The sequence below is a fragment of the Rhinoraja longicauda genome, chromosome 23, assembly GCF_053455715.1.
Source record: "Rhinoraja longicauda isolate Sanriku21f chromosome 23, sRhiLon1.1, whole genome shotgun sequence".
NCBI lineage: Eukaryota > Metazoa > Chordata > Chondrichthyes > Rajiformes > Arhynchobatidae > Rhinoraja > Rhinoraja longicauda.
In genome coordinates, this window is record NC_135975.1 from 25,544,031 (window position 1) to 25,688,209 (window position 144,179).

The 144,179-nt window shown below is 40.1% G+C and overlaps 1 protein-coding gene across 1 annotated transcript; it reads left to right on the forward strand.

Annotated features, from left to right (window-relative positions):
- Window positions 1-26,768: 26,768 nt before the first annotated feature.
- On the forward strand, window positions 26,769-96,314 carry LOC144604949 (mucin-6-like). The gene is made up of 51 exons (XM_078419871.1): window positions 26,769-26,833; window positions 32,518-32,555; window positions 33,493-33,721; window positions 34,534-34,651; window positions 34,901-34,979; window positions 35,113-35,201; window positions 39,582-39,783; window positions 39,933-40,058; window positions 43,052-43,172; window positions 43,266-43,404; window positions 43,535-43,627; window positions 43,717-43,789; window positions 43,877-44,014; window positions 48,614-48,769; window positions 50,402-50,496; window positions 51,787-51,913; window positions 52,755-53,001; window positions 53,085-53,143; window positions 53,251-53,336; window positions 55,583-55,731; window positions 55,832-55,970; window positions 56,817-56,921; window positions 57,063-57,251; window positions 59,336-59,575; window positions 59,654-59,810; window positions 61,048-61,173; window positions 61,491-61,632; window positions 62,450-62,481; window positions 64,412-64,504; window positions 72,856-72,900; window positions 74,489-74,827; window positions 75,448-75,495; window positions 75,922-75,960; window positions 76,715-76,762; window positions 76,884-76,946; window positions 77,350-77,406; window positions 79,369-79,413; window positions 81,002-81,340; window positions 81,953-82,000; window positions 82,101-82,139; window positions 83,066-83,116; window positions 83,222-83,269; window positions 83,391-83,453; window positions 83,862-83,918; window positions 85,882-85,926; window positions 87,515-87,803; window positions 90,386-90,444; window positions 94,990-95,037; window positions 95,466-95,504; window positions 96,103-96,153; window positions 96,259-96,314. Exons 1-51 carry the CDS (start codon window positions 26,769-26,771, stop codon window positions 96,312-96,314), a joined length of 5,568 nt encoding a protein of 1,855 aa, XP_078275997.1.
- Window positions 96,315-144,179: the final 47,865 nt, after the last annotated feature.

Genomic DNA, 144,179 nt, shown 5'->3' on the forward strand with positions numbered 1-144,179 from the left:
CTGGGTGTCCTTGTACACCAGTCACTGAAAGTAAACATGCAGGTACAGCAGGCAGTGACGGAAACTAATGGCATGTTGGCCTTCATAACGAGAGAATTTGAGTATAAGAGTAAAGAGGTCCTTCTGCAGTTGTATAGGACCCTGGTGAGACCGCATCTGGACTATTGTGTGCAATTTTGGTCTTCTAATTTGAGGAAGAACATCCTTGCTATTGATGCACTTCAGCATAGGTTCACAAGGCTAATCCCCAGGATAGCGGGACTATCATATGAGGAAAGATTGGAAAGACTGGGCTTATATTCACAGGAATTTAGAAGGATGAGAGGGGATTTTATAGAAACATATTAATCTACTGTCATCTACTATCTGCGGAAGAGTCGCCTGACATGGAGCTGCTCAGACTCTGAGATTAACACTAAATCTTTCCATTGTTAAGCTTGAACTGTGAAGACTGAGTATACAATGAAAATAATAATTCAGAGTTTTGCAATGCTGGTTGCTGATGACAATAGGATTAAATCTATCATCTCTTTCATCAGAGGGTGGTGAATTTGTGGAATTCCTTGGCACAGAAGGCTGTGGAGGCTGTCAATTGATATTTTTAAGGCAGAGATAGATAGATTCTTGATTAGTCCTCGTGTCAGGGCTTAATGGGAGAATGCGATTAGGAGGAAGATACCAATCAGACATGCCGAATGGCCTAATACATCCCCTATCACTTATGACATGAAATCAATTCTTATTGAGAAAAATATTGCTGCAATATCTGGGTGAGACTGAGAACTGAAGGGTTGCTTTAATCTGTTATTTATGGGAGAAAAGATTTGGGTCCTTTTTAATTTATTTGCTGTATGGGAAAACTAAGAAGTGCAGATGCAGGAAGGACAGCAGGCATTTTCTATGAAAATGAACCAATGCCACGGGCCGATTGCAGCATGGCTTCAGTACAATGTGGCAGTAGTTAATTCCGCCATACTGATTTGGGAGTTGAGAATTAATATGCAGCAAAGAGTGGGATTTGTAAAGCTTTCAACATAAGAAATAGGCGCCGGATTTGGCCTGTCACTTTAAACTTATTCTGTCACTCAACAAAATCACGGCGGATCTATCTTAAACACCTTTTTCTTGTCATACACCTATATAATTCGATTCCCTTAATATACGCAAATATATGGATCCCCACCTTGAATATAGTTGTCAACTGAGACTCCGAACCCTCCAGCGTGGAAATTCATAGAAGAGTACAACACAGGAATAGCCCACAGTGTCAGTGCCAAACTTGATGCCAAGTTTTTCCCCTCTGTCTGCACATGATCCATTTCCCTCCATTCTCAGAATATCCATGTGCCTACTGAAAGGCCCTCTTAAATGCCATTATTGTAGCTGCTTCCACCACCACTCCTGGCAGCATGTTCCAGGCTCTGTGTAAAAAAAAGTCCCATACATCTCCTTTAGACTTTCCCTCTCTGACCTTAAAGCCTTTTGTTTTTGTCATTGCCATCCTGGGGAAAAGGTTCTGACTGTTTATCTTAACTATGCCTCTTATAATTTTATATTTCTACCAGGTCTCCTTTCATACTCTGTTGCTTCAAAGAAAACAATTCATGTTTTTCCAACCTTGATTAACTGTATATTTTCCTCTTCCATTTAACCTCCCAAATTGCAATACCTCTTATTTGCTTGATTAAACTCTGTCTGCCATTTCTCCACCACATCTGTAACTGATAGAACAATGGACTCCGGTAAGAGCAAGGGCGGTGGGCTCGTTATCTACATTAACAATGACTGGTGCACCAACCACACTGCAATAGAGAGCTACTGTTCCCCAGACCTGGAGTACCTAGTGCTTAAATGTAGGCCGTTTTATCTGCCTCGGGAGTTCACTGTGGTCATCATCATGGCCGTATACATTCCCCCACAGGCTAATGTTAACCTAGTGCTAGCACAGCTGCACTCGGCCATCAACAAGCAGCAGGATGCCTTCTTTGTTGCCGGGGACTTTAATCAAGTCGACCTACGAGCTGCACTCCGCAAATTCCACCAGCATGTGCAGTGCCCTACCAGGGGCTCAAACACGCTGGATAAAGTGTACACCTACGTAAAGGACGCCTACAGAGCTCTCCCGTGCCCACCTCTGGGACAATCCGATCACCTCTCACTGTTTCTACTGTCCACATACAAACCCCTCATCCGCAAGACCAAACCTACAATAAAGACGGTCAAAATATGGCCCGAGGACGCCACCCTACAACTCCACGACTGCTTTGATCGCACCGACTGGGACCTGTTTGCACAACAGGCGACCTGCGGTTCAGAGGTAGACTTGGAGGAGTACACATCCACTGTGCTCTCCTACATCAACTGCTGTGTGGAGAATGTCACAGTGGACAAGGAAACAAAGATGTACCCTAACTAGAAACCATGGATGAACAAGGAGGTACAGAATCTGTTGAGGGCATGCCTTTAAATCTGGTGACACTTCAGCATACAGTGTTGCCAGGTCAAACCTGAACAAAGGTATAAAAAGGGCCAAAGACACCCATAGGCAACGGGTGGAAGACCACTTCAATACCACGGACACCAGAAGCATGTGGCAGGGTGTCAGGAACATCACTGGCCACAAGAGCAGCCCTGCCTGCCCCCACAGTGATGTCACACTAACCAACGAGCTTAACACCTTCTTTGCCCGCTTTGAAACTGGCAACACCACCTTGAGTGGAAGAACCCCAGGCAAGGCGGAGGAACAGGTCTTAGCATTGAGCACACAGGAAGTACAGCGCGCTCTGCGAAGGGTCAACCCACGCAAGGCTGCAGGCCCGGATGGAGTTCAAGGAAGGGTATTTACGGACTGTGCTGAACAGCTGGCTGAGGTATTCATCAGGATCTTTAACCTGTCATTATCTCTGGCTACGGTCCCCAAGTGTCTGAAGTAGGCTACCATAGTGCCGGTGCCGAAAAAAGCAAAAATCACCAACCTGAACGACTACTGTCCGGTTGCCCTAACTCCTATAATCATGAAGTGCTTTGAAAGGCTGGTCATCTCGCACATCAAATCCAGCATCCCTGCCTCACTGGACTCGCATCAATTTGCATACAGGGCAAACAGATCCACAGAGGATGCCATCTCTCTGGCTCTTCACACTGTCCTGACTCACCTGGAGAGACAGGGCACGTACGTGAGGATGCTATTCATTGACTGTAGCTCTGCCTTCAACACGGTCATCCCCACCAAGCTCAGGTGTGGTGCTGCGGAGCTCTGTTTCAATCACTCGATCGAGTGAGTTCTAAACATTTTTTGGAATTCGGAGGAGGTACAGCGGTACTCTAAACATCTTTGGGTATCGCTGCGACAGGTTTCTGTGTGTTTTGGGGCTGCAAGCGGTGTTATCAACTGACTGCTCAGCTCCCACTACTGAGGCTGGCAACCTGCCAGGAAACTGTGGCGCACAAAAAGGGGGAGAAAAACCTGTCTGGACTGATACACCTGCGCCCAGAACAACCCCCCCCCCCCCCCCCCCCCCCCTACTGCCTCGTCGCTACTGACCGGACGGGTCTGGTTTTCGTGCGGTGTGGGAGTTTTCTACACCCTCGACCTTCTTCTGCGGCCTTGAGACCTGGAGCTGAAGGAGCCTCCTCTCTATCAGAGATAGGCTTCCAACAATAACAGACTGCAGGTGAATCCCTTTCGTTGCTGCAGGAGCAGCGAAGACCAGCGGGGATTGCTTGCGAAAGTCTGCAGCTCACCAGGGAACGCAGGAGAGCCGAGATACCCGGGCCAAGAGGCCGTGTTGCAGCAGTTTTTAGTGGGAGCCGCCATTATTGACGTTCGAGGCAACACCACTCGCCTCCCTCCCTTGAACTGTTCTACACTTGTTTGTGTGTTTGGACTTGGCCCCGTGCCTTTTGGATTGTCTTTGTCTTTGTGTATCAGTGTTTTTGTTTCACTGTAGTGCCTGATACCATGCAGGGTCAGCGTTCTGGGGGATCGGGGCCTTCGGGGAGTTATGCTAAGGCGGCTGCTTCAGCTGCTTCGGCTGCTCCTCTGGGGGCCCGGTTCCCCATGAGGAACCTACCCTTTGAACATGGGGTCAGGTGCTACTTGCCCCCCCAAATGAACCTGGAGGACTGCGCGGCTGCTGTGGCAGTGGCAGCCAAGCCTGCAGGCATTGTGTATGTGGGAAAAATGTTTGGGAAGGGCGTGTTCTTTCTGGAGTCCGTTGAGGGGGTGAACGCGACTGTATGTAAAGAGGTCACAGTGGGTGGACTTTTCTTACAGGTCGAGCCCCTGGGGTCCACCGCGCAGCGGGTGGTCCTATCCAACGTCCCGCCCTGCATCAAGAACGAGGCCCTCCTTCCCCACCTTCATACCCTGGGGAAGATCCTCACCGACATCACCCCAATACCCATGGGATTTCGCAGGAAGGACTTGCAGCACGTTCTCTCCCTCCGGCACCAGTTGACAATGTTGCTGGACCGGGAGGAGGTGGTCGACGGGCGCTTCTGTGTCCAGCAGGATGGGCGAGACTTCACCATCTTCTGCACATCGGACCGCCCGAGGTGCCACGCCTGCAAGGAAGTGGGGCATATTCGGAGGAATTGCCCCAAATCCCGGGCGGAGGCCTCCGCCTCCGGTGCCACTAACCCCCCTCCCCCCCCCCCACTCCCACTCCCACTCCCCCTGCAGTTGAGTCAGGAAACCCTGGGGATGGGGAGTGTCAAAAGAAGGGGGGCAAGGTGGCGAAGAAGATAAGGCACCTGGGGAACAAACCCCCCGGGGATAAGATCTCGCCACCCATCCCGTCACCTCCCGTTAGGGAGTCCGCAAGCCCCATAATCCAGCCAGGGGCGGAGGGGATTGGGCGGGAGGAGGGGGAGCCGCAGACTAGGGTTGCTCAGGTGACCCCAGAGTCTGTGAGCTCCTCCCCTTCAAAAAAAAAGAAGGAGGAATCGCTCCAGGGAGGAGCAGAAGGGGGACATAGAGGAATCTTCCAGTGGGGCGGGGAGTGCTGTGGTGGAGGATGACTCCTGCCCTCTGGTTCAGGCCCCGGTTCCATGCTCTGAAGGGGTTTCTGGGGAGGGTGGTGATGGGGACCACTCGGGTGTAATGGAGCAGGGAGAGATTCCTGTTGGGGAGGGAATCCCGATTCATGCACCCGAGGAAACCCAGGAGCAACCCACCCAGGACGAGGTTGAGAACACGCCTGTGGAGTTAGGGATAGTAGGCGGGGAGGGGGAAGGGGAAACCAGCCCTTCTCTCCCGCAGGACCTGGCTCCAGAGGGACTCCCTGAGTCTGGGGCACCAGAGTCCACTCTGGGCCCAACTGGTGGAGGGATAGACCCCACTGTCAATGGTCTTGACTGCCCAGGTACACCCGAGGAAGGCCCCTCTGCCACTGGCCACACGGTGGGGACTGAGGTGGAGGTGAGACCAGAGGGTGGGGAAGAGGCAACCGCTGCGCAGGGTGGTGCGGGAGTCTCAAGCACAGAAGGTGTGTCCAAGGATGGGAATGGTGACTCCATCTGCAGTGGGGGGGGTGGAAGGGGACTCCTCGGACAATGAGTCAATGGATGTTCTTGCTGCCCCCGACACCACTCCTCTCATTCCAGTGGAGGAGATCCGCGAGTTCATCGCGGCCACCGAAGGAGCCCAACATCGGCCCAAACTGGCCTCCCTCCGGTGGCCGAACTTACAAGGGGTCACCAGCTCCCTGAACCTCATCCTCAGAAGGAAGGGGAGGGGAAAGGGAGGGACGGGGGTGAAGGGAGGGACGGGGGTGAAGGGGAACGACCGGCGTCAGCTCAGGTCTTTCTTGGACGACCTGGAAAAGGACGCCGAGGCCCAGAGCAGCGTCGTTCCTGCTAAGGGTAGAGGGATCAGTCGAGCGTCCCTTGTTGCCAAGATCCGGAAGGTGAAACGCACAGCCAATCCATCTAGGGTCCGTAGCGGCAAAGGCGACTCTGCTGTCAGTGACCAGGGGACTGGTGAGGGGATCTAGTGTACTCCTGACATGGCGATCACCATAGCCAGTTATAACATAAATGGCAGCAGGAGGCCTCTCCGCAGGTTTAACCATCTCTCAACCCTGAGGGATGGGAAATATGCGGTGAGCTTCCTGCAGGAAACCCACACCATCCCAGGAGACGAGTCCACCTGGCTCCTGGAGTGGAGTGGTGAGGTCTTAATGAGCCATCTCAGCTCCATTTCCAGTGGGGTGGCCATTTTGTTGGCCCCGAATTTCCGGCCAGAAATCCTAAAGGTCCAGGAGTTGGTGCCAGGCCGCTTGCTTCACCTGGCCTTGCGCCTGGATGGCGTGCCGTTGCATTTTGTCAACGCCCCCAAGCCCGCCGTGTTGCAGACGTGCCTGTTCCGGGAGGTGTCTACGCTTTGAGCTCCATCGACCCTGGCGACTGCGTGATCCTCGGGGGAGATTTCAACTGTACCCTCGAGGAAGGAGACCGTTCCGGTATCCAGCGCGGCCAGGAGTCGGTGAAGAAGTTGAAGGAGCTCGTGGGCTCCTTTAACTTGGTAGACACCTGGAGGAACCTCCACCCCGACTCAAATGCCTTCTCCAGGAGGTCAGAGGGGGGTGGTTCTCGCATTGACCGCCTGTATATTTCTCGGGCGTACGTCTCCCGCGTCTCGGTGGCCTCCATGCGGCCGATGCCTTGCTCGGACCACCACCTGGTGTGGGCGGAGTTTACCCCGCTGCGCACGAGGGGTGGGTCCGCGTACTGGCACTTTAACAACCGGCTGCTGGAGGATCGCTGCTTCCGGGACTCGTTTGTGAGGTTCTGGACCACTTGGAAGGGGAAGAGGGGAGGATTTCACTCCCTGCGGCTATGGTGGGACGTGGGCAAGGCCCACATCCGGCGTTCCTGTCAGGAGTACACTAGGGGGTCTACCAAGAGACGCGACTCCAAGGTCAGACAGCTCGGGAGTGAGCTGCTCGATTTGGATTCGCGTCTAAGTCAGACCGGTGGGGACCCGACCCTCTGGAGGGAATACCAGGAGAAGAAGGACGCGCTGAAGGAGCTGCAGTTACAGCAATCCCGAGGCGCGTATGTGAGGTCGCGGATCCAAATGCTCCACGATTTGGACCGCGGTTCACCCTTCTTCTACTCGCTGGAGAAGTGGCGGGGAGTCCGTCAGCAGTTAGTGGAGCTGCTCGCTGACGATGACTCCCCCGTCACCGAACCAGAAGACATCAACGCGGCGGTTCGTTCCTTTTATGGGACCTTGTTTTCACCGGATAGCTCCGGCGTGGACGAGTGCAGTGATCTGTGGGAAGGTCTAACCACGGTCGGCCCGGAGGGTGCCGAGCGCCTGGACGCCCCCCTGACACTAGACGAACTGACCGCGGCCCTCCATCAGATTCAAAGGGGCAAATCCCCTGGTCTGGACGGCCTGACAGCAGAGTTCCTCCGCACTTTCTGGGGGACCCTGGGGGAGGACTACACCATGGTCCTGAGGGAGAGCCTGGCGACCGGGGAGATGCCCCTGTCTTGGCGGAGGGCTGTAGTGGTCCTTCTGCGCAAGAAGGGTGATCTCCGCCTACTAAAGAACTGGCGCCCGGTCTCCCTCCTCTGTACCGATTACAAGGTCTTTGCTAAGGCAATGGCCAACCGTCTGGGCCCAGTGCTGGGCGGCACGGTAGCGCAGCGGTAGAGTTGCTGCTTTGCAGCGAATGCAGCGCCGGAGACTCAGGTTCGATCCTGACTACGGGTGCTGCACTGTAAGGAGTTTGTACGTTCTCCCCGTGACCTGCGTGGGTTTTCTCCGAGATCTTCGGTTTCCTCCCACACTCCAAAGACGTACAGGTATGTAGGTTAATTGGCTGGGTAAATGTAAAAATTGTCCCTAGTGGGTGTAGGATAGTGTTAATATACGGGGATCGCTGGGCGGCACGGACTTGGAGGGCCGAAAAGGCCTGTTTCCGGCTGTATATATATGATATAATATGATGAAGTGATCCACCCTGACCAGTCTTACACAGTCCCGGGCCGGTCCATCCAGGACAATATCCATCTGGTCCGGGACCTGGTCTACCTGGCTCAGGAGACCGGTGTACCCACTGCCTTTCTCTCCCTTGACCAGGAGAAAGCTTTCGACAGGGTGGATCACGAGTATCTGTTGAGGACTCTGCGGGCGTTTGGGTTCGGACCGCACTTAGTGGCCCGGATCCGACTTCTATACGCCACTGCGGAGTGCCTCGTCAAGGTCAACGGACCACATTCCCTTCCGCAGAGGAATACGTCAGGGCTGCCCCATGTCAGGCCAACTGTACGCCATCTGCGTGGAGCCATTCCTTAGTCTGCATCGGAGGAGGTTGACGGGCTTGGTTCTACGCGAGCCAGATATGGAGGTGGTCCTCTCGGTCTATGCCGATAACGTGCTCCTCATGGTCACTGACCCCGCTGATCTGCAGAGGATGCGCGAGTGCCAACGAGTCTTCTCGGCCGCCTCCTCTGCAAGGATCAATTGGGGGAAATGTTCTGGACTCTTGGTGGGTCCATGGCAGGTGGACTCCCTCCCTGAGGAGATGCGGTTTTTCATGTGAAGCACCACGCACCTCCTTTACTTGGGAGTCTACCTGAGTCCCGTTGCGGAGACCTGGCTGGCGAACTGGTAGGAGCTGGAGTTGAAAGTCGTCGCCCGGCTTGGGCGCTGGTCAGGTCTCCTCAGCGTGCTTTCCTACCGGGGCAGGATGTTGGTCATTAACCACCTCGTGGCTTCCCTGCTCTGGTACAGATTGACCACATTGGTCCCATCAGCCACTTTTGCTGGGATCATCCAGAAGAAGTTGGTGGACTTCTTCTGGGGCAACGGAAAGCACTGGGTCTCTGCAGCGTTCCTGAGTCTCCCGATTGAGGAGGGCGGGCAGTCGCTGGTATGCATCCGCACCCAGTTGGCGGCTCTCCGCCTCAGGACTCTGCAGAGATACCTGTACTCGGAGCGTCCTCCCAGGTGGCACGTGCTGGCGACGCACTTTTTCCAACGGGGCCGCTGCCTTCAAGCAGGTACGCGGATCCCGATGGTGGGCGTCAGCCGTGCTATGCTGCTGGGAATGCCCGGTTTCTACCGGGACTTGCTGAGAGTCTGGAACCTGGTTGCTGTCGACCGGGTCCCCCCTCCGCTGACGGAGGGCGGCGGCCCAGGCGTGAGAGCAGCCGGCCCTTGTCCTGCCCCGCTGGGTGTCGGAGAGGCTCAAATGTGTGGAGCACCTGCGGCTGAGCAAACCCCCGCTCAGCCGGAAGTACTCGTCGGACCAAGGCGCCGTAATCCTTCCCGGGAGCCAGTCCCACACAACATGAGTCGCATTTCCTCGACACCCTTCATCTCCCTCCGAGACGCAGGGAGGCGTGTCCTGTACGGGCTCCTCCTCTACACCCTGCACTTCCTCGCCCTGGTCCACCGTCCGGACACTAAGTGGCGGTCGGTATTGCCTTCCGGTCGCGAGGTGACCCCGCGGTGGGGGTCCCTCTACGCAGGAATTCTGCCCCTCTCCATCGGGGACCTGGGGTGGAAGGTATTGCACCGAGGAGTCCCCTGCAACCTGTTCCTCGCGCGGTTCACAGACTCGCCAGCCGCCTGCCACTTTTGCGGGTTGGAAGAGTCTGTGTACCACGTGTACATGCAGTGTGTGAGGTTGCAGCCCCTGTTCCAATATCTAAAGGGGCTGCTCCTTGCTTTTTGGCTGCATTTTTCACCCACCAGCCTCATCTTTGGACACCCTGTGCGTAGGGGAGAGGGTAGGGCCGAAGATGTCCTTGTTGGGTTGCTCCTGGGCCAGGCCAAGCTAGCCATCCGCGACTCACTGCGCCAGGCGGAAGAGGGCTCTGCCCGAGCCAGCTGCCTGCCCCTTTTCCAGGGTTACGTCCGTGCCAGGGTGGTGTTGGAGAGGGACTACGCGCTGTCCATGGGCACCCTGGAGGATTTCCGGGACCACTGGGCACCGCGGGGGATTGGATGTATCCTGGATGGGGATTGTAATATAATTGTATAATAGTTTCAATAGGTATATTTGTTTGTACAATATTCTGGTGGTGGGTTCTGTTTTGGTTTTATTGTATTGTATATATTATTTTAATATCTGAATAAATATTTTTGATTAAAAAAATTTTTTAAATTTTTTTTTAAAAAAAAGCTCATCACCAAACTCCACCAGCTAGGCCTCAGCTCGTCGTTATGCGACTGGATCCTGGACTTCTTGATGGAGCAACCACAGGCAGTGAGAATGGGCCCGCACCTGTCCTCCACTATCACCCTGAGTACCGGCACACCACAGGGCTGTGTTTTGAGCCCCATGCTCAATTCCCTATTCACACACGACTGTGTTCCTGCATTCGACACCAACACCATTGTCAAGTTTGCAGACGACACAACGATGTTCGGGCTGATCACCAACGGTGATGAAACAAACTATAGAGCGGAGGTGCAGAACCTGGCGGACTGGTGCTCAGATAACAACCTGTCCCTAAACACCTCCAAGACCAAGGAGCTGATCATCAACTTCCGTAGATCACACAATGGGGAATACGCTCCGATTTTTACCAATGGGGACAGTGTGGAGAGAGTGTCCAGCTTCAAGTTTCTGGGCACTCACATTTCGGAGGACCTCACATGGTCCACTAACACTGCTGCGCTGGTCAAGAAGGCGCAGCAACGACTGTTCTACCTGAGAACACTAAAAAAGTCTGGTCTGCCCCAATAGCTGCAGACGACCTTCTACCGCTGCACCATAGAGAGCATCCTAACGCATGGCATCTCTGTGTGGTATCTCAGCTGCACAGAGGCAGAGAGGAGAGCTCTTCAGCGGGTAGTCCATAGAGCTCAGAAGACTATCGGAACACAGCTACCAGCTTTGGAGGGCATCTACAACACACGATGCCTAAGAAAAGCCACCAGCATTCACAAAGACTCCTCACACCCCTGCAATAGTCTGTTCGAAATTCTACGATCGGGCAGACGCTACAAGGCCTTCTATGCCCACACCTCCAGACTCAGGAACAGCTTCATCCCCAGGGCCATGGCTGCTCTGAACCGGTCCTGCTGAGCCAGATGGTCACATCGCACAGTGAAATGGCACAGACCTACTTGAACTTTATACTGTTTTAAAACTGTTTCTAGTTTTGTTTCACTGGGTTGTATAAATTTATACTGATTAGCTAATTAATTTATGGCATCGTATGGAAGGCGCATTCCCAATCTCGTTGTACCCCTGTCCAATGACAATAAAGATATATTGTATTGTATTGTATTGTATCTAAATCCTGCAACATCCTTTGACAACCTTCTTGATTTTGATGTCATCTGCATGCTTACCAACCAGCGTATCTACATTTACGTCCAAGTCATTTATAAATATCACAAACAACTGATCTGTAAAGGTTCTACTAATTTCAGTCCAAATGACTTGCCACTTGTTTGGTGACCATGAAATTTAGTTCCAAATTCATCGGTTTAAGGAAATATCCTCCTCACATCCACCTTGTCAAGCCCTGTAAGAATTTTGTACATTTCAATAAACACACCTCTCATTCTTCATAACTCTACAGAATACATGTTTAGCCTACTCTATTATTTCTCATAGGTTGGGCCCACTATCCCAGGAAGCAGTCGGATGAACATTTGCTGTAATACCTCTCCAGCAAAACTAAACCTTTTAGGTTGGGCCTCACTAAGCCTGTACAAAATTGTTATAAGATAACTTGAGAACCTTTATTGGAAAAGGAATAAAATAATGCCTTAAAGCATGTGCTTATTGGCCTTTTTGTTTTAATCTTCCTACTCTTCTTTTGCTTTTCCCAATTATGCTAATTTGGATGTTAGCTCACGTGCTGGATTTGTTTCATTTCAGCAGACATAGGTCTATCTCATGGTCAAATTATGGAACACACAGAGACCAGAATTAAAGTCCTCTAATCTACGAAGATCTACTAATCTAAGTAGTAAACGTTTAGATACCGTGTGGGTCAGTAACAGTAATGGTTCTGAGGGTGTAGTTGAGAATGAAGGTGGTTAGCCTTGCCCCATGAAAACAATGCAGGCATATGTGTGTTTGTATTTGACGTTTTCTGTGATCAGATACGAGTTAGTACAATCTTGTGAATCTTATCTGGGCACACGCAGCTCCTCAGAGAAATGTAGCTGAGAAAGTGGTTCTCTGTGAAGCCGGGTACCACAACACGTTCAATGCTGAACTCTGTGAGATGGTTTTGTGTTGTCATATGACGTAAGTGGGAAACATACTTTGTGCCACCTCATCCAGAAAGGTCTGAAAATGTAGTTAATGGCGTTTTTTTGCGTGCATTGCCGGTTTTGCTAAAGTTACGCTGATGGATTTTAGCCAACTTTTTCACTAAGCATAGCAACTTAATAAACTTTACAGTAGTACACTTTGGTGGACTATGCAGCTGTTTATCAATGGTTAAAGAGAAGTAACAAACCTGTGAGTTAGTTGGGAATGTCGTCATCAGAAACCTTCAAACATGGAGGACCAGTATTCAACTGAATTGAGATGAAATCCAAAAAATCCAGCATTGCATGCTAACAATGTATAGTTGTGGGAAATGTTACATTTCTAATTGCTAATTAGAGATTTGATTAAAAAATGTCTTCCTGTATTAAAGCAATGATTTTGGATAAGGAAATAGTTTCAAATAAACTATTCTAAAAATTTTGCAAGCTTTCAGCTGTCAAGAATTTTCGGCAGTTCTCGGAAAACATTTTTGGCAATCAGATTTGTACGTAACAAACCAAATTGACATTATCCGTTTCAGATGTTTTGTTCTTTGAACAGATCAAAATCCCCCAATTAAATGGTTGTCATTGCATGATAAATAGCAAAACCCTCAGGGCAAAAGTTGTTAAACATGAAAGTAGTGCTCAGTTGGGTGAAAGGATAAGAATTCAAAGGCGGTGCATTTGTTGCTCAACATTTGCACAGGGAACCAATACATCAATGAAGTGGGTGTTCATTGTTGAAGGATTGCTCATGGATATTGTTAGACATTTTATTGAGATTCCATGACAACATAAGTGCTTTATCCAAGGTGTTTTACATACCAGGGCAAAACAAAAGTTAAAAGTCTAAAATTAAAATCAGAAATGCTGGAATATCAAAGTCATTGTATTTCCTGTTACAATTGAGCTCCATTGGCAATAATTTCTCCCTTTTACTGCCGATAGTTCATGCTGCCCAAAGAGATCACAGTTTTGGAGATCCCGTAATTCTCAGTTTAAAAACACATTCTTTTACCTCAGCGACTTTGCCACTTTTCACTCCTAGCTTATGTTGAAGTTGAAGTTGCTGTTGAAGTGTTTATACATATGGTGTCATCCTGTCCAATGTTTTTCTTGCTGGTTTCCAATGTTCTTTCTGCTTTTCAATTCTTCACTTTCTGTGCAAAAATGGAATGTCAAAAAATATTGCCCAAAAGTTGTTTTTCACTTTTGTTTGAAATATTAGGTTTTTGCCTTCCTCACCGGCAGACGTCAATCAGTACAGATTGGTAACAACATCTCCTCTTCATTAACCATCAATGTAGGCACACCTGCAGTTAAACCCCTAACTTTCTTTACACCCATGGCCACATGGCGAAGCACAACTGCAATGCCATATATCAATTTGCTGACAAAACCTTAGATAAGGTGCCACACGGAAAGGCTGCTGAGGAAGATGAGAGCCTATGGTATCAAACGGCAGATATTAGCATGGATATCAGGTTAGCTGGATGGCAAAAGGCAAAGAGTGGCAATAAAGGGGGCTTTTTCTGGTCGGCTGTCAGTGTCCAGCGGAGTTCCGCAGGGCTTGGTGCTAGGGCCACTGCTCTTTACATTGTATATTAATGATTTGGATGACGGGATTGAAAGTTTTGTGGCCAAGTTTGCGAATGATACAAAAATAGGTGGAGAGGCAGGTAGTGTAGAGAAAGCAGGGACTCTGCAGAAGGACTTGGAGAGGTTGGGAGAGCAGGCAGAGAAGTGGCAGATGTAAGGGGTTTCTGCGCCGAGCTTTCGCCCAACCTAAGGTCCCCGTGCCTTGCTCTGATCCCTTGACCAGGCCGCGCACACTGGTTCCCCGTGAGTGGTTCGACCCACTCACCCCCTACGGTTCTAGACACTGGACTTAGATGCAGGAGCGTTTATAGTGCAGAAAAATTCAACCAGACCAGATTTGAAGACCAGGGTTTAAATGGAAAAGGCTTTTATTGAGCGCTTGGGACTATTGTCCATGAATACATACAGTTCTATAAGACATATCTATAAGACACATACCGAATTACATGAATACTTTTGACTATGAATCATAAAATGCACAGTTCTACAAGACATATACATGAATACCTTTTTCTCTGAATTCTAAAACGCACAGTTCTACAAGACATATACACGACTGTAAGATGGGGAACGTACGACACATCGCAAAATTGACCAACACATATTCCTTTACATACCCACGTTTATTCAAACCACCCTCCCCTCTACACTAAACTATGTCCAGGATATGCAGGATCGGGGTGCATGCTCACCATGGGGCTATTACTGGGGTTACTGGCTGTTCGTGCTGCTTCTCCGCTGCTTTCCGTGAGGGTCGTGCTTGTCCCCTGAGTTTCTTCCTTCCGTTTCTTGCGTTCCTTGCAGGTTTTCTTGCAGTATTTCTTCTCGAGTTGCGTGCCGGTTCCTCTCTCTTGCACTTCGCTTCTTCTTGCCTGTCTTTTCTTCCTCCTGCATCCGTTTGACTTGAGTTTGAAACCCAAAAGTCGTGGCCAGTTATACTATTCTGACCCGTCCTATCTCCCGCCAGATCTTGGGATCTCTTTGTTTAAAAGATATGTATGAGTTTTCTCTCTGATCTGCGCTTATGTCCGGGGGTACCGGGGATGGCCAGATGGTGTTAATTGGTATTTCGTTGCGAGGTGATGGGTTTAACTGGTTTCCCATCACCTACCAGGTAGTTTTCTATGGGCTATTGTGCCCCCTTAATGAGATTAACTGTGTAGGTCGGCTTGGGGCATTGTGAGTATGCTGATGTCAGCGCCCCAGTGTCTGGACTTCGACCTGGTTTCGCAGGTTTCTGCATGGCCAATACCCATCCATTGTTCTGGCCGTGGCTTTGCAGAAATCTAGAGACTGGGCTGTAAGGTTTTTGCTCTTGTGGCTGGTCACGAGGTCCTGCGGCCATTTTAGGACCCACAGATTGTGACATCCCTTGGTAAACTGACCGCAGCCTTTCTCCGCTATCAGCCCCAGTCTCCCGTTTAAAATGTCCAAACTGCAGCTCTTTGGTTGGGTGTTGCTTTCAGAATGAGGGAAAACTTCTCAAATCTTACACAGATGGGATATAGTGTAGCAAAGTGATGCGTTTTGGTAGTTGGAATAATAGCATAGATTATTTTCTAAATGGGGAGACAATCCAGAAATCGGAGGTGCAAAGGAACTTGGGAGTGCGAGTACAGGATTCCCGAAAGGTTAATCTGCAAGTCGAATCGGTAGTAAAGGGCTTGTAAACAAAAACAGGGATGTGATTTTGAGGCTCTATAAGGTGCTGGACGGACTGCATTTGGAATAGTGTGAGCAATTTTGGACGCCATATCAGAGGAAGGATATGCTGGCTCTGGAGCGGGTCCAGAGGAGGTTTACAAGAATGATCCCAGGAATGTGTAGCTTTTGACAGCACTGGCCTATACTCGCTGGAGTTTAGAAGAATGAGTGGGGACTTCATTGCAACGTACAGAATAGTGAAAGGCTTGGATAGTGTGGATGTGGAGAGGATGTTTCCATTAGTGGGAGAGTCTAGAACTAGAGATCTTAGCCCTAGAATTAAAGGGCGCTCTTTTCGGAACGAGATGAGGAGGATTTTCTTTAATCAGTGGGTGGTGAATCTGTAGAATTATTTGCCATGGAAGACTGCGGAGGCCAAGTCAGTGGAAATATTCTAGGCAGAGATAGATAGACTATTAATTAGTACAGGTGTCAGAGATTATGGGGAGAAGGTAGGATAAGGGGTTAGGAGAGACAGATCAGCCATGATTGAATGGTGGAGTAGACCTGATGGGCCGAAAGGCCTAATTCTGCTCCTATCACATGATCTTATGACCACTGTGATTAGTTGAATCACTAATGGTGATGACTCATTTCCCAGGAGAGAGATAGAACAGCTGGTTGAATGGTGTCACAAAAACAACCTCTTGCTGAATATCAATAAGAGCAAGGAACTGATCATTGAATTCAGAAAGTGGAAGTCGGGAAAGCACGTGCTGGTTCTTATTGGTGGATTGGTGGCGGAGAGAATTAGCAGCTTCAAATCTTTGGGCATTAAAATATCAGATAACTTGTCCTGGGACATAAATCCAACCATGAAGAAGGCGCACCAGCACCTCTACTTTCTTAGAAGTTCAAAGAGATTTGGTATGTCTCTGAATACACTCACAGATGGTCGGAGGTATCCTGACTAGTTGCATCATAGCCTCAAATGGTCATTCCAATGCGCAAGGAACGCAAGAGGCTGTAATGAGTGATGAACTCAGTCAGGTCCATCATGGGCACAGCCTTCTCTCCATCAAAAGCATCTCGCTAGGTGCTGTCTCAACATCTGTCATCAAGGAACCCTATGCCCTCATCTCACTGATAACATTGGGCAGGAAGTACAGAACGCTGAAGTCCACACCGCCAGAGTCATAAACATTGTTTTTCTATAACAATCAGAGTCTTGAACTAATTAAAGGGCCTGTCCGACTTAGGCAATTTTAAGGCGACTGCCGGCAACTAGGCTGTCGCCGACAGTTCGCCGGGGTGTTGCAGGCATGATCATGAGGAGTCTTCTAAGAATTGTAGTGGATCTCAGCGCGTCGCTGAGAAATCAACCGGAGTGAAATTTCTCAGCGACATCTGGCTTGTCGCCAGGTATCGTTGCTTATTGCGGGCACTGTCGCATGCTGTCCCCAGGTTTGCTAGGTTCTCTTAGATGTATTTAGAAGCACATAATATTAAAATAAGTAAAGTCATTTCAAAATACCATAAAACACTTGTGTTTAACCAATTTATTTACCGTCAGGACATTTGACAGGTAGATTGGAGGCGACAGTTTGACAGTCAGGTAAGCGTGGGAATTTTCGCAATGTTTATGGCCATCAGCCATTACATTTAAAGTAGGCTTCCAACCAAGATATGCAACCCAGAAACCAGATATGCATCTGGTACATTTTCAAAGAATGCCCACACACTTTTCTCAAAAATCCATTTGACCACTTTTAAAATTAAATTTCTTAATACTGCTATTAGTAAACTGGAAGTCAATCCAGTTTATGCTTTGTTACCATGAAGCATGGCTTTCAAGTAACCCGGGCAAGATGTTATATTTCAAAACTCTCAGGTACTTACCGACTTGTCAGTGATTTCAGCAAAAATTAGGATGCCAGAGAAGCATTGACAGCGTGGGAATTTTCGTGATGTTTCCGAAGACGGTGTAATCTTGACCTGACTCGGCATTGTCGTGGTCATTGTCGTCGGGTAAAAGAAAATTTCGGCGATCTGCTACGACTTTGACAGTCGCCGGCAGTCGCCTAAAAAATCGCATAAGTGGGACGGGCCCATTACACAACCCTAAACTTACCTTGACAATGGGTCACCTCTTTCATTACTATGGACTTTTTTTTCTAATTATGTTTTTGTACTAACGTATTGCCTTTATGCAGTTTTCTTTCTTTAAGAATTTTATGTGGAATTTATTTTTGTGTGTCTGTTTGAATCTGTGTGCCTGTTGCTGCTGCAAGCAAGAATTTTCATTGAGGTTGGACAGACTTGGATTGTTTTCTTTGGAATACCAGAGGTTGAGACGAGACCTGATAGAAGTACATAAAAATATGAGGAAGTATCAAAGACAAGGGGGCATAGCTTTAAGGTGAGAGGAGCAAAGTTTAAAGCAGATGTGCAGAGTATGTTTTTTACACAGAGGGTGATATTTTTCTGGATAGTGCTGCCAGGTATGGTGGTGGAGTCAGATATGATAATGGTGTTTAAGAAGCTTTGGGGTGGGAACATGGATGTGCTGGTAATGAAGGATTATACTGTGGAACATAGAACATTACAGCACAGGAATTGGGTCAACTGCTACCCTGATGATACCAAAGGCAGTCACTCTCATCCTTCTTTAGAGTATAGAGCAATTATTTCACCAAGGCTGCCTCAAGATATTGGAACACCTAATTTAGTAACACCTTGAGTTACACACTCATCGGGATTGTTGTTATTCAATAATACACATAACCACTGCTCCCCCCAAGGCAATCAGGGATGGGCAATACACAATGCCCTTATTAAATCACCCCCATGTCACGAATATGCAATAAAGATCACAGCAAAACCTACAATGATACGGACACTCCAAAATTTCAACAACCCTGAATATATTCATCCCTGAGTTTACCACTCCCTAAATGTGGCAACACAAGATACAACATAAGGTCATAAAGAATAGGGGTAGAATTAGGCCATTCGGCCCATAAAGTCTACTCCGCCATTCAATAATGGCTGATCTATCTCTCCCTCGTAACCCCATTCTTCTGCCTTCTCCCCATAACCTCTGACACCTGTACTAATCAAGAATCTATCTATCTCTAACATAGAACAGCACAGTAATAGGCCCTTCGGCCCACAAGGTTTGTGCCGAACATAGTGCACTGCAATATTATTCACAAAATGCTGGAGTAACTCAGCAGGTCAGGCAGCATCTCAGTCTGAAGAAGGGTCTCGACCCGAAACGTCACCCATTCCTTCTCTCCTGAGATGCTACCTGACCTCCTGAGTTACTCCAGCATTACTACAATATTACACCACTTAGCTTTCATGAACACGTTGTTACATTTATCGGTGTAGTTTTCACTAATGATTAATCTGTGAGCTTCATTTGAACAAAACATATTGTTGCTCATTGAAGTTTACAGGTTAAACAGTGGACACATAGTAATGACAATAAACTAATCAGAATCTTTCATAGAACATTTCAAAGGATTCCATTTTTTTTAAACTGTCCGTCATTGCCTATTCTCTATCTTTGATAGTTTTCCGTTGTACTGCTGATGTCAATTTGCCGTGTTCAGCTTGGTTCTCATTGCAGTTAATCACCTTACATGCGTCATGCTCCTTTCTTTTTTTCATCAACTTCCCTATCTCTGTTGGAACCTTGGGAATTCTGGCTTTTGTTTCCTTACTTTTCCCCCTTTTGGAAAATGCTGAGGCCATCCAATTTTCATTTACAGCTTTGTCCCCCAATATTTTGTTCTGTTTTATTCTCGCACACTCTTTTCTTGTCCAACTGATATCAGGATTACTCCAATTTGGAAGGTAAAATTTAGATTTCTCCTTGCCCCTCTCTATTATCAATTTGAACATTGTTCCCTAAGGGCTCTGTCCAACAAGCCCAATGTGTGCTCCAGAACAAGATCCAGCAATGTCTCTTTTTTGTTGTTTTGTTGAGAGCTGTTCATCTGAACACATTTCAGGGAGACCTACTTTCTTCATTTTTAACATTAAATTGTGCCAATCAGTAGGTCACTCAAGATAGTATCAATAATATAATATCAATTAATTTAATCAGTCCCCTGCTCGACCTTCTCCATATCCATGATTGTGGAGTCAGAAGCAGCTCCAATGTCATCTTTAAATATAAATGTCAATTTGGCTTCATGTTCCTGGGCATGCATATCTCTGAAGCTCTGTCCTACACCCTGCAAAGAAAGATCTTCAAAGCCTCTTCTTCCTTAGAACATTGAAGGTACGATACATCAATGAATACTCTATTGAACATTTACAGGTATACAGTGGAGAGCACAATGACTGGTTACGTCATGGAGTGGTTCAGCAACTCGAACACGCAGGAATAAAGGATATTGATGAGAGTGGTAGACACTGCCTCGTCCATCACAGATACTGACTGCCCCAACATCGAAGAGATCTGTAGAAGGTGCTGACTCAGGACGACAGCCAATATCATCAAAGTCTCACACCTCCCAGGCCATGCTAATTTTGATTCTACTATCTGGAAGAAGGTATGGGAGCCTGAAAACCGTGACCACCAGGTCCAAGAATAGCTTCTTACCAGCAACCATCAGTAACAACATTAACCTCGACAATTATAAACTTCTATGGACTGTGTTTTTGATTGCACTAAGATTTTTTTCACTATTATTATTTATTCATTTATTGAATATTTTGATTATTTTTTTCTCTGTGCAGTGCTTAATATGCTGTTAAGCTGTTGCAACTTCGAATTTCATTCATTGTCAGTGCATATGAAAATGAAACACTCTTTACTCTTGACTATAAGGCAAGATTGATATCTCACACGGAACATTATTGGATTCTTTCAACATTTATGTAATATCTTTATGTTTTATTCCTTCTTGCCCCCAATTTGGTATGTTTTGCTCAATTTTACATAGATTCTTCATCATGGCATGAATCTCAGTTGGTACCTTCTAAAATCGCCTCTCAGGAGTATTTTGGTGCTCTTTCATTCATGATAGCCAATTTCAAATTCAAGTTTATTGTCATATACACAAGTACAGTGAAGTTTCGGTAGATAGAACATAAGACACTATGGTACAAGAACTGGCTTGTCAGCACACAATATCTGTGCTGAACATGATGCCGAGATAAACTAATCTCATGTGCCTCTGCATGTTATATATTGTTTCCAATCTTACATGGCATGTTATGTGTTGAGTATGATGCATGAGTTTGAGCCAAGATTAGAATAAGAGCCATTTTTCCCTCATCAAAAGTTCAGGGTATGATGGATCTTTTTCCATTTGCCTGATTTAGCTGTGCTCAAGAATATTTTCCGCTTGCTGGTACAAGTTCATTTCAAGCAATTTGCCATCACAGAGGACAAAACAGACTGGTTGATTAGCACTTGCAATCCATTCACCATCAGTGCACTTCAGATGCACGAAAGTATGTTTTCCCAACAGAATGCCAATAATTATTTGAGAGTATCTGAAACCCCATGACCTTTGCCACAGAGAAGAAGAAAGTTGGGAATCCCATGATTCCTTTCCCATCATCTCAAAGGATGCTTCTAAATCAAACTATCCTTTAAAACATATAGTTACTTCTCTGATACTTGACTAAAGTACTCTAGCATCCATCTTACAAGCATTGTTGGGGTACTTTCAGCAAAAGCAAAATCTCAATTTTACCATAGTTCCCATTGCCAGAGCTGATTCAAAATTTTATGTTATCAACATTCGAAGCCACATAAATAAAACCAATCAAGAGCTAAAGCATTAAAATAATTTATCAATCAACTTTGTTCATACACCTTCATTGCCATTGTCTAACCATGCAGTGCTCCCAGCTACTTTTTGTGTACTGCTGCCTTGCTGTGGAAGTAGCTCTGGGCATATGTAGATCTAGGTGGCCCATTTTGTGGCTACACTCTGTGGTAGCAGCCTGATCTGGCTGGTTAAGAAACCACAACAGGAGCACTGATGTAGACGTTTGGTTCTATCATGAAAGCAGTTATTTTGTGAGGAGAATGGACAATTCATGCATCACAGTATCACTGTCACTAGACAAGACAGCCATGGGTATCTTACTGAGGAAAGATTACACGAGTTCTGCAATACCTTAAAATTCCTTTTGAACATTACTGTATCTGGAAACAGTAGTCCATTTATGGTGCAATGTAAACGGAAACTTTCACCCATCAGAAAGGTGGGATAATTGACAGTGCTTGCAGAGAACGTGTGATCAGAGTATATGTGTTTTCTTTCATCTGTTATCTGGGGATCACTAGCAAGACCAGCGATTAGAATACATCCCTAGTTATCTTTGGGAAGGTGATAGTCATTCACTTTCTTGAAATCTTGCATTCCATCTGGTGAAGTTTAAGAGTGCTGTCCAGGTACTAGACCCAGTGAAGTTGAACAGGCATGTGAATTTTCCACATTCCCGTGGATTTCCGCATTTTTAAAATCCATTTTCCACGCAATTTGCATGATTTCCGCGAGAAATCGGATCGAAAAAAAGAAAGAAAAAAAACAAAACAATGTATAGACTTGAAATGAACACTAGGTGTGCCGCTAGAGGTCGCTAGGGGTTCCGCCAAAAATCCCCCTCGCCCTGGAAGTCTCCCTGAAAATGTGGCACCTAGGTTGGACAAGGCAGCCAATCTCGACCTCATCAGGACTTCCATGGTCAATTTATCAATTCGGCTGCTAGAGATCGCTAGAGGTTCCGTGAGAAATTCCCCGGTGCCCTAGAAGTCTACCCGAAAATGTGGCACATAGGCTGGGCAAGGCAGCCAATCTCGACCTCATCGGGACTTCCATGGCCGATCAGTGGGTTGAATTTGCAACCTGCAGCCGGGGCTCTGGAACTCCAGCCCAGCTGGAGCCAGCACATCTATCCCCATAGCTGACGTCCTGCTGGATAAACCAGCAAAGCTCTGGAACCAAGAGTGTCAGAAAATCAGTGATGGAACTGCAATGAGTAAATATTAAATTCATGTGCAAGATTATATAACTAAATAAATTAAGACAGGGTTAAAATATAAAACACAGCAGAAAAGTAGACAGGGTTAAAATATAAAACACAGCAGAAAAGCCAATTACCACCTTTTTGGGCAGATTCTCAATTAATGTGTGAATTTACTTCAAAATGTTATTAGTGTACAGCGACATATTCACATTATTTTGTAATGTCTGTTTTTACTCTGAAATGAAATGAAGAGGCTTGAAACTGGTAATTTTATGTGTAAATGTTCAAAAATGTTCCAATTTTTTGACCCCTGTTGCAAGCACTCGGCTCTTTTCCTCTTTTTTTTACCTCACACACATGCCAATGGTTGAAGGAATAGTGATATTTTAACGTTAAGATAATGTGTGACTTGGAAGGGATTCTTTACTAATGATATTCCCAAGCATCCTCAGCCTTCATCCTTCTTGCAAGTAGAGATGAAAATCAAAACAAAATTGAACATTTAAAAAATCTGAAATAGAGAAGCACTACGCAAGTCAGGCAACATCAATGGCGAGAGAAACAGTGTTTTGAATCAAAAACTATAATGTTTTATTCTTAGTGTTTTTAATGTTTTATGTTTTATTCTTAATTGTTTACTCTATGTCATGTTGTTACTTGTGAGCAAAGCACCAAGGCAAATTCCTTGTCTGCATACATACTTGGTTAATAAAATTTATTCAATTCAATTCAATTCAATCTATTTTTTAATTCCACAGATAGCTTCCAACATTTTCTGACGATTCTAATTTGTGCAGTAGGAGGCAATGAGGCAGATTAACACTTTTAAAATTGTATTACTTTAGTTCATCCTTTTAATTGTTTCCATTTTATTTAATTTATTTGAAAATATATACTTTGTAATGATTTATTTCAAATGACATTGCTTTAAACATTTCTACATACCATAAACATTTGGAATGCTTGACAGATCCAATCGAGCTTTGACTTTTTTTAATTTTACCACCTGATGTTGAGTTACTGCTGAAATTACACCATTTGCCGAGAGTGAGGAGAGTAAGTGTGAATGGCTCTCTGCAATCAGCCGTTAAATGTGGGCGAGCAAGGACCACAGGTGACAGCTACTTTTAACACAGTCCAGCCCAAAATTTCTGAAAAGAATATCTACAGCTTAAGAGAGTGGGAAGAAAGATGGTAGACTGTTACCCTTTTTTTGAGGAGAATAGAAAAGGTGAGCATTGTGAAATTTTCCATAACTATTAGATACCTAGATACATGGAAAATAGGTGCAGGAGTAGGCCATTCGGCCCTTCGAGCCGGCACCACCATTCAATGTGATCATGGCTGATCATCCACAATCAGTACCCCATTCCTGCTTTCTCCCCATATCCCTTGATTCCGCTAGCCCTAAGAGCTCTATCTAACTCTCTTTTGAATGCATCCAGCGAATCGGTCTCCACTGCCTTCTGAGGTAGAGAATTCCACAAATTCACAACTCTCTGGGTGTTTGTTCTCAGAAAACTATGAATGCACAGTTAGGAAAAACACTGAGCAAAGAGGAGAAAACATTTTTCCCCTCCTTATTTAAGGAAAGAATGGAGCAGAACACACATGTTCACTGTTTTTTTCCTGGATTAAGGGATTGTCTTGGAAGAGCTGTTTAACAGAATTAACTCATCGAAGGCTAAGAGATGATTTCACTGAACATGTCCATACAGGTTTTTGAAAATGTTGGCATATTGACATGATTTGGATGATTCCTTTGGTCATCCCTTGGAAGTCTAGAACAAGAGGGCATAATGTCATATAAAGAGGAGCTGATGGAGAGAGCTAGGTGACCATTTAAGATTCAATGGAGTGTCAATTTGTTCTCTTAGTGAATTATGAAACATTGGAATTTTTGACTCCAGGGTAGCTGTTAATATATTCAAATTTGAGATTTTTAGATTATAGGGGATCAGCATTATCATTCAGGAAAATAGCGTTGAGACCATGATTTTACAGAATGGTGGAGTGGGCTCGGGTGCTGTCTGATATCTTTCTCACCTTATTTCACAGGTCTTATGCTCTTTAATTTCTCTTCTGTTACCATTTTCAACCTTTGTTATTACCCTTCTCCATTTTGAATTCTTCTCCAACTTTATAAATAGCTTAATCTGGGTAACTTCATCATTTATCTCCTGCTTTTCTTTGTTACTTCCAAGATCCTTTCATATTCCTCTCAGATTTACTTTTCTAATTCCCTCATACCTGCTCTTCTGAGATGACTTCTACCAAGATGACATGGAAATTGTGGGAAATATGGGGCATTTATATTGGCAACTTATACAGGTCGAACCATCTTCGTGATTTTAGAGTCATAGAATCATATCGCACAGAAACAATCCCTTCAGCACAAGTTGCCCTGTCTAAGCTAGTCCTATTTGCCCATATTTGTCCCACATTTCTCTAAACTTTTCCTATCCATGTACTTGTCTATTTTCTCATTTAAATATTGTTAGTGATTCTGCCTCAACTATGTCCTCTGGCAGCTCAATCCATAACCATCTTCTGGGTTAAAAAGTTGCCCTTCAGGTTCTTATCAAATCTTTCCCTTATCATCTTAAAGCAATGACCTCTAGTTCTTGATTCCCCTACCCTGGGAAAAAAAGGCACTATATATATTCACCCTATCTATGTCCCTATAATTTAGAAATCTATGATTTTAGACCCCCCTAAATTTCAGCCTGACCAACCTTTCCCTATAACTGAAACGTTTGAATTTTGCTTACTCCACTCTGCAGTCTTTCCAGCTTACTGGAATCTTTCCTCTCGCAAGGTGACCAAAATTGCATGTGATATTCTTTGAGTGCGGCCTCACCAATATTTGAATTGTAACTGGTACAATCTCTTGACTAAACTGTTCGCGTCAAGCCTCCATTCTCTCCAATACCACCACAAGCGTCACACATCATGTGTAGTTCACCACACCCCATGATTCAGCTGCAAATATTTTATATTAGAAATAAATTTATTGCATTACACCCTTTCACGCTATGTATTACAACCGCACCTGCCTTCTACAAAGAGATTTTTGGGGCTGGGTTTTTTTTCCTCGAGCGTTGGAGACTCAAGGCTAACTTGATAGAAGTATATACGATTATGAGAGACATAGATCTTTTTCCCATAGTAGGGGTATCAAAACCAAGAGATAAAGTTTTTAGGTATGAGCAACGAGATTTAAAGGGACATGTGGGGTCAGCTTTTCACTCAGAGAATAGTTGATATCTGGAATGTGCAGCCAGAGGAGATGGTGAATTGAGATGCAACTACTATGATTTAGAGACATTTGGACAGATTCTTAAATAGACAGGGCATGGAGGATGCAAAGAACTGCAGATGCTAGAATCTTGAGTGAAATGACGAGACCAAACATAAACTAGGCGACCATATCGCCCATCACTTGCGCTTAGTCTGCCAAGGCCTGCTGGATCTCCGGTTACTAACCATTTTAACTCCCGTTCCCATTCCCATACTGACCTTTCTGTTCTGTGTTTCATCCATTGCCAGAGTGAGACCAGAATGAATTTGTCCAGCTCCCACATCTTTTCCAATTTTCTCCACCCTACGTCAATCAATCTGAAGAAGAGTACTGACCCAAAATATTGCGTATCCTTTATCTCCACAGATGCTGTCTGACCTTCATCAATGGGGCGGTGGTCGAGAGAGTCAGCCACCTCAAGTTATTGGGAGTGCACTTATCAACACTCATCCTCTACGATCCACCTGCACTTAAGGACCCTCAAACCATTTTTAATTCTTCATTCTCACTTTGAAATCGCTCAATGGGCCTGTCCCTTCTTTCTCACTTCGTTCAGCCCATCCAGCAATGGTAGCATTTAGCTTTGCTGAATTCAAACCTTTCAAGCAAAGCCTTTGTCTCCCTCAAATCTTTCTCAAAGTCCATCTTACATATTAGGATTCAAAGTATTATATATTTATACATTCAATGAGTTTATAAGTACAATTGTCTTTGCTGAATTCCTCTCCCAGCTGTAATGTGCAAAATTAAGAATTCAGAAGTTTGCCTTCAGGAAAGGTTGACAACATATCATCATTTCTCAGTCTTGAGTGTTTGAAGTCCTGATTGACTTTATAAAATAACCAAGAAATAACGATTTCCTCATTCCTATATAATGGGACTATTCGAAACATAGGTATAAAACACTTGTGAAACAGTACACCGAGCAATCAGCAGGATTGACCACTGCCAGATTGTTATCTGATTCACTTGCAAACTAATGCCATGAAGTTTTACATGTTTGTAAATACATTTGCTTTATTTCTTTTGAAAGGTGAGATTTTTACTATGTATTATGTTTTGTAATTAAAGTAATGTAGCAGGTAGGCATTGTTATATTTATATATTTAGCCATTCTCTGATGTATGTATTTGATGAAAAAAATAAGTATTTTAAGAACAGATATAATTTTAAAGAAGTTAACTGAATTTAAGCAGATTATTAATTTACTTGTAATTTTGAGTTATTTTTTGTATAATTTCTGACAGCATAAATGACCATAGGGATTCAAAGTTGGAACTCTATTGACTGGAACTTTTTACATGCAATATTTCAAGGTGATAGCTAAAATTACAGCATTGCCACAGAGAATGAAATATAATATAAGAAGATAACTGCAGATGCTGGTACAAATCGAAGGTTTTTATTCACAAAATGCTGGAGTAACTCAGCAGGTCAGTCAGCATCCCGGGAGAGAAGGAATGGGTGAAGAAGGGTCTCGACCCGAAACGTCACCCATTCCTTCTCTCCCGAGATGCTGCCTGACCTGCTGAGTTACTCCAGCATTTTGTGAATGAAATATAATGTTGCTTGAACATATTTTGGAGAACATAGTGAAATTTCACTTTATATTTCACATTACTATTGAGTGTACAACTTCAGATGTTAACCTTAAGTAAACAAATCTACAGACTAGCTAACATTTGTTTCAGTTTTCATCATTAACTCAAAATTGCTTGATGCAAAAAAGGTTAAAGGGATATGAATTCTTGATCTATGCTAGTACTAGAGTTTCAATTTTTTCATTTTTTTGGGTCACTGTTGTTGTTTCAAATTTATTCTTTTTTAACCTACAAAATTAGTTTAAAAATGTAATAACATAACACATATAACATATAACAACTACAGCATGGAAACAGGCCTGTCCGGCCCTACCAGTCCACGCCGACCATTCTCCCTGACCTAGTCTCATCTACCTGCACTCAGACCATAACCCTCCAATCCCCTCCTATCCATATACCTATCCAATTTACTCTTAAATAATAAAATCGAGCCAGCCTCCACCACTTCCACCGGAAGCCCATTCCATAGAGCCACAACCCTCTGAGTAAAGAAGTTCCCCCTCATGTTACCCCTAAACCTTTGTCCCTCAATTCTGAAGCTATGTCCCCTTGTTGGAATCTTCCCCACTCTCAAAGGGAAAAGCCTACCCACGTCAACTCTGTCCGTCCCTCTCATAATTTTAAAAACCTCTATCAAGTCCCCCCTCACTCAACCTTCTACGCTCCAAAGAATAAAGACCCAACCTGTTCAACCTCTCTCTGTAGCCTAAGTGCTGAAACCCAGGCAACATTCTAGTAAATCTCCTCTGTACCCTCTCCATTTTGTCGACATCCTTCCTATAATTTGGCGACCAGAACTGCACACCATACTCCAGATTCGGCCTCACCAATGCCCTGTACAATTTCAACATTACATCCCAACTTCTATACTCGATGCTCTGATTTATAAAGGCAAGCATACCAAACGCCTTCTTCACCACCCTATCCACATGAGATTCCACCTTCAGGGAACAATGCACAGTTATTCCCAGATCCCTCTGTTCCACTGCATTCCTCAATTCCCTACCATTTACCCTGTACGTCCTATTTTGATTTGTCCTACCAAAATGCAGCACCTCACACTTATCAGCATTAAACTCCATCTGCCATCTTTCAGCCCACCCTTCCAAAAGGCCCAAGTCTCTCTGTAGACTTTGAAAATCTACCTCACTATCAACTACTCCACCTATCTTAGTATCATCTGCATATTTACTAATCCAATTTGCCACGCCATCATCCAGATCATTAATGTAAATGACAAACAACAGTGGACCCAACACAGATCCTTGGGGCACTCCACTAGACACTGGCCTCCAACCTGACATACAATTGTCAACCGTTACCCTCTGGTATCTCCCATTCAGCCATTGTTGAATCCATCTTGCAACCTCACTATTAATACCCAACGATTTAACCTTCTTAATCAACCTTCCATGTGGAACCTTGTCAAATGCCTTACTGAAGTCCATATAGACAACATCCACAGCCTTGCCCTTATCAATTTCCCTGGTAACCTCTTCAAAAAATTCAAGAAGATTAGTCAAACATGACCTTCCAGGCACAAATCCATGTTGACTGTTTCTAATCAGGCCTTGATTATCCAAATAATTATATATATTGTCCCTAAGTATCTTTTCCATTAATTTTCCCACCACAGACGTCAAACTAATAGGTCTATAATTGCTAGGTTTACTTTTAGAACCTTTTTTAAACAAAGGCACAACATGCGCAATGCGCCAATCTTCCGGCACCATCCCTGTTTCTAATGACGTTTGAAATATTTCCGTCATAGCCCCTGCTATTTCTGCACTAACTTCCCTCAATGTCCTAGGGAATATCCTATCAGGACCTGGAGACTTATCCACTTTTATATTCTTCAAAAGTGTCCGTACCTCCTCTTCTTTAATCATCCTAATTTCCATCACTACTCTACTTGTTTCGCTTACCTCACATAATTCAATATCCTTCTCCTCGGTCAATAAGATCCATTGATTTGACATATAATAAAGTCCCTCATCATTCTGTCTCATACAGATGATTAAGATGCATGAGATTAAGATGCACTGTGATCAGTAGTTCTGTGCTGGTATCTCTGTTGTTTGTGATATATATAAATGACTAGGATATAAATATAGATAGGTTGGTGGGTAAGTTTGCAAATTACACTAAAATTGAGGAATGCTGTCAAAGTATTGTGGGATATAGATTACTTACAGAAACAAACAGAAATATTGCAGCTGGAGTTGTATTATCATATGCACCAAAAGTGAACAATGAAATTCTTACTTACAGAGCACAACAGATTTGTAAAAACACAGTTCTCAATAGATAACATAATAAACAAAAAAAAAATAAAAAAATTAAAAACCCAATATGGTGTCAAAACAAAACAAAGCCCGATGGCCCAAGTGCAACCAAGACCATTTGTGGTTCGAAGTTTAGATGGAGTTCATCGTATTCAATAATCTGATGCTTGTTGGGAAGAAGAAGAAAAATGCCGACAAGAAGAAAATATCCCCGTTGAGAGAAAGGCTCCAATTATTACTTGGAGTCTTTTAAGTGCAGTAATTGGATGGTAGTGCTTTTAGGAAGCTAGCAATAAGTGTAAATCCCAATGTTAAAGGTTTCACATGCTTCTCTCTAAAATTTAAATAAATTAAATCATTTTCATGTGAGCTCTCTGATGCAGCAGTGAGTAGCAAATTAGGAGAAAAAACAGATTAGTTGTACTTACTAGGATGGCAATTACTCCAAAGATGTACAGGTATGTAGGTTAATTGGCTGGGTAAATGTAAAAATTGTCCCTAGTGGGTGTAGGATAGTGTTAATGTACGGGGATCACTGGGCGGCACGGACTTGGAGGGCCGAAAAGGCCTGTTTCCGGCTGTAGATATATGATATGATATGATAATAGGTCCTTGATCTACAAAGTGAGACTAGTCCAGGCATGAGGGCATGAATTATTCATTTCCCAAAGATTTTCATTAATCATAGTGATGACAGCCTTGGAAAATTTGCTAAGCAAAGAGCTCCAGGTAAAATTTTGTATCTCTGAACACTAAATGAGAGTAGGCTCTTTGCAGATGGGCTGTTTTTGCTCCTGCCCTAAATTCCCAACTCATCTTACTTGTCCTTTCATGGCCTTAACGATGTGTCCAGTAATGAACACTGTCAGAGACTTCACCACCAATCCAACTAGATTGGGTATCCCAGCAGCTAAATGCACAAAAAACATTCTCTATTATTAACTTAGAAAGGATTGAACAGCCTGCAGTTTGTTCAGAAGCAACATAGTCAAGTTCCCATGTCGGCATAGAGACCTTTGGAATGACAGTGTTCAACAACACTAATAAATGGCAAGTATGCCATTTGAAAGTTGGATCAGAAAAGTATTAGAGAGCATCCTTTCAGAGTTGAGGGTGTCTAGTTTGTACTCCATGTAGCATCGAGAAGACTTGCTGCAAAATTTATAGATGATAAAAAGAACGGCTACTGTTTGGTAGTGGTCAGCAGAATGAATATTTTGGGTGTTATTTTGGGTACTAAACAGATAGGTTGCTTTGTCTTGGAATGTGCCTTTTGATGGAAAAGTGGAAAATATTCCTTCAATCTCCCTACTTCTACCTTGTAGATAGCAGATTGCGGATAGCTTGCAATGTTAAGGAGAAAATCACACCGCAGAATACCCAGCTTCTGATGTGTTCCTTAACAACAGTATCGATGTGGCTGCCCTCGATTAGTTTCTAGTCAATGGCAACTACCAGGATGTTAATGATGGGGGATTCAGCATTCAAAAATTATTTGAACATCAAAGCTTTATGATTTGATTCTGTCATGTTGAAGATAATCATTGTCAGGCACTTTTGTGGTGCATATATTACACTACAAATGTTCTTGGACTCTCCTTTCATTAGTTCAACAGAAAATGTTGGTTGAAAACTTCCTGGGACATCATTGGTATGTTTAGTGTGAGATTGAGATCTACCTGATGCATTAACTTACAACTTGATGTTTAGAATGCTCTCATAACTCTGTCACCAATTTATTGTGCAATCAACTTTCAAATTGGCATCAATCAGCTATCATTCCCAATTTTAAACATTACATTACAAAACAAGCAACAGTCTGTCTGTCCTTTCTTCTGTTTTTGTTAATTTAAGTATGTTTTTGTGTTCCTTGGTTTGTTTTATGTGGGGGATGGGGGGGAGTTGGGGGAAACTTTTTTTCAATCTCATACCTCGACGGAGATGCGATTTTTTTCCATATCGTATCTCCGTCCCCACTGCAGCCTAACATTGAGGAGTTGGTGGCCTTTCCTGGTGATCGGCCCGGCACTTCATGCTTCAACATCTCGGAGCTGCGAATCCTTTGCCGGGGATCGACTGTGCAGAGCTCCAATCGCGGGGCCTGTAGACTTTAACATCATGAAGCCCATGGTCTTTGGTAAGAAGAGGCCGACTCGGGAGCTCCATTTCGCGGAGAGAGTTTCAACCACCCCAACGCAGGAGTTTGATCATCCCGACGCGAGGGCTTCAGACCATCGGCTGCGGAGGCATTGATCGGGGGCCCTGACTGCCAGATGGTTCAACAGCCCCGACCGTGGGAGAACAAAGTGGAAGATCTTTGAACTTTATTACCTTCCATCACAGTGAGGAATGTGGAATCCGCTGTGGTGGATGTTTATGTTAAAAAAAAAATTTTTGTGGCTGTGTGTCTTGTTGCTTTTCACTGAGTATGGCTGTAAGGTAACTCAAATTTCACTGTACTTTAATTGGTACATGTGACAATAAATTGATCTTGAAATCTTGACTCTTGAAATTTGTTAGATTATAGGTAGTTTATCAGAATTATGTGTTTTTTATAAAGTCTGTCAGAGATTCAGAAGGCACGAGTTAATACCATGGGGATATGTTTTTTGTGTTTCTCAATGAGCGTGTTTTGGTGATATAGACTTTCTCTTTTTTAAAGTTAATTTTTAGAGTCCTTTGTAATGTATTTTTATGCATTGGCTCTTGAATATCAAAATCTATATAGAATTATACAAAATTATCAATAATTATCTTATTCAGTCATAAATAAACAATAGGCTTTAGATATCTTAGATCATTTGAGTAAAATTGATTTTTGTTTAATACAGATAATGCCTTTGCCAGTGAAATAAATGGGGGTACGTTGTCACAGAACAGCCATGGTAAGTTAATATTTATAATACTGAAATAACCATGACATCATATAGGTTAATGTTACATCAGCATTTCGTATTTGGGTTTAGCAATTATGGTAGTTACCTCGCAATACTCCAGTGTGCAGGGGCCATCTTCTCTTCATAGGAAAGATTTTTGATTCTTTATCTCAGTGTAGTCCTCTGACTAATGTTACCAATTTCAGTGCTTTCTTCTATCCCATGCATTGCTTTTCTCTTGTCTCGTGCAATAGCATTCCATCAAACATCTGGCTATTGAAAACAGTAAACTAATTCCACCTTACTGGATGGATAAAATTTCCAAAACCCATCTAACTCAGCTTCTTCCTAAGATCTGCACCATCACAGTAAAGATTTAGCATGTTAAACAACCAATTAAGATGACACTGTGCATGAGTCAGAGAAAATAATAATTTAAAGACTTTGCCTCTTCTGCAGTCAAGTCAACCAATCCAACATAAATTCTTCAGTTTTGATGAAAAAGTAACTTGTAGCATTGTGTTTACATAAAACTAGAGATGTTTTTAAAATAAAATTCCATATTATAATGATATGTGAAGGTTCTGTTTATCTTTAAAATAAAAGAGCTTGATCAATGTTGTAGCCACAATTAGATATGGAATTACTATAACTAAGTTGAGTGTGGAATGAAAAGAAATAATATTTGTATTTAGAAAGAAAACCCTTTTTACTCCCATGTTTTCTGTGAACTGTGTCAAATGCAAGCATTTTTTTCTGCTTGATTTGAATGGGTCACATCTCATACAAACCTTAAGATTTGCACAAGATAACTTATTCTTTTCATTTCAAATATATAAATACACAATTATGTTAGGTCAATGCATTTCAAAACAATACAGGATTTATTATGTAAGCATATTCAGGCAACTAAATAACGACCGGTTGATTTTTTCCATTTCTTTAGATACTTGCAGCACATGGGGACAAGGAGCGATCAGGACCTACACCAATGCATTTTATTATTTTAGATCAAATTGTAACTACATTCTGAGTCGCCATTGCCAAGGTGACACAGAAGATTTCAATTTGGAGATTCGGCGTGACCCGAGTGGCAAATTGGAGCATATTTTCATAAACATTGAAGGTGCTTTCATCGTTGTGGCAAATGATACGATCAAGGTTAAAAACAATGTGTAAGTACTGCAGGATCAATTTTGATACTATTTAATTTTGAAATTGTGAGCAGAATAATTAATTGAAAGCAGAATGACTAGCAATTGCTAATTATCTAACTGGATGGGAAATTGCCTGGACCTGATGATGCCCTACATTCCAGCCATCCATCCACCCTATGGCATCCACCCTATACTGCATCTGGTCTCTGCCCTTGAACATGCTCGGAATTTCTATGTCCCTACCATGACTAAAATATTTCAAACAGTTCTGATGATGTCGGCTCCTATTTCACTTAACACAGCTGAATAGTACAGAAAGGAAATTATTTTGAGAAGTTTTACTGAAGCCTTTGAATAAAGAATAAACAAATGTACAAATGTGGAAATAATTCTGTATAAATATCAACGATATAATAATAATAATAATAATAATAATAATGCATTACATTTATATAGCGCTTTTCTAAACACTCAAAGACGCTCAAAGATATCACTATTTATTAAATATTCTATCATCGGGTGGCGCCGTACATGGCAGCCTTGCCAAAAGCCTGTCTCGTCTTTTTCTTCTTTTGCTGTTTTGGTCTGTGTTTACTTGTATGTTTTTAGTGTACTTTTAGTTTTTGTATTATGTGGGGGTTGGGGGAAACCTTTTTTTATCACTTTCCTCGACGGAGATGCAACTTGTTCAACGTATCTCTGTCTGCACTGCGGCTTTAATACCGTGGAATTATTTTAAATAATTCCAGTGCCAAAAAAAAGATCTTTGATGTATGTCAACATTTTAAATGTCAATTGCTTTTTCGATCATTATTGCTTTTCCTCTGTAGAATAACAATGCCATATATTGACAAATTGATCAGTATTCATCGATATGGAGTAGATGTACGCTTTATAAACAGGAAACAAACTATATCTATCATCTGGAATTACAATGATGCACTGTCGGTAAGAAAGTTTGAAGAGCATTTATTTTATTCTATATAAAAAATCAGTTCATAGATTTTAAATAATTTTAAGATTGTTGAAACCTCCTCTATGTATGTCATTTTCATACAGTGTTGAAAGAGAGCATTCTGTTGAATTTAAATTAAAAATTACTTTGAGAGAAAGGGTCTAATTTCCACATAATTATATACCTATTTCATGTGATGGAATATATTTTCGTATTTTTTAATTCCAGTCTTTCATTTTTAGATAACCGTGGATGTTCAATACCATGGGAAACTATGTGGCCTTTGTGGACTTAATGATGAAAATATCCCAACAACATATGGTAAAAACTAAATATATGCTATTTATATCACTATTTATAACTGAACCATTTAAAAAAACTTTCCCTTGATCTTTAAAATTTCATGAATAGATCATTTCTGAAATTGATAATTGGATCATTCTTTTTGGTGTAGATTTGGCGTTTACGCTTCAGGCCAACATGGATACAAGTGGTACCTGTACGACTGTGTTCCCAGAAGAAACTAGTTGCGACACAACTGATGTAAGTTGCATGAATAGGCAGGAATATTTAAGAAATCAGTTTACCAGAAAACAAGTTTGAAAGGCCTAATTTTTGTTTAATTCCTGTTCCAGTGCACATATTCTCACTCGAAGAATTGCTATTAAAATCTGTAATTCTACAACCTCAAAACAAGTTAATGTAACAAACATATTAAAACTACAAATCATTTCCTTCTGCTTATCATTAATGACCAGTGAGAGTTGAATCCCTCGACAGGTCTTGATGGATCCCAGATCCCTTCCATTGAGTTTTATCGATGTTTGTAAACCTAGCTTCTAATTCAGGTTTCAGCTAATTTAAGATTCATTTTGATTTGTTTATAATTGCGCTTCCAAAAATCTCAGTCAATTAATAGGGAGAGTAACTGGTACAATTCTTTCCATTCCTCTTGACATTTTCAGTTCACTCCTTATATTTTAAACATTAGCTTAGTTTCTCAATTATTTTTCCTCTGACATGTGTAGAACTTTGAGAGTGGGCATTGGGTGATTGGTTCCATAGTCAATTAACTTTTTACATTGTACTCAAAGAGATATGGAATTTGCTGCCACAAGTTGAGTTGAAGGGTGAATTTGGATTTAAGAGAGGGCTAGATAAAAAGATAAAGAAAAAAGTAACAGGATAAATCATTGTGGATAGATGAAGTGGGGAAGAAAGATTCTTGAGTGGAGCAAAACCATTTGCAAGCACCTGACGTGTCAAATAGCCAGATTCTCAACTTCCAAGGTCCATGTTATCCTGTAATGCTGTCTGTCAGCATTACATATGGATACTTGGCAAGTAACCTACCAAAACCGAGCAGAAAGTCAAAAGCTTCAGAAGGAAGAGGACAGGATGAACATAACTGAGATCAACATTTGCTTCCCTTGAGAAATTTCTAATCCAACATCTTTTAAGTTCTTATCTGCAGTCTGCTGATCCTGCAATACTGAAATCCTAATTAACAGAGCTGAAACACCAATGGTTAAAGGAAGCAGTTCGTCATTTGTTTCAACTATAACTTTTGGATAAAAGTTATAATTCTTTGGATGAGGGGATTAAGGGGTTTGTGGCCAAGATGACACAAAAATAGGTGGATGGGGCAGGTAGTGTAACATAGAAACATAGAAAATGGGTGCAGGAGTAAACCATTCGGCCCTTCAAGCCAGCACCGCCATTCAATATGGTCATGGCTGATCATCCAAAATCAGTACTCCATTCCGGCTTTTTCCCCCACATCCCTTGATTCCCTTGGCCCCCTGAGCTAAATCTTACTCTCATTTGAAAATATCCAGTGAATTGGCCTCCTATGCTTGGTGGCAGAGAATTCCACAGATTCACAACTCTCTGGGTGAAAATGTTTTTCCTCATAGAGTCATAGAGTAATACAGTATGGAAGCAGGCCCTTCAGCCCAACTCGCCCACACCGGCCAACAATGTCCCAGCTACACGATTCCCATTTGCCTGCGCTTGGTCCACATCCTCCAAACCTGTCCTATCCATGTACCTGTGTAACTGTTTCTTAAACGGTGATAGTCCCAGCCTCAACTACCTCTTCTGGCAACTTGTTCCATGCACCCACCACCCTTTATGTGAAAAAGTTATATTTCAGCAGGTTCTAACAGTCTACATTGTGACTTCAACCTCATTTGTAACCACAAATTACCTATCTTTTAAGAGTTGCAGGCATGATCTCAATTCGTGCCAACCAAAAAAAGCAACTATTTTACAAAATTTCAGTAAACTACTTCTGCTCACCAGGATGAGTATTAACTTACTGAGCAGAACTAGTTTACTGAAATTATGTAAAATAGTTGCTTTTTTTTGTTGTTGCATATCCTCTAATACATTATATGGGCAAAACTTAATAGAGAGTGTACCAAGGAATAAGATACACATGTATTTAGATGGGCAAGGGCTGATTAGGGATAGTTAGCACATCTGGGATAGTTAGTTAACTGGGAGATCGTGATTGAGCTTTTTTTTGAAGATGTGACCTAGAAGGTTGATGAGGGCAGAGCCGTGGACATATGTACATAGATTTCACCAAGCATTTGACAAGGTACCACATGGTAGGCTGCTCTGGAATCCAATGTCCATGGGATCCAAGGAGAGCTAGCCGACTGGATAGAAAATTGGTTTCATGGAAGGAAGCAGAGGGTGATGGTGGAAGATTGTTTTTTGGACTGGAGACCTGTAACTAGTGGTATGCCTCTGCGTTTGGTGCTGGGACTATAGCTGTTTGTCATCTATATCAATGATTTGGATGAGAACGTGCAAGATATGATTAATAAGTTTGTAGATGACATTAAAGTGGGTAGTATTGTCGATAGCAAAGATGGTTGTGAAAAATTGCAGCAGGATCTTGATCAGTTAGGTAGGTGGGCTGAGAATGGTTGATAGAATTTAATACAGAGAAGTTGGGGGTGTTGCATATTGAAAAGTCTAACATGAGCAGGACCTGCACAGTGAACGGCAGGACTCTGCAGAGTGTTGTGGAGCAGAGAGATCTAGGAGGTCAAGTGCATAGTTCTTTGAAAGTGGCATCACAGGTAGATGGGGCTATCAAAAAGGCTCTCAGCACATTGGCCTTTATCAGTCAGAGTATTTGGTATAGAAGTTGCGAGGTCATGCTGCAGATGTATAAGACATTGGTGAGGTCATATTTAGAGGAAAGATGTTGTTAAACTAGAATTAATGCAGAGAAAATTTACCAGGATGGTGCCAGGGCTCGAGGGCCTGAGCTAAAGAGAGAATTTGAGCAGGGGGTTGAGGGGTAATCTTATAGAGGTGTATAAGATCATGAGAAGATTAGATAGGGTAAATGCACAGTCTTTTACCCAGAGTGCAGGAATCAAAAATTAGATGTATAGGTTTAAGTGAGGGGGGAAAGATTTAATAGGAACCTGAGGGGCAACTTTTTTACACAAAGGGTGGTAGGTGTATGGAATGAGCTGCCAGGGGAGGTAGTAGGGGTAAGCTCAATCGCAGAGTTTAAAAAAACATTTGGATTTGTACATCAGGCATGTGAATTTTTCATGTTTCCGCAGGTTTTCCACGTTTTTTGCATGGTTTCCGCGTTTTTCACTGTCAAATAAACAGAGAAATCACATTAAAAAAAAGAAAGAGAAAAACCCAATGTATAGACTTGTAATTTGCACTAGAGTTCCTCTAAAGGTCTCTAGGGGTTCTGCGAGAAATTCCCCCCCGCACGCCCTGGTAGTCTCCCCGAAAATGTGGCACCTAAGCTGGGCAAGGCAACCAATCTCGACCTCATCAGGACTTCTATGGCCAATTTGTCAACTCAGTCGCTAGAGGTTACGCGAGAAATCCCCCTCCCCCCCCCTCCTTCCCCGTGCCATGGAAGTCTCCCCAGAAATGTCAGCTAGGCTGGGCAAGGCAGCCAATCTCGACCTCATCAGGACTTCCATGGCCAATTTGTCAATTTGGCCACGAGAAGTCGCTAGAGGTTCCGCGAGAAATCCGACCCCCCTTCCTTCCCCGTGCCCTGGAAGTCTCCCCAGAAATGTGGCAGCTAGGCTGGGCAAGGCAGCCAATCTCAACCTCATCGGGACTTCCATGGCCGATCGGTGTGTTGAATTTACAACCTGCAGCCGTGACTCTGGAACTCCAGCCCAGCTGGAGCCAGCACTTCTATCCCCATAGCCAACTTCCTTGGCCTGTTGGAGAAACCAGCAAAGCTCTGGAACCAAGAATGCCAGAAAATCAGTGGTGGAACTGTAATGATTAAATATTAAATTTAAGTGCAAGATTATGTAGCTAAATTATTAAAGACAGGGCTAAAATATAAAACACAACAGAAAAGCCAATTACCACCTTTTTGGGCAGATTATCAATTAATGTGCGAATTTACTTCAAACTGTTATTAGTGTACAGTGACATATTCACATTATTTTGTAATGTCTGTCTTTACTTTGAAATGCACTAAAAGAGGTTTGAAACTGGTAATTTCTGTAAATTTTCCCAAAAAAATCCAATTATTTGACCGCTGTTGAAAAAAGCGCTTAGCTCGTTTCCTCTTTTTTTCACATGCTTGGGACATGGATAGGATAGATTTCAAAGGATATGGGTCAAACTCAGGCAGGTGGGACTAGTGTAGATGGGGTATGTGGTCAGCATGGGGAAGTTGGGCTGTTTCCATGCTGCATTACTCTTTGATTCTATGCGATGGTTGTTTTTATTATCTAATGTTCCACTCATGTCCATTTTTGTAGGGCAAAAATTTATATTGCACTGGAAAGATTTTGGTGCTGACCAGTGATCATGCTTGCAACTGGAAAATATCACTTATTTCATTCTCCTGCTTACATATTGTATAGAAAGTAGATTTTAAGCGAAATAATTTATTTTTATGCTCAGATCTGTTCAGAAATCCCAAAACGTTTCAAGTCGTGTTCTTCTGATGCCATGAACAATAATTTCATGAGGATGTGTCGGCTGGATAGTTGTGCTTGTGGAGGTGCACCTGACTGTCATTGTGCCAGCTTTGGAAAAGCATCACAGGAATGTACACATGTAAATCCATCAATTTGGAAAGAATGGAGAAATTTGCACCAATGTAGTAAGTTAATCTGTAATGGACAGTCAAAACTTGAATTAAACTCATTTGAAGTGTAATAGATTCCTTGTTTCAACAAGATTTTGTTAATTATCTCTTGCTAACTCCACTAAGCAGCTCTAATTATCAAATCAACAAATCTTTTCTTTCAGCACGACCTACCTGTCCAGGGAATCAGGTTTACCAAGAGTGTGGTCCTGCCTGTATGCCTACCTGCACGGATCCATTTTCTCAACAGCAGTGTGATCAATGTATTAATACATGTGGTTGTCCAGCAGGTAATGATATTTAACAGTTATTTATGGACTAAATAAGTTTTATCAAGCATTTTATTGAAGAATGGAGCAGACCATTCTGGACCATGTTCACAAACGCAACACGTGTGCACTTTTTACAGATGCAGAGCCACCCTCTGCATCCTAAAGGCACCTGGCAAGGTGGAACAGGCTCTAAAAGTCCAGTAGTTTTCAGGCTGCAATCCAAAGGCTTCATCCTCGGAACACCATGATAGTATTGTGGGCTGTCATTGGCTATTTAACTGGTTTTTAATTTATCTGATAATTCAGCTAAATTTCAGAAGTACTCCACTGGATGTTCCAAAAAAATGTTCAAAATGTGAACATGCTCAAAACTCAAAATGTTCATATATTTATTCAAAATAATATGATAAATGAATAAGGAAATGTAATTTTAAAGCATTTTAACAAAACGTTTAATGTTTTGAATAACAAGAACACAAGCACTTAACTGTATTTAGCTTTGTCTACAAGGTTATGAGTTGATGTTCATTTGCCAAAACTCCTTGCGGTCAAGCTGGGAGCTGGATGCTCAATGCGTCTGGACTTATGGGAGTACATCTACATTTTGACAGGCAAGCATTCAGAGATAAGCTGAGTTGTGAATGGCTGATAATTATCAACTCCCTTCAGAACTTCCAGCTGTCAGTCAATGCAATTTACCTGTGTTCAACACAACTGCATTATTATTTTGGGAATGAAAATGCTCATTTAACTGAAAGGATGGCTTCCATTTGTGCTTGACATCCTCAATTGTATTTCTCAATTCCTTTTCGCAATAATATATAAAAGAAGGAGCATTTGATGTTTGGATATTTGTAGTGTGTTAAAGCACAGCAAAGATATCCTTTTAAAATCTTTGACAAGATAAACATTTCAGCAGTTAATTTCCAGACAAATTACATTGTTTTTTGACAGAAAGTTATATATTTCATCTTTAGTGACAGTATCTTTGTAAAAGAAAATACTAAAACCAATCCTAACCAGTTGTCCGTATTGTGGACAGTTTTCTTAAAGAATTTGTAATTTTTGAAAATGTGAAGAGTTGTGGGAGAGTCCACCATTAGTTTTTTTCCCTCAATAGAAATCGATTAATTTGTAATTCTGTCCTTTTTGTACCAATCGTTCAATTCTATGGTTCAATAGTTCTTTATTGTCACATATGCATGGCACAGTTAAATTCTTTTGCACAATCCACAAATGCACAGTCACCATATTTTGGCGCCGTTTACAAAGAAAATGTCCAAAATCCGGTTCACATTCCGAACGTACCGGATCACCCCTGATCCAGGTAAGCCCCAGGCCCCTGTAGCCCTGTGACCCGAAGTCCCTCTCCTCTTGCCAATTGCCTTTGCATCCCGAGGGCACCTCCTGCAGCCGACCTTGCTGGAGGAAATACACTGGTCCCTCTCCTGCAGGCCGACTTCCCATGTCCGTAGTTGCCAGTGGCTCTCTCCTCAACTTTGTGGTCCTTGGACTTCCGAGCAGCCCCCTGTAGGCAACGACTCGCTAGGTCCTTCCTCGCAGTGGCGAACCAGACTTGTCACCGCATGTGGCCGCGGGCAGTCCGCCAGGTCTTCGATCTATACCTGGACTATCTCTGACATCTCCCTCCCGTTTCTGGACCTCACCATTTCCATCACAGGAGAAAAATTAGTGACGGACATTTATTACAAGCCCACCGACTCGCACAGCTATCTGGACTACACTTCTTCCCACCCGGTCCCCTGCAAAAAGTCTATCCCCTACTCCCAATTCCTCCGTCTACGCCGCATCTGTGCCCGGGATGAGGTGTTTCAGACTAGGGCTTCCGAGATGTCCTCGTTTTTCAGAAAACGGGGCTTCCCCTCCTCCATTATAGATGAGGCTCTCACTAGGGTCTCTTCTACATCCCGCAGCTCCGCTCTTGCTCCCCATCCCCCCACTCGCAACAAGGACAGGATCCCCCTCGTTCTCACCTTCCACCCCACCAGCCAGCGGATCCAACATATCATCCACCAACATTTCCGTCACCTACAACAGGACCCCACCACTGGCCATATCTTCCCATCCCCTCCCCTCTCTGCATTCCGCAGAGACCGTTCCCTCCGCAACTCCCTGGTCCACTCGTCCCTTCCTACCCAAACCACCCTAACCCCGGGCACTTTCCCTTGCAACCGCACGAGATGCAACACCTGTCCCTTTACCTCCCCCCTCAACTCCATCAAAGGACCCAAACATTCTTTCCAGGTGAGACAGAGGTTCACCTGCACCTCCTCCAACCTCATCTATTGCATCCGCTGTTCTAGATGTCAACTCATCTATATCGGCGAAACCAAGCGCAGGCTCGGCGATCGCTTCGCTGAACACCTGCGCTCGGTCCGCATTAACGCCACTGATCTCCCGGTGGCCCAGCACTTCAACTCCCCCTCCCATTCCCAGTCTGACCTCTCTGTCATGGGCCTCCTCCAGTGCCATAGTGAGGCCCGCCGGAAATTGGAGGAGCAGCACCTCATATTTTTCCTGGGCAGTTTGCGGCCCGGTGGTATGAACGTTGACTTCTCCAACTTCAGATAGCTCCTCTGTCCCTCCCTTCCCCTCCTCCTTCCCAGATCTCCCTCTATCTTCCTGTCTCCACCTATATCCTTCCTTTGTCCCACCCCCGACATCAGTCTGAAGAAGGGTCTCGACCCGAAACGTCACCCATTCCTTCTCTCCCGAGATGCTGCCTGACCTGCTGAGTTACTCCAGCATTTTGTGAATAGGTCTTCGATCAAGTCGGCCCCGTCCCTGATGAGCCGCTGGTTGTTCACAGCAGCCGCCAGGTCCATTCTTGTACTTCCCTTCTCTGCCGCGGGCGCCTGTAGCAGAAGCAATCTTACTTCTCTGGGAAAGTTCACTGTTCTTCAGTAAACTTTTCATAATCTTCACATGAAAGTTACAGACTGTTTTGCTTTGAACAGATGAACTGAGGCATTTATTTCATTGTTCTTCAGGTACTGTTCTTAATAACCAAAGAGGTAATAACAGTTGCATCAGACTGATGGATTGTCCTTGTGAATATGATGGAACATTTTATAGCTCTGGAGAAATAAGAAATTCTCACTGCCGATCATGGTAATGACATAAATCAAAAGCATACCTGTAAATTAATATTTGAATATTACAGCAGAGATAATGTGCTATAAATTTATTTCATTATGATTTTAGCACCTGCAGAGGTGGAATGTGGGAATGTACCGACCTTAACTGCGCTGCAACATGCAGCATTGAAGGAGGAACACATATAACAACATTTGATGGCACACAGTATAACTTGATCGGAGATTGTTCATACTATGCAGTAGTTGTACGTAAGCTTTTGCCTCGTCAACCGATTTTATTAATTCTTGTTTAATTTTTCAAAGATGCACTTTTGTATCTATTACCCGCCCAGGAAATTCATTTCTGAGTTTTGAATTTCAAATTGCTTTTCACAGACACAGGACTGGTCAGTAAAAATTCAAATACATCCTTGTCAAGCAGCATATAAACAGACATGTTTACAACAAGTGGCATTCATCGTGAACCAGGTAAAATTCTGTGATTTTTTTCATTCAGGAACTTTATGTTTGAGTTAATTTTTCAGATAAATTTTATAACATTTGTCGTTCCATTCCAGAACACTTACACAATCAATTGGAATGGCATTTTTAATCAAAATGGAAATAAAATAGAATTGCCTCTCAGAAACGGTAAATAGTTTTCTTTCAATTAATCAAACAACCTATTAACCAGACAATAGTTAATGTGTACTTAACCAATTAACATTTTTTTGTCAGGTAATATCATGATATTTCAGCAGTCATCACATTACATTCAAGTCCATGCCGTGTCTGGACTGAAGATGCAAATACAGATATTTCCCATCATGCAACTTTACATCTCACTGCCCAGAAGTGCCGAGGGAAGTACAAAAGGTACGACTAATTATAACAAATATGTGGGAACAAAAATTATCGATTACGAGCAGTGTTATGAGATGAAATCGCCAGACATTTGCTGAAAAACAGTGCTCTGTTTCACTTGCTATTTTATACTGCTCAGTCACTTTTGCTCTTTCTGAAACAATGTTCTAATCACATTCTTCATCAACACACCTTGTCTCTTTAGTTTATTTGCATATTTGACTTTGTTCACAGCCCGAATAAGGAAAATATTTAAACGTCAATCTAGTATTAAAGCTGCTAAAATCTAGCTGCTAAAAACGTCAATCTAGTATTAAAGCTGCTAAAACTCATTCAGAACCATAGGGTCTTAAAGGTGTACAGCACAGGAACAGGCCCTTCAACCCACCATACCAATCAAATTGGCATACTGGCCTTGTCCTCTTTGCCTGCATTTACCCATGCTTGCCCATAACTCTCTGAGCTCTTCCTATCCATATATCTGTCTTTTAAAAGTCGTAATTGTATCTGCTTCTATAGCTTTCTCTGGAAGCACGTTCCATTGGGGCAGCACTGTGGTGCAGGGGTAGAGTTGCTGCCTTACAGCACCAAAATCTCAGGTTCGATCCTGACTATGGGTGCTGTCTGCACGGAGTATGTACCTTCTCCATGTGACCACGTAGTTTTTCTCCAGGTGCTCCGGTTTCGTCCTATGTTACAATTACGTGCAGGCTTGCAGGTTAATTGGCTTCTGTAAATTGACCATAGTGTGTCGGTTAGAACTATTGTATGGTTGATCACTGGTTGGTGCATATTCGATGGGCCAAAACTGTATCTCTCAACTAAACTAAACCATTTATGGACCACCCTCTGAGTGACAACGGTTTGACCTGAGGCTTAAATCTCTTCCCAAAGTTTAAAATTCTCCACCCTGAGAAAAAGGCTACAAATGTTCACTTTATCCATGCCGTTCATAACCTTGTACACCTCAGCATAGTCACCCGTCAGCCTCCTTTGCTCCAAAGAAATAGTACCAACCATAAGACACAGGAGCACAATTAAGCCATTTGCCCCACTCTGTCATTCAATCACGGCTGATCTATTTTTCCCTCTCAATTCCATTCTCCTTTCTCCTCATCTCCATTCCAAAGGTATATTATTTTGTTCTGAGACTGTGCCTTCTGGTTCTCGACTCTCCCATTACTGGAAACATCCTTTTCACAAGCACTCTATCTTCGCCTTTCATTATCTGGTAGGTTTCAACTCCAGCAAGTACCACTTCAAACGCTCCTCATATGCTAACCCAATCAAGACCAAGATCATACTTGTAAATCTCCTCTTACAGCCGACTCAACCTGCAAATTAACCTTCTAGGAATCCTGCACCAGCATTCCAAAGTCCCTTTGCACCTCCAATTCCAAAATCCTCTCCCCATTTAGAAAGTAGTCCACCTTTATTCCTTCTACCAAAGTCTATAACCGTACACTTTGCAATGCTGTATTCCATTTGCCACTACTTGTCCACTGTCCAAGTTCTTCTGCAGACATCCTGCTTCCTCAACACATGCCTGCCCCTCCACCTTTCTTCCTATCAACCACAAACATGACTACAAAGACGATTCCATCATCCTGATCACTAATGTATAGCATGAAAAGTAGCAGACCTAACACAACCCCTACGGAACACCACTCATCACTGGTAGCCAACCAGAAAAGGCCCCCTTTATTCCCATTCTTTGCGGCTGCCAGTCAGCCAATCTTCTATCCATGCCAATACTTTGCCTCTAATACCATAGGCTCCTAGCCTGTTTAGCAGCCTCACATGTGACACCTTATCAATGGCCTTCCGAAAATCCAAGTAAACAACATCCATGCCTCTCCTCAGTCATTCCTGATTGTTACTTCCTCAGAAAACTCCAACTGATTTGTCAGGCAAGATCTTCCAATAACAAAACCATGCTGACTTTGGCCTATTTTATCATGTGCTTCCAAGTACCCCAAAACCTCAGAAATTTTACCAACCACAGAAGTCAGACTAACCAGCCTATTATTTCTTTCCTTTTGATCGCTCCCTTCTTAAATGGTGGAGTTACACTTTCGATTTTTCAGTCCTCTGCAATCATTCCTCACTAGTAGTTCTTGAAAAATCACATCCACAATCACTACAGCTACCTATTTCAGAACTCTGGGGTGTAGTCCATCTGATCCGGGTGACTTAATCACCTTCAGACCTTTCAGCTTCCGAAGTACATTCTCCTCAGTAATAGCGACTACACTAATTTCTGCCCCCTGATTCTCTTGAATTTCTGGCACATTGCTAGTGTCTTCCACTTGGTTGTTCAGTGTCAGAGGATTTAAAAAATATAAGCCGAGCCAAAAGTCTTGTTTCCATGCTGTATGACTCAATGGATTAGAACCACAATGGTGGGGTTGGTATGTCTTCATTAATGGGTGCTGAGGTTTGGGTTGGATTGCAAGGACTGGGTCCCATCAGGCAGGTCCCCATAAAGTATCATTTGGTTCTGATGTTCATAGAAAAACCCCACCTCTGAACAAGTGGCCCCAACTTGACAAGGTGAATTTGTGCAGATGGATCATTAGCTACTCCTGTGCATCCGAGGGCCCTCCATACATGATGCACATGGAGGACCCGAAGGAAAGATCAAAAATTTGTAATAGATGGAATTAGCCCACGATCCTGGTCAGCAATCCGTTTTGTAATGTAATTTGCCACATAGTATGCATAAAGATTGCTATAAACAAAATAATTTCTAAACCAATATATTTTTATTCATATCTCTGTTCAGGTGGGGAAATTTTGAACTTTATATTGAATGCAGTATTTATGAGGAAACAGTAGCTTCTGGGTTTTGAATTCCAGCCCCTGCATCAGCTCTTTTTGAATAAACTTCTAATATTGAGTTGATTTCCTTGCTATTGATAGAGACTAGTGCACATATTTAACAAGCATGTATCTTCACTGTCTGTAACCCAGGGGTCAGTTGCTTTTGTACAGCCTCCCTCTGATCAGAAAAGCATCCTATTTTTTTAGAATAGGATTTGGAATTGTTCCATGTTTGAGATTTAGAGATGCAGCATGGAAACAGGCCCTTTGTCCACTGAGATTAAGCCAAACATCTCTGATTACACTAGTTCTATGTCATCCCAATTTTTCATCCAACCCGTACACATTCGAGGCAATTTTAGAGGCCAATCAACCGCCAAATTTGCACGTCTTTTGGATATGGGAGGAAACAGGACTTGGAGGAAACCCATATGGTCACAGGGAGAAGGTATACTGTATTTTGGTGTTGAGGAAGTAGGGAGTCTGCAAAAGGACGTAGACAGATTGGGAGAGTGGACAAAGAAGTGGCAAATGGAATACAGTGTAGGAAAATGTACGATAATGCACTTTGGTTGAAGGAATAAAGGGATCTAAATAAATGGGATTTGGATATCAGAGGTGCAAAGGGACTTGGGAGTGTTGGTGCAGGATTCCCAAAATGTTAATTTACATGTTGAGCTGGTGGTAAGGAAAAGCAGATGCTAGCATTCATTTTGAGGGGACTAGAGTATAAAAGCAAAGATGTAATGCTGAGGCTTTACAAGGTTCTGGTGAGGCTACATTTGGAATATTGTGAGCCGTTTTGGGCCCCATATGTGAGGAGGGGTGTGCTTGTTTTGGAAAGGAACCAGAGGAGTTTTAGGAAAATGATCCCGGGGATGATTGGATTAACGTACTCATTTGGAGGCTCTCGGCATGTACTCGCTCGGGTTTGGAAAGTTGAAGGGATCTCATTTGAACCTACCAGATAAAGTGGATGGGAAAAGGATGTTGCCAGTAATGGGAGAGCTTAAAACCAGAAGGCACAGCATCAAAATAAAGTACGTATGTTTAGAATAGAGATGACGAGTAATTTATTTAGCTTGAGGATGGTAGATCTGTGGAATTCGTTGCCATAGACGGCAGTGGAGGCCAGACATTGGATATTTTTAAAGCGGAGATTGATTGGTTCTTTATTAGGAAGGGCATCAAAGGTTATAGGAAGAAGGCAGGAGAATAGGGTTGAGAGGAAAAATAGATCAGCCATGATTGAATGGTACAGTAGACTCAATGGGCTAAATAGCCTAATTCTACTCCAATGTCTTATGGTCATAGAGTCACAAGAAGAACATGCAAACTCATCAAAGACAGATCAGGACCGAACCCGGGTCTCTGGTATTGTGAGGCAATAAATTATGTCCTTCATCTCTGAAATCTATTAAGTGGTAGTTTAAATACGATGACTGAAAAGCCTCATAAACAGGCTGTCAATAACTCAGATAAGTTGCTTATCAAGAAACCAGCAAAATTGGAAAGATTGTATACTGCTCCATTTCCCAATAATACATCTCATTGATTTTACTTCAAAATAAAATAGGGTAGAGTGTAGAACTACTTGAAGCATAAATTTGTCAACCTCCCAACCCAAAATCACGTTAATGTGTCTGCTTTGTAAAAAATCTTTTCAACAATGTAATAATCTGTAGATCACTAATGAAATGATTTTTTTAATTTCATTCTTCTCTCAGAACATATTACAAAAAACATAACTGCTCTCTTGTGTTGACCTGAACTGTTTTTTTCCTCCAGGTTTATGTGGCACCTTCAATGCTAATGCAGATGATGATTTTCTATCCGCCTACGGCATGTTGGAAAACACTTACTTTACATTTGCTGATTCGTGGAAAGTCATGGAGGGATGCCCTTTACCAAATGTGAATCCCACATGTGTCAGCTCAGAAAATGGTACGTTTTTAAATGGCAAAATATTGTGCGATTAAGTGGTGAAGCAGCAATTTTCTTTTGTATGTTAATACTGCAAAATACAGTATACAGTACTTGCAAAAAAACTTGACCCCCACCGTCTCACAACTCCAATTTCTGCCTACATTATCATAAAATAAAAATAGATCTAGAAACCTATGCATACATCTCAGAGAGCTTAGTTTATTATTATCATATGTACCGAGGTACATATGATTTTGTTCGAAGTAGGCCGAATGGCCTACTCCTGCACCGATTGTCTATTGTCTATTGTTGTGTGCTATCCAGTCAAAGGAAAGACAATACATGATTACAATCAAGCCATCCACAGTATACAGATAAAGTTTAAAGTTGACTGAAAACTGATTTCCTCTAATTTAAAAAAATTGAAGCTGAGAGGCTGAAAAGCAAACATTTATGGAAGATTCAGACTTGAAAGATAAATTGTCATTATTGTTTTGGAGAAAAGATCATAAATAGGAAATATTGAGAAACTAGGGCTTCAGAAACAATCAGTGAAAGCAGATCTATTCTGTCCCAAGTGGATAATTCAGGTGAAATATTGTTCTGAAATAACGAAAGATGGAAATTGTCCTTGTTAATGACCACTGAAGTCAGAGCACCAGCTTCCTAAGAATTGGAGAAAAACTCCAACTGTAAACTGGAAGGGGTCACCTTCAATCATGTGCTCCATGTAATTTCCAGATCACAGATTCAGATCACTGAAATTAAAAGAGCAAAATAAACTGGTTTATTACACTTAAAATGTCAGAAAATTTACCGTTAATTCCAATGAATTGTACTTAAATTTAATTTATTTTCCTTCTTGCAACATAATTTAAAATAAATCATGCAAGTTCTGATAGAGGTCTATTTGAAGTCAGTATTTATTAACAGTCTGAATACAGTTTTAGTAAGAATACAGTTTCCTATAAACCATAACATTTCTGAAACAACTCTTGTTCAAGCTTGCTTAAGCCTAATCTTTGTGGTTTGAGGATTGCTAGACTGAGCTGACAATGGAAGTTAGCATTGAGTTAGTATAGTCCAGAGTATGAGTTCCTTAGTAGTCTGTTCTTGTGTTCCGACAACTGAAACCTTATCACCCGAGGGCTTGTGCAATGGCGGTAACTTCTATAACATAATTTGGGGTGGGGATGCTCGCGGGCAAGAACATGACCCAGCAGATAGACATCTAAAATAATGTTGACAGACTTGAGTTAATTAGTAGTTGAGGTTGCCAAGCAAGTTTGAAAAAGTTTTGAATATTAGCTTAATCCTCCGCAATTGTTCTCCTCCATTGAAATCTGTGAAAGTAAACTCCTTATTTCAAGTCTAAGCTGGCCAAAGTGAGAACCATATTGTTCATACTAGATGATAGGAATCTGAGTTACTGCATAAGGGACCAATGTCATGGAGAATTCAGTGAAATGTGGATATGTGCTGGCTATGCATGTGAATTTTGTCAAAGAATACTCATAATTTCCTCTGATCAAAGTCAGTTGGTACATGAGTAACATACAAAAGCTTTGCAAGCCTGTTTGTATAATCCTGGATAATAGGTCATTAGATAATTCATATTTTATGTAATTATAACTTATGTTTGTGTTGCAGAAATCTTTGCTAAAGAACATTGTGCCCAGTTGAAAAACCCTGTAGGAGATTTCGCCATCTGTCATTCCACAGTAGAATTTAACAAGTATTATGAAGTAAGTCAGAATTGTAAACATATTTCCGCAAATGATAATATGATCTGCCCGATCATCCTGGACCTGATCCACTACTTGACTTGCTGCCCATGGTCCCCACCCACCTTTGTGAATGTAGAGGATTGGATAAGTGACCCACTTCACAAGCTTAAATAGAGCCGACAAAGCTGAGTAATAGGCACACACAATTCGATTTAAACCAGCATCTGTACTTCTTTCATACACACTGAGTAAAAGGCACATTGTATCTGGTCTCTCCTCAGCACGTTACTGCCCCAGTACTGAGCTCATTGATGCAGATAGTCAGATGCACATGATCTTTGGAACACCTTTCCAATTTCCTGGCATCTGCCTGGATGTCCAAGATATTTTGAATAGATGATAGTCAGTGGTTCCCTTGAAAAGCAGTGTTTGCACTATTTGACCTGTGACAATCAAGCTACTACCTCAATACTTCTTGAGAAATGACTTTGAATTAAACAAGGTCCATATCATTTAAATAGGATTTTGTTTATGGTTCCAAATCTGAGACATGTGAATTAAAAGAAACCCATAGAGATCTTCTCCTTGTTTTTGTTTCAAATAAAGTACAGAATTACATTTGAGATTACATCAAAATTGCTTTGTTAGAACAGAAGTAAGCATTTTATTTATTTTTTATTTTATTTTATTTTATTTTTTTTTCCACTCAATACATACAATAGATTGACCATACAGTTGTGAAAGTTCAATAGTGCAAAATCATTGTATCAAAAATAAAACAATATTATCACACTTGATATTTTCTGACCGAAAAGAAAAAGGTGTAGGCAGAAGCCAAAGCTTGTTGTGCCTACCCTTAATATTTAACAAAATATATATATTTAAAACACATCATAAGTCAGAAGCAAATAAACAAAACATAGAAAGAAATGCAAATATACTCAAGAACATCATTTCTGTCATGTCAGTCATTTCTCAATGCTGATCACGTATTTTGTATCTTTCAAATATAATATTTTTAAAGTTAATATTAAAGAAGGCTTGGAATCAGATTGTGCTAACAATCATTCTGATACAAAATACTACCTGTGAACAAAATAATATGAGTAGAAGAATTACTAGAATTGTACGAGAACCTAAGTTGGTATTTTTTAATAATTTGTGTAAAAATTATGGCCTCTGGATGGTATCAAATTTTTGGTAATATATTAAAATGTAAATGGCTGCTCCATTGCATTGTTTATAAAGTAATCATGGTATCAATAATGGAGATATTTAAAATTGTAACAAATGTGTTTTGTGTTTTAGATGTGTAAAGTTGCCTCATGTAACTGTGAGAAGGTCAATGACTGCGTATGTGCTATAATGGGAGCATATGCCCATGCTTGTGCTGCAAGGGGTGTCATCGTGAGGAACTGGAGAGGATCAGTGTGCAGTATGTGATTTTTCAGTATTTGTTACATTATAATTACAGAAATAAAAATGATAGAGGAATACTAACAGTGGGTGGTGACCATTCAGTTATTGAGACACAAGAGATTGCAGATGCTGAAGGAACTCAACGGGTCAGACACCATCTGTGAAGGGAAGGGAGACATTTTGGGTTGGGACCCATCTTCAGATTGATGAAGTAGGTGGGAGAAAGCTGCAGAATGGAGGTTCGGGTGGTGCAAAGATACAGTTGGGGGGGGGGAATGGATGATTAGCAGATGGGTGGAGATAATCATAGTCGTACAGAGGGTATTACTTTTAAGGAACATACTAGACTGTTAACACGTTGGGCCCAAACCTCTCCTGCATTGGTGCAGCACCCTCTCCTCCTCCCCTCCCCCTTCCCCCCTCCCCCTCACACCCCCCTCCCCCTCCTCCCCCTCCCCTCTCCCCCCTCCCCTCCCCTTCCCCCTCCCCTTCCTTTCCCCCTCCCTCCCTCCTCCCCTCCCCCATCCCCTCCCCCCTCCCTCCTCCCCTTCCGCCCCTCTCCTGCTCCCCTCCCTCCTTCCCTCCCCTCCCCTCCCCTTCCCTCCCCCCATTGTTGAAATGCTATTCATTCATTGGAACAATTAACAAGAGCCGAGTCTTATTTTAGAAATGTAAAACATGTGTTTTTTTCCCAATTGTCTGAAATAAGCATGGTTATCTGCAGTCAGAAAATGATTTCACAATATCTTTGCCAATTGCACATCTTGAGCAATTCGCCATGCAATTACTAGTGTTCAACCATATTTGGAATTCATGGCAAAAATCAAATGGCTTAATGGAATGTTTTTCCTTTTTAGGAGTAAATTGTCCCATATCACAGATTTATCATCACGATATGAGAGCCTGTAATCGTACGTGCAGGTTTCTGTCAAATCCTGATTTCACATGTGAGCTTCAAGATGTTCCAGTTGCTGGTTGCGGCTGTCCTCAGGGAAAGTACATGAATGATGAGAATGCATGCGTGAGCAGATCAGAATGCCCTTGTTATGTTGATGGTTTAAATCTGCCACCAGGACAAAGTCTAACTTTAAATGGAATGACATGGTCAGTGCTTTACATTTTGCTTTGTACATTTTTGGATTAAAGTACTTGCAACTATAAAATAAGAAGTATACTTTTTCTCTTAGTTTATGTCTCAATGGAGAGCTTTCGTGCCCTAATGCAAGAAATCCACCAATCTTACAAGGTAATATATTTTTAATCTGTTTAAACTATTGAAACACACAATTTAACTTTTTAATTAAATGAATGCACTTTGGTTGCATGAAAAAATAATTCACTTTTTTTTGTTAGATTGCAAGAAACAAAGTAAAATATTTTCAAATTGTTCCACTGCTGGTGCATGCAAGAGGACATGTGAAACGCTGTACAAACCATGTGTAAGTGAACACGAGCCAATATTCTTGGTCCATTTGTACAAAATGAAAGCCCAATGGGTCATGTATCTCAACATAATTCAGTTTACTAGGTGTCCGTCATAGGACAAATGGTGATCCATTCTATTATTTTTTTGATGCAGTCCCTCAGGATCAAGCTTGATTTCATTCTATTTTGGTTTTATGGGTTTGAAATGGCCACTAAGGTCTTGTAGGAATCACATACTCTTCCACAGATGGGCAGATGCTGACTGACCGGGCGAGGGTAGTTTAAGTGATCTATTTTTTGCATCACAGTTGCGATGTTTTCCTGATACATGACCTCAACGTTTTCCATATCATCCGGAATGCTTTTTCTCCACATTGGGCAGTCACAGGCCAGAGAGTCCCAGGAATCAGTAAGAATGCTGCATTTCTCTAAGGTGCATTTGAGCACCTCCTTTGATCTTTTCCTCTGTCTTCCTGGCAAATTGTTCCCATGCAGAGCTTGAAAAAGTGCTAGGCATATGGAAGTAATCAGGCATATGAATGTTAAGGCCTGCCCATAGTAGCCAACTAAAAATAAGCAGGGCCTCAATAATGGGGGGTAACCTGGGAGATGACAATGATGATGGTTCTTTAGTACTTACAGTAAATTTGGCATTGGTATTAGTACTGGTTTATTATTGTTACATGTATCGAGATACATTGAAAAGCTTGGTTTACGCACTAATGTCGAATCATGCTGTACAAGTACAATTAAGCCATGCACAAGCACAGCAGGTATTACAAAGAAAAAAATAGTAGAGAGCTGAATATAGTGTTACAACATTAGAACGCTACAGTCACAGAGAAAAAGTTCAAGATTTGCAATGAGATAGGTTGGAAGATTGGGACTACACCTTAGCTTATGGGAGGATTGTGCAGTAGTCCACTGGCCATGGGGAAGAATCTGTATCTGAACCCGATGGTATGTGCTTTCAAGATTTTGTACCTTCTGCCCAAAGGGACAATGGAGAAGAGGGAATGACTGAGCTATAAACGATTTACAATTTTGTTGACTGCTTTCCTGAAGCTGCAGAAGTGTAGATGGGGTCGATAGTTGAGAGACTAGTTTGTGTGATGGACTACATCAGAGAGATTACAGTGTGTTGTGCTGCATCACAACTCTCCGCAATTTCTTATGGTCTTGGGAAGAGCTGTTGCTAAACCAGGCTGTGAGGCAAATGAGTTAGGATGCTTTCTACAGTGCATCTGGAAAAGGTAATTTGTTGGAGCATGTTGAAATTTCAGTCTTCTGAGAAAGTTTGGGCATCAGTGTGCTTTTTTGCCCATTGCTCCAATGTGGCTGTTCAAAGCGTGTGTAGATGCATTGAGTTCCTCTGGGAGGGACCCATTGTTGCCAGTGATACTATTGCCTTCACTTTGTAGCTTTATACCATGCATGTCTTGTCACAATCTATGGGTATCTATGTCACTCAATCTATAAAATGGATAATGGATTCAATGTTTGTAATGTGACCTGCTCTGTATTGGCGAGAACAAGTGTAGATTTGGTAACTTTTACAGAGCATATGCACTGTCCACAACAGTCATCTTGAGCTTCCAGTTGGATGCCTTTTCACTCTCCTCCCCATCCCAATACTGTCCTGCCTGCCTTCAGTCTTCTTCATTACCACAGTGAGGCCAAGTACAAACTAGAAGAACAATACCTCAGATTCTGCTTTGTTAGCTTATACCCAAAAGTATGAACATTGAATTTTCCATTCTCAGATAACTCTGACACCCTATATTCTTTTCTAAACCCCACCAACCCTCCCACGTTTTCTGTTCACCTTTTTCATCCATTCCCCATGCTCCCTAATCTGGTTCCATCTGCTCATCATTTCCCCCCTCTTCTGGTTCAACCTATCACCTACTAGATCCTCTTCCGCATTTCATCAATGTGCTTTTTTACCCAGAGCTTCAATGTGGCTGATCCAGGACAAATTGTTGGTGATATTCATACCTGGGAATTTGAAGCTTTCGAACATCTCCACTTTGGGAACATAAATGCTGCTTGGAGGGTGTATTCCACAGCTTTTTCTGAAATAGCATTGGTAGTTTTTTATCCTTTGCCTTAAGATACCTGGTGCAGGTAGTCCACGTCTCAGAAGCATATAGGACTGCAGGGTGTATTTTAACTATGTGATGATTACGCATACATGCTGTCCAACTATAGATCTTAATGCCAATTCTGCCAATTTTACAATGTTTTCTCCTTTATAAAGCCAAACCCATGTGTCCCGGGCTGTGTCTGCCCTGACGGTTTGGTGGAAGATTCCAGTGGAAGATGCGTTACACTATCTCAGTGTCCTTGTGTATTTGGAGGTGAAACCTTTGGGCCTGGAGAAAAAATCAAAAGGGACTGCAATAAGTGGTGAGTGTAGACAAATGCCAAACAAAATAATTCTAATAAATAATATGCCCTTAACAGCATAGAATTGGAGAAAGATATTACTATGTCCTCTCTGTTGTAGCACATGCAAAAGTGGCACATGGGAATGTAGCAATGATCCATGTCCAAAGACATGCCAGGTTTATGGAGATGGACATTACATGACCTTTGATGGAAAACGATACACTTTTGATGGCAACTGTGAATATATCTTTGTTGAGGTAAGATAGAGAACGTGCATATTCAATGTGCATATTCTTCTTTTTCATTTAGTTGTAAACATATATGATAATACTTAAATTTAAAATCTTTACATTCTTTCTAAGTTCACGCAGACATGCAAAAGATTATTGTTAATTGATATAATGATTGTAATCAGTATTTAAAATATTTCACTGAAGTTTTTATTTAAAAATTCTCTAAAGCGTAATTTGTTCATTTAAAATGGAAAGGTCCGAGCAACTGCTTTTGACATTCATATGGTCGGCCTTTGGTTGTTGACATTGATGGTTGCTGGAGGAGAGGGAGTGATACATGTGTGCAACTGGAATTGTTCACACATTTGCTTGTTCACTCACTCTAAGAATATCAGCATTTCACATTTCAAAATTATGACATATGAGATTCTAAATATACAGCAGTATAATAGATCGCATGTTTAAAAGTATAAATTATCTCAGACACAATCAGCAAGAATGTTTTTGAGTGTAATTGGAAATCTCTGATATTGCTTCTGAGATATAAATGAAAAGGGTAGGCAAAAATGAACAAAATGTATTAATCAGATTAAATGATCTAATATTCTATAGTATGAATAGTTCTTCAGCAAACATTTAAATGCTTTTGAAAGTGTTAACTATCACTTGGTGCTAAGGGTTTCAAGAGCTGTTATTAAGACCTTGTCTTTTCCACCTCCTTTGTCCATATATTTTCTTGAGCTCAGAGGATAATGAAAATATATATAAATCTCGATGAACTATAAATTATACTGGAAATATTGAGCTGGCTCTGCCATGCCAGATTATGATAGGTTGAAGTTATGCTGCATCAAGTTATCTTAATTTTAGGACCGATGTCTGCGAGAGATTGGCACATTCCAAATACTGACCGAGAGTATTCCCTGCTGTGAAAATGGAGTGACATGTTCAAGAAACATCAGAATCATATTTGAGGTATATGCGCTTTGATTTATAGCAATTAGAATGTGTAAGCTGGAGTTTTAAAACAAAATTTCCAAATGGATCCTTGCAATGATTTATCTGAAGTTATTCAGCATGTTATAAAACAACGTATTTTCAAATATATTCTTCCAGGATAAAGAAATAATTCTGTTAAGTGGAAATAGAGTAAGTGAAACATCCCTTGGCAAAAACCAGTGCACAGAAAATTTATATACTATTCACAACGTTGGACTTTACTTGGTCATAACATTTCCCAATGGAATAACTGTGATATGGGACAAACGTACAAGATTTTCAATCACATTGGACCCAAGATGGAAGGTATGCATGATTGTAAATTAAAATGCTTCCTTAATTTCTGTTTATTGATAGAGAAAACATAATAAGAAATTGTAAAACAAAACTTGTGAGGCATAATTCATATGAGAAACATGGATGTGGTGTGAAAAATGTTTAACTAAATGTTCGTAGACAATTGGGGTATAGATGTAATGGACAACACAAAATTTGGGAATAAATGATGGACACATTCCCTGAAGCAATGCAGCATTGGATCCAAAATAAATTAGACAAAACTCTGGTTTATCATCTGTTAAATAGTAATAGCATTGCCATCAGTTTAATAGGAATTGTGAAAAGGGTAGGGAGCTGCATTATTTAACAATGGAGGAAAACCGGCAGAAAATATCTGGAAAACAGAGTTGAGCACAGATGTCTAAAAATTCTTAATTAAAAAGGTACACTAGAATGGAAAAGATGTGAGGGGCAATGGTTATTATGGTCATTCTTCCATTATATTAAAATTCAGATGCAGCCCTAGGCCTTGGTTGTACGAAGTTAGGTATTGTACATTTTATCTTCACGTCACTTTGATAGGTCTATCACGTAATTGAGGGAGGCTCGAATTAGAGATTTATTAACACTGGTGACACACTAACACTCTAGCAGATTTATTTTGTGTGATGGTAGGAGGAAATGAGGAAGAGAAGGGAAGGGATCAGAATGGTGCTATTTTGCAGGGTATGGGAAGGTTGAAATAAGCACATTGAATAAAACACCAACACGGAACTGGAGATTTTTAAGCATATATGTTTTTATGACATCTTTGGCATATAAGCTTTGGGATTTGTCAAGCTGGGAATAACAAATGTGAATCTAAAAAAAATGAAAATACTGGAAATTCTTAGCAGGTTAAGCAGCATCTGTGAAAAGCGAAACAGATAACATTTCAGGCCGAAGAACCATCTTCAGGCCACTGAGGGGCCTTCAACCTGAAAGATTATCTGTTTGTCTTTCCACTAGTGTCTCCTGACCTGTTGAGGTTTTGTAGGATTTTGTTTTATTTTCAGATTTCCAGTATCTTCAGGTTTTTTTTCTCATTTAATGTGAACCTAAAGCTCCCAAATAGGTGTTCCAGGATGTGACAAGAGGCCAAGGTGGAAACCTTCACTGGAACAATCCCAACTCAAGATCTTGTCTCCAAGTCAATTGGCAGTGTGGGAAGGCAAAACAGAAACCACATGGGTGGGGGAAAAAGGCTTGCTCAAACCAGTCAAAAGGATATCATTAAACATATGTATACATAAAGTAAAAGCTTTATATTAAATGATAAATCACTTAACTGAAAGTAAAAATACAAGAGGAATTGTTTTTAAAAATCACCCCTTTGATGCCATCTATTTTAAAGAGTCTGCAAGTATATAGTTAAAGCCAACAGTTCACGTACAGATTATCTATTGTAATTTGAAGTTCAATGACATTTCATTCAAAGGATGGCTTGAAGCTTTGATGAGTTAAACAGTCGCAGTAAAAATGTGTACAATGTTTATATACATGGTAAAGATCACGAAGATTCAAAGTTAAGAGTATGTTGAAATTAAGGAAGATGAAGTATAATAGGATCAGACAATACTGTCTTGAATTATTCTTCATTTAAAATTATACATTTAGCAGTTTAATTTTATTTTATGTACTTGTGCCAACTTCTATCATGAAAAGTTGTGACACTGTACTTATGGTGAAGGCCTTCAACCAATAGATTAGTTATTCAATCCAGAACTGCCCAAAATCCCCATCTTGTACAATTTAGCAGTTTATTGAAAATACTTTGAATTTTCAACTATACTAATCCATGGGTAATGAAGAGTGAAATAACTGGCCTTATTTATTGCCATTCACAACCTACATTATAATCTCTTTACAGCTAATGTCTTTGGTACTAATTGTGATGTAAAACCCTCTTGATGCTTCGCTCACTCTATGATCATGGTCATTTTTGGAGTAGACAAAAGCTGTGCTTCTGAAGCAAGGGTTTGTATTGTATTGGGTTAACTTGGAAAAAGTAGGAAATATGAATTGTGATTTTAGAATAATAACCATTACTTTGCTTTTCTTACATACATAAGAATAAAGTTTGTGGCCTTTGTGGAAATTTCAATGAAAACATTGAAGACGACTTAACAACGAAGGGGAACTCCTTGGTGACCAGCTTTACGGCCTTCGGGAACAGTTGGAAGTCCATCCAGTCATGCTCTAACACAGTAAATGAAATATACCCATGTGATAACAATCCATATTGTTTAACATGGGCTCAGAAGAGGTGCAGCATAATTACTGGCCCAGTCTTTCAAGCTTGTCATAAAATGGTAAGATGTTAGTCAAATTGAAATTTCAAGAAAATCCATAATGCAATCATGATTTCTGACATTGTGGCTATTTATCAGGTTAACCCAATCCTATTTTATGATGCTTGTGTCCAAGAAGCTTGTGCTTGTGATATGGAGGGAAAATACCAGGGTTTGTGTACTGCTATTGCTGTGTACGCAGAGGCTTGCAATAAAGCTGAAGTTTGTATTCGCTGGAGAACCCCTGAATTCTGCCGTAAGTCTAAACTTTTGTATTCCTTGTAGAGAACAATTAAAGTATAAGAGCTCATCAACATGCTTTTATAGATAGCGGAACACATTGATCCACAGAGCACCATAATTATTCAGATTGGTGCTCCAGATTCCAGCATCCGCAGACTCTTGTGTCCCCAAAGTCTAGATTGATGCTTGCTGCTGTTTAAAATATGTGCCATTTTGTAATTGCAATAAAGAAACCATATTTCCTTCTTCAATTCCCTGTCTCTTTTGACACAAGATCCTCCAACTTCTACGTGATTTAGTAAAGAGTGCACAAATAATTACCCGAGAGTATCCTCTAAACAGAATCAAGGTTTCAAGAAGATTGGACTTTATTGCCTTCCATCACAGTGAGGAACGTGGGGAATCCGATGTGGTGGATGTTTATGTTAACTTACATGTAGTTGTGTGTCTTGTTGCTTTTTTTTTGTATGGCTGTATGGTAATTTGAATTTCACTGTACCTTAATTGGTACATGTGACAATAAACTGACCTTGAAACCTTGATTCTGTTTTGAGGATACTCTTGGGTAATTATTTGTGCATTGTTTACTAAATCACTTTTTGGCTCATGATGAATAGCATGTCAAAACTGATTTTGATCCTTTCAATGAAAGGCAGGTTATTTTGATCCTTTCAATGAAAGGCAGGTCACTATCACTGTACACTTTTAATCCTTGATTCATCAAGTAAAATACATTCAGAACGTCATGAAGAGGAATATCCCACCACCTGCTGATCTGCAACTAACCCACATATTTGTTTCTTTAAATCTCGTCTGTTTGCTTATTAAGATTTGTGGCTTTTCATTTGAAGATGATGTTCTGCCAACATTCAGTCTCTATCCTCCAAGTTTGGCATACAGTTAAGAATAAGTGCACATATCATTCCATCTATCAATATTACTGTTGGTCCACTTTATCTAAAAAAGGATACTTTGCAGGTTGATTATATTGATGTCCATGACAATTCTCCTTCACCTACTACATAAATCAACTCAATTATCAACATGTATACTCTTGGGAACAGGAGAATAAATTTGTCTGAGTATTTGCCATGGTAGGGACAGATGTCTGAGAGTCTAACACTCCAGTTCACAGACCAATATGTATAAAAGAAATATACAATGACTATTTGCCATGCAATATTGTGCTCATTTTGGGCAATGAATAACCAAGCCAGAATCACAATTTGATTGTTTCTGTTATTCTCCAGCTGTGTACTGTGACTATTATAACAGTCTTGGTGGCTGCAGTTGGCACTATCAGCCGTGTGGAACAACAACAACAAGAACATGCACAGGCCATTTCATTGGGAAAAAGTTTTCTGCAATTCTAGAAGGTGCTGTTTAGAATTTATTCAAATATGTTACAATCTCTTTGCAATTTTTTTTAAACAATACTTTTAGGTTAGTCTAAGTTTCTGTTCTAAAATTAATCATAATAATCAATTCATTGTGCAATTCATTACACATTATACTCAGTTAAATTATCTATATATTTTGATAATTCTTCATAAAAATGTTATGCTTATACTGGTAATTCGTTGGAGATTTGTGCATATTTAGAATGGAGATACATTTTCTTGGTGTCAAGATCTCCTGCATTTACAACATTCTTGTTTATCTTGATGGTCCCTTTTACTTCTCACTACTTTAGGTTGCTATGCCAAGTGCCCAGATAATGCTCCTTACTTGGATGAAAATATTATGAAATGTGTTACATTAAACCAGTGCACATGTTATTATGATGGAAGAATTCTGCAACATGGTGAAAGAACAATGAGTGATTGTGAAGAATGGTAAAGTAGTCATATCAGTGAATGTATTTATCACTGTTCTAATATTGGAAGAAAAAACAAAATAAGTGCCAAAAAACTGGGTTTTACAAATATTCTCTTAAAAATGCCATGAATATTTTTTGAGGTTTAAATAGTGACATTCGCTGTTTTAATACTTGAAATATAAAATGCAATTAGGATAATTTCACACCTGAACAAAAGCCAAAATAATTGTTTACAAATTCCTTCCCACCCACCGCCCTCCCTCATCCACTTCAGTGACTTTAATCTATAGTTTGCAGTTATATTCATTTTCTGTTCCTTCAGCAAAAAGTTCTTCATGTTCTTTATTATCTCTATCCAACGATAGTCAGTGACTATTTATCTATCTGAGAGTCCATCCCTTAATAATTATTCTTCATTATTACATTGTATTGTAATATTGGTTGTAAACTATGAACATTAAGTGAAGGCTATCGCTCCTTTAAAGATTAACTTCTCAATGAGTTGCAACAATAAAGTGCAGATAGTCTGTGATTGCCCATGAATAAACCAACAAATTTTATTAAAGCTTCTTTTTTTCTTTTTTTCATTCTGCAATTAGTAAAGAATCTATTACCTTGCCATACATTGCCCCCATTACATTTTAAAATCATCCTGTGGACCATTTGGTGGTAATTTCAGAGCTAACAGAGTTTTTTCCTTTCCGATTCTTGCTTTGTATCCATTGTTGTCAATCTTTCCAGAGAGGTTGAACCACTGCAATAAAATATGTCTTTAGACTAGTTTGTTGTTTGTTAGTTTGTTTTATTTGTAACATCTTTTTTTTTGTTGACAGTACCTGCAATCATGGAATCACTACGTGCAAAAGTAAGTAATAACTTTCAGCATTCCACCTGTTAAAGAAATGAATATATGTAATAAATTATTGTTTTTCGATAAAGAAGGATGTTTGCTTATTTGCAGTGCAATATTAATAGTATCAGCAGTTGTAGTTATATCTTCAATTTAAATATTTCCAAAACACTACTTTCCAAATGCCAGATGTGAATAATTAGCACTTCTGTAGAAGTTGGAGAGAGTTGTTGAAGACATGCCAAACTTGCTAAGCCTTCTTAGGAAGTAGAGGCATTAGTGCGCTTTCTTGGCCTTTGCTTCGATACGGCTAGTTCAGGACAAGTTGCTGGGGATATTTACTGCTAGGAACTTGAAGTTTTAACCATCCTTATTTTGGCGCTGTCAATGTATGTGTAGCACTTTGCCTGAATTCTGAAGTTGATCACCATCTCCTTTGTGTTGTTGACATTGAGAGAAAGGTTATTAACGTGACACCAGGTTACAAGGTTCTCAATCTCCTTCCTGTACTCCGTCTCATCATTATTTGAGATCCGTGCCACTACGGTGGCGTCACCCATGAATTTGTCAATTGAATTGGATTTGTACTAGGCTGCACAGTCGTGGTGAATAAGGAGTAATGAAGGGAGCTGAGAACACATCCTAGCGGAGCACCCGGATTGGGGATTATTGTAGAGGATGATTTGTCACCTACAACTCGTACTGAAGTTATAGCAGAGCTAAGAAACACTGATGTATGCAGACGAAATATGTACCCAACATAGATGATTCCTGCATTATAGAGTGGTTGCATTTGCTATAATTGTGATTTTCTGCAACGCAATCTCCTTTTCCTCTTGAATTCCACGTTATAAGTGGAGAATGATTTTCTCCCATTTTAAACCAATTTATCAGTGATGGCAAGAGAAGCCACCATTCATATTTAACATCTGAGACCAACATTAGACCCAGAGGATGGACAAAGCTTATACAAATGAAACAACAAGTTTCATCAATTTTTAATCACTCAATGTTGTATGGCGATAAGATCTGAATATGAGTCATTTTGTCGATTGGGTTAGGAGCTCCCTCCAGTCCGATATGTGAACAGATGTCGCGGACCGTAGCATTGCCGGGCTCTTCATTTGCGAGTCGTACTGTCTGATGCACAGGGCTCGCTGATTATGAAAGGGTTTACTAAGTGGATTTATTTGGGAAAGGAATGGAATTCAAGGGTTGGGATTCATGGGAGAAAAGTGACATAGAAGTAATTAATGGGGCAACACAGTGGCGCAGCTGGTTCTGTTTGTGTGGAGATTGCACCACCTCCCTGTGACCAGATGGCTTTCCTCCGTGTCCTCCTACATCTCAAAAACGGCGGGCTTATAGGTTCATCGGCCTCTGTAAGTTGCTCCTAATGTGTAGGGAACAAATGAAAACGTGGGATAACATAGAACTAATGTTAATGGGTAATCGATGGTCAGCGTGGACTCGGTGAGCCGAAGTGACTGTTTCCATGCTGTATCTCTAAACTAAACGAATGAGTTAAAGCTCGGTGGCTGGATGGAAGTGTAGTAAACACTGAGGGATTACTTTAAGGAGATGGCCAGGGCTACTGCGACTCCCCACATTGCACTCACAGGTGAAGAGCACAGCAAAACTGCACTCTGGGACATCTGTCTTTGATCTGAAGAAGACATGGCTGTGACTGCCAACCCCATTGACACAGTGACTAAACTTAAAATTTGTTGTTTCGTTTGCATTTTTATATATATTTATTTGTTTATTTTCCATTTTGGTAAGTGCAAATTTTAATCTGTATCTCAAATGTTTTGGTAGTTGATTAAGGATTTAATAAGGGTAAATTTCTGTTACTTAAATGACAGTAACATGGTTATTACCTTGAGGAAATATACAAAATAGATTAAGGACAGAAGTTTTATTATGTACATGTTCTTAACAACAGGAATAACTACCACAACTGTTCCATCTACAACACTGTTGACCACAACTCCACTTATGTCAACTTCAACAATTTCTTCACCGATCACTATCCCAGGTAAGGTGATATTAGTTACAAGTTATGGCATGTAATCTTTACAATATGGTAAGAACAGATTTTGAAAGATCAGAGGTGAAACTGAACATTGGTATGTCTGTACTTTTGGACATAATAATCGCAAATGGGATTCATAAGCAGGTTGTCACTTTCCAACATGTTTCATGATGTTGACGATCAGTAACTTGAATCTACATATTGCTCTTGGGTCTCAAAGAAATGACAAACACTGTGTAAAAAGGGCAAATGTGAGTCCCTCCTGACTCCACAAGGCAAATGTATGATTCAGTCAACTGGGTTTCATCTCCATTCACATTCACTGCTCCTACCTCTACAGGGACAAGCCCAAAGCAACTGTAGGTGTTATAGACAATTTGTATGGATAAAGTCTGAGCTTTGGCTCATGTTTTAAACTCACGAGTGAAAAGCACATCAGGTCCGGGCGTCAAGTTGCCAGTTTGGCAAAATGTTGATAAGAAGAATGAATGTAAATCAGAAACATCCTAACATAGAACAGTACAGCACAATAACAGGCCTTTTGGTGCACATGATGCCAAGTTCAACTAATCTCCTCTGCCTGCAACTAATCTCTGCCTGCACAATTCTCCATTTTGTGGCTGGGCAACGTTTAGAGAAGATGTGTGTATAGTGGATGTTGAATGCCTGGCTGAGGATGGTGATGGAGGCAGATACAATCGTGGTATTTAAGAGACTTTTGGACAGGCACCTGGATATGTAGGAAATGGAGGGTATGGATTATGTGCTGGCAGATAAGGATAGGTCTTGGCATCATGTTCGGCACAGACATAGTGGGTTGATGGACCCGTTCTTGTGCTGTATTATTCTATGGGTTTTTTTGTGAAATTGACACCAGGATATAATGTCTGTTTCATTATATTTAGCAATTCAAAAACTGTTTTAAAAAAGGGGAATAGTAAAATGGGCTTTTCAGAAAGCATATTCAGAGAAATTTAAATTTTAGTTTTAAATATTCATTCATTTTTTACTTCAGTTTTTGTGTTGTTACTATTTCAGTGGGGACCTGTATTTCTGAGTGGCAGAAATCAGCCAATGCCCAGCCCCATCTACACTAGTCCCATCTCTGCATTTGCCCATATCCTTCTAAACCTATTATATCGATGTACCAATCCAAATGTCTCTTAATATATATTTTTTAATTTTTACTTGTATTTTTTTAACTGTCAGTAATGTCATCTCGGACTAATTCCATGGCATTCTCCTTAATCAACAAGGCAACACCCTCTCTACCATTTTGCTATTTTGGGAGGGCTGTATGACTAAATGCTGGATCTAGATGAAAATATGAAGTAAAACAGATGTGAGATCAAACTGGCTTTCTGCAATGTAAAGTTCATGAAGTGATTTGTGATGCATCCCTTTTGTTTACATTGTGACCAATGATTTACCAGATACCAAAAAAGGGGTTCCAGGATAATTGCCAAAAGAACTAAAGGCAAAAATAAAATATAAATTTCTTTAAGCACAAATTTGCAATGATTTGGAATGTGCTGTTGGAAAGAGATGTATTTTATAAGCAGATTCAACTTTACCTTTTAAAATGAAATTACAAAGTCAGATAATTACCTAAAATCTGCCAAATTTAATGTGCTACCCAATGTCCTTGATCTCCACTAATACCCTGACCCTTTAATCCACATTAACCCCCCCTCCCCATTACAATGATCCTTTCTCAGCTGGTTTACTGGACTCTGTCAACCCTTCATCTACTCATCTCAACCTTCCTTTTCCCTGCATAAAAGCACCATTCCTTCCCTTCCCTTCTCTTCCTTTTCATTTCCTCCTACCACCACACATACAAAATCTGCTGGAGAGTTAACGTGTCACCACAGTGTCAGTAAATCTCTGATTCGAGACTCCCTCAATAATGTGATAAACCTATCAACCTGACGTGAAGATAAAATGTACAATACCCAATTTCTTGCAGCCAAGGCCTTGGGTTACATCTGAATATTTATATAATGGAAGAATGATCATAATAACCATTGTCCCACACATCTTTTCCATTCTAGTGCACCTTTTAATTAAGAATTTTTTTAGACATCTCTGCTCAACTCTCCACAGTTATGTTCTGCCAGTTTTCCTCTATTGTTAAATAATGTTAATATTGTTAAATATTGCAACTCCCTCCCTTTTTCACAAATTCCTTTTAAACTGATGGCAGCGGTTCTAACTACTGTTTAATGTTGTCCTTGTACAAAGAAATGTACCGCCAAAGTTGCAGAGAGCTGTTAGAAATATATGAAAATAGAGAGGCATAGACAGCGTGGACGGTCAGAACTTATTGCCCAGGATGGAAATAGCAAAGCATAGCTTGAACGTGAGAGGGGCATTGAAATGAATATGGAGGTGGATTGGAGTGACTGTCAAAGAACTGTAAAGAGATAATGACTTAAATGGCTTCAGAGTATGCAGTACTTGTGATATTTTAAAAGCGGTAATCTAGTAGGAACATGGTGAAGTACTCAGATAGGAATAATACACACACTGGGAATCTATCACTTGTGTGTTTACAGCTGAGTAGTTTGCTGTGTGATATCTCACATCAAACGCACGCGATTTTAATCTAGATACGTCTTTGATCCAAGTGTAGGAAAAAAACGCAGCTGCTGGTTAAAATCGAAGGTGGCATGCCTTGAAACCTTTCTTCAGACTGATGCTTCGACCCGAAACGTCACCCATTCCTTCTCTCCTGCTTTCTCCCCATATCCCTTGATTCTGTGAGCCCAAAGAGCTATATCCAACTCTCTCTGGAATACATCTATTAGCCAAATACATGAGTACAAATATATAGTACAAATATACATGAATACGTGTATTAACCAAATTTCATGACTAAAAGATGTTGAGGAATGAAAGATACTGATTTGCACATTGCAAAATCGTTTTTAAATTGGGTAATATCTTCTGAATTTGTCTTCATTCAAAATCTACCATTCAAGACTGATAAATTAATTATCCATGAATTTGTTTCTCTTTAGAAGAAACATCTACAACAACCAGCACAACTGAGTCCACAACCACTTCCACAACTGGTGGGTCGTGATTTTTTCAATAATCATTCGCAAATATTTTTAAGATAAGCTCTCCCAGACAACTTATGGAGAAACTAAATGTATACATATCATTTTTATTCAAAACAAATTGAATGCCTTTACTATTTTCCAGAAGAAACAACTACCATGGTAACACCAAGCACCACCACCTCCACAACAGGTGAGTGATCGCCTCTGTCAATAGGTTAATACCGGCCATTAGGTTCAGTCATTCAATTTCAGCTTCCACTTACCCTCAATTCAATCATTCTTCAAGTTAAATGTGATGGTTTTATTTGCAGAAGAAACAACAACAGAGCCAACCACTACTGAGTCTACCACCAGTCCCACAACTGGTGAGTGATGCCTTCTCAAAGTACTTATTAACGGGCATTTTAACAATGCTTAAATACAGTACCACTCGTGTTATAACTGACGTTTATTTGCCTTTCTAGTGCACCACAATATCTCGTCAGCAGTTCAAGAGATGTTATCACATTTCAAAGACTTGATATGCAAACAGTGCAGCAGCTGTAGGGTTTCTGCTTTACAGCGGAATCTTCTGCTTTACAGCGCCAGAGACCAGGGTACCATCCAGACTATGGGCGCAGTCTATATGGAGTTTATACGTTCTCCCTGTGAGCACGTGGGTTTACTCCTGGTGCTCCGATTTCCACTCCACTTTCCGGACTGCAGGTTAATTGGTTACTATAAAAATTGCCCTTAGCTTATAAGATAAAGCTAGTGTACGGGTGATTGATGGTCACCACAGACACGATGGGCTGAGGGGCCTCTTTCTACATTGTATCTCTAACCCCACACTAGAATGGTGCATTGATACAACACAAAGGAAGGGCAGTAATGCCCAAAGTTTGTCTAGCTTAAGTCTGAGTTGAAACACATGCAAATATGACCACTGAATGGAGTGTTGGTTGTAAATTTGCAGTGATTTGTTGACATTAGTTTGCAGTTTTAAGTTTATGCATTATATGCTGTTTTTGTTACCACTCTCCCAAAAGTGTCATTCTTCAAGATGAATGTAAAGGCCGTGTATGCATTTGTTTACAGAAGAAACAACAACAACAACAACAACAACAATGACGACCACAACAGGATCGACCACCAGTCCCACAACTGGTGAGTGATAAATTCTCGCAATGTACACTCGAGGGTTTTTATATCACAGCTAAGCTCATATACATCACACACTTGTGTTCAGTAACCAGGCCTTTCTGCTCCTTGCTTCAAATCTTGCAATTTCAGCTCAGTAGCTCATGATCCCATTTCAGAGTCCATGAGTTCATTGTAATTGGTCCTCTGGTGTCGGATAGGAATAGTGCAGCACTGCCAATACTGTGTTATTCTGCCATAGTTTTTTGTGTGGATCTGTGAGTGTGCTGTTGTGGAAGTACAAAATCCGATCACAAGATTTATAAATAAAGATAAAATGTCTCCACAATTGGATTAATGACTATGATTGATTCAATATTCAACCACCAGCACAACTGGGTTCACAACCATTTCCACAACTGGTGCATGATGATATTTTCGAGAAATCCTTTGCCAATCTTTTCAACACAATCTATCTCAGAGTACAAATACACTCATGGGTCTTTCACAACTGAGCTCGTACACATCACACATTCGTGTTCAGTAACAGGCCTTTCTTCTCCCTGCTTCAAGTATCGCAATTTCAGCCCAGTACCTCGTGATCCCAATTCAGAGTCCGTGGGTTCAGTGTAGATGGTCCTCTGGCGTAGGATAGCATATACTGCAGCACTGCCATATTGTGCAATACTGCTACATTTCAACTGTGACCATATTTCAATACAATTTTTTGCTGAAAGTCCTTTGCAATATGGTCAGAAATTAGAGGTGTTTATCTCTACTTAAACAGAATTACTTTTCAAGATGGGTAAAATCTGCTGAATTTGCTTTAATTCAAAATCTACCATTCAAGATAGGTGAATTAATTGCCCATTAATTTGTTTCTCTTTAGAAGAAACATTGACAACCACCAGCACTACTGAGTCCATAACCACTTCCCCAACTGGTGGGTGATGATATTTTCAATAAAAATTGGCAAATATTTTTAACACAAACACTCCCAGAGTACCAATGCACAAGTTTTCTGTATACATATCATTTTTGTTCAAAACAAATTGAATGCCTTTATTATTTTCCAGAAGAAACAACTACCACGGTAACACCAAGCACCACTACCTCCACAACAGGTGAGTGATCGCCTCTGTCAGTAGGTTAATACCGGCCGTGAAGTTCAATCATTCAATTTCAGCTTTTCTACCCTTAAGTAAATCATTCTTGAAGTTGAATGTAATTGTTTTATTTGCAGAAGAAACAACAATAGAAACAACCACAACAGAGTCCACCACCAGCCCCACAACTGGTGAGTGGCGCCTTCTCTCAGTACGGTTAATAGGGATTTTAACACAACAATGCTTAAATACAGTGCCACTTGTATGTTGTAACTGCCTTGTTTTGTGCGCCAAAATTTCACCTCACCAGTTCATGAGATATCATCGCATTTCAAAGTCATCAGATTGTAGTGATATTGCAGTGATATTATTGATATTATATTGACAATTTCTTTTAATTTATACAATTTATGCTGAGTTTGTTACTACTCGCTCAAAAGTGTCAAAAGTGTCATTCTTCGAGTTGAATGTAAAAGCCGTGTATGCATTTGTTTACAGAAGAAACAACAGCCACAACCACAACAGGGTCTACCACCACTCCCACAACTGGTCAGTGATAACTTCTTTCAGTGTACACTCATGGGTTTTATTTCACAGCTGAGCTCATATTCATCACGCACTCATGTTCAGTAACATTCCTTTCTCCTCCCTACTTCAGCTCAGTGACTCATGATCCCAATTCAGATTCCTTGGGTTCACTCTAGCTAATCCTCTGGCACATTATAGTATTTACTACAGCACTGCCTATGCTGTGCAATGCTGCTATATTTCAATTGTGACCATATTTCAGAACAATATTTTTAAGATTTCTAGTATATACGATGAAGATATGAATAAGTAGGTTACGGTGTTCCCTATATTTCAGCTGTGACCATACTCTACTACAAATTCTTGCTGTAAGTCCTTTGCAAGATGGAAAGTAATTCCAGGATTTTATCTCCACTTTACAGAAGCTCTTTTGAAATAGTCCAATAGTCCTACTCTCTCAAATGTGTAATTCTTCAAGTTGAATGTAAAGGCCGTGTATGTATGTGTTTACAGAAAAAACTACAACAACAGCAACAACCACAACAGAATCGACCACCAGTCCCACAACTGGTGAGTGATAACTACTCTCAATGTAAATCCATGGGTTTGTATATCACAGCTAGCTCATAGACATAATTTTCAGTTACAGTCCTTTCCCATCCTTTCTTCAATTTCACTTCATCCGCAACAGGTGAGTGATCGCCTCAGTTAGTATGTATTTACTGGCTGTTGGGTTTGGTTGTTCAATTAAAACTTCCACTCATCTTCAGTAAAAGTCTATTAATTTGACCTTTCCGCTACAATTTCCAAAACAAGCATTGGTCTAAATGTTGAATGAAGGATCCTGAAATTTATTTCTACAGTAATTTATTGGAATCCTCTTCTTTAAATGATGGCTACTAAAATCAGATAGCCTGTGTGAGACTGAATAAAGTGTCTCTCATGGGTAATTAAGCTATGTAATTCATAATAAAAGTGCAGTGGTAGATTTTTTGGTGATTGCCATAATAGGTGGGTGCGCCATACTGAAATGTATTGAGGTCTTGAGAGGGAACCAAAACTGAGAATAAATCGTGCAGGACTATACTATTTTGTTGCTGCCGCATCTCCACTCGTGATGGTTCTGCAGTGAAGAAAATAATTTTTCCATGTCTAAATTATTTTCAAATTTCTCAATAATTTCTCAGCATTACACTTGAATGTTCCAACTGATCACAGTATGTTAAATGCGGTTAACACTCTTGCTCACAAAACGATGTTCTTTTCAAAGTAGAGTTTACTTGTGATGCAGATAAATCACCCAGCAAATTTTATTGCTGAATGGAGTATGGTTATAATTTTGAAGCCATTTGCTGAAATTATTCTACACAATCATTTATCGGGTTAATTTTCTACTGCCTTTCATCAAGTTTAATGTAGTGGTCATGAATGTTTTTACTTATAGAAGAAACAATAACAGAGTCAACCATAACTGAGTTTACCACCAGTCACATAACTGGTGGGTGAAGCCTTCATTCAATATTAATTAATGGATATTCCAACGCAACTATCCTTTTAGGCACTGTAAGCTTGAACTTTATTGGCTTGCCACAGTTGTTTCAATTTCAGCGCAGTAGAGTTCTATCCTACTCCAGAGTCTTGAGGGTTCACTCGAGGTTGGTGATATGATACAGGACAGACCAAAGATATTTCCTTCGTTAACATTAGGAATTATTTCTGTATAGAGCACCAAAGATATCTTTTCAGATCATTCACCTTTATTAACAAATATTTAAAAAATGAAATTATTTAAGCTTTTAAGTTGCAAGAGAAAGGTTTGATGAGATTTCCTAACCAGAGGTTTTGTAAATGTAAGCATACAACTGAAACCTGAGACACCATATTGGAGAGAGATTAAAGACCAAATGTGATATACAAATCCAGCTGATTATCTGAAACAGTTAAATTTTGTCTTGGGTCCTAAAGCCATATGCGTAGTGGGAAGATGAGGCACTGTAACTTACACCGAGTACTGAACTTTATTGGAACAGTGTTAGAGGCACAGAGTGGAAATGTGGGGAACATTTAAACGACAGACACTTTAATTCTCATAATTAATATATACTACAGTAAATCTGTTTTGCCCTCCACTCTGCTGTGGACCTTCCCTTCCCTTTTCTTATATACTCACTGCCTTTCCCGATAATTTTTAGATTTCATTTGTTTCGTTGCAGTGGCACTTTTTCCAAGCATACTCCTTGTTCTTATCCTTTCCTTCCATATTTCAGTCACCATTTGTGTCACTCAATCTCTCCTGGTCTCCAGCCCGTCACATCCTCCCCTGTTTCTCTGCACCATAAATTTTGTTTCATTCTAAATTTTCCAGGACTTATAAAATATAATCAGTCTCAAATATTCATTCTTAACAGATGCTGCTTGACCTACCAAGTACTTCCAGTAGTTTCTGCTTTCATTTTTCTAATGTCTGAAATCTGCTGGAGTGGTATAAGAATTGAGTTGACTTTGTGATTTGAATTTGTTTGTTATTTTCCAGAAGAAACATCAACTGTGACATCAACCAGCATTTCTTCCACGACAGGTAAGTGTTGGCTTTTTCAATATATATTTATTTTGCAACCTCAACTCATCACAGTGAAAATCCATTTGTTTTCATCTCTACCTTTTTGGTATATTCTCACAGGAGGTTATTGTCAAACATATTAAGTACAAACTGTTGCAAATTATTTTAATAGATAAATTGAAACAATTTTCTTTCACTAAAATGTATTAAAATTAGCGGAGGTTTTAATGTTGGTGGCACCAGCTGATTCTATCAAAATATTGTTCATGCTTCTTTCTAGGTGCCTGGCCTAATATTATTTAGATTGCCATTATATATGTCTGTAATCAATTATTCCTGATGTATTTTGCTTCAAACTGATAAAGTTGCCCACCTGAGGAACTTGGCAGCAATTATTCATTAATTTGGTCCAGGTTTGAATGCCTCCATTTTTCTTCAAAATAAATACTTACAGCAATGGCAGTAACAAATCCATTACTTTTCTAAATCACATTTGTAATTTCTCCATGGGCAAACATTGGCTTAGACTTTACTGTTCCCTTTTCCCCATTTTTACTTTCATAAGTAAAATGGTCGGTTGCTCACAATGGCAGCTACGTTTATCATCATGCCTGAATTTGAACATTTCTTTATAAGAATATGATAGGTAACCTCTTTATTCGGGCATGGGAGGAGGCTGTTTGGCCCATTGGGTCCTTTTCAACTTCCAACGGTGCAATGTCATGTCCCCTGCTTATTTCCCTGTAATTCCACAACAGATTCTCTCTCACATCAACTCTCCTTTGATTCTTTTGGTAATGCCCTCCACAAAGGGATAATTTACAATAGCCAATTAATCTACGTCTCTGGGTGACAGGAGGAACCCAAGGATGTACAGGGAGCCAATGTAAATTCCATACAAACAGTACCTAATATCAGGATTGAACTTGGATCTCTCAAGCTTTCAGGCAAAGGCGAGGCACAGCCTTCCACAGCTTATTGAGAGTGGTCTTGTTTTCATTATAATCTCTTTCCTGCTTTATCTCTTGATTCTGTTTTATGAATTGACAGCAAACTTAGTCCTTTATCATATATTATCCTGGAGCAGCTACCTTTTTGCCATTTCCCTCTTGCCCACCAATTAATTTCTTCTGCATATGGGGTATATCTTTTCACCATATACCGTAGCATGTCCAAAGGTGATATGGGGAGGCAGTGTAACTATTCCAATAATGTTCTTCAATAGCATGCTGAGACCAACCCATCAAAGTGGCTGTTAAAATCATGCAATAGTTAGTGCACAGCTGCAGTCAGCTTCCTGAAAAGTGACATCTCACATTTGTGCTTTATGCTTTTTCCCCATTGTCCGGTTCTGCACTGACAATTACTGTTTCCCTATCTGATACTTGAAGCTGTTTCTAAATTCAGATCAATCAATAGTTCTCCAAACGTATTGTTATTATTCCCATTTTACTGTTCCCATTTTCTTTTAAACTGTAATTTGGAAGATTCCTTTTGATGCACAACCATGTTTCTCAAATCTTGTTCTTTATATTTATGTTTATATTTTCCACTTTGTATTGTTTTATACAAGTCTGCCTTATGTTTTCTTTCTTTTCCATTACAGTGCCAGAATGTTTGGGTGTATGGTCTCGTTGGTATAATGATCATCATCCAACAACGTCAAATCCACATGATCATGAACTGTTTGCTTCATATGGCACTCCATTGTGCCCATCCTCTTCTGATACAATTACGATCATTCAGTGCCAAGTTGCCGCTCATCCTTACAGTCCACTAAGTATATCGGCAGAAGCTGTGATCTGCAATAAAGACGTAGGATTGACCTGCACACCCTCTGGATATGTTTCAGGCCACATTTGTCGTGACTACAGAATTAGGGTTTGCTGCGAGCCATCACCCTCAACCATCAGCACAACCGAGTCCACAACCACTTCCACAACTGGTAGGTGATGATATATTCAATAATAATTTGCAGATATTCTTAACACAGGCACTCCCAGAGTACAAATTCACAAGTTATACGTATACACAAGACCAAGTGGACCCGTTGGACCCAAACCTTACCTGCATTGGTGCAGCACCCTCTCCTCCACTTCCCCCTCCCCTCCCCCTCCCCCCGTCTCTCTCTTCCTCCCCTCGCCCTCCACCTTCACCACCCCCCTTCCCTCCCCCTCCCTCCACCCCTCCCTCCACCCCTCCCCCTTTGCTCCCCTCCTTCCTCACCCCTCCACCCTTCCACTCCATCCCCATCAACCCCACCCCTTATCCTCCCTCCCACCCCTTCTCTCCCTCCCATCCCCTCCCTCCCTCCCTCCCTCCCTAGGAGATAGATTTAAACTTTAAAATGAAAATAACTTTAAAAATATAACACCGATTTCAATTAAACTTCTTCCGTTAGCACCAACGGGACGGCGGTGAGTAAGGTGGGCCTAAATTTGTCGCGCTATCCTGTATCGTTTTGGCTGCAGTTCAGGAACAAACAAACAAACAAACAAACAAGAGTTTTAGCATATAGATATCATTTTCATTCCAAACAAATTGAATGTCTTTCTTATTTTCCAGAAGAAACAACTACCACGGTAACACCAAGCACCACCACCTCCACAACAGGTGAGTGAACGTCTCGGTCAGTGTGTTATTACCAGCTATTAGGGTCTGACATTTTGTTGAATGTAATGGTTTTATTTTGCAGAAGAAACAACAATACCAGAGACCACCACAACTGAGTCTACCACCAGTCCCACACCTAGTGAGTGGCTCCTTCTCCAGTACTTGTTAACAGTCATTTTAAAGGAAGGACAACATTGACCAAACTATGTCCAGCTTGTGCTGGAGTTGAACCACATACAAATGTTACTGCTGAATGTCGTGTTGATCATTGTTGAATTTGCAGTGACTTTTGTTGAAATGTTATTCCACAACTTCTTTTCATTTATGTAATATATGCTGATTTTGTCACCTCTCAAATGTGCCATTCTTCAAGTTGAATATAAAGGACATGTCTGCATTTGTTTACCGTAGAAAGAACAACCACAGCCACGACCACAACAGAATCTACCGCCAGTCCCACAACTGGTCAGTGATAACTTCTCTCAATGTGCACTCATTGTTTTTTGTAACACTGCTGAGCTCATATACATCACACACTCATGTTCTTGATTCTCCTTGCTTCAAGTTTCGCAATTTCAGCTCAGTAGTTCATGATCCCATTTCAGTCCGTAGGTTCAGTCTTGATGGTCCTCTGGTGCAGGATAGGGTTAGTGCAGCACTGCCAATACTGTGCTATTCTGCTTGAGATTTGTGAGTGTGCTGTCGTGACTGCGGTATCTCTTGTGGCCAATGGCGAAGAACAGAAAAATCTTCCCACTACCCTGAATAATACCAGTAATTAACACAAGATTTCTCAGAAAATATTTTTAAGCTTTCTAGTTTATACAGTGAAGATATGAATAAGTAGGTTACGGTGTTCCCTATATTCCAGCTGTGACCACTCTTTAGTACAATTTCTTGCTGTAAGTCCTTTGCAAGATGGGAAGTAATTCCATGATTTTATCTCCACTTTACAGAATCTCTTTTGAAATAGTCCAATTACCGGCTGAATTTGTCGGTCATTCAAAATCTACTATTCAAAATGGATGATTTAATTGTCCATGAATTTGTTTCTCTTTAGAAGAAACATCTCCAATAACAAGCACAACTAAGTCCACAACCACTTCCACAACTGGTGGGTGGTGATATTTTCATTTGCAAATCGTTGTAACACAAGCTCCCCAATACATATATATATTATGTTCATGCAAAACAATGTAATGCCTTTATTATTTTCCAGAAGAAACAACTACCACTGTGACACCAAGCACCACTACCTCCACAACAGGTGAGTAATCACCTCTGTCAGTAGGCTATTACCAGCCATTACGTTCAGTCATTCAATTTCAACTTCCACTTGCCCTCAGTTGAATCATTCTTCAAATTGAATGTAATGGTTTTATTTACAGAAGAAACAACAACAACAACAACAGAGGCAACGACAACTGAGTCTACCACCAGCCCCCCAACTGGTGAGTAATTACTTTTATCAGTCATTTTAACACACATATGCTCAACTACAGTATCACTCGTAGGTTGTGACAACGTTGATCACTCTTGCTTTGCTGCGCCACAATTTTAACTCAGCAGTTCATGGGATGTTATCGAATTTCAAAGTCTTGAGATTCAAACTAGAATGGTGCTTTAATGCAATGCAAAGGAACAACAATAATGCCCAAAGTATGTGCTGGAGTGGAAACACATGCAAATATTACTGCTGAATGTCGTATGGACTGTAAATTTGCAGTGATTATGTTGAAATATTATTGCACAACTTCTTTTAATTTGTGCAATATATGTTCATTTTATTACTACTCTCTCAAATGTGTAATTCTTCAAGTTGAATGTAAAGGCCGTGTATGTATGTGTTTACAGAAAAAACTACAACAACAGCGACAACCACAACAGAATCGACCACCAGTCCCACAACTGGTGAGTGATAACTACTCTCAATGTAAATCCATGGGTTTGTATATCACAGCTAGCTCATAGACATAATTTTCAGTTACAGTCCTTTCCCATCCTTTCTTCAATTTCACTTCATCCGCAACAGGTGAGTGATCGCCTCAGTTAGTATGTATTTACTGGCTGTTGGGTTTGGTTGTTCAATTAAAACTTCCACTCATCTTCAGTAAAAGTCTATTAATTTGACCTTTCCGCTACAATTTCCAAAACAAGCATTGGTCTAAATGTTGAATGAAGGATCCTGAATTTATTTCTACAGTAATTTATTGGAATCCTCTTCTTTAAATGATGGCTACTAAAATCAGATAGCCTGTGTGAGACTGAATAAAGCGTCTCTCATGGGTAATTAAGCTATGTAATTCATAATAAAAGTGCAGTGGTAGATTTTATGGTGATTGCCATAATAGGTGGGTGCGCCATACTGAAATGTATTGAGGTCTTGAGAGGGAACCAAAACTGAGAATAAATCGTGCAGGACTATACTATTTTGTTGCTGCCGCATCTCCACTCGTGATGGTTCTGCAGTGAAGAAAATAATTTTTCCATGTCTAAATTATTTTCAAATTTCTCAATAATTTCTCAGCATTACACTTGAATGTTCCAACTGATCACAGTATGTTAAATGCGGTTAACACTCTTGCTCACAAAACGATGTTCTTTTCAAAGTAGAGTTTACTTGTGATGCAGATAAATCACCCAGCAAATTTTATTGCTGAATGGAGTATGGTTATAATTTTGAAGCCATTTGCTGAAATTATTCTACACAATCATTTATCGGGTTAATTTTCTACTGCCTTTCATCAAGTTTAATGTAGTGGTCATGAATGTTTTTACTTATAGAAGAAACAATAACAGAGTCAACCATAACTGAGTTTACCACCAGTCACATAACTGGTGGGTGAAGCCTTCATTCAATATTAATTAATGGATATTCCAAGGCAACTATCCTTTTAGGCACTGTAAGCTTGAACTTTATTGGCTTGCCACAGTTGTTTCAATTTCAGCGCAGTAGAGTTCTATCCTACTCCAGAGTCTTGAGGGTTCACTCGAGGTTGGTGATATGATACAGGACAGACCAAAGATATTTCCTTCGTTAACATTAGGAATTATTTCTGTATAGAGCACCAAAGATATCTTTTCAGATCATTCACCTTTATTAACAAATATTAAAAAATTGAAATTATTTAAGCTTTTAAGTTGCAAGAGAAAGGTTTGATGAGATTTCCTAACCAGAGGTTTTGTAAATGTAAGCATACAACTGAAACCTGAGACACCATATTGGAGAGAGATTAAAGACCAAATGTGATATACAAATCCAGCTGATTATCTGAAACAGTTAAATTTTGTCTTGGGTCCTAAAGCAATATGCGTAGTGGGAAGATGAGGCACTGTAACTTACACCGAGTACTGAACTTTATTGGAACAGTGTTAGAGGCACAGAGTGGAAATGTGGGGAACATTTAAACGACAGACACTTTAATTCTCATAATTAATATATACTACAGTAAATCTGTTTTGCCCTCAACTCTGCTGTGGACCTTCCCTTCCCTTTTCTTATATACTCACTGCCTTTCCCGATAATTTTTAGATTTCATTTGTTTCGTTGCAGTGGCACTTTTTCCAAGCATACCCATTGTTCTTATCCTTTCCTTCCATATTTCAGTCACCATTTGTGTCACTCAATCTCTCCTGGTCTCCAGACCGTCACATCCTCCCCTGTTTCTCTGCACCATAAATTTTGTTTCATTCTAAATTTTCCAGGACTTATAAAATATAATCAGTCTCAAATATTCATTCTTAACAGATGCTGCTTGACCTACCAAGTACTTCCAGTAGTTTCTGCTTTCATTTTTCTAATGTCTGAAATCTGCTGGAGTGGTATAAGAATTGAGTTGACTTTGTGATTTGAATTTGTTTGTTATTTTCCAGAAGAAACATCAACTGTGACATCAACCAGCATTTCTTCCACGACAGGTAAGTGTTGGCTTTTTCAATATATATTTATTTTGCAACCTCAACTCATCACAGTGAAAATCCATTTGTTTTCTTCTCTACCTTTTTGGTATATTCTCACAGGAGGTTATTGTCAAACATATTAAGTACAAACTGTTGCAAATTATTTTAATAGATAAATTGAAACAATTTTCTTTCACTAAAATGTATTAAAATTAGCGGAGGTTTTAATGTTGGTGGCACCAGCTGATTCTATCAAAATATTGTTCATGCTTCTTTCTAGGTGCCTGGCCTAATATTATTTAGATTGCCATTATATATGTCTGTAATCAATTATTCCTGATGTATTTTGCTTCAAACTGATAAAGTTGCCCACCTGAGGAACTTGGCAGCAATTATTCATTAATTTGGTCCAGGTTTGAATGCCTCCATTTTTCTTCAAAATAAATACTTACAGCAATGGCAGTAACAAATCCATTACTTTTCTAAATCACATTTGTAATTTCTCCATGGGCAAACATTGGCTTAGACTTTACTGTTCCCTTTTCCCCATTTTTACTTTCATAAGTAAAATGGTCGGTTGCTCACAATGGCAGCTACTTTTATCATCATGCCTGAATTTGAACATTTCTTTATAAGAATATGATAGGTAACCTCTTTATTCGGGCATGGGAGGAGGCTGTTTGGCCCATTGGGTCCTTTTCAACTTCCAACGGTGTAATGTCATGTCCCCTGCTTATTTCCCTGTAATTCCACAACAGATTCTCTCTCACATCAACTCTCCTTTGATTCTTTTGGTAATGCCCTCCACAAAGGGATAATTTACAATAGCCAATTAATCTACGTCTCTGGGTGACAGGAGGAACCCAAGGATGTACAGGGAGCCAATGTAAATTCCATACAAACAGTACCTAATATCAGGATTGAACTTGGATCTCTCAAGCTTTCAGGCAAAGGCGAGGCACAGCCTTCCACAGCTTATTGAGAGTGGTCTTGTTTTCATTATAATCTCTTTCCTGCTTTATCTCTTGATTCTGTTTTATGAATTGACAGCAAACTTAGTCCTTTATCATATATTATCCTGGAGCAGCTACCTTTTTGCCATTTCCCTCTTGCCCACCAATTAATTTCTTCTGCATATGGGGTATATCTTTTCACCATATACCGTAGCATGTCCAAAGGTGATATGGGGAGGCAGTGTAACTATTCCAATAATGTTCTTCAATAGCATGCTGAGACCAACCCATCAAAGTGGCTGTTAAAATCATGCAATAGTTAGTGCACAGCTGCAGTCAGCTTCCTGAAAAGTGACATCTCACATTTGTGCTTTATGCTTTTTCCCCATTGTCCGGTTCTGCACTGACAATTACTGTTTCCCTATCTGATACTTGAAGCTGTTTCTAAATTCAGATCAATCAATAGTTCTCCAAACGTATTGTTATTATTCCCATTTTACTGTTCCCATTTTCTTTTAAACTGTAATTTGGAAGATTCCTTTTGATGCACAACCATGTTTCTCAAATCTTGTTCTTTATATTTATGTTTATATTTTCCACTTTGTATTGTTTTATACAAGTCTGCCTTATGTTTTCTTTCTTTTCCATTACAGTGCCAGAATGTTTGGGTGTATGGTCTCGTTGGTATAATGATCATCATCCAACAACGTCAAATCCACATGATCATGAAGTGTTTGCTTCATATGGCACTCCATTGTGCCCATCCTCTTCTGATACAATTACGAACATTCAGTGCCAAGTTGCCGCTCATCCTTACAGTCCACTAAGTATATCGGCAGAAGCTGTGATCTGCGATAAAGACGTAGGATTGACCTGCACACCCTCTGGATATGTTTCAGGCCACATTTGTCGTGACTACAGAATTAGGGTTTGCTGCGAGCCATCACCCTCAACCATCAGCACAACCGAGTCCACAACCACTTCCACAACTGGTAGGTGATGATATATTCAATAATAATTTGCAGATATTTTTAACACAGGCACTCCCAGAGTACAAATTCACAAGTTATACGTATACACAAGACCAAGTGGACCCGTTGGACCCAAAACTTACCTGCATTGGTGCAGCACCCTCTCCTCCACTTCCCCCTCCTCCTCCCCTCCCCCCCCCGTCTCTCTCTTCCTCCCCTCGCCCTCCCCCCTTCACCACCCCCCTTCCCTCCCCCTCCCTCCACCCCTCCCCCTTTGCTCCCCTCCTTCCTCACCCCTCCACCCTTCCACTCCATCCCCATCAACCCCACCCCTTATCCTCCCTCCCACCCCTTCTCTCCCTCCCATCCCCTCCCTCCCTCCCTCCCTCCCTAGGAGATAGATTTAAACTTTAAAATGAAAATAACTTTAAAAATATAACACCGATTTCAATTAAACTTCTTCCGTTAGCACCAACGGGACGGCGGTGAGTAAGGTGGGCCTAAAATTGTCGCGCTATCCTGTATCGTTTTGGCTGCAGTTCAGGAACAAACAAACAAACAAACAAACAAGAGTTTTAGCATATAGATATCATTTTCATTCCAAACAAATTGAATGTCTTTCTTATTTTCCAGAAGAAACAACTACCACGGTAACACCAAGCACCACCACCTCCACAACAGGTGAGTGAACGTCTCGGTCAGTGTGTTATTACCAGCTATTAGGGTCTGACATTTTGTTGAATGTAATGGTTTTATTTTGCAGAAGAAACAACAATACCAGAGACCACCACAACTGAGTCTACCACCAGTCCCACACCTGGTGAGTGGCTCCTTCTCCAGTACTTGTTAACAGTCATTTTAAAGGAAGGACAACATTGACCAAACTATGTCCAGCTTGTGCTGGAGTTGAACCACATACAAATGTTACTGCTGAATGTCGTGTTGATCATTGTTGAATTTGCAGTGACTTTTGTTGAAATGTTATTCCACAACTTCTTTTCATTTATGTAATATATGCTGATTTTGTCACTTCTCTCAAATGTGCCATTCTTCAAGTTGAATATAAAGGACATGTCTGCATTTGTTTACCGTAGAAAGAACAACAACAGCCACGACCACAACAGAATCTACCGCCAGTCCCAAAACTGGTCAGTGATAACTTCTCTCAATGTGCACTCATTGTTTTTTGTAACACTGCTGAGCTCATATACATCACACACTCATGTTCTTGATTCTCCTTGCTTCAAGTTTCGCAATTTCAGCTCAGTAGTTCATGATCCCATTTCAGTCCGTAGGTTCAGTCTTGATGGTCCTCTGGTGCAGGATAGGGTTAGTGCAGCACTGCCAATACTGTGCTATTCTGCTTGAGATTTGTGAGTGTGCTGTCGTGACTGCGGTATCTCTTGTGGCCAATGGCGAAGAACAGAAAAATCTTCCCACTACCCTGAATAATACCAGTAATTAACACAAGATTTCTCAGAAAATATTTTTAAGCTTTCTAGTTTATACAGTGAAGATATGAATAAGTAGGTTACGGTGTTCCCTATATTCCAGCTGTGACCACTCTTTAGTACAATTTCTTGCTGTAAGTCCTTTGCAAGATGGGAAGTAATTCCATGATTTTATCTCCACTTTACAGAATCTCTTTTGAAATAGTCCAATTACCGGCTGAATTTGTCGGTCATTCAAAATCTACTATTCAAAATGGATGATTTAATTGTCCATGAATTTGTTTCTCTTTAGAAGAAACATCTCCAATAACAAGCACAACTAAGTCCACAACCACTTCCACAACTGGTGGGTGGTGATATTTTCATTTGCAAATCGTTGTAACACAAGCTCCCCAATACATATATATATTATGTTCATGCAAAACAATGTAATGCCTTTATTATTTTCCAGAAGAAACAACTACCACTGTGACACCAAGCACCACTACCTCCACAACAGGTGAGTAATCACCTCTGTCAGTAGGCTATTACCAGCCATTACGTTCAGTCATTCAATTTCAACTTCCACTTGCCCTCAGTTGAATCATTCTTCAAATTGAATGTAATGGTTTTATTTACAGAAGAAACAACAACAACAACAACAGAGGCAACGACAACTGAGTCTACCACCAGCCCCCCAACTGGTGAGTAATTACTTTTATCAGTCATTTTAACACACATATGCTCAACTACAGTATCACTCGTAGGTTGTGACAACGTTGATCACTCTTGCTTTGCTGCGCCACAATTTTAACTCAGCAGTTCATGGGATGTTATCGAATTTCAAAGTCTTGAGATTCAAACTAGAATGGTGCTTTAATGCAATGCAATGCAAAGGAACAACAATAATGCCCAAAGTATGTGCTGGAGTGGAAACACATGCAAATATTACTGCTGAATGTCGTATGGACTGTAAATTTGCAGTGATTATGTTGAAATATTATTGCACAACTTCTTTTAATTTGTGCAATATATGTTCATTTTATTACTACTCTCTCAAATGTGTAATTCTTCAAGTTGAATGTAAAGGCCGTGTATGTATGTGTTTACAGAAAAAACTACAACAACAGCGACAACCACAACAGAATCGACCACTAGTCCCACAACTGGTGAGTGATAACTACTCTCAATGTAAATCCATGGGTTTGTATATCACAGCTAGCTCATAGACATAATTTTCAGTCACAGTCCTTTCCCATCCTTTCTTCAATTTCACTTCATCCGCAACAGGTGAGTGATCGCCTCAGTTAGTATGTATTTACTGGCTGTTGGGTTTGGTTGTTCAATTAAAACTTCCACTCATCTTCAGTAAAAGTCTATTAATTTGACCTTTCCGCTACAATTTCCAAAACAAGCATTGGTCTAAATGTTGAATGAAGGATCCTGAAATTTATTTCTACAGTAATTTATTGGAATCCTCTCCTTTAAATGATGGCTACTAAAATCAGATAGCCTGTGTGAGACTGAATAAAGTGTCTCTCATGGGTAATTAAGCTATGTAATTCATAATAAAAGTGCAGTGGTAGATTTTTTGGTGATTGCCATAATAGGTGGGTGCGCCATACTGAAATGTATTGAGGTCTTGAGAGGGAACCAAAACTGAGAATAAATCGTGCAGGACTATACTATTTTGTTGCTGCCGCATCTCCACTCGTGATGGTTCTGCAGTGAAGAAAATAATTTTTCCATGTCTAAATTATTTTCAAATTTCTCAATAATTTCTCAGCATTACACTTGAATGTTCCAACTGATCACAGTATGTTAAATGCGGTTAACACTCTTGCTCACAAAACGATGTTCTTTTCAAAGTAGAGTTTACTTGTGATGCAGATAAATCACCCAGCAAATTTTATTGCTGAATGGAGTATGGTTATAATTTTGAAGCCATTTGCTGAAATTATTCTACACAATCATTTATCGGGTTAATTTTCTACTGCCTTTCATCAAGTTTAATGTAGTGGTCATGAATGTTTTTACTTATAGAAGAAACAATAACAGAGTCAACCATAACTGAGTTTACCACCAGTCACATAACTGGTGGGTGAAGCCTTCATTCAATATTAATTAATGGATATTCCAAGGCAACTATCCTTTTAGGCACTGTAAGCTTGAACTTTATTGGCTTGCCACAGTTGTTTCAATTTCAGCGCAGTAGAGTTCTATCCTACTCCAGAGTCTTGAGGGTTCACTCGAGGTTGGTGATATGATACAGGACAGACCAAAGATATTTCCTTCGTTAACATTAGGAATTATTTCTGTATAGAGCACCAAAGATATCTTTTCAGATCATTCACCTTTATTAACAAATATTTAAAAAATGAAATTATTTAAGCTTTTAAGTTGCAAGAGAAAGGTTTGATGAGATTTCCTAACCAGAGGTTTTGTAAATGTAAGCATACAACTGAAACCTGAGACACCATATTGGAGAGAGATTAAAGACCAAATGTGATATACAAATCCAGCTGATTATCTGAAACAGTTAAATTTTGTCTTGGGTCCTAAAGCCATATGCGTAGTGGGAAGATGAGGCACTGTAACTTACACCGAGTACTGAACTTTATTGGAACAGTGTTAGAGGCACAGAGTGGAAATGTGGGGAACATTTAAACGACAGACACTTTAATTCTCATAATTAATATATACTACAGTAAATCTGTTTTGCCCTCCACTCTGCTGTGGACCTTCCCTTCCCTTTTCTTATATACTCACTGCCTTTCCCGATAATTTTTAGATTTCATTTGTTTCGTTGCAGTGGCACTTTTTCCAAGCATACTCCTTGTTCTTATCCTTTCCTTCCATATTTCAGTCACCATTTGTGTCACTCAATCTCTCCTGGTCTCCAGCCCGTCACATCCTCCCCTGTTTCTCTGCACCATAAATTTTGTTTCATTCTAAATTTTCCAGGACTTATAAAATATAATCAGTCTCAAATATTCATTCTTAACAGATGCTGCTTGACCTACCAAGTACTTCCAGTAGTTTCTGCTTTCATTTTTCTAATGTCTGAAATCTGCTGGAGTGGTATAAGAATTGAGTTGACTTTGTGATTTGAATTTGTTTGTTATTTTCCAGAAGAAACATCAACTGTGACATCAACCAGCATTTCTTCCACGACAGGTAAGTGTTGGCTTTTTCAATATATATTTATTTTGCAACCTCAACTCATCACAGTGAAAATCCATTTGTTTTCATCTCTACCTTTTTGGTATATTCTCACAGGAGGTTATTGTCAAACATATTAAGTACAAACTGTTGCAAATTATTTTAATAGATAAATTGAAACAATTTTCTTTCACTAAAATGTATTAAAATTAGCGGAGGTTTTAATGTTGGTGGCACCAGCTGATTCTATCAAAATATTGTTCATGCTTCTTTCTAGGTGCCTGGCCTAATATTATTTAGATTGCCATTATATATGTCTGTAATCAATTATTCCTGATGTATTTTGCTTCAAACTGATAAAGTTGCCCACCTGAGGAACTTGGCAGCAATTATTCATTAATTTGGTCCAGGTTTGAATGCCTCCATTTTTCTTCAAAATAAATACTTACAGCAATGGCAGTAACAAATCCATTACTTTTCTAAATCACATTTGTAATTTCTCCATGGGCAAACATTGGCTTAGACTTTACTGTTCCCTTTTCCCCATTTTTACTTTCATAAGTAAAATGGTCGGTTGCTCACAATGGCAGCTACGTTTATCATCATGCCTGAATTTGAACATTTCTTTATAAGAATATGATAGGTAACCTCTTTATTCGGGCATGGGAGGAGGCTGTTTGGCCCATTGGGTCCTTTTCAACTTCCAACGGTGCAATGTCATGTCCCCTGCTTATTTCCCTGTAATTCCACAACAGATTCTCTCTCACATCAACTCTCCTTTGATTCTTTTGGTAATGCCCTCCACAAAGGGATAATTTACAATAGCCAATTAATCTACGTCTCTGGGTGACAGGAGGAACCCAAGGATGTACAGGGAGCCAATGTAAATTCCATACAAACAGTACCTAATATCAGGATTGAACTTGGATCTCTCAAGCTTTCAGGCAAAGGCGAGGCACAGCCTTCCACAGCTTATTGAGAGTGGTCTTGTTTTCATTATAATCTCTTTCCTGCTTTATCTCTTGATTCTGTTTTATGAATTGACAGCAAACTTAGTCCTTTATCATATATTATCCTGGAGCAGCTACCTTTTTGCCATTTCCCTCTTGCCCACCAATTAATTTCTTCTGCATATGGGGTATATCTTTTCACCATATACCGTAGCATGTCCAAAGGTGATATGGGGAGGCAGTGTAACTATTCCAATAATGTTCTTCAATAGCATGCTGAGACCAACCCATCAAAGTGGCTGTTAAAATCATGCAATAGTTAGTGCACAGCTGCAGTCAGCTTCCTGAAAAGTGACATCTCACATTTGTGCTTTATGCTTTTTCCCCATTGTCCGGTTCTGCACTGACAATTACTGTTTCCCTATCTGATACTTGAAGCTGTTTCTAAATTCAGATCAATCAATAGTTCTCCAAACGTATTGTTATTATTCCCATTTTACTGTTCCCATTTTCTTTTAAACTGTAATTTGGAAGATTCCTTTTGATGCACAACCATGTTTCTCAAATCTTGTTCTTTATATTTATGTTTATATTTTCCACTTTGTATTGTTTTATACAAGTCTGCCTTATGTTTTCTTTCTTTTCCATTACAGTGCCAGAATGTTTGGGTGTATGGTCTCGTTGGTATAATGATCATCATCCAACAACATCAAATCCACATGATCATGAAGTGTTTGCTTCATATGGCACTCCATTGTGCCCATCCTCTTCTGATACAATTACGAACATTCAGTGCCAAGTTGCCGCTCATCCTTACAGTCCACTAAGTATATCGGCAGAAGCTGTGATCTGCGATAAAGACGTAGGATTGACCTGCACACCCTCTGGATATGTTTCAGGCCACATTTGTCGTGACTACAGAATTAGGGTTTGCTGCGAGCCATCACCCTCAACCATCAGCACAACCGAGTCCACAACCACATCCACAACTGGTAGGTGATGATATATTCAATAATAATTTGCAGATATTTTTAACACAGGCACTCCCAGAGTACAAATTCACAAGTTATACATATACACAAGACCAAGTGGACCCGTTGGACCCAAAACTTACCTGCATTAGTGCAGCACCCTCTCCTCCACTTCCCCCTCCTCCTCCCCTCCCCCCCCCGTCTCTCTCTTCCTCCCCTCGCCCTCCCCCCTTCACCACCCCCCTTCCCTCCCCCTCCCTCCACCCCTCCCTCCACCCCTCCCCCTTTGCTCCCCTCCTTCCTCACCCCTCCACCCTTCCACTCCATCCCCATCAACCCCACCCCTTATCCTCCCTCCCACCCCTTCTCTCCCTCCCATCCCCTCCGTCACTCCCTCCCTCCCTCCATAGGAGATAGATTTAAACTTTAAAATGAAAATAACTTTAAAAATATAACACCGATTTCAATTAAACTTCTTCCGTTAGCACCAACGGGACGGCGGTGAGTAAGGTGGGCCTAAAATTGTCGCGCTATCCTGTATCGTTTTGGCTGCAGTTCAGGAACAAACAAACAAACAAACAAACAAGAGTTTTAGCATATAGATATCATTTTCATTCCAAACAAATTGAATGTCTTTCTTATTTTCCAGAAGAAACAACTACCACGGTAACACCAAGCACCACCACCTCCACAACAGGTGAGTGAACGTCTCGGTCAGTGTGTTATTACCAGCTATTAGGGTCTGACATTTTGTTGAATGTAATGGTTTTATTTTGCAGAAGAAACAACAATACCAGAGACCACCACAACTGAGTCTACCACCAGTCCCACACCTGGTGAGTGGCTCCTTCTCCAGTACTTGTTAACAGTCATTTTAAAGGAAGGACAACATTGACCAAACTATGTCCAGCTTGTGCTGGAGTTGAACCACATACAAATGTTACTGCTGAATGTCGTGTTGATCATTGTTGAATTTGCAGTGACTTTTGTTGAAATGTTATTCCACAACTTCTTTTCATTTATGTAATATATGCTGATTTTGTCACTTCTCTCAAATGTGCCATTCTTCAAGTTGAATATAAAGGACATGTCTGCATTTGTTTACCGTAGAAAGAACAACAACAGCCACGACCACAACAGAATCTACCGCCAGTCCCACAACTGGTCAGTGATAACTTCTCTCAATGTGCACTCATTGTTTTTTGTAACACTGCTGAGCTCATATACATCACACACTCATGTTCTTGATTCTCCTTGCTTCAAGTTTCGCAATTTCAGCTCAGTAGTTCATGATCCCATTTCAGTCCGTAGGTTCAGTCTTCATGGTCCTCTGGTGCAGGATAGGGTTAGTGCAGCACTGCCAATACTGTGCTATTCTGCTTGAGATTTGTGAGTGTGCTGTCGTGACTGCGGTATCTCTTGTGGCCAATGGCGAAGAACAGAAAAATCTTCCCACTACCCTGAATAATACCAGTAATTAACACAAGATTTCTCAGAAAATATTTTTAAGCTTTCTAGTTTATACAGTGAAGATATTACGGTGGTTACGGTGTTCCCTATATTCCAGCTGTGACCACTCTTTAGTACAATTTCTTGCTGTAAGTCCTTTGCAAGATGGGAAGTAATTCCATGATTTTATCTCCACTTTACAGAATCTCTTTTGAAATAGTCCAATTACCGGCTGAATTTGTCGGTCATTCAAAATCTACTATTCAAAATGGATGATTTAATTGTCCATGAATTTGTTTCTCTTTAGAAGAAACATCTCCAATAACAAGCACAACTAAGTCCACAACCACTTCCACAACTGGTGGGTGGTGATATTTTCATTTGCAAATCGTTGTAACACAAGCTCCCCAATACATATATATATTATGTTCATGCAAAACAATGTAATGCCTTTATTATTTTCCAGAAGAAACAACTACCACTGTGACACCAAGCACCACTACCTCCACAACAGGTGAGTAATCACCTCTGTCAGTAGGCTATTACCAGCCATTACGTTCAGTCATTCAATTTCAACTTCCACTTGCCCTCAGTTGAATCATTCTTCAAATTGAATGTAATGGTTTTATTTACAGAAGAAACAACAACAACAACAACAGAGGCAACGACAACTGAGTCTACCACCAGCCCCCCAACTGGTGAGTAATTACTTTTATCAGTCATTTTAACACACATATGCTCAACTACAGTATCACTCGTAGGTTGTGACAACGTTGATCACTCTTGCTTTGCTGCGCCACAATTTTAACTCAGCAGTTCATGGGATGTTATCGAATTTCAAAGTCTTGAGATTCAAACTAGAATGGTGCTTTAATGCAATGCAATGCAAAGGAACAACAATAATGCCCAAAGTATGTGCTGGAGTGGAAACACATGCAAATATTACTGCTGAATGTCGTATGGACTGTAAATTTGCAGTGATTATGTTGAAATATTATTGCACAACTTCTTTTAATTTGTGCAATATATGTTCATTTTATTACTACTCTCTCAAATGTGTAATTCTTCAAGTTGAATGTAAAGGCCGTGTATGTATGTGTTTACAGAAAAAACTACAACAACAGCGACAACCACAACAGAATCGACCACTAGTCCCACAACTGGTGAGTGATAACTACTCTCAATGTAAATCCATGGGTTTGTATATCACAGCTAGCTCATAGACATAATTTTCAGTCACAGTCCTTTCCCATCCTTTCTTCAATTTCACTTCATCCGCAACAGGTGAGTGATCGCCTCAGTTAGTATGTATTTACTGGCTGTTGGGTTTGGTTGTTCAATTAAAACTTCCACTCATCTTCAGTAAAAGTCTATTAATTTGACCTTTCCGCTACAATTTCCAAAACAAGCATTGGTCTACATGTTGAATGAAGGATCCTGAAATTTATTTCTACAGTAATTTATTGGAATCCTCTTCTTTAAATGATGGCTACTAAAATCAGATAGCCTGTGTGAGACTGAATAAAGTGTCTCTCATGGGTAATTAAGCTATGTAATTCATAATAAAAGTGCAGTGGTAGATTTTTTGGTGATTGCCATAATAGGTGGGTGCGCCATACTGAAATGTATTGAGGTCTTGAGAGGGAACCAAAACTGAGAATAAATCGTGCAGGACTATACTATTTTGTTGCTGCCGCATCTCCACTCGTGATGGTTCTGCAGTGAAGAAAATAATTTTTCCATGTCTAAATTATTTTCAAATTTCTCAATAATTTCTCAGCATTACACTTGAATGTTCCAACTGATCACAGTATGTTAAATGCGGTTAACACTCTTGCTCACAAAACGATGTTCTTTTCAAAGTAGAGTTTACTTGTGATGCAGATAAATCACCCAGCAAATTTTATTGCTGAATGGAGTATGGTTATAATTTTGAAGCCATTTGCTGAAATTATTCTACACAATCATTTATCGGGTTAATTTTCTACTGCCTTTCATCAAGTTTAATGTAGTGGTCATGAATGTTTTTACTTATAGAAGAAACAATAACAGAGTCAACCATAACTGAGTTTACCACCAGTCACATAACTGGTGGGTGAAGCCTTCATTCAATATTAATTAATGGATATTCCAACGCAACTATCCTTTTAGGCACTGTAAGCTTGAACTTTATTGGCTTGCCACAGTTGTTTCAATTTCAGCGCAGTAGAGTTCTATCCTACTCCAGAGTCTTGAGGGTTCACTCGAGGTTGGTGATATGATACAGGACAGACCAAAGATATTTCCTTCGTTAACATTAGGAATTATTTCTGTATAGAGCACCAAAGATATCTTTTCAGATCATTCACCTTTATTAACAAATATTTAAAAAATGAAATTATTTAAGCTTTTAAGTTGCAAGAGAAAGGTTTGATGAGATTTCCTAACCAGAGGTTTTGTAAATGTAAGCATACAACTGAAACCTGAGACACCATATTGGAGAGAGATTAAAGACCAAATGTGATATACAAATCCAGCTGATTATCTGAAACAGTTAAATTTTGTCTTGGGTCCTAAAGCCATATGCGTAGTGGGAAGATGAGGCACTGTAACTTACACCGAGTACTGAACTTTATTGGAACAGTGTTAGAGGCACAGAGTGGAAATGTGGGGAACATTTAAACGACAGACACTTTAATTCTCATAATTAATATATACTACAGTAAATCTGTTTTGCCCTCCACTCTGCTGTGGACCTTCCCTTCCCTTTTCTTATATACTCACTGCCTTTCCCGATAATTTTTAGATTTCATTTGTTTCGTTGCAGTGGCACTTTTTCCAAGCATACCCCTTGTTCTTATCCTTTCCTTCCATATTTCAGTCACCATTTGTGTCACTCAATCTCTCCTGGTCTCCAGCCCGTCACATCCTCCCCTGTTTCTCTGCACCATAAATTTTGTTTCATTCTAAATTTTCCAGGACTTATAAAATATAATCAGTCTCAAATATTCATTCTTAACAGATGCTGCTTGACCTACCAAGTACTTCCAGTAGTTTCTGCTTTCATTTTTCTAATGTCTGAAATCTGCTGGAGTGGTATAAGAATTGAGTTGACTTTGTGATTTGAATTTGTTTGTTATTTTCCAGAAGAAACATCAACTGTGACATCAACCAGCATTTCTTCCACGACAGGTAAGTGTTGGCTTTTTCAATATATATTTATTTTGCAACCTCAACTCATCACAGTGAAAATCCATTTGTTTTCATCTCTACCTTTTTGGTATATTCTCACAGGAGGTTATTGTCAAACATATTAAGTACAAACTGTTGCAAATTATTTTAATAGATAAATTGAAACAATTTTCTTTCACTAAAATGTGTTAAAATTAGCGGAGGTTTTAATGTTGGTGGCACCAGCTGATTCTATCAAAATATTGTTCATGCTTCTTTCTAGGTGCCTGGCCTAATATTATTTAGATTGCCATTATATATGTCTGTAATCAATTATTCCTGATGTATTTTGCTTCAAACTGATAAAGTTGCCCACCTGAGGAACTTGGCAGCAATTATTCATTAATTTGGTCCAGGTTTGAATGCCTCCATTTTTCTTCAAAATAAATACTTACAGCAATGGCAGTAACAAATCCATTACTTTTCTAAATCACATTTGTAATTTCTCCATGGGCAAACATTGGCTTAGACTTTACTGTTCCCTTTTCCCCATTTTTACTTTCATAAGTAAAATGGTCGGTTGCTCACAATGGCAGCTACTTTTATCATCATGCCTGAATTTGAACATTTCTTTATAAGAATATGATAGGTAACCTCTTTATTCGGGCATGGGAGGAGGCTGTTTGGCCCATTGGGTCCTTTTCAACTTCCAACAGTGCAATGTCATGTCCCCTGCTTATTTCCCTGTAATTCCACAACAGATTCTCTCTCACATCAACTCTCCTTTGATTCTTTTGGTAATGCCCTCCACAAAGGGATAATTTACAATAGCCAATTAATCTACGTCTCTGGGTGACAGGAGGAACCCAAGGATGTACAGGGAGCCAATGTAAATTCCATACAAACAGTACCTAATATCAGGATTGAACTTGGATCTCTCAAGCTTTAAGGCAAAGGCGAGGCACAGCCTTCCACAGCTTATTGAGAGTGGTCTTGTTTTCATTATAATCTCTTTCCTGCTTTATCTCTTGATTCTGTTTTATGAATTGACAGCAAACTTAGTCCTTTATCATATATTATCCTGGAGCAGCTACCTTTTTGCCATTTCCCTCTTGCCCACCAATTAATTTCTTCTGCATATGGGGTATATCTTTTCACCATATACCGTAGCATGTCCAAAGGTGATATGGGGAGGCAGTGTAACTATTCCAATAATGTTCTTCAATAGCATGCTGAGACCAACCCATCAAAGTGGCTGTTAAAATCATGCAATAGTTAATGCACAGCTGCAGTCAGCTTCCTGAAAAGTGACATCTCACATTTGTGCCTTATGCTTTTTCCCCATTGTCCGGTTCTGCACTGACAATTACTGTTTCCCTATCTGATACTTGAAGCTGTTTCTAAATTCAGATCAATCAATAGTTCTCCAAACGTATTGTTATTATTCCCATTTTACTGTTCCCATTTTCTTTTAAACTGTAATTTGGAAGATTCCTTTTGATGCACAACCATGTTTCTCAAATCTTGTTCTTTATATTTATGTTTATATTTTCCACTTTGTATTGTTTTATACAAGTCTGCCTTATGTTTTCTTTCTTTTCCATTACAGTGCCAGAATGTTTGGGTGTATGGTCTCGTTGGTATAATGATCATCATCCAACAACGTCAAATCCACATGATCATGAACTGTTTGCTTCATATGGCACTCCATTGTGCCCATCCTCTTCTGATACAATTACGATCATTCAGTGCCAAGTTGCCGCTCATCCTTACAGTCCACTAAGTATATCGGCAGAAGCTGTGATCTGCAATAAAGACGTAGGATTGACCTGCACACCCTCTGGATATGTTTCAGGCCACATTTGTCGTGACTACAGAATTAGGGTTTGCTGCGAGCCATCACCCTCAACCATCAGCACAACCGAGTCCACAACCACTTCCACAACTGGTAGGTGATGATATATTCAATAATAATTTGCAGATATTTTTAACACAGGCACTCCCAGAGTACAAATTCACAAGTTATACGTATACACAAGACCAAGTGGACCCGTTGGACCCAAACCTTACCTGCATTGGTGCAGCACCCTCTCCTCCACTTCCCCCTCCTCCTCCCCTCCCCCTCCCCCCGTCTCTCTCTTCCTCCCCTCGCCCTCCACCTTCACCACCCCCCTTCCCTCCCCCTCCCCCTTTGCTCCCCTCCTTCCTCACCCCTCCACCCTTCCACTCCATCCCCATCAACCCCACCCCTTATCCTCCCTCCCACCCCTTCTCTCCCTCCCATCCCCTCCCTCCCTCCCTCCCTCCCTCCCTCCCTAGGAGATAGATTTAAACTTTAAAATCAAAATAACTTAAAAAATATAACAGCGATTTCAATTAAACTTCTTCCGTTAGCACCAACGGGACGGCGGTGAGTAAGGTGGGCCTAAAATTGTCGCGCTATCCTGTATCGTTTTGGCTGCAGTTCAGGAACAAACAAACAAACAAACAAACAAGAGTTTTAGCATATAGATATCATTTTCATTCCAAACAAATTGAATGTCTTTCTTATTTTCCAGAGGAAACAACTACCACGGTAACACCAAGCACCACCACCTCCACAACAGGTGAGTGAACGTCTCGGTCAGTGTGTTATTACCAGCTATTAGGGTCTGACATTTTGTTGAATGTAATGGTTTTATTTTGCAGAAGAAACAACAATACCAGAGACCACCACAACTGAGTCTACCACCAGTCCCACACCTAGTGAGTGGCTCCTTCTCCAGTACTTGTTAACAGTCATTTTAAAGGAAGGACAACATTGACCAAACTATGTCCAGCTTGTGCTGGAGTTGAACCACATACAAATGTTACTGCTGAATGTCGTGTTGATCATTGTTGAATTTGCAGTGACTTTTGTTGAAATGTTATTCCACAACTTCTTTTCATTTATGTAATATATGCTGATTTTGTCACTTCTCTCAAATGTGCCATTCTTCAAGTTGAATATAAAGGACATGTCTGCATTTGTTTACCGTAGAAAGAACAACAACAGCCACGACCACAACAGAATCTACCGCCAGTCCCACAACTGGTCAGTGATAACTTCTCTCAATGTGCACTCATTGTTTTTTGTAACACTGCTGAGCTCATATACATCACACACTCATGTTCTTGATTCTCCTTGCTTCAAGTTTCGCAATTTCAGCTCAGTAGTTCATGATCCCATTTCAGTCCGTAGGTTCAGTCTTCATGGTCCTCTGGTGCAGGATAGGGTTAGTGCAGCACTGCCAATACTGTGCTATTCTGCTTGAGATTTGTGAGTGTGCTGTCGTGACTGCGGTATCTCTTGTGGCCAATGGCGAAGAACAGAAAAATCTTCCCACTACCCTGAATAATACCAGTAATTAACACAAGATTTCTCAGAAAATATTTTTAAGCTTTCTAGTTTTTACGGTGAAGATATGAATAAGTAGGTTACGGTGTTCCCTATATTCCAGCTGTGACCACTCTTCAGTACAATTTCTTGCTGTAAGTCCTTTGCAAGATGGGAAGTAATTCCATGATTTTATCTCCACTTTACAGAATCTCTTTTGAAATAGTCCAATTACCGGCTGAATTTGTCGGTCATTCAAAATCTACTATTCAAAATGGATGATTTAATTGTCCATGAATTTGTTTCTCTTTAGAAGAAACATCTCCAATAACAAGCACAACTAAGTCCACAACCACTTCCACAACTGGTGGGTGGTGATATTTTCATTTGCAAATCGTTGTAACACAAGCTCCCCAATACATATATATATTATGTTCATGCAAAACAATGTAATGCCTTTATTATTTTCCAGAAGAAACAACTACCACTGTGACACCAAGCACCACTACCTCCACAACAGGTGAGTAATCACCTCTGTCAGTAGGCTATTACCAGCCATTACGTTCAGTCATTCAATTTCAACTTCCACTTGCCCTCAGTTGAATCATTCTTCAAATTGAATGTAATGGTTTTATTTACAGAAGAAACAACAACAACAACAACAGAGGCAACGACAACTGAGTCTACCACCAGCCCCCCAACTGGTGAGTAATTACTTTTATCAGTCATTTTAACACACATATGCTCAACTACAGTATCACTCGTAGGTTGTGACAACGTTGATCACTCTTGCTTTGCTGCGCCACAATTTTAACTCAGCAGTTCATGGGATGTTATCGAATTTCAAAGTCTTGAGATTCAAACTAGAATGGTGCTTTAATGCAATGCAATGCAAAGGAACAACAATAATGCCCAAAGTATGTGCTGGAGTGGAAACACATGCAAATATTACTGCTGAATGTCGTATGGACTGTAAATTTGCAGTGATTATGTTGAAATATTATTGCACAACTTCTTTTAATTTGTGCAATATATGTTCATTTTATTACTACTCTCTCAAATGTGTAATTCTTCAAGTTGAATGTAAAGGCCGTGTATGTATGTGTTTACAGAAAAAACTACAACAACAGCGACAACCACAACAGAATCGACCACCAGTCCCACAACTGGTGAGTGATAACTACTCTCAATGTAAATCTATGGGTTTGTATATCACAGCTAGCTCATAGACATAATTTTCAGTCACAGTCCTTTCCCATCCTTTCTTCAATTTCACTTCATCCGCAACAGGTGAGTGATCGCCTCAGTTAGTATGTATTTACTGGCTGTTGGGTTTGGTTGTTCAATTAAAACTTCCACTCATCTTCAGTAAAAGTCTATTAATTTGACCTTTCCGCTACAATTTCCAAAACAAGCATTGGTCTAAATGTTGAATGAAGGATCCTGAAATTTATTTCTACAGTAATTTATTGGAATCCTCTTCTTTAAATAATGGCTACTAAAATCAGATAGCCTGTGTGAGACTGAATAAAGCGTCTCTCATGGGTAATTAAGCTATGTAATTCATAATAAAAGTGCAGTGATAGATTTTATGGTGATTGCCATAATAGGTGGGTGCGCCATACTGAAATGTATTGAGGTCTTGAGAGGGAACCAAAACTGAGAATAAATCGTGCAGGACTATACTATTTTGTTGCTGCCGCATCTCCACTCGTGATGGTTCTGCAGTGAAGAAAATAATTTTTCCATGTCTAAATTATTTTCAAATTTCTCAATAATTTCTCAGCATTACACTTGAATGTTCCAACTGATCACAGTATGTTAAATGCGGTTAACACTCTTGCTCACAAAACGATGTTCTTTTCAAAGTAGAGTTTACTTGTGATGCAGATAAATCACCCAGCAAATTTTATTGCTGAATGGAGTATGGTTATAATTTTGAAGCCATTTGCTGAAATTATTCTACACAATCATTTATCGGGTTAATTTTCTACTGCCTTTCATCAAGTTTAATGTAGTGGTCATGAATGTTTTTACTTATAGAAGAAACAATAACAGAGTCAACCATAACTGAGTTTACCACCAGTCACATAACTGGTGGGTGAAGCCTTCATTCAATATTAATTAATGGATATTCCAACGCAACTATCCTTTTAGGCACTGTAAGCTTGAACTTTATTGGCTTGCCACAGTTGTTTCAATTTCAGCGCAGTAGAGTTCTATCCTACTCCAGAGTCTTGAGGGTTCACTCGAGGTTGGTGATATGATACAGGACAGACCAAAGATATTTCCTTCGTTAACATTAGGAATTATTTCTGTATAGAGCACCAAAGATATCTTTTCAGATCATTCACCTTTATTAACAAATATTTAAAAATTGAAATTATTTAAGCTTTTAAGTTTAAAGGTTTGATGAGATTTCCTAACCAGAGGTTTTGTAAATGTAAGCATACAACTGAAACCTGAGACACCATATTGGAGAGAGATTAAAGACCAAATGTGATATACAAATCCAGCTGATTATCTGAAACAGTTAAATTTTGTCTTGGGTCCTAAAGCCATATGCGTAGTGGGAAGATGAGGCACTGTAACTTACACCGAGTACTGAACTTTATTGGAACAGTGTTAGAGGCACAGAGTGGAAATGTGGGGAACATTTAAACGACAGACACTTTAATTCTCATAATTAATATATACTACAGTAAATCTGTTTTGCCCTCCACTCTGCTGTGGACCTTCCCTTCCCTTTTCTTATATACTCACTGCCTTTCCCGATAATTTTTAGATTTCATTTGTTTCGTTGCAGTGGCACTTTTTCCAAGCATACCCCTTGTTCTTATCCTTTCCTTCCATATTTCAGTCACCATTTGTGTCACTCAATCTCTCCTGGTCTCCAGCCCGTCACATCCTCCCCTGTTTCTCTGCACCATAAATTTTGTTTCATTCTAAATTTTCCAGGACTTATAAAATATAATCAGTCTCAAATATTCATTCTTAACAGATGCTGCTTGACCTACCAAGTACTTCCAGTAGTTTCTGCTTTCATTTTTCTAATGTCTGAAATCTGCTGGAGTGGTATAAGAATTGAGTTGACTTTGTGATTTGAATTTGTTTGTTATTTTCCAGAAGAAACATCAACTGTGACATCAACCAGCATTTCTTCCACGACAGGTAAGTGTTGGCTTTTTCAATATATATTTATTTTGCAACCTCAACTCATCACAGTGAAAATCCATTTGTTTTCATCTCTACCTTTTTGGTATATTCTCACAGGAGGTTATTGTCAAACATATTAAGTACAAACTGTTGCAAATTATTTTAATAGATAAATTGAAACAATTTTCTTTCACTAAAATGTGTTAAAATTAGCGGAGGTTTTAATGTTGGTGGCACCAGCTGATTCTATCAAAATATTGTTCATGCTTCTTTCTAGGTGCCTGGCCTAATATTATTTAGATTGCCATTATATATGTCTGTAATCAATTATTCCTGATGTATTTTGCTTCAAACTGATAAAGTTGCCCACCTGAGGAACTTGGCAGCAATTATTCATTAATTTGGCCAGGTTTGAATGCCTCCATTTTTCTTCAAAATAAATACTTACAGCAATGGCAGTAACAAATCCATTACTTTTCTAAATCACATTTGTAATTTCTCCATGGGCAAACATTGGCTTAGACTTTACTGTTCCCTTTTCCCCATTTTTACTTTCATAAGTAAAATGGTCGGTTGCTCACAATGGCTGCTACTTTTATCATCATGCCTGAATTTGAACATTTCTTTATAAGAATATGATAGGTAACCTCTTTATTCGGGCATGGGAGGAGGCTGTTTGGCCCATTGGGTCCTTTTCAACTTCCAACAGTGCAATGTCATGTCCCCTGCTTATTTCCCTGTAATTCCACAACAGATTCTCTCTCACATCAACTCTCCTTTGATTCTTTTGGTAATGCCCTCCACAAAGGGATAATTTACAATAGACAATTAATCTACGTCTCTGGGTGACAGGAGGAACCCAAGGATGTACAGGGAGCCAATGTAAATTCCATACAAACAGTACCTAATATCAGGATTGAACATGGATCTCTCAAGCTTTCAGGCAAAGGCGAGGCACAGCCTTCCACAGCTTATTGAGAGTGGTCTTGTTTTCATTATAATCTCTTTCCTGCTTTATCTCTTGATTCTGTTTTATGAATTGACAGCAAACTTAGTCCTTTATCATATATTATCCTGGAGCAGCTACCTTTTTGCCATTTCCCTCTTGCCCACCAATTAATTTCTTCTGCATATGGGGTATATCTTTTCACCATATACCGTAGCATGTCCAAAGGTGATATGGGGAGGCAGTGTAACTATTCCAATAATGTTCTTCAATAGCATGCTGAGACCAACCCATCAAAGTGGCTGTTAAAATCATGCAATAGTTAGTGCACAGCTGCAGTCAGCTTCCTGAAAAGTGACATCTCATATTTGTGCTTTATGCTTTTTCCCCATTGTCCGGTTCTGCACTGACAATTACTGTTTCCCTATCTGATACTTGAAGCTGTTTCTAAATTCAGATCAATCAATAGTTCTCCAAACGTATTGTTATTATTCCCATTTTACTGTTCCCATTTTCTTTTAAACTGTAATTTGGAAGATTCCTTTTGATGCACAACCATGTTTCTCAAATCTTGTTCTTTATATTTATGTTTATATTTTCCACTTTGTATTGTTTTATACAAGTCTGCCTTATGTTTTCTTTCTTTTCCATTACAGTGCCAGAATGTTTGGGTGTATGGTCTCGTTGGTATAATGATCATCATCCAACAACGTCAAATCCACATGATCATGAACTGTTTGCTTCATATGGCACTCCATTGTGCCCATCCTCTTCTGATACAATTACGATCATTCAGTGCCAAGTTGCCGCTCATCCTTACAGTCCACTAAGTATATCGGCAGAAGCTGTGATCTGCAATAAAGACGTAGGATTGACCTGCACACCCTCTGGATATGTTTCAGGCCACATTTGTCGTGACTACAGAATTAGGGTTTGCTGCGAGCCATCACCCTCAACCATCAGCACAACCGAGTCCACAACCCCTTCCACAACTGGTAGGTGATGATATATTCAATAATAATTTGCAGATATTTTTAACACAGGCACTCCCAGAGTACAAATTCACAAGTTATACGTATACACAAGACCAAGTGGACCCGTTGGACCCAAACCTTACCTGCATTGGTGCAGCACCCTCTCCTCCACTTCCCCCTCCTCCTCCCCTCCCCCTCCCCCCGTCTCTCTCTTCCTCCCCTCGCCCTCCACCTTCACCACCCCCCTTCCCTCCCCCTCCCTCCACCCCTCCCTCCACCCCTCCCCCTTTGCTCCCCTCCTTCCTCACCCCTCCACCCTTCCACTCCATCCCCATCAACCCCACCCCTTCTCTCCCTCCCATCCCCTCCCTCCCTCCCTCCCTCCCTAGGAGATAGATTTAAACTTTAAAATGAAAATAACTTAAAAAATATAACACCGATTTCAATTAAACTTCTTCCGTTAGCACCAACGGGACGGCGGTGAGTAAGGTGGGCCTAAAATTGTCGCGCTATCCTGTATCGTTTTGGCTGCAGTTCAGGAACAAACAAACAAACAAACAAACAAGAGTTTTAGCATATAGATATCATTTTCATTCCAAACAAATTGAATGTCTTTCTTATTTTCCAGAAGAAACAACTACCACGGTAACACCAAGCACCACCACCTCCACAACAGGTGAGTGAACGTCTCGGTCAGTGTGTTATTACCAGCTATTAGGGTCTGACATTTTGTTGAATGTAATGGTTTTATTTTGCAGAAGAAACAACAATACCAGAGACCACCACAACTGAGTCTACCACCAGTCCCACACCTGGTGAGTGGCTCCTTCTCCAGTACTTGTTAACAGTCATTTTAAAGGAAGGACAACATTGACCAAAATATGTCCAGCTTGTGCTGGAGTTGAACCACATACAAATGTTACTGCTGAATGTCGTGTTGATCATTGTTGAATTTGCAGTGACTTTTGTTGAAATGTTATTCCACAACTTCTTTTCATTTATGTAATATATGCTGATTTTGTCACTTCTCTCAAATGTGCCATTCTTCAAGTTGAATATAAAGGACATGTCTGCATTTGTTTACCGTAGAAAGAACAACAACAGCCACGACCACAACAGAATCTACCGCCAGTCCCACAACTGGTCAGTGATAACTTCTCTCAATGTGCACTCATTGTTTTTTGTAACACTGCTGAGCTCATATACATCACACACTCATGTTCTTGATTCTCCTTGCTTCAAGTTTCGCAATTTCAGCTCAGTAGTTCATGATCCCATTTCAGTCCGTAGGTTCAGTCTTCATGGTCCTCTGGTGCAGGATAGGGTTAGTGCAGCACTGCCAATACTGTGCTATTCTGCTTGAGATTTGTGAGTGTGCTGTCGTGACTGCGGTATCTCTTGTGGCCAATGTCGAAGAACAGAAAAATCTTCCCACTACCCTGAATAATACCAGTAATTAACACAAGATTTCTCAGAAAATATTTTTAAGCTTTCTAGTTTTTACGGTGAAGATATGAATAAGTGGGTTACGGTGTTCCCTATATTCCAGCTGTGACTACTCTTTAGTACAATTTCTTGCTGTAAGTCCTTTGCAAGATGGGAAGTAATTCCATGATTTTATCTCCACTTTACAGAATCTCTTTTGAAATAGTCCAATTACCGGCTGAATTTGTCGGTCATTCAAAATCTACTATTCAAAATGGATGATTTAATTGTCCATGAATTTGTTTCTCTTTAGAAGAAACATCTCCAATAACAAGCACAACTAAGTCCACAACCACTTCCACAACTGGTGGGTGGTGATATTTTCATTTGCAAATCGTTGTAACACAAGCTCCCCAATACATATATATATTATGTTCATGCAAAACAATGTAATGCCTTTATTATTTTCCAGAAGAAACAACTACCACTGTGACACCAAGCACCACTACCTCCACAACAGGTGAGTAATCACCTCTGTCAGTAGGCTATTACCAGCCATTACGTTCAGTCATTCAATTTCAACTTCCACTTGCCCTCAGTTGAATCATTCTTCAAATTGAATGTAATGGTTTTATTTACAGAAGAAACAACAACAACAACAACAGAGGCAACGACAACTGAGTCTACCACCAGCCCCCCAACTGGTGAGTAATTACTTTTATCAGTCATTTTAACACACATATGCTCAACTACAGTATCACTCGTAGGTTGTGACAACGTTGATCACTCTTGCTTTGCTGCGCCACAATTTTAACTCAGCAGTTCATGGGATGTTATCGAATTTCAAAGTCTTGAGATTCAAACTAGAATGGTGCTTTAATGCAATGCAAAGGAACAACAATAATGCCCAAAGTATGTGCTGGAGTGGAAACACATGCAAATATTACTGCTGAATGTCGTATGGACTGTAAATTTGCAGTGATTATGTTGAAATATTATTGCACAACTTCTTTTAATTTGTGCAATATATGTTCATTTTATTACTACTCTCTCAAATGTGTAATTCTTCAAGTTGAATGTAAAGGCCGTGTATGTATGTGTTTACAGAAAAAACTACAACAACAGCGACAACCACAACAGAATCGACCACCAGTCCCACAACTGGTGAGTGATAACTACTCTCAATGTCAATCCAGGGGTTTGTATATCACAGCTAGCTCATAGACATAATTTTCAGTCACAGTCCTTTCCCATCCTTTCTTCAATTTCACTTCATCTGCAACAGGTGAGTGATCGCCTCAGTTAGTATGTATTTACTGGCTGTTGGGTTTGGTTGTTCAATTAAAACTTCCACTCATCTTCAGTAAAAGTCTATTAATTTGACCTTTCCGCTACAATTTCCAAAACAAGCATTGGTCTAAATGTTGAATGAAGGATCCTGAAATTTATTTCTACAGTAATTTATTGGAATCCTCTTCTTTAAATGATGGCTACTAAAATCAGATAGCCTGTGTGAGACTGAATAAAGTGTCTCTCATGGGTAATTAAGCTATGTAATTCATAATAAAAGTGCAGTGGTAGATTTTTTGGTGATTGCCATAATAGGTGGGTGCGCCATACTGAAATGTATTGAGGTCTTGAGAGGGAACCAAAACTGAGAATAAATCGTGCAGGACTATACTATTTTGTTGCTGCCGCATCTCCACTCGTGATGGTTCTGCAGTGAAGAAAATAATTTTTCCATGTCTAAATTATTTTCAAATTTCTCAATAATTTCTCAGCATTACACTTGAATGTTCCAACTGATCACAGTATGTTAAATGCGGTTAACACTCTTGCTCACAAAACGATGTTCTTTTCAAAGTAGAGTTTACTTGTGATGCAGATAAATCACCCAGCAAATTTTATTGCTGAATGGAGTATGGTTATAATTTTGAAGCCATTTGCTGAAATTATTCTACACAATCATTTATCGGGTTAATTTTCTACTGCCTTTCATCAAGTTTAATGTAGTGGTCATGAATGTTTTTACTTATAGAAGAAACAATAACAGAGTCAACCATAACTGAGTTTACCACCAGTCACATAACTGGTGGGTGAAGCCTTCATTCAATATTAATTAATGGATATTCCAACGCAACTATCCTTTTAGGCACTGTAAGCTTGAACTTTATTGGCTTGCCACAGTTGTTTCAATTTCAGCGCAGTAGAGTTCTATCCTACTCCAGAGTCTTGAGGGTTCACTCGAGGTTGGTGATATGATACAGGACAGACCAAAGATATTTCCTTCGTTAACATTAGGAATTATTTCTGTATAGAGCACCAAAGATATCTTTTCAGATCATTCACCTTTATTAACAAATATTTAAAAATTGAAATTATTTAAGCTTTTAAGTTGCAAGAGAAAGGTTTGATGAGATTTCCTAACCAGAGGTTTTGTAAATGTAAGCATACAACTGAAACCTGAGACACCATATTGGAGAGAGATTAAAGACCAAATGTGATATACAAATCCAGCTGATTATCTGAAACAGTTAAATTTTGTCTTGGGTCCTAAAGCCATATGCGTAGTGGGAAGATGAGGCACTGTAACTTACACCGAGTACTGAACTTTATTGGAACAGTGTTAGAGGCACAGAGTGGAAATGTGGGGAACATTTAAACGACAGACACTTTAAATCTCATAATTAATATATACTACAGTAAATCTGTTTTGCCCTCCACTCTGCTGTGGACCTTCCCTTCCCTTTTCTTATATACTCACTGCCTTTCCCGATAATTTTTAGATTTCATTTGTTTCGTTGCAGTGGCACTTTTTCCAAGCATACCCCTTGTTCTTATCCTTTCCTTCCATATTTCAGTCACCATTTGTGTCACTCAATCTCTCCTGGTCTCCAGCCCGTCACATCCTCCCCTATTTTTCTGCACCATAAATTTTGTTTCATTCTAAATTTTCCAGGACTTATAAAATATAATCAGTCTCAAATATTCATTCTTAACAGCTGCTGCTTGACCTACCAAGTACTTCCAGTAGTTTCTGCTTTCATTTTTCTAATGTCTGAAATCTGCTGGAGTGGTATAAGAATTGAGTTGACTTTGTGATTTGAATTTGTTTGTTATTTTCCAGAAGAAACATCAACTGTGGCATCAACCAGCATTTCTTCCACGACAGGTAAGTGTTGGCTTTTTCAATATATATTTATTTTGCAACCTCAACTCATCACAGTGAAAATCCATTTGTTTTCTTCTCTACCTTTTTGGTATATTCTCACAGGAGGTTATTGTCAAACATATTAAGTACAAACCGTTGCAAATTATTTTAATAGATAAATTGAAACAATTTTCTTTCACTAAAATGTATTAAAATTAGCGGAGGTTTTAATGTTGGTGGCACCTGCTGATGCTATCAAAATATTGTTCATGCTTCTTTCTAGGTGCCTGGCCTAATATTATTTAGATTGCCATTATATATGTCTGTAATCAATTATTCCTGATGTATTTTGCTTCAAACTGATAAAGTTGCCCACCTGAGGAACTTTGCAGCAATTATTCATTAATTTGGTCCAGGTTTGAATGCCTCCATTTTTCTTCAAAATAAATACTTACAGCAATGGCAGTAACAAATCCATTACTTTTCTAAATCACATTTGTAATTTCTCCATGGGCAAACATTGGCTTAGACTTTACTGTTCCCTTTTCCTACTTTTATCATCATGCCTGAATTTGAACATTTCTTTATAAGAATATGATAGGTAACCTCTTTATTCGGGCATGGGAGGAGGCTGTTTGGCCCATTGGGTCCTTTTCAACTTCCAACGGTGCAATGTCATGTCCCCTGCTTATTTCCCTGTAATTCCACAACAGATTCTCTCTCACATCAACTCTCCTTTGATTCTTTTGGTAATGCCCTCCACAAAGGGATAATTTACAATAGACAATTAATCTACGTCTCTGGGTGACAGGAGGAACCCAAGGATGTACAGGGAGCCAATGTAAATTCCATACAAACAGTACCTAATATCAGGATTGAACTTGGATCTCTCAAGCTTTCAGGCAAAGGCGAGGCACAGCCTTCCACAGCTTATTGAGAGTGGTCTTGTTTTCATTATAATCTCTTTCCTGCTTTATCTCTTGATTCTGTTTTATGAATTGACAGCAAACTTAGTCCTTTATCATATATTATCCTGGAGCAGCTACCTTTTTACCATTTCCCTCTTGCCCACCAATTAATTTCTTCTGCATATGGGGTATATCTTTTCACCATATACCGTAGCATGTCCAAAGGTGATGTGGGGAGGCAGTGTAACTATTCCAATAATGTTCTTCAATAGCATGCTGAGACCAACCCATCAAAGTGGCTGTTAAAATCATGCAATAGTTAGCGCACAGCTGCAGTCAGCTTCCTGAAAAGTGACATCTCACGTTTGTGCTTTATGCTTTTTCCCCATTGTCCGGTTCTGCACTGACAATGACTGTTTCCCTATCTGATACTTGAAGCTGTTTCTAAATTCAGATCAATCAATAGTTCTCCAAACGTATTGTTATTATTCCCATTTTACTGTTCCTATTTTCTTTTAAACTGTAATTTGGAAGATTCCTTTTGATGCACAACCATGTTTCTCAAATCTTGTTCTTTATATTTATGTTTATATTTTCCACTTTGTATTGTTTTATACAAGTCTGCCTTATGTTTTCTTTCTTTTCCATTACAGGGCCACACTGTTTGGGTGTATGGTCTCCATGGTATAATGAACATCATCCAACAACGTCAAATCCACATGATTATGAAGTGTTTGCTTCATATGGCACTCCATTGTGCCCATCCTCTTCTGATACAATTACGAACATTGAGTGCCAAGTTGCCGCTCATCCTTACAGTCCACTAAGTATATCGACAGAAGCTGTGATCTGCAATAAAGACGTAGGATTGACCTGCACACCCTCTGGATATGCTTTAGGCCAACTTTGTCGTGACTACAGAATTAGGGTTTGCTGCGAGCCATCACCCTCAACCATCAGCACAACCGAGTCCACAACCACTTCCACAACTGGTAGGTGATGATATATTCAATAATAATTTGCAGATATTTTTAACACAGGCACTCCCAGAGTACAAATGCACAAGTTATATGTATACACAAGACCAAGTGGACCCGTTGGACCCAAACCTCACCTGCATTGGTGCAGCACCCTCTCCTCCACTTCTCCCTCCTCCTCCCCTCCCCCTCCCCCTTCTCTCTCTTCCTCCCCTCGCCCTCCCCCCTTCCCCACCCCCCTTCCCTCCCCCTCCCTCCACCCCTCCCCCTTTGCTCCCCTCCTTCCTCACCCCTCCACCCTTCCACTCCATCCCCATCAACCCCACCCCTTATCCTCCCTCCCACCCCTTCTCTCCCTCCCATCCCCTCCCTCCCTCCCTAGGAGATAGATTTAAACTTTTAAATGTAAATAACTTAAAAAATATAACACCGATTTCAATTAAACTTCTTCCGTTAGCACCAAAGGGACGGCGGTGAGTAAGGTGGGCCTAAAATTGTCACGCTATCCTGTATCGTTTTGGCTGCAGTTCAGGAACAAACAAACAAACAAACAAACAAGAGTTTTAGCATATAGATATCATTTTCATTCCAAACAAATTGAATGTCTTTCTTATTTTCCAGAAGAAACAACTACCACGGTAACACCAAGCACCACCACCTCCACAACAGGTGAGTGAACGTCTCGGTCAGTGTGTTATTACCAGCTATTAGGGTCTGACATTTTGTTGAATGTAATGGTTTTATTTTGCAGAAGAAACAACAATAACAGAGACCACCACAACTGAGTCTACCACCAGTCCCACAACTGGTGAGTGGCTCCTTCTCCAGTACTTGTTAACAGTAATTTTAAAGGAAGGACAACATTGACCAAACTATGTCCATCTTGTGCTGGAGTTGAACCACATACAAATGTTACTGCTGACTGTCGTGTTGATCATTGTTGAATTTGCAGTGACTTTTGTTGAAATGTTATTCCACAACTTCTATTCATTTATGTAATATATGCTGATTTTGTAACTTCTCTCAAATGTGTCATTCTTCAAGTTGAATATAAAGGACATGTCTGCATTTGTTTACCGTAGAAAGAACAACAACAGCCACGACCACAACAGAATCTACCGCCAGTCCCACAACTGGTCAGTGATAACTTCTCTCAATGTGCACTCATTGTTTTTTTGTAACACTGCTGAGCTCATATACATCACACACTCATGTTCAGTAGCAGGGCTTGATTCTCCTTGCTTCAAGTTTCGCAATTTCAGCTCAGTAGTTCATGATCCCATTTCAGTCCGTAGGTTCAGTCTTGATGGTCCTCTGGTGCAGGATAGGGTTAGTGCAGCCCTGCCAATACTGTGCTATTCTGCTTGAGATTTGTGAGTGTGCTGTCGTGACTGCGGTATATCTTGTGGCCAATGGCGAAGAACAGAAAAATCTTCCCACTACCCTGAATAATACCAGTAATTAACACAAGATTTCTCAGAAAATATTTTTAAGCTTTCTAGTTTATACGGTGAAGATATGAATAAGCAGGTTACGGTGTTCCCTATATTCCAGCTGTGACCATTCTTTAGTACAATTTCTTGCTGTAAGTCCTTTGCAAGATGGGAAGTAATTCCATGATTTTATCTCCACTTTACAGAATCTCTTTTGAAATAGTCCAATTACGATAGACGATGGACAATAGGTGCAGGAGTAGGCCATTCGGCCCTTCGAGCCAGCACCGCCATTCAATGTGATCATGGCTGATCATTCTCAATCAGTACCCCGTTCCTGCTTTCTCCCCATACCCCCTGACTTCGCTATTCTTAAGAGCTCTATCTAGCTCTCTCTTGAATTACCGGCTGAATTTGTCGGTCATTCAAAATCTACTATTCAAAATGGATGATTTAATTGTCCATGAATTTGTTTCTCTTTAGAAGAAACATCTCCTATAACAAGCACAACTAAGTCCACATCCACTTCCACAACTGGTGGGTGGTGATATTTTCATTTGCAAATCGTTGTAACACAAGCTCCCCAATACATATATATATTATGTTCATGCAAAACAATGTAATGCCATTATTATTTTCCAGAAGAAACAACTACTATGGTGACACCAAGCACCACTACCTCCACAACAGGTGAGTAATCACCTCTGTCAGTAGGCTATTACCAGCCATTACGTTCAGTCATTCAATTTCAACTTCCACTTGCCCTCAGTTGAATCATTCTTCAAGTTGAATGTAATGGTTTTATTTATAGAAGAAACAACAACAACAACAACAACAACAACAGAGGCAACGACAACTGAGTCTACCACCAGCCCCACAACTGGTGAGTAATGACTTATATCAGTCATTTTAACACACATATGCTCAACTACAGTATCACTCGTAGGTTGTGACAACGTTGATCACTCTTGCTTTGCTGCGCCACAATTTTATCTCAGCAGTTCATGGGATGTTATCGAATTTCAAAGTGTTGAGATTCAAACTAGAATGGTGCTTTAATGCAACGCAAAGGAACAACAATAATGCCCAAAGTATGTGCTGGAGTGGAAACACATGCAAATATTACTGCTGAATGTCATATGGACTGTAAATTTGCAGTGATTATGTTGAAATATTATTGCACAACTTCTTTTAATTTGTGCAATATATGTTCATTCTATTACTACTCTCTCAAATGTGTAATTCTTCAAGTTGAATGTAAAGGCCGTGTATGTATGTGTTTACAGAAAAAACTACAACAACAGCGACAACCACAACAGAATCGACCACCAGTCCCACAACTGGTGAGTGATAACTACTCTCAATGTAAATCCATGGGTTTGTATATCACAGCTAGCTCATAGACATAATTTTCAGTTACAGTCCTTTCCCATCCTTTCTTCAATTTCACTTCATCCGCAACAGGTGAGTGATCGCCTCAGTTAGTATGTATTTACTGGCTGTTGGGTTTGGTTGTTCAATTAAAACTTCCACTCATCTTCAGTAAAAGTCTATTAATTTGACCTTTCCGCTACAATTTCCAAAACAAGCATTGGTCTAAATGTTGAATGAAGGATCCTGAAATTTATTTCTACAATAATTTATTGGAATCCTCTTCTTTAAATCATGGCTACTAAAATCAGATAGCCTGTGTGAGACTGAATAAAGTGTGTCTCATGGGTAATTAAGCTATGTAATTCATAATAAAAGTGCAGTGGTAGATTTTTTGGTGATTGCCATAATAGGTGGGTGCGCCATACTGAAATGTGTTGAGGTCTTGAGAGGGAACCAAAACTGAGAATAAATCGTGCAGGACTATACTATTTTGTTGTTGCTGCATCTCCACTCGTGATGGTTCTGCAGTGAAGAAAATAATTTTTCCATGTCTAAATTATTTTCAAATTTCTTAATAATTTCTCAGCATTACACTTGAATGTTCCAACTGATCAACAGTATGTTAAATGCGGTTAACACTCTTGCTCACAAAACGATGTTCTTTTCAAAGTAGAGTTTACTTGTGATGCAGATAAATCACCCAGCAAATTTTACTGCTGAACGGAGTAGTAATAATTTTGAAGCCATTTGCTGAAATTATTCTACACAATCATTTATCGGGTTAATTTTCTACTGCCTTTCATCAAGTTTAATGTAGTGGTCATGAATGTTTTTATTTATAGAAGAAACAATAACAGAGTCAACCATAACTGAGTTTACCACCAGTCACATAACTGGTGGGTGAAGCCTTCATTCAATATTAATTAATGGATATTCCAACGCAACTATCCTTTTAGGCACTGTAAGCTTGAACTTTATTGGCTTGCCACAGTTGTTTCAATTTCAGCGCAGTAGAGTTCTATCCTATTCCAGAGTCTTGAGGGTTCACTCGAGGTTGGTGATATGATACAGGACAGACCAAAGATATTTCCTTCGTTAACATTAGGAATTATTTCTGTATAGAGCACCAAAGATATCTTTTCAGATCATTCACCTTTATTAACAAATATTAAAAAAATGAAATTATTTAAGCTTTTAAGTTGCAAGAGAAAGGTTTGATGAGATTTCCTAACCAGAGGTTTTGTAAATGTAAGCATACAACTGAAACCTGAGACACCATATTGGAGAGAGATTAAAGACCAAATGTGATATACAAATCCTGCTGATTATCTGAAACAGTTAAATTTTGTCTTGGGTCCTAAAGCCATATGCGTAGTGGGAAGATGAGGCACTGTAACTTACACCGAGTACTGAACTTTATTGGAACAGTGTTAGAGGCACAGAGTGGAAATGTGGGGAACATTTAAACGACAGACACTTTAATTCTCATAATTAATATATACTACAGTAAATCTGTTTTGCCCTCCACTCTGCTGTGGACCTTCCCTTCCCTTTTCTTATATACTCACTGCCTTTCCCGATAATTTTTAGATTTCATTTGTTTCGTTGCAGTGGCACTTTTTCTAAGCATACCCCTTGTTCTTATCCTTTCCTTCCATATTTCAGTCACCATTTGTGTCACTCAATCTCTCCTGGTCTCCAGCCCGTCACATCCTCCCCTATTTTTCTGCACCATAAATTTTGTTTCATTCTAAATTTTCCAGGACTTATAAAATATAATCAGTCTCAAATATTCATTCTTAACAGATGCTGCTTGACCTACCAAGTACTTCCAGTAGTTTCTGCTTTCATTTTTCTAATGTCTGAAATCTGCTGGAGTGGTATAAGAATTGAGTTGACTTTGTGATTTGAATTTGTTTGTTATTTTCCAGAAGAAACATCAACTGTGGCATCAACCAGCATTTCTTCCACGACAGGTAAGTGTTGGCTTTTTCAATATATATTTATTTTGCAACCTCAACTCATCACAGTGAAAATCCATTTGTTTTCTTCTCTACCTTTTTGGTATATTCTCACAGGAGGTTATTGTCAAACATATTAAGTACAAACCGTTGCAAATTATTTTAATAGATAAATTGAAACAATTTCCTTTCACTAAAATGTATTAAAATTAGCGGAGGTTTTAATGTTGGTGGCACCTGCTGATTCTATCAAAATATTGTTCATGCTTCTTTCTAGGTGCCTGGCCTAATATTATTTAGATTGCCATTATATATGTCTGTAATCAATTATTCCTGATGTATTTTGCTTCAAACTGATAAAGTTGCCCACCTGAGGAACTTTGCAGCAATTATTCATTAATTTGGTCCAGGTTTGAATGCCTCCATTTTTCTTCAAAATAAATACTTACAGCAATGGCAGTAACAAATCCATTACTTTTCTAAATCACATTTGTAATTTCTCCATGGGCAAACATTGGCTTAGACTTTACTGTTCCCTTTTCCTACTTTTATCATCATGCCTGAATTTGAACATTTCTTTATAAGAATATGATAGGTAACCTCTTTATTCGGGCATGGGAGGAGGCTGTTTGGCCCATTGGGTCCTTTTCAACTTCCAACGGTGCAATGTCATGTCCCCTGCTTATTTCCCTGTAATTCCACAACAGATTCTCTCTCACATCAACTCTCCTTTGATTCTTTTGGTAATGCCCTCCACAAAGGGATAATTTACAATAGACAATTAATCTACGTCTCTGGGTGACAGGAGGAACCCAAGGATGTACAGGGAGCCAATGTAAATTCCATACAAACAGTACCTAATATCAGGATTGAACTTGGATCTCTCAAGCTTTCAGGCAAAGGCAAGGCACAGCCTTCCACAGCTTATTGAGAGTGGTCTTGTTTTCATTATAATCTCTTTCCTGCTTTATCTCTTGATTCTGTTTTATGAATTGACAGCAAACTTAGTCCTTTATCATATATTATCCTGGAGCAGCTACCTTTTTACCATTTCCCTCTTGCCCACCAATTAATTTCTTCTGCATATGGGGTATATCTTTTCACCATATACCGTAGCATGTCCAAAGGTGATATGGGGAGGCAGTGTAACTATTCCAATAATGTTCTTCAATAGCATGCTGAGACCAACCCATCAAAGTGGCTGTTAAAATCATGCAATAGTTAGCGCACAGCTGCAGTCAGCTTCCTGAAAAGTGACATCTCACGTTTGTGCTTTATGCTTTTTCCCCATTGTCCGGTTCTGCACTGACAATTACTGTTTCCCTATCTGATACTTGAAGCTGTTTCTAAATTCAGATCAATCAATAGTTCTCCAAACGTATTGTTATTATTCCCATTTTACTGTTCCTATTTTCTTTTAAACTGTAATTTGGAAGATTCCTTTTGATGCACAACCATGTTTCTCAAATCTTGTTCTTTATATTTATGTTTATATTTTCCACTTTGTATTGTTTTATACAAGTCTGCCTTATGTTTTCTTTCTTTTCCATTACAGTGCCAGACTGTTTGGGTGTATGGTCTCCATGGTATAATGAACATCATCCAACAACGTCAAATCCACATGATTATGAAGTGTTTGCTTCATATGGCACTCCATTGTGCCCATCCTCTTCTGATACAATTACGAACATTGAGTGCCAAGTTGCCGCTCATCCTTACAGTCCACTAAGTATATCGACAGAAGCTGTGATCTGCAATAAAGACGTAGGATTGACCTGCACACCCTCTGGATATGCTTTAGGCCAACTTTGTCGTGACTACAGAATTAGGGTTTGCTGCGAGCCATCACCCTCAACCATCAGCACAACCGAGTCCACAACCACATCCACAACTGGTAGGTGATGATATATTCAATAATAATTTGCAGATATTTTTAACACAGGCACTCTCAGAGTACAAATGCACAAGTTATACGTATACACAAGACCAAGTGGACCCGTTGGACCCAAACCTCACCTGCATTGGTGCAGCACCCTCTCCTCCACTTCCCCCTCCTCCTCCCCCTCCCCCTCCCCCTTCTCTCTCTTCCTCCCCTCGCCCTCCCCCCTTCCCCACCCCCCTTCCCTCCCCCTCCCTCCACCCCTCCCCATTTGCTCCCCTCCTTCCTCACCCCTCCACCCTTCGACTCCATCCCCATCAACCCCACCCCTTATCCTCCCTCCCACCCCTTCTCTCCCTCCCATCCCCTCCCTCCCTCCATAGGAGATAGATTTAAACTTTAAAATGTAAATAACTTAAAAAATATAACACCGATTTCAATTAAACTTCTTCCGTTAGCACCAAAGGGACGGCGGTGAGTAAGGTGGGCCTAAAATTGTCACGCTATCCTGTATCGTTTTGGCTGCAGTTCAGGAACAAACAAACAAACAAACAAACAAGAGTTTTAGCATATAGATATCATTTTCATTCCAAACAAATTGAATGTCTTTCTTATTTTCCAGAAGAAACAACTACCACGGTAACACCAAGCACCACCACCTCCACAACAGGTGAGTGAACGTCTCGGTCAGTGTGTTATTACCAGCTATTAGGGTCTGACATTTTGTTGAATGTAATGGTTTTATTTTGCAGAAGAAACAACAATAACAGAGACCACCACAACTGAGTCTACCACCAGTCCCACAACTGGTGAGTGGCTCCTTCTCCAGTACTTGTTAACAGTAATTTTAAAGGAAGGACAACATTGACCAAACTATGTCCATCTTGTGCTGGAGTTGAACCACATACAAATGTTACTGCTGAATGTCGTGTTGATCATTGTTGAATTTGCAGTGACTTTTGTTGAAATGTTATTCCACAACTTCTTTTCATTTATGTAATATATGCTGATTTTGTCACTTCTCTCAAATGTGCCATTCTTCAAGTTGAATATAAAGGACATGTCTGCATTTGTTTACCGTAGAAAGAACAACAACAGCCACGACCACAACAGAATCTACCGCCAGTCCCACAACTGGTCAGTGATAACTTCTCTCAATGTGCACTCATTGTTTTTTGTAACACTGCTGAGCTCATATACATCACACACTCATGTTCTTGATTCTCCTTGCTTCAAGTTTCGCAATTTCAGCTCAGTAGTTCATGATCCCATTTCAGTCCGTAGGTTCAGTCTTGATGGTCCTCTGGTGCAGGATAGGGTTAGTGCAGCACTGCCAATACTGTGCTATTCTGCTTGAGATTTGTGAGTGTGCTGTCGTGACTGCGGTATCTCTTGTGGCCAATGGCGAAGAACAGAAAAATCTTCCCACTACCCTGAATAATACCAGTAATTAACACAAGATTTCTCAGAAAATATTTTTAAGCTTTCTAGTTTATACGGTGAAGATATGAATAAGCAGGTTACGGTGTTCCCTATATTCCAGCTGTGACCATTCTTTAGTACAATTTCTTGCTGTAAGTCCTTTGCAAGATGGGAAGTAATTCCATGATTTTATCTACACTTTACAGAATCTCTTTTGAAATAGTCCAATTACTGGCTGAATTTGTCGGTCATTCAAAATCTACTATTCAAAATGGATGATTTATTTGTCCATGAATTTGTTTCTCTTTAGAAGAAACATCTCCAATAACAAACACAACTAAGTCCACAACCACTTCCACAACTGGTGGGTGGTGATATTTTCATTTGCAAATCGTTGTAACACAAGCTCCCCAATACATATATATATTATGTTCATGCAAAACAATGTAATGCCTTTATTATTTTCCAGAAGAAACAACTACCACAGTGACACCAAGCACCACTACCTCCACAACAGGTGAGTAATCACCTCTGTCAGTAGGCTATTACCAGCCGTTGCGTTCAGTCATTCAATTTCAACTTCCACTTGCCCTCAGTTGAATCATTCTTCCAGTTGAATGTAATTGTTTTATTTACAGAAGAAACAACAACAGAGACAACCACAACTGAGTTTTCCACCAGCCCCACAACTGGTGAGTAATGACTTATATCAGTCATTTTAACACACATATGCTCAACTACAGTATCACTCGTAGGTTGTGACAACGTTGATCACTCTTGCTTTGCTGCGCCACAATTTTACCTCAGCAGTTCATGGGATGTTATCGAATTTCAAAGTCTTGAGATTCACACTAGAATGGTGCTTTAATGCAACGCAAAGGAACAACAATAATGCCCAAAGTATGTGCTGGAGTTGAAATACATACAATTATTACTGCTGAATGTCGTATGGATTATACATTTGCAGTTATTATGTTGAAATATTATTGTGCAACTTCTTGTAATTTGTGCAATATATGTTCATTTTGAGACTGCTCTCTCAAATGTGTAATTCTTCAAGTTGAATGTAAAGGCCGTGTATGTACATGTTTACAGAAAAATCTACAACAACAGCGACAACCACAACAGAATCGACCACCAGTCCCACAACTGGTGAGTGATAACTATTTTCAATGTAAATCCATGGGTTTTTATATCACAGCTAAGCTCATAGACATCATTTTCAGTTACATTCCTTTCCCCTCCTTTCTTCAATTTCACTTCATCCATAACAGATGAGTGATCGGCTTGGTCAGTATTTATTTACTGGCTGTTGTGTTTGGTTGTTCAATTAAAACTTCCATTCAACTTCTGTAAAAGTCGACTAATTTGACCTTTCCACTACAATTTCCAAAACAAGCGTAGTGCATATTTTAATTTATTTCTACAGAAATGTATTAGAATCCTCTTCTTTAAATGATGGCTACTAAAATCAGCCAGCCTGTGTGAGACTGAACAAAGCGAATCTCGTGGGTAATTAAGCGTTACTGAAATGCGTTGATGTCTTGAGAGGGAATCAAATCTGAGAATAAATCGTGAAGGACTATACTATTTTGTTGCAGTTGCATCTCCACTCATGAAGGTTCTGAAGTGAAGAAAATAATTTTTCCCTCTCTAAATTGTTTTCACATTTCTCAGTAATTTCGCAGCATTGCACTTGAATGTTCCAAGTGATCAACTGTATGTTAACATGCTTGCTCACGAAATGATGTTCTTTTGAAAGTAGGGTTTACTTGCGAAGCAGTTAAATCACCCTGCAAATTTTAAAGCTGAATGGAGTATGGTTATAATTTTGAAGCCATTTGCTGAAATTATTTTCCACAATCATTTCTCGGGTTAATTTTTACTGCCATTCATCAAGTTGAATGTAGTGATCATGATTGCTTTTATTTATAGAAAATACAATAACAGAGTCAACCATAACTTAGTTTACCACCAGTCACATAACTGGTGGGTGATGCCGTCATTCAATATTAATTCATGGATATTCTAACGTAACTATCCTTTTAGGCACTGTAAGCTTGAACTTTATTGGCTTGCCACAATCGTTTGAATTTCAGCGCAGTAGAGTTCTATCCTACTCCAGAGTCTTGAGGGTTTACTCGAGGTTGGTGATATGATACAGGACAGACCAAAGATATCTCCTTTGTTAATATTAAGAATTATCTTTGTATAGAGCACTAAAGATATCTTTTCAGATCATTCACCTTTATTAACAAATATTAAAAATTTGAAATTATTCAAGCTTTTAAGTTGCAAGAGAAAGTTTTGATGAGACTTCATAACCAGAGAATTTGTAAATGTCAGCAGACAACCAAAAGCTACCACACCATATTGGAGAGAAATTAAAGACCAAATGTGATATACAAAACCAGCTGATTATCTGAAACAGTTAAATTTTGTCTTGGGTCCTAAAGCCATATGCGTAGTGGGAAGATGAGGCGCTGTAACTTACACCGAGTACTGAACTTTATTGGAACAGTGTTAGAGGCACAGAGTGGAAATGTGGGGAACATTTAAATGACAGACACTTTAATTCTGATAATTAATATATTCTACAGTAAATCTGTTTTGCCCTCCACTCTGCTGTGGACCTTCCCTTCCCTTTTCTTATATACTCACTGCCTTTCCTGATAATTTTTACATTTTATTTGTTTCTTTGCAGTGACACTTTTTCCAAGCATTCACCTTGTTCTTTCTTACCCTTTCCTTCCATCTTTCAGTCACCATTTGTGTCACTCAATCTCTCCTGGTCTCCAGCCCGTCACATCCTCCCCTATTTCTCTGCACCGTAAATTTTGTTTTATTCTAAATTTTCCAGTACATAAAATATAATCAGTCTCAAATGTTAATTCTTAACAAATGCTGCTTGACCTACCAAGTACTTCCAGTAGTTTCTGCTTTCATTTTTCTAATGTCTGAAATCTGCTGGAGTGGTATAAGAATTGAGTTGACTTTGTGATTTGAATTTGTTTGTTATTTTCCAGAAGAAACATCAACTGTGACATCAACCAGCATTTCATCTACAACTGGTAAGTGTTGGCTTTTTCAATATATATTTATTTTGCAACCTCAACTCATCACAGTGAAAATCCATTTGTTTTCTTCTCTACCTTTTTGGTATATTCTCACAAGAGTTTATTGTCAAACATATTAAGTACAAACTGTTCCAAATTCTTTTAATAAATTGAAACAATTTTCTTTCACTAAAAGGTATTGAAATCAGCGGAGGTTTTAATGTTGGTGGCACCTGCTGATTCTATCAAAATATAGTTCATACTTCTTTCTAGGTGCCTGGCCTAATATTATTTAGATTGCCATTATATATGTCTGTAATCAATTATTCCTGCTGTATTTTACTTCAAACTGATAAAGTTGCCCATTTGAGGAACTTCACAGCAATTATTCATTAATTTGGTCCAGTTTTGAATGCCTCAATTTTTCTTCAATGCAAATACTTACAGCAATGGCAATGGCAGTAATAACAACTCTATTCCTTTTCTAAATCACATTTGTAATTTCTCCATGGGCAAACATTGGCTTAGACCCTGTTCCCTTTTCACCAATTTTACTTTCATAAGTAAAATGGTTGGTCGCTCACAATGGCAGCTACTTTTATCATAATTCCTGAATTTGAACTCATGTGTTTATGAATATGATAGGTAATCTCTTTATTAGGCCATGGGAGGAGGCTGTTTGGCCCATTGGGTCATTTTCAGCTTCCAACAGTGCAATGTCATGTCCCTTGCTTATTTCCCTGTAACTCCACAACATATTCTCTCTCACATCATCTCTCCTTTGATTCTTCTGGTAATGACCTTCACAAAGGGATAATTTACAACAGCCAATTAATCTACATGTACTTCTCTGGGTGACAGGAGGAACCCAAGGAGGTACAGGGAGCTAATGCAAACTCCATACAAACAATATGTAATATCACGATTGAACTTGGATTTCTCAAGCTTTCAGGCAAAGGCGAGGCACAGGCTTCCACAGCTTATTGAGAGTGGTCTTGTTTTCATTATAATCTCTTTCCTGCATTATCTCATGATTCTGTTTTATGAATTGATAGCAAACTTGGTCCTTTATCATATATTATCCTGGAGCAGCTAACTTTTTGTCATTTCCCTCTTGCCCACTAATTAATCTCTTCTGCATATGGGGTATATCTTTTCACCATATACGTAGCAATGATCGCATTGAATGGCGGTGCTGGCTCGAAGGGCTGAATGGCCTACTTCTGCATCTATCGTCTATGGTCTATTGTCTATCCAAAGGTGATATAGCGCAATACTCCAATAATGTTCTTCAATAGCACGCTGAGACCAACCCATCAAAGTGGAAAGAATATCCGGCTGTTAAAATCATGCAATAGTTAGCGCACAGCTGCAGTCAGCTGCCTGAAAAGTGACATCTCATGTTTGTGCTTTATGCTTTTTCCCCATTGTCACAACTGAAGAGATTACAACTGTCACCACGACTACAGCACCTGAAGAATGTTTCTGTGATTCACATCCACCAAGAAAGGTAATTGTTTCATCCAATTTGGCAGATTTGATGTGGTACTGAAATGAGTACTGAAAGTTTTGCCTTTAAAAACTTAATTTACCTCATATTTTATTGTAGTTATCAGATTGAATTGCAAGTTGTAATGACAATCTCTAACCTTTATCTCAGGCTCAATGACACAGTTTACACCCTCAACATTCCATTGAATTGAGCTGAATTTCCAACCATATTTCTTCATGTCAATATAGCACCACCTTCTGAAACTAATAACATTAGACATCTCCACCTGTTTCACTATGTTGCCGCCAAACTTTTCATACGCTCTTCTGCATCTATTAGCGTTGACTCTTCCATTATTTGTGCACTCGGCCTCTTGTGTTCTTCCATAAATTTCTGCTCCTTGCTTCTGCTTCTAAATCCCAGCCTATGACACGTTGGGTTCATCCAACACCTTTATGTAGTTTTACCCACATTGTCCACCAATGTCTCTGTCTTAAAATTCTCACCCTCTCTGCCTCACCCCTCAATAATCCTAACCAGCACCGCAGGTATTCAAAAACTCTGATCTCTCGTTACTGACGGCTGGATTTTCAGCCATCTAATAAGCACAATGTTGGTTCTCCAAAAATTCCATCATAATCAGAGGTGATTATGGTTGAGAAACCACCACGTTTCATATTCAAATCGTTTAGATGGAAACTAATTCAACCAAGCCATCCTAAAATATACTTTTTCACATGCAGTTACATGCCGAATTCAAACAACTTGGCAAATGTGTAAGCTGTTGATGTCTACATTTTTTGTCATCTTTCCGTAGTGCAATGAAACATGGAAAGAGAACTGTGCGACCCTTACTTGTGTGAAAGACGAAATGTTCAAAATTGAACATGTTGCCTGTCAATTACCTGTGAAACCAAGTTGTTACAATGGGTTACGCCCTATCAGAGTTGAAACTCAAGATGGTTGCTGTTCAAAGTGGGATTGTGAATGTAAGTCTTTTAATTGATTCAGATTCATCTTTCTTTGATGTAGTTTTCTTTATTTTTGGTTTTTTTTTCATGAATCTAAGTGGATTTTATTTTTTTTAGATGATTGTCAGATATGGGGAGGACAACATTATCGTACCTTTGATGGGATATTCTATAACTTCTTTGAAAATTGTACACATATTCTTGTGCAAGAAATTGTCCCAAAATACAATTTTACGGTGATACTCGATAATTATTACTGCACATCATCAGCGCCTAATTCCTGTCAACAAACATTAATTATCCATTACCAAGGAAATGTCATATATTTAACAACCGGATACCGACCCAGTGTAAGTAATGTCTTCATAAAAATTAATGCCTAGTTATACTGTATGTCAGTTTCACAAACCCTTTCCCTACTAGCAGCCATTATCTCATATTTCAATGTATATTTTTTCCTTTGCTATTTGATATTTAATAATATTTGGTTTTATAGGCTTCCTTACATGTTAGAAACACGTGGGAAAAAAAATCCTTTCATGTTGTTTCCAATTTTGTTCTTTGCCACACTCCCAGGAGACCAATAATATTTTACAGTGTCATTGGACACTGAATAACATTGAATATACATTATATACATTGAATAATATACATTGAAGCATTATTGAGGAAAGGCTCTAGGTAATCCTTACATGGGACAGATTTTCAAGAGGTAAATGAAAATCAAGACAAAACTACAGATTGTGTCAATGTCAAATGAAAACAAAAAGTGGTGAGCAGGTTAGGCTGCTTGGCCTCTAAACAAGGTGATGAAGAGTTGTCAGGATGGCTGTGGGAGTCAGACAAAGCATAGTTGAGAAAGGGCACAAGAGAGCTCTCTAACTACTCTTTGTCTCACCTTATAAAGTACTTTGTAAGTACCTTGTAAGTACTTTATTCCATTCACCTGGTTCCTCCGTCTTCATCATATTTGCACTAATGATGACACATTCCATACATCTGCCTGTAAAATGTCTTCTTTCTTTCTAAACTTGTATTTGCATTAAAAAAGACATTCCATAGTCACCTCTAAAATGTTTTCTTTCTTTCTTAATCACTATTTCTTCTCTACCAATGTTAACAAATTTCTTGACTGCTCCTCATCCATTTCCTGTACCTCTGCTCCCCCGGGACATAACAAGGTTAGTGTTAGTCTGGTCCTCACCGTCCAAGTCTCCACATTCAACAGATAATTCTCTACAATTACCTTGAAAGAGATTCCACCACCAGACACATCTTCTCCTTTCCTCCCCTTTCAGCATTTGCAGGAACCATTCCATTTGTGACTTCCTGGTCCACTGTTCTGCTCCCCCCAGCCAATCTCTTTATTATGGAATTTTCTTTCTCAACCATAAATGATGCAACACTCGCCCTTTCACCTATTCCCTGCCTACCACCCAGGGGCCCAAACAGCCCTTCCAGATGAAGCAATGATTCACTTAATCGCTTTCCAATCCAGTGTACCTGCTGTTCATAATATGGTATCTTTTACATTGGGAAACCAAAAGCAGATTGGCCTCCTCAACTGTTGTATTGTGGCCCAACACAAGCTTGAGGAACAGCACTTTATCTTCTGCCTGGCCACATTGCAGATTTCTGGGTTCAATATTGAATTCTACAACTTCAGATAACTTGATTTCAATAGCATGCCATTTTATCCGTATTAGTGTTTTCGAGAATGTATTGTGATCGATGATAATAAATTAGAGAGTGGGATTTCAGAGTCGTACAGTAACTGGCACTGTACTGCTCTCATTGTGCACGAGGAAATCGTGTGGCTGGAAAACGAATGCAAGGTGTCAGAGTCCAGTTGATCGGCAATGACAGATGGATATGGGTGTCTGGGCAGGTGGGACGAGCTTAGATGAGGCATCTTGGTCTGCATGGGCAAGTTAGGCCCAAGAACCTGTTTCTGTTCTGTATGACTTTTTGACTCACTAGTTTGAGTGGACCCGTTGGGCCCAAACCTCTCCTGCATTGGTCCAGCACCGTCTCCTTCCCCACTCCCCCCCTTCCCCCTCACACCCCAACTCACCCTCCTCTCCTCCCCCACTCAGCCACTCACCCACTCCATCCCCCGTCAACCCCCTTTATCCCCCCTCCACTCCCCCTGCCCCCACCACCTCACCCACTCACTCACTCCATCCCCCCTCAACCCCCCTTATCCCCCTCCCTCACGCACTCACCCATTCCATCCCCCCTCAATCCCCCCTTGCCCCGCCCCTCCACCCCTCCCCACCCCCACCCACCATTCTCCCTCAACCCCCCTTAAAAGGGAGCCATTCACCCTGGACCCGGGTGGCCAGCAGCAGGAGAGCTCTCCTCACCCCCCTCCTCCCGATTGTCCGCCGCTCCTGTCACTCGGGTGCGTCCCGCCCCTCTCCGAGCTCCCAACTGCGCATTGGGACGTCGAAAACAGAAGCAGGCGCGGCTGACGGGCAGCGTAAGTGGAAAAGGGATTTATTAAGGTTTTAAAATTTATTTTTAAGTTCAAAAAGTGAATACCTTTTAAAATATAACAACCATTTGAACTGCAGGCCTGCAGGCCAATGGTGAGTAAGGTGGGCCTAAAATTGTTGCGCTATCATGTACTGTTTTGGCTGTATTTTGGGAACAAATCTATCCACAAACCCACAAATATACAAGATGAGAGGTTTAGTAATATAGAGATTATTTGACAATATGTTTCTCACAAATGAAGTCTCAACAATCTTTCATCAATTATCAACAGATGACATTCAATGGAATAGCTGAGAGCTTTCCATATGATGCAGAAGGAATCTACATTTCAAAGATGGGTGCCAATGTACGTGTTAGCATTCCTTACATTCGAACCACTATTACTGGTCACAAACATACCATCAAGATTCAAGTACCAGAGCAATACTTCCGAGATAACACACAAGGACAATGCGGTATGAGATCTGTTATTGTTTATACACAATGCTAGGATACATAGCTATATCATACAATTGTGTTTTAATAAGTTTGTGCAGTTTGTTTGTAGCTTACCCAAACTAAGGGCAGGTACAATGGCATCAGGGTGCATTAAATCTGTGGATTAAAGACTGAACATTTTTCTTGCAATTACATTTAACACATATAATATGAACTTTAACATGTGGTAACCTATAGTTCATGCCATTAAACTACTTCTTTACATATTTGTTATATATTTTTACAGAAAGTGAGTTTCATAAAATATTGAGTGCATGCTTAACCTATTAAGCTTTTATAAAAATCAATTAAACTATAAATTGTATTGTTCTGAAATTGATTTTTTTTTTTGCTTATCGAAAATGTCCCCACTTTATAGGTTTTCTATCCAGAAATATGAATGATGACTGTAAAAGAAGAAATGGAAAAGCAGAGCCTCCTAACTGCTGCCACAAAACTGCATTTGACTGGAAGATTGATGACCCAAAAAAACCAGAGTGTAGAGCATCTCCTACAAATGTGCCGTGCACTCCACCTTCTCCTCCACCGCCATGTGAACACGAAACTGTGTGTGATGTCCTGAAAGGAAAGTATGTACTATTTCATTTTATTTCTTTGAAATTAAATAATAAATTCAATTGATGACTTTATTGAACTGTTGCTGAAAATTCTGAACATAAAATATTGTAAAAGGTTGGCAGATCAGGGAGCATCTGTGGAAAGAAAAAATGTCAGAAAAGGAGTGCAATAGAAACTTGAAGTGTTGGACAACTGCTAGCCAGATCACCCTTAATATTGTTTTTCCATTATATTTTCTTAAGGATGTGCGTTAATACATCATAACAAGGATATCAGAGATAACTTCAGTATTTAATTAATTTTGGAACAGTGTCATGGGATCATTTATATACACCTCAGAGAGCGAATGGGACACAATTTAAAATCTCATTTGTTCTGCGCTGGAATGGAAACTGATTTTTCAAATTAAGCTTCCGAGATTGGTCATCAATTCAGATTCTGTCAAGAGTGACACCAGTTGAGACATGCCTGATGTCTCTGAAAATTAATTGATCTCTAAGTGCCTTCAATGGAATACTGAGTACATTTTGGTATTTGGATTAATTTCCTCTGCTATTAAAGTCCCTGTGCCTGTCGATATTGCTAACATGCGCTGACCTGAGTCAGAGCACTGGGGAGCAGGTGATACCTAGAATGCAGTCAATGGCCCTGGTCCTGTACAAAGTGGAGTGGAGACTTCCTCAGCAATTTGCATACCTCTCATGCTCTGAGATTGTTTGAAAGTTAGCTCCTGAACTCTGCAGTTCCTAAGTACAGAATTAAAAATATCAGTGGGGAACTGTGTATCTGATGTGGGTTTGATGAAATATTGTTGCAATAAACAATCCCCCCCCCCCTCCCCAATTCCACTTCAGCACATATGATGTGGTTTGAATCATGTTCCTGTCATGGGACTGCTCTTGGCTTTATTGATAGCCCGTTAATAATTCAAAATAAAACATTAACACAAACATTGAACATTATTTTGTGAGCATTGATGCTCTTTGCAAGATATTTTAGTGCATAAGTTGATTTTTAAGAGACCATATGGTTCACTGTTGTCCAAGGGTATTTGCACCAAGTTTACAGTGGTCACTGATTGTAATATTGTGCTGGCAAATTATCCGATCATGACCAAGATTATTTCTGGATTCAGTGTTTTTTATTATTGGGGGATTTGCACTTGCATTACTGGAAAAATGCACACCAGATATAGGTTAGCGATGGGCAAGGGAATAAATGCATAAAAAATATAAACCATTTTGATTAACATTTTGGTAACCAGTATTTCTGGAAATCTTTACAATTAAATATACAATTAATAAGCATTCTCCCCTTTAACAAGTATTAGTCAAAAACAACAGAGAAAGGAATTTCTCATGTTTGTTATATGCATTGTAATTTTATTGTTGCAATTAATGTTAAGTTTTCTTAGATGTGAAATTATTTTGGGTTTTGTTAAATTGTAGGACTAAGTTCTTATGTTCCAATTCTACAGTTCATTCAGTGGTTGCAGAAACAATAGGTATTTTGACTTCTACAACCAGGCATGTCAGTACGACAACTGTGGGTCGAATTCCAGAAAATCTAACTGTTCCAGCCTGGAAGCAGCTGCCCAAATGTGCAATAGAGCGGGACGGTGTGTCGACTGGAGATCATCTGCAAAAGGATTATGTGGTGAGTATTGTGAAGCAATAGTCATGGAGTCATAGGGTAGACAATCAGAATCTGTTTTTCCCAGGATGGAAATGCCAACTACTAGAGGTTATACCTTTAAGTGAGAGGGATAATGTTTAAACTAAATGTGTCGGGCACGTTTTTTACACCAAGCGTAGTAAGTACCTGGAATGCACTGCTGGGGGTGATGGTGAAGCCAGATACAATAGTGCCATTTAAGAGACTTTCAGATAAGCACGTGGATATGCAGTGAATTGAGGAAATGGATTATGTGCAGGCAGATAAGAGTTGGTCTTGGAGTCATCTTGGACATAAGTTTTGTGAGCAAAGAACCCCTTTTTGTGCTGTATTGTTTTATATTATTTGATGTTCAATACAGCGTATTAACAAGCCCTTTGGCCCAACTCTTTCGTGTTGACCAAGATGCCTTTTCTAAGCTAGATTTATTTGTCTGCGTTTGGCCCATATCTATATACTAAAACTCTCGTTTGTTATCTTGTTTGTGACTGAACTTTAGCCAAAACGGTACACGATAGCGCAACAACTTTAGGCTCACCATTGTCACTTTAGTGATAATGCAAGTAGTTTTATTGAAATCGGTGTTATATTTTTTAAGTTATTTACATTTTAAAGTTTAAAAGGAGGGGAGGGGAGGAGGGAGGAGGGACGGAAGGGGGGGAGTGGGAGGAGAAGGGAGAGGGGGTTGAGGAGACAGGGGAGGACAGGGTGGTGCACCAACTGCAGGAGAGGTTTGGGCCCAACGGGTCCACTTGGTCTAGTCCCTTTATATGCTTGTCCAAATAGCTTTTCAATGTTTTTATTGCATATGCATCAACAGCTTGCACCATATATCCACCACCCTCTTGCATCATATACCCAAAGTTGCCCCTCAGATTCCTGGTAAATCCCTCCTCTCTAATCATAAACTCTAGTTCTTGAGTCCGCACCCCTGGGGAAAAAGACTCTGTACATCCAACCTATCTATTCCCCTCATGATTTTATACATCACACCAGATCTCCTCTCAATCTCCTGCATTCCAAGAAATAAAGTCCTAGCCTGCCCAACTCTCCTTTTTGTTCAAGCCCCAGAGAGCTGGCAAAATCCTCATAGACCTTCTCTGCTCTGTTTCCAGCTTAATATCATCTTTCTTACAGCATGGTGACAATAACTGAATACGATACTCAGGAGTACAACCTTACCCACCTTTCGTGCAACTGTAACAGACTTCTTTATTCAATTCCCTGACTGATGAGGGACTACGTGCCAACAGCCTTCTTCACATCTTATCTACCTATGACACCACTTTTAGAGAATTTTGCCCTCGATCCTTCTACTCTGCAACACTCCCCAGGGCGTTACCATTCACTGTGAAGATCCTACCTTAGTTTGACTTCCCAATATAACACCTCACATTTTTCTAAATTAACTCGATTCCTCGGTATCCTTGCCCAGCTGATCAACATCCTGCTGTAATTCCTAATAATAATACTTCACTATCGTCAATATGACATTTTAGTGTCATGACCAAACTTACTAAACATACCTTTTACAGTTTCATCCAAAGCAATGATAAAGATAACAAACAGTAATGGACCCAGCACTGATCCCTGAGGCACACCAGTCACAGGCTTCCAGTCCGAAAAATGACCTTCCACCACCACCTTCTGTTTCCTACCATGAAGCCAATTGTGCATCCAGTTAGCTAGCTTTCCCTGCAACCTATGCGATCTAACAACCCTGAGCATTTGGAACCTTAAGAAAGCCCTTTCTGAAATATTCAAACAAAAAAACTCAGTAAATTCATTAGTCACCATATACCATGCACTAAACCATTCTGACAATTCTTAATCAATCTCCATCTTTCCAAATGCATCTATATCTTATCCCTCAAAATCCTATCTTGTAACATTCCTACCTCAGTTGTTAGGCTCACTGGTTATAATTCCTAGGCTTTTTTTTGCATCTTAAATAGAATTGCCGGAGCCCCGCAATAAAAATGGATATTTTAAATGTCTCTGTATCTGATATTTTATGTTAATTCTATTACAATCTCCAGGCTTCAGGTGCCTCACCTCAATTTAACGATGGTTCATATATTTCAGTCGGGGCTCCTGCAATTCTTGTCTAACTTCCCACTGTGTCATCAGATTTATCTGATGAGGCCCGTAAAATGTATTTACCTTCATAAGCCTTAGCACCTCCTTGACTATAATTGACCATTAACTTTCCCAAGTTCCCTCACTTTCATGTTTTTCTACACAGTAAAAACACTCATTGAGGATCTTGCCCATTTCATGTAGCTCCACGCATAGGCCACCACTCTGGTTTCTGAGAGACCTTCTTCTTTCTCGACTTATTATTTTTCCCTTAATATACCACAAAAATTATTTGGATTCTCCTTGATCCTCTCTGCCAGAGTTATGTACATCATGCCCCTTTTTGCCTTCCTGATTTCCTTCTGAAATATACTCAATCCATATTTTTCCTGGGATATACTTGATCCCAGCTGCTATACCCGAACATACCTCTTTTTCCTGACAATTTCTCTTGTCATCCGAGATTCCTTTCACAGTGAACTTTTATTTTCTTATTTATTATATTGTTTACAGAGTACTATGTTCGTGCATTCTGTTGTGCTGCTGCAAGTAAAAATGTCATTGTTCTATCTGGGACATATGATAATAAAAACCTCTTGATTCTTACCTGTCTTGCTCTATCAGGAACATGCATGTCTTGAACTCTATCCCGCTTTAAAAGACATCCCCTAATTTCTCGATGTCCCTTTGCCTGCATACAATCTACTCCAATCAACTTTTGCAATTACTATCCCTAACAGTTAAATTATGGTGTGAAAATATAGGAACTGAGAAACTTGAGGCTTGTATGTTCAACTGTGCTTTTGAAATTAGTTTCCTTTGACATGAATGGAACAAATAAATGTGCAAAGATTAAAACAACTGTACATGTTTTGGTGACCAAAGTTAATCTCTTCTTTCGGCTTTTCTTCAGCTGGAAGTAACGATGCTGAGCACATTTCACAGAGAGCTTTTAGTCAAACATTCTGGGCTGGGACTAAAATATTCGTTTTATGGATATTTTAAATGTCTCTGTATCTGATATTTTATGTTAATTCTATTTTAAGACTACATTTGTCCGAATGGTTTCATCTACAAAGCCTGTTCCAGCCGTAATCACAATTATTGTAAGAACAAGTAAGTATTTTATGATATACTTCATATTTTCAAAATCTGTTTCATACCTTTCATGCCAAATTTCAATATTGATATGAAACTATAATTTAGTAAGTCATTTTAAATAATTATCTTTGTTGCAGTGTGATGATAGTTGGAGAGAATTTTGATGAGCCTGCTGAAGGTTGCTTTTGTCCGGAGAGCATGATGCTATCTGAAGATGAGACCCAATGTGTTCCTTCATGCAGAAGTAAGTTCTATTTCCAAGTAAACATACAAATATTTATAAATCACAATTAAAATACAGTAATACCACGTTTAGCACTACCCCCATCACCATAAGCACGTTTCCATTTTGGAGCCTTATTTTTTCCAAAAATAAGAATAAACTCAATAACATTGGTCAAAATTTGCAAGTTCGAACAGCCCACCAAGAGTGTCTATCTTTGTTTACATTCATGTAGCCAATCAGAATGCACCACACGTGTGCTCACATCCAGACAACAGCTACCTCCTAGTCCTCAGTTAGGTCATGCTCTGAGGCAACTACATTGTGCACACATTCTGGCTGTCTTATTATCATTTGTTATATTATCTACACAATTTTTACTTATCATGACTGGAAAACGGCCTGCAACTTCAAGTGCTGAAGTGCATCTGTTGCTGAGGAAAAGCAGCACAATGGATGTAAAACTGAAGGTGTTGAGCCAATTGGAAGCTGGTGCGCATCAGATGAAAGCGGGTAAATCTATGAATGTGGCTACATCAATGATTAGAACCATTATAAAAAATGTAGAGAAGATAAAAGCTTGTGCCATGACAACCTCAAAGAAGGAGGCTTTTTCAAGGAGAATTTTTTTTGAGAAAATGGAAGATATGTTTTGCACTTGCAATCGCAATGCAACATGCTATTAAACCAATTTATCATCACGGAAAAAACAAGGAGCATCTTCAGACACCTACAAGAAGAAAGTGATAGCCCCAAAACATTCACAGTTAGCAGGGATTGGTTTGACAAGTTCAAACAATGCTATAACCTGCACAGTATCTATCTCAGATGAAGTTGTGTGCAGTCATGCAGTCAGCCAAACAATTTCCCCAAAATCTCAAAGCAATCATTAAACATAGCAATTACCCTCCCCAGCTTGTCTTCAATGTTGATGAAACGAACTTTTTTTGAAAAAGAATGCTATCCAGCACTTTTATTTTCTGAAAAGAAAAGTTCTTGTGGGTTCAAGGCTGGAAAAGACAGTTTAACACTCTCACTCGGCAGTAACACTTCAGGAGATTTCAACCTGAAGATGCTGATTAGCTTATCACTCAGAAAAATGATGAATAATGCACACAACTTGCTGATTCCTTCCAATGGATCAGGGAGTCATTTCTAATTTTAAAACCTCCTTCCTTCGTCACACTGTCAGACAACATGGTGAGAAGACAAACGGCCCAGGAAACAATCAATCAATCATGAATTTTAGAAAATCTACCATATCATAAAGGTTGATAGATAATATCAATAGACAATAGCTCTAGGAGTAGGCCATTTGGCCCTTCGAGCCAGCACCACCATTCAATGTGAAGTAACCCAAAACTACATGAACTGAGTCTGGAAGAACTTATGGCCAGAAGCATGGATGAGAACCTCCAACAGTCACCAATGAAATCATGGAACTGGCCGAAGAAGGGGGAGTGGCGGATGCCAGTGTTGAAGATGTGGAGGAGTTATTGGAGTCTCGTGGTAAGGTTTTAAATGTTGAACAACTGCAGGAGTAGGCACAGCAACAAATCCAGTGTGAGGCTGAAGATCCTGACAACCCTGCTACAGAGACATAGACAACACTAGAGAGAATCCTCACCACTGAATTCTTCCGTAAAACCATCGCAAAGATTACAGAAATCATGGACCAGTTTACTGAGACTGCTCACTGAGGCTTTTGCCCAGTGGCATCAAGGCCATCCACCCAGCAACTGATGCTGCCCTGGTCTGGATGTCTACCCTTGACCTACAACTTCAGGCTGTACACGCCATACGCAAAAAGCAGAATTATACAGTTCAATAATCTACACTGTACATTAATTAGTAAAGATACATTTCTATATTATTTTTCTTTATTCTTTACTATTATTCTTTATTATTATTATCCACACTCTTCATATACCGTATAATATACAGTACTGTGTATGTCTGAGGTTAAAAATAACTTACCAGGGTCGCATGCTCATTTATAATATATAGTGACCCCATTTTGAGCGCACTTTCGTTTAGCATTCCATTTTCTTGGAATGTATCTAGATCGCAATTTGAGGTGTTACTGTCGAAAAAATTAACTGCTTGGGAATTTAATGCAGAATTAATTATGCATTGCTGCATTATTTCTACAGGATGTAAAGACCATTCAGGAAATTTAAGAAATGTGAGTACTAGAACATTTTTCAATGCTTCATTGGAATCTATATTGTTATGCAAATTTATATCATAAAATAGTCCAACTGCTCTTATGCAGTGTTTTAAAGCTGACATAAGAGAAGAAGCCCATTTGGATCATTAAATATGTGACTATCCAATTAGACCTCTGTATTGTTCTTTCCCAGTAACTCTACATTTAAAAATAAATATATATCTCATCCTCTTTGAAAGTTACTATTAAATCTGTATTAATTGCACTTTGAAATGGTACATCCTGCACCCAAACAAGTTATTGGCATGAATAATTAACTTTGTTTCCTTCTTCTAATGCTAATGATCTTAAATTAATGCTCCTCCTGCCATTGCTAATCAAGTTTTATTTTCTGTACATAATCTCTCAAAGATTTTTATTTTTTATTGGCAGTAATTATATTGTCACTTTCCTATTCATGCACAGTACATTCAGTTATGTGAAGACGTCGACAATTCCTAATCTGATTCCAGAATAAACTAAAATCAAACAGTGTGAAGTTTCAAACTGTTTCCATCATCCAACTCTTTTATTTTGAAGCTCTCTCACAGTAGTGTTCCCCATATTGTTTACTTGCATCAAACCGTGTGGTGATTTTCTTTGCTTGCATTCGGTAGCTTTTTTACCAGTATAATATTCTGAGAATGTACTTAATGATAATGCCTCAAGTAACCTAATCGCACTCAAGGAAAGAAGCTCTTCAGCCCAACATGTCTATGTTTGGCCCATATCCTTCTGAACTTTTCCAAGCACTTCCTCTGACAAATTGTTCCCATACACTCACCTTCCTCTGTAAATAAATGTGTCCTCGAGTTCCTTTTAAATCTCTCCGCTCTCACTTTAAACATGCCCTCTAGTTCGTGATTCCCCAACCCTGAGAAAAAGACTCTGAATTCACCCTATTTACTCCACTCATGGTTTTATACACCATGAGAAGACCACCTCTGAGCCAAACTGCACTCCAAGGAATTAAGTCCTAGCTTGCCCAAACTCAAGTCCTGGTAACATCTTCATAAATCTTGTCTGCACACTCTTCAGCTTAATGGCATCTTTACTATAGTGGGGTGACCAAAACTAATCACAATACTCCAAGTGTGGCCTCACCAACGCCTTGTACAACTGTAACTGCTTTGTTACTCAATTCCCTGACTGATAAAGGACAGTTTGTCAAAAACATTCTTCACCTATCCACCTGCAAAGCCACTTTCAGTGAAATATGTACACTGGAGTATCTCACTGCTCTACCGTTTTCTGTAAAGACCCTGTCCACGTTTGACTTCCCAAAATGCAACAGGTAACACTTGTGTGATTACACTTCAATTACAATTACTTGGCCCAGCTGATCAAAACCCCTCTGTGATATTTAATAACCACCTTCACAGTCATTTGCAAACTTATCATCATGCCATATATATTCATACAAATTGTCGACATAGATAACAAATAGCAGGGGTTCAGCACCGATCCCTGACGCACACCACGTCATAGGCCTTTCGTGCAAAGTACAACCTTCCTCCCCGATCCGCAGCTTCCTACCATGAAGTCAGTTCTATATCCAGCTGGCAAATCCTCTCTGAATCCTATGCGATCTAGCCATCCAGAGCAGTTACCATGTGGAACCTTATAAAAGACCTGGCTGAAGTCCATATAGACAATGTAAACACCTCTGCCCTTCTCAACCCTCTCGGTTGCTTAGTCACTACCTGACCCATGCCTTGCCTCCTTTTTCCTGGTCAGAGCTTTCATTTCACTTGTCATCCAGGTTTCCTTACTCATACCTGTATTCATCTTTACTCTAATGGGAACATCTTTACCTTGAATTCTCACTCTCACTCTCCCCCTTTCTGAACATCCCTTTGCCTGCACAAAAGGCCTGGCCACTTCAGTGTCAATGTACCAATTACTTTTGACATTGTGTAATCCCCTTTGAAATTAACAATAAAGGTCATGGTTAGATTCCTGATTAAGCCTATAATAGTTCAAGAAAAGAAAACATAAATCGACCAGAATTTGCATTATCAATATTATTCAGCAAATTTATTTTGTGAGTCCACACACTGGTAATAAATACATGGAAAACAGGTGCTGACTTGACTACAATAATGTTCAATGTCTGAATTGCCTGTGACGCTCTTGTGCTGAATCTCCAACAAGTATGAAAGTTGTGAGTTTGATCTTCTGGTCAAATGAGGTATTCATTATGTATGAAAACCAATATAAACTGTAGCTCCTGGATACCCGAAATAAAACAAGAAATGCTGCAAACACTTAGCGGGTGAAAGTGAAATAAAGTTAACATTTCAGGTTGAAAATCCTATGTCAGAACTGTGCACGTCCTTCTAAGACAACTTGATCTCATTGCATTAGGTATTTCCCTCCAATGGATAATTTCAAGAGAGAAAAAATAAATTCAGATTATATTTTTGTTTCTTCAATATACTGAAGCAGTAAAGCATGCCATTATTTCTGACTTGCTGAGTTACTCCAGCACTTTGTGTCTGAAGCATGATTTTTTTTCCCCAAGCAAATACCAATTGTAATGATCCAAAGCTGCTTCATCTGATGTTAGCTATCTCAAAATTGATCCTTCTGGATTACATGATTAAACTCCTTACTGCCATAAGCAACTGAATCATCTTGAGAGGAGTTTCTAACACTATGGAATTTTATAATTTTTTGGTGAATATTTATATATTCTTGCTATTGAGGGCGTGCAGCGTAGGTTTACTAGGTTAATTCCCAGAATGGCGGGACTGTCATATGTTGAAAGACTAGAGCGGCTAGGCTTGTATACACTGGAATTTAGAAGGATGAGAGGGGATCTTATCGAAACATATAAGATTATTAAGGGGTTGGAAATGTTAGAGGCAGGAAACATGTTCCCAATGTTGGGGGAGTCCAGAACCAGGGGCCACAGTTTAAGAATAAGGGGTAGGCCATTTAGAACGGAGATGAGGAAAGACGTTTTCAGTCAGAGTTGTAAATCTGTGGAATTCACTGCCTCAGAAGGCAGTGGAGGCCAATTCTCTGAATGCATTCAAGAGAGAGCTAGATAGAGCTCTTAAGGATAGCGGAGTCAGGGGGTATGGGGAGAAGGCAGGAACGGGGTACTGATTGAGAATGATCAGCCATGATTACATTGAATGGTGGTGCTGGCTCGAAGGGCCGAATGGCCTACTCCTGTACCTATTGTCTATTTTCTATATTTTTCTTACAGGAAGGTGAACATTGGTCGCATCCCACTAATACATGTATTCACTTCAGCTGCTCACAAGGTGTGGTAGTAGAGACTAAAATAACATGTTCATCTCTCCCAAGCTGTGATGAGGTTTGTACAATACACCATTTGATTTGTACTAAATTCCTTTTGTTCTGATGTTCATAACACTGGTGTGTTGAAATTGTTTTTAAAAACTGAAGATATCTTAACAAAATCAGATATTGCTTCAAACACTCAGCAAGTTAGGCAGCATCTGTGGAAAGAGAAATAGAGTTAACATTTCAGTTCAAAGACCCTTTATCAGACAAAGGATTCTGACAAAGTCTTCAGTCTGAAAGGTTAATTATTTATCTCTCATTTGATGCTGCCTGACCTGCTGAGTTTTTCCACAGCTTTGTTTTTGCCATTGAAGTATTTATCACTTTTGCTATAATTTTTGTTTGTGCAAAGAATTGACTAATGGATGGTAAACCTAAAAGAACAGCAAAATGAGAAGCAAATTTAAATTAATGGGAAAGATCCTACATCAGTAGAAACTTTAAAATAAAATCTCGGCTCAGAGGATTAACACAGCATCCTTTCAAGATCCAGCTGCTGCAGAAACCATTATTGTACCAGTTCATCTAAGTACCCAAGATTTTAATTTAGCTCCGATTACTGAGATGAAGGGTGGCTTTTGTTTGTTACAAAGGTTATTCGTAAAAAAAACAGAGGCTAATCTCATTAGTTTCTCATATGTTGGGAACAAATTACAAATTGATATCAAAGCAGCAATCACGTCAGATGGAGGTAAGGGGCAAGAAACTCCAAACTGTGATGATTTAGTTTTGATTTAATTGAAAGATTCAGCATGGAAACCAGTCCTTTGGCCCACCATCGATCACTTATTAACACTAGTTCAATGTTATTCCACTTTCACATCCATTCCGTACACACTAAGAACAATTTACGGAGGCCAATTACCGACAAATCCGCACATCTTTGGGATGTGGCAGGAAACCAGAGCATACAGAGGAAACCTTCATGGTCACAGGGAGAATGTGTAAACTCCACACAGACAGCACCCGAGATCAGGATCAAACCCAGATCCCTGCCGCTGTGAGGCAGTAACTGTAAGTTGCACCAGTGTGCAACCCAATGGAGTCAAGTATATTGTACGGTTCAAAAACAGTTCATTGGAACAAAATAAGAAGAACAATAATCTATGTTAGGTGTGCTATGTTTGACTCACCAGTGCATCCTACTAGTCTAATTCATTCTGACTGATCAAGAGCTTCCTCTCCCTCCTGACTAAAGCAATTCATGGAAATTGATATCATCAAATCAATCTGGAAATAGAGGATGACAATGCAAGGCTTACCACGATAAACATTGTTATAGATTTACTTTAAACCCAGCAGATAAATATACCGCTACATAGTATTGCATTTATTTGCAGATTTGGTCAAAATATCCGTTAGAAACAACAAAGTATATAAAAATGACAGAAATGAAATTCCAAAATGTAATCATAATTTCACCAAGATTGTCATGGTGTGTGGAATTTAAAATCCAAGTGAATGAAACACATCTAAGTAATTTGAAGTACACAAAATTTGTAAAATGTAAATAAACTAAAACTTGGTAAGTAGTCCTAATTGCAGTCACCTACATCCTCAAATCCTTGCTATGGATAACTGGAGCAATTATTTACATAATATAAAATAATCATGTTTCAAAAAGATATGATAAATCACATTTTATTCTGACATAATTTAATTAGAATTTAATTTTCACCAATATATACATTTGTATATGCTGTGCAATTTGCATAACACATAATTGAAATTTAAATAGTATGTGTACAACAGTGATTAATATTTTCTATTCATTTAGGCTTCCAGAATATGGGATGAACATCGCTGCTGCTATGATTGTCCACAGCAAAGTAAGTAGTTATAGTCAAAGTAATGTATTCTGTAAAATATATTCTCATCATATCATATCATATATATACAGCCGGAAACAGGCCTTTTCGGCCCACCAAGTCCGTGCCGCCCAGCGATCCCCGCACATTAACACTATCCTACACCCACTAGGGACAATTTTTACATTTACCCAGCCAATTAACCTACATACCTGTACGTCTTTGGAGTGTGGGAGGAAACCGAAGATCTCGGAGAAAACCCACGCAGGTCACGGGGAGGACGTACAAACTCCTTAAAGTACAGCACCCGTAGTCAGGATCGAACCTGAGTCTCCGGCGCTGCATTCGCTGTAAAGCAGCAACTCTACCGTGGCATGTATAGAAACTATAAATTATACACATTATAATTTATTTAAAGATGAGAACATTTAAAACAAAAATGTACCATTTCCATTATACAATAGTGACAACATTTCTAAAGTACTTAGCTTATCATACAGTGCTTGTGCTATGTATCGAGGTATTCTATTATATCTTTCTATTTTAACGGGTATTGAAGCAAATCATATTCCTGCCAATATTTTCACATGATTTTCAAATTGTGAGCTCAGTTTAGGTTTTCATGGCTGAAACAAAATCAGTTAATGAAGCTTTAGTCGAAGTGGCTGCACTCCAAAAACTTTGGGTTAGATGTTACTGAACTTAGCCGATTGCTCAGAGCTACCTGTGGTTCTCGCTATTCACACTCAATTTAATTGCATCAGAAAGCTCATCTTGCTGGCCATCCACATGTTGGAGTTAATGGCCAATAGGCTTCAGCCGTCCTGGCTGCAGAACACCACTGACAGGCTCTCGCAAAGAAATAGCGAGGGTGGAACTTTGACTTTGTCAAAGTCAGTAATTAACTTGAATAGTTTTTGTTCATCTCTGTCATTCAAAGATGCAGTTACTCACAGAGTAATATACAAATCATTTCTGAAAATCCAGCCTTTCATATGAAATATTATATTTCATAATATACTGTTAGCTTTAGATTTTGGTTTTAGAGATACAAAGTGGAAACAGGCCCTTTGGCCCACAGAGTTTGCGGCAACCAACGATCACCTGTACACTAGGGACAATTTACAGAAGCCAATTAACCTACAAACCTGCACGTCTGGAATGTAGGCGGAAACGGGAACACCCGGAGAAAACCCACGCTGTCACAGGGAGAACGTACAAACTCCGTACAAACAGCACCCATAGTCAGGATTGAACCCGGGTCTTTGGCACTGTAAGGCAGCAGCTCTACCACTGTGCCACTCGCTAGTATCATTAATTATTTGAACAAGGAGATTAAATATCCCAAGATTGTAAACCATACAGAGCTAGGTAGAAGGTGCACCTTAATTGGTTAAATTTAAATTTCAAGTCATATTTATATTTATAATGGATTTATAATCATTTTAAAATACTGATTGATTCCCACCAATTTATACTTTTTATTTTCCCACAGTGAGCCGATGCAAAGTTCAACCTGTGCTGATGGAATTAACCCAGGATGGTTGTTCAGCATTCGTTGAAGTGAATTCATGTGAAGGATTTTGCAAGTCATTTTCCATGTAAGTGAAGTGATTTAATATATTTGTAGTGTTTGAAATCAAATTATAAATCAATCCAAATTAAAAGAAAATAATTTCTGGTAGGTCAGAGAATCAATGATTTAGGTTGTACACTACTAAGAGATGAAAGCACATTTAGATTAAAAAATGGGGTAGGAAATACAAGGAAACAGTGGAATGATTACTGGCTGATAGAACATACATGACGTAAAGTGATGGCAAGAGAGGTTAATCATCCAGCAAAAATCCATTGCTGTAGAAGTTAATGAATACATAGACCTCAGCTTTAAGCAGTTTGACTTTTGTTGTGCTTGTGATCAGTATTTCATATTTGAATATTATGAAATATAACGAGATAACGGGTCCTTTTCAGAATGGCAGGCAGTGGCGAGTGGAGTGCCGCAAGGCTCAGTGTTGGGGCCGCAACTGTATACCATATATATTAATGATTTGGAAGAGGGAATTAGAAGCAACACTACCTTGTTTGCGGATGACACAAAGCTGGGTGGCAGTGTGAACTGTGAAGAGGATGTTAGGAGGTTGCAGGGTGACCTGGACAGGTTGAGTGAGTGGGCAGATGCGTGGCAGATGCAGTATAATATAGATAAATGTGAGGTTATCCACTTTGGTGTCAAAAACAAGGAGGCAGAATATTATCTCAATGGTGTTAGGTTAGGTAAGAGGGAGGTGCAGCGAGACCTGGGTGTCCTTGTACACCAGTCACTGAAAGTTGGCGTGCAGGTACAGCAGGCAGTGAAGAAAGCTAATGGCATGTTGGCCTTCATAACAAGAGGATTTCAGGACAGGAGCAAAGAGGTCCTTCTGCAGTTGTATAGGGCCCTGGTAAGACCACATCTGGAGTATTGTGTACAGTTTTGGTCTCCTAATTTGAGGAAGGACATCCTTGTAATTGAGGCAGTGCAGTGTAGGTTCACAAGATTGATCCCTGGGATGGCGGGGCTGTCATATGAGGAAAGATTGAAAAGACTAGGCTTGTATTCACTGGAGTTTAGAAGGATGAGAGGGAATCATAGAAACATATAACATTATAAAAGGACTGGATAAGCCAGATGCAGGAAAAATGTTCCCAATGTTGGGTGAGTCCAGAACCAGGGGCCACAGTCTTAGAATAAAGGGGAGGCCATTTAAAACTGAGGTGAGAAGAAACTTTTTCACCCAGAGAGTTGTGAATTTGTGGAATTTTCTGCCAGAGGGCAGTGGAGGCCAAATCACTGGATGGATTTAAGAGAGAGCAAGATAGAGCTCTAGGGGCTAGTGGAATCAAGGGATATGGGGAGAAGGCAGGCACAAGTTATTGATTGTGAATGATCAGCCATGATCACAATGAATGGCGGTGCTGGCTCGAATGGTCTCCTCCTGCACATATTTTCTATGTTTCTATGAGATGAGGTGGGTTTAAAATGAATGGAAGGCCTGAAATTTAAGAGTGAAAGGGAGTTTTAAAAGAGCAGGAAACTTAAGAGTGGAGGCAAGCTTAAAACAGTGGGATGCCTCAGATCAGTTCAAAAGAATGAAAAGACGTGGATCTGTTTGATTGATCAAGTAGTGGCTAGTCATATAGAAAAGCTGAATATAATCAAACCATGTTTTCTGAAACGTAAATCATGTTTGACAAATTTGCAGTTCTTCAAGAAAATGCTAAGCAGAGCCAATAGACAAGAACCTGTAGATTTACCATTTATATGAATGGTCTGGAGGAGAGGCCAGTGTATAACATTTTTAAGTTTGCCTCTAACAATAAAATAGGTGAAAGGGCATGTTACAATAAGAATATTTGAATATTGCAATATGATATAGATAGGTCGAGTGAGTGGGTAAAAACTTGCCAAATGAAGCTTAATGTGGCAGTGGTCATGCACTTTGGTTAAAGGAATCAGACAAGATCATAATCATACTTTATTAGCCAAGTATGTTTTGCAACATATGAGAAATTTGAGTTGCCATATACTCATACCAATAAAAAACACACAAAATACATTTTTACATAAACATCCACCACAGTGACACCTCCACATTCCTCACTGTGATGAAAGGCAAAAAATAATGTTCAATCTCTTCCCTTCTTTGTTCTCCCGCGGTTGGGGGCCTCAAACCTTACGTTGACAGGACGATCATGGCTCCCGTAGCCGGCGGTCGGACCCACCGCGTCGGGGCGATCAAGCTCCCGCATCGGGGGGATCTCAGTTCCCCCGTGCTGGGCGATCGGACGCCAGGTCGGGCCTAGTCAAGCCTCCTGCGACTTTGGAGATTTCCAACATCAGTCTCTACCCGAGATTGCAAGCTCCTTGATGTTGAAATCCGCAGACTGCGGTTGGAGCATTGATCCCAGGCAAGGGATCGCAGGCTCTGATGGTAAGTCCACGGCCCCGTGGTGGAGCTCAAAGTCAGTTTCGAGTAAGGCCACCAGCTCCATGATATTAGGCCGCAGAGCGACCAGAGATACGATCCAGAAAACAATCGCACCTCCGACAAGGTAAGAGATTGAAAAAATGTTTCCCCTACCCCCTCCCCCACATAAAACAAACCAGCGAACATTAACACATACTTTTAAAAATACACTAAAAATAACAGAAAAGACGGAGACTGTTGGCGAGGATGCCATCGCTGATGGTGCCACACGGTGGAATTTGAATCATTGGCAGTATTTGAAGAGTAGGTTTATAAATTTTTGAAAGATGAGGAATTGGGTGCTCTGGAGAACTGACATGGGAATTGAGATCAACCATGACCATATTGAATGGCTTGAAGTGCAGATGGTTGACTCTGCCGATTTTCTTGTGTTGTGTGTGTTATGAGTTTGGTCTCATATCTGTGATATCATATCATATCATATATATACAGCCGGAAACAGGCCTTTTCAGCCCTCCAAGTCCGTGCCGCCCAGCGATCCCCGTACATTAACACTATCCTACACCCACTGGGGACAATTTTTACATTTACCCAGCCAATTAACCTACAAACCTGTACGTCTTTGGAGTGTGGGAGGAAACCGAAGATCTCGGAGAAAACCCACGCAGGTCACGGGGAGAACGTACAAACTCCTTACAGTGCAGCACCCGTAGTCAGGATCGAACCTGAGTCTCCGGCGCTGCATTCGCTGTAAATCAGCAACTCTACCGCTGCGCTACCGTACCGCCCATATGTTCAACCATGATCCCAATTTGATTACGACTTGTTTAAACCTGACCTGCTGTGATCTGGCTATTTTCCAGGTTTGATTCCAAAACAAATCGCATGATGAAGGACTGTGAGTGCTGTGAAGAAGATAAAACAGAAAACATAGAGACAACACGAGTTTGCAAGAATGGAAAGCCTATAAAGTACAAGTACATATCTGCAAAGACATGCATGTGCAAACGTTGTAAAAACAAATGAGATGGATGTACCTTTGCATTATCTGGTCATCTGAACAGAATTTATGAATATAATTGAAATTTTAAAGGAATTTATAAAAATCAATGTTTAGTTTGCAAATGTTACACGGTAAAATTAGGAAAATGTTGAGTATCTATCTCAAGTTATAAAATTTAGAATGTGGATTCAAGATCATACCTTGTAAACGTTGGAACTTTTGATCTGTTATTGAATAAGTTAAAATCAATAAAGCATTTTCACCAAAAATAAAGTAAAATGCTATGTGTTTCATTTTAAATTTGAATGCAGAACAATGGACCACTTTTACAGTTTCATTCCACTGCCTTATGTTCCCATGTGCCAGTTTTCCAGCTTAATGCAGCTTTTGGGTGGACCAACCCATTGGGTATATGAGATTATTGAATCCATGGTCATATATTGGGCATCAATGTCCATTTATATCATACAGGAACTGAAAGGAATAAGTTTTCCTTATGGGGATTCCTCTGAGCATTGCCAATTGGCTTGGATGCAATAAACGTACAAATATTTTAGCCCTAATTAAAAGTCAACTACTAGCAGCTTAAACAGCCAATTCCCATTCCTTTTTGTAGAAAAAATGAACTGCAAATGCTGGTTTACAATAAAAGTTTTTTTTCCCAATTCCTTTTTGCCTGTTCTATGGTTTCCTTTGGATCATTTGGATAATTTCTCAACTTTGATCTTCAGGTTAATGGTCTCCACTGAACATCACGAAAACAACTTTATACTAGGCTGCTCTCCTGGACATAGCTGCTTTGTCTTTAATATTCTACTCATAAACTTACATTTTAAAACAACTTTCCTTCTTCCTTCCATTGTTGCTGTTACCTATTGAGATTTTGTCCTAACTGAGAGCCCTGCTGGATTTTCCCGACCAGAGACTCACACTGCATGGCTCAGATACATTTCTCCATCACTTCTGTATTTCAGAGTGACCTTTAATGTCATCATTATTGTGCATCCAATATACCTAATGCCCTACCTATCAGAAATATTCAAAGTTTCAAAGGTCAGTTTATTGTCACGTGTACCAATTAAGGTACAGTGAAACTCGAAGTACCGTACAGCCATACTAAAAAAAGCAACAAGACACACATAAAGGTTAACATAAACATCCACCACAGCGGCTCCCCCACATTCCTCACTGTGATGGAAGGCAATAAAGTGTAATCTGCTTCCTCTTTATTCTCCCACGGTCAGGGCAGTCGAACCATCCGCAGTCAGGCCGATCGAAGCTCCTGCAGCCGGCGATCGAAGCCCCCATGTCGGGGCGATCGAAGCTCCTGTGGCCTGTAGCTCCCGAAGTCGGTCTCTAACCAGGGACCGTGAGCTAAACGGTTAAAGCCCACAGGCTCCCGCGGTTGGAGCTCCGAAGTTGATCCCCGACAGGGATCGCCAGCTCCACGATGTTAAGTCCTGCAGGCTCCCACGGATGGAGCTCCTGAAGTCGGTCTCCAGCAGAGGCCGCCAGCTCCTCGATGTTAGGCTGCAGTGTGGACGGAGATACAATACGGAAAAAAAATGCATCTTCGTCAAGGTAACAGATTAAAAAAAGGTGTCCCCCCCCCACATAAGACACTAAAACATACATTTAACCCATATTAAAAAAACTACAAAGGAAGGGACGAAGCAGACTGTTGGCGAGGCAGCCTGCGGACTTTAACATCGTCATACAATATTGTCATATAAAGTCTGAATTGATGTGGTCTCGGCATGCATGAACTAATCTGAAAAAGCTGAACATGTTGAAGATTCACAGTACGTCAGACAGTTTCTATAGAGAGTGAAACAGAGTTACAGGTGCTCCACAGCTTCCGATGGGGTTCCGTTCCGAGAAACCCATCGGAAACCAAAAATATTGTAATGAATGAATGAATGAATAAGTTTATTGGCCAAGTATGTGCATATACAAGGAATGTGCCTTGGTGCTCGTTTCACAAATGACAACACAAACGTACAGTTAACAATTAAGAATAAAGCATAAGCACATCAAAACAATAAGGATACAACATTACGGTCTAAACATGTGGGTGAAAAAAAACAGTGCAAAAAAGAGACTACATACTTTGGTTATTGAGTAGAACTACCACTCGTGGAAAAAAGCTATTTTTATGTCTGGCTGTGGCTGCTTTGAATGTCCGGAGTCGCCTTCCAGAGGGACTTGCTTCAAAGATTTTGTGGCCAGGGTGAGAGGGGTCAGAGATGATCTTGCCCGCTCGCATCTTGGCCCTTGCAGTGTACAGTTCGTCAATGGGGGAATGGTTGCAGCCAACAACCTTCTCA

What these genes read in the sequence shown, in the direction of transcription:
- LOC144604949 (XM_078419871.1), top strand. Translation starts at nt 26,769, where the DNA reads ATGAAGTTTTACATGTTTGTAAATACATTTGCTTTATTTCTTTTGAAA. An exon ending in GTTCATACTATGCAGTAGTT is followed by an intron (nt 43,405 to 43,534) that starts GTACGTAAGCTT and finishes TGCTTTTCACAG; the next exon opens with ACACAGGACTGGTCAGTAAA. An exon ending in GTGAATATATCTTTGTTGAG is followed by an intron (nt 55,971 to 56,816) that starts GTAAGATAGAGA and finishes TCTTAATTTTAG; the next exon opens with GACCGATGTCTGCGAGAGAT.